Genomic DNA, 142301 nt, shown 5'->3' with positions numbered 1-142301 from the left:
GAACAAAAGCCATTGTTGATTGCAGAATGTTTTAGGCTTCATAAGCAGAATCACGAAGATTCTACTTATGAGTCCATTTCAGTGTATGTGGCTAAATTGAAGCATTTACCTGAGCATTGTCAGTTTGTTAATGGGCGTAATTATACACTGAGAGCTTAGAAAGAGTAATGGCGCCTAACAGCGGCTTCTTCGTTTACATCTTCGGAAGCAGCTCTATTTCCATCTTGATATTTCTATTTTTCCCTTTCAGGGTTCTCTTGAAGACCTTGATCTGGAGTTACATGTTGACTTCGGTTCTTAGAGGGAATGTGACCCACTCTTGGGGTTTCACAACTGGTCGTTATTCGGCATGCCAAGGACTCGGCCTAAGAGCTCCGCTTGCCTTCAGAGGACCGAGATCTCATAGCTCTGGAGACAGGTGGATTGAAGATTAGTATCATGGCAGGAGATCGGTGAGTCATTGAGGGAGTTGGAAGATCTATGGCTTTGTACCCAGATCTTTCGGCACAGAGCTTGGAAAAAGTGAAGCACTGGACTTTTAACATCGTAAACCAGTGAGTTGTCTGTTAGTCTACCTTCTTGCTGTGAAATGGTGACACCCCTTTCTCCCTTATTAGGGAGAGAGAGAGAGCCTGTGGTATGTTGAATACCGGGTGAATGAGTAGTCGTTGGGGTAACTGCAAGTCTCTGTCTTTGCTGCTGCTTTGTTCACGCTTGAGTGCTCGGTGGCGGGTGCAGGTGCTTTTTTTGCCGCTGGGAGGGGGTGATTGTTGCTTGCTGCTGCTTACATGTGGGAGGGAGGGGAGCTGGGGAGGACTTGGGGGTTCTAACATTTAATTGTCATTCACTCTTTGGGGGCACTCCTCTGTATTTGTGGATGGTTGTGAAGAAAAAAGCATTTCAGGATGTAAATTGTTTCCATTTCTCTGACATTAAGTATAGCTCTGAAACCTTTGAGTTTAGTTTCTGGAACCTTGAAAGAAAGTATTCAAAAATGGCTTCTAAATGAAGAACAATCTACATTAAAAGAGTAGTTCAAATTGATGTATCAAAGGAAACTGCAGACAAAGATGCAATTGGGTTGCAGTCAGGAATGAAAATGAGTGTGAGCAAATCTGCCCTAGCCAAAGAAATTTTATCACCGTTGTGGCAGGGGCTCACATACATCAAACAAATGTAGATTTTAAAGGCAAAACTTACAGAAAATGTAACAAAGTAGGACACATACAAAGAGCGTGTCGGGCAGACAAAAATAAATGGACTGCGCAGAAAAGAGGAAAAGATAAAAGTTCAGTTTGCAGTTTCAAAAAGAGCACTAATCTGCAACCTGTTGATAAAAAAAATCAGGTGATGTTGAGAAGAGACACAGGACTTGAGATTTACAATGTGAAAGCTAACAATAGTCCTGCAGTATGGCTTGCACCAGGAGTGAATGGCAAATTAATTAAAATTGAATTGGATACTGGTTCAGCTGTTTCAATCATTCCACAAAATATGCTTGAATGGCATTTCAAAGATACTAAGGTGATGCTTGCAGATATCCAACTAAAAACTTATTCTGGGTAAATGATAACTCCTATGGGAATGACCTCTCTAACAGAGAAATACAACAACCAACAAGCTCATTGAGCTTGTATGTAGTAAAAACAGAAGGACCAGTATTGTGGGGGTTTGATTGGCTGAGGCAATGACAACTTGATTGGAGGTTCATCCACCATTTGGTTGATAAGCATATTGGAACAAGGAAGGACCATGTTGCTCAGAGGAAGTATGAAAGTGACAAAAGTAGAGGTGCAACTACACCAGTTTTTACAGCCAGCATATCTAAGAAAGCTTCTGACATGTTAATCTGGTAGTTACTTGCAAAATGTGGATTGGTTTTAAGCTGGAAAAGAGTTCAAGGAGCTACAGGAAAGTTGTAAGCATCCAGCTTTTGTGAGTATAAAGAACTAGAATCTGTTCTGCGCAGATTAAGGTAATTGCATGAGCTTCAAGTGGGAGACAAAAAGCTGCTTGTAAAAGTAGATGCAAAGACCAAAGCCCAGCTGGATGAATGGAAGGCCAAAAACAAAGGAGTCAATGGAGATCTGAAAACAGAGGATTTGTCAGATGATTTTGTGGATGTGGAAACCAAGGGCTGAAATCAGATTGTGCAGCAAACAATAAAAGGATTAATGGGAGAGTACTCCAGTGAAGTAAAGGACTTTCCCAACATCAAGATGTACAATCTAGAAGAAGAAAAAGGAAGAAATGGAGAGGAAGAATCAGAATGAGAAAGAGAGTAGTGTGAAGGAGAGAAGGAACATGAGAAAGAAACTGAAAAGGATCAAAGTAGGTCCAGAAAGAGAAAAGAAGGAGAAAGTTGCTACCACCGTCTGAATCACTTCCTGCAGTTTCAGAGTCATCTCCTACAACCACCATGGAGGAGGCCCCAGAACCTGAGATAGTTTCACAGCCACAATCTCACCTGCCAATCAGAGTGATTCTGCTCGTCAGGAAAGACTTTATCCCACAAGAGTAGGAAATCCTCCACGGCGATTAATTCATTAAGCCTGAATGGGACAATTTTAAATTTACTATGATGTGGATGTCTATGTAGCAATTGTATTATATAATATATAGTTGAAATGCATTCTCTTTTGAGTTGGTTTATAACTAAGCAGGGAGTACTGTTGTGTAGTTAATATTTCAGTAATATATGAATAATCATGTATATATATTGGTTGATTAAACATTCTGTTCATTTCAATAGTTAATGGACATGGGATTGACTTCAACAGTAGAAAACTACTGTACCATGCCAATGGCTTTTGGGACCACCTGGTGAAGGAAGCCCTTGAAATAAGACTAGAGAATAAGAATTTTAACAAAGAGTAAGATCTTGCTTAAGTAAGAACTGGAATACAAGGTGGAATAGCGAAAACCTGATTGGTTGAAGACTAACCTAACAGGAGGAACAGATGGCGAGAGTTGAGTAAATATACCACTGAACTAGACATGCCTAGGCATCATCCCTGATGGAAATGGCGGAGTTTGTCATTGGAACATTGGTTAAAATTGACACCTGTAATTGCCTGGAAACCTGAGTAACGTGTTTGTGTTATTAATTGAAAATGGAAAATGTTTTATATTTGTTTTGTGTCATATCCAGAAGAGGAACATCCTGTGCAACTATACCTTGGCATCAAACTCAGGAGAAAACATCATTGCTGCCCATATCTCAAAAGCATATTTCATTTTGTGAATATGAACGTGTTGCACCTGAACACCAAATTGCCCTTCGAGGTATTCAATTAAATAAAAAAAAATCCAAATTGACATTACATATGGAATTGAATTATTTTATCATATTTATGATAATAAACAGAACGGCAAAGAAAAATGTATTTTATCAGAGCATGCCAGTTAAACTAATATAAGATTATAATTTTATTTTATTGGATTACTCGATGGTTCAAAATCAACATGATTAATGCAGTTAAAGAGAAAATTCCTATCCCAGGTGGGCTGTTTCCACACGTTGAAATTAATGAATGATAGACAGCAAAAGCTATTTATAAAACGTCATTGGATAAGGAGAATTATGCCAATGGACTGATTGATGTTTTTGCAACTCCAATGCATGACATGGGACACAGAAGATCCAATAAAAACACAATCTAAAATCATAAAATATGGTAGTTATCACAGATTTTAAAAATGAGAGTTGATCAACTTTATTTAAATCATTGGTGACAAAAAAGCAAGATAAAAATAAAGGTAACATAATATTATTTCAATTTCCAAATGCTTTCAATACAGATACTACAAATAGGCTCACAACACAACGTATCAGTATGCAAGCTCAGAAAGTATACCAAAACAAAAACAAAATAGAGAAGAGCAGGTGCAAAACAGTTACTTAGTTTGGAGCAATATGAGAATCATTAAATATTTTTTAAACTTTGGAACAATGCAGCAACTGGAAGCCAAACTTCAAAATTTGCAGATATAAACAAATAGTGGTGGTGGTGGCTCTAGTGGGACTGATGGAGTTGATGGGGTGGAAGGTAGGGGGAAATGGTTGTTAACCTTACTGTTGTAATCTGTTTTCAGGTTCCAGATGTCTTTCGTGTTGATTCACTCAATACCTGTCATTGATCTAATCTAACAACCACGCCTTTCAGAACTCAACTAGTTCTGACTGTAGTGGTGTCTCCAGGCCACTCCTGGTGATGAATATTAATGGTTCTTCACCCACCTTACATTCTTTGTCACTGTTACTTCAGTGCTTATTCCAAATATTATTTAACATGGAGAGTGTCAAAATGGAAAAAGAAAAAAATGCAGCATCCCCACTTTGAGAATCCAAGTTTAGGTCCTCTCAAAGTAAGTCAGGAGTATTGCAAATGGTATTGATGACACGACCCACCCAGCCAGGCATTCATGTACAATCTGTGGAAGAATCTGCTGTTGCCGTATTGGTTTCATTACTGACTTCAGAATACATGGAACTGCAACAGAAGTAAATCAACCTCCATCCCTTGGCTCTGCTTAAGAAGTAAGAAAGTCACTATGGCACTGATTGAAAATCTCCAAAAGTCATAGAATCATAAGGCTAAAAGCTGGAAAAAAATCCTTCAGGCCAACTTGTCCATGCTGACCAGCGTGCCTTCTGAGCTAGTTCCAAATGCCTTCACATAGCTCATATCCTTCCAAACCCTTCCTATCCATGAAACTGTCCAAAGCTCTACATTGCAACTCTACCCAGCTCTACCACTTCCCCAGGCAACTCATTCCTTATTCTACCATCCTCAGGTCCCATTTAAATCCTTCTCTCACTTAAACCTATGCCCTTTAGTTCTAGTCCTGACGAAGGGTCTCAGTCTGAAACATTGACAGTGCTTCTCCCTATAGATGCTGCCTGGCCTGCTGTGTTCCACCAGCATTTTTTGTGTGTTGTTTGAATTTCCAGCATCTGCAGATTTCCTCGTGTTTGCCCTTTAGTTTTAGACTGGTCTGGAAGACGACATACAATATGCCGGGCGATGTCTTATCAACATACTCTATAACTGTTCAAATTATGTCCCAGCTGCTTCTTCACCATCTTGTCTACCTGCATTTCCACTTTCAGGGAATTATGTATTTCGAGCCAAAGGTTTCCTTGTTCTATAGCAGTCTTTAGGACTCCGTCATTTACTGTGTAAATCCTGTCCAGGCTTAACTTCCCAAAATGATTCACTTCACACTTATCCAAGTTAAATATTCCGTTCCTTGGACCACTTCCCACTTCTTCTAGATCCTGTTGAAAACTTGGACAATCTTCTTCACTATTCACTACATCTCCAAACTTGCCAATTATGTCATCTATATTCTCGTACAAATTATTCACATATATGACAAACAACATCATCTCTGGGGAGGATGGTAGGGTTTGTCATCGAAACGTCGGTAGTAATTGATACCTGTACCCGGCTGGAAGCATGAGAAGAGTTTAAAGGAAGATATATTTTCCAAAGTAAATTTCTAAATATATTTGTACATGAGATTCATTATCAAGGTGATTCTTGCACTTACATTAACATCAATCCAACTGTATATAATGGACTGGGTTTCACTGTGAAAATTACAGCAAAGCTAATAGTGATCATGTGAGACTAAAAGTGAAAATTTAAAAGTTACTCACTGAAATTGAAAAATTCTCAATACAGCTACTTAAAATATAATCTCTTTGTCAGGAACTCCAATCAATTGTATGAAATAGCATGAAATTCTTATTCTGACATTGGGTGAGTTGAAATATTCAATAAAACTTTAGCCTTTGTTAAAAAAAAGATTATTCACATATATGACAAACAACTTGAGACCTATAAACACAAGAGAATCTGCAGACGCTGAAAGACCTCACCCAACTTCTGTGCCTCCACACATCGATTACCACATTGATCTATAAGATGTTGTATCCTCTCCCCAGTTACATTTTTGCTCTTAATATACTAATAGAATCTCATAAGAGTTTTTCTTCACCTTTTTGCTAAGGATATCTCTTTTTTTTTGTCCTCTTAACTTCTGTAAGTATACTCCTATATCCCTTATACTTTTCAAGGAGTTCACTTCATTCCCTTGGACCAAGGAACTGATTATTGACTTCAGGAGAAGGAAACAAAAGACCCATAAGCCAGTCCTCATTGGAGGATCAGATTTGGAAAGGGTCAGCAGCTTTAAATGCATTGGTGTTAGTATTTTGGCGCTCCTGGCCTGGACCCAACATGTAAGTGCAATTACATAGAAAGCATGGAGGCACCTCTACTTCCTTAAAAGTTTGCAAAGATTCAGCATGACATCTAAAACTTTGACAAACTTCTATTGATGTATTGTGGAGCATACATTGACTGGCTGCATCACAGCTTGGTATGGAAACAATGCCCTTGAATGGAAAATCCTACAAATCTACTTGGATGTGTAAAAAGACTTCTTTTTGTTAAAATGTGTACTCAATTCTTAATATGTATTAGTAGATAGCTAATTTGGCTTAAGCCCTCATTGGAAATTAAATGGAAACGTATGTCATTATTCTTAAAACTTGTAACTTGCAATGCAGGTGAATGTTGTCCTGTCCCATCAACGAGAACATACCAACCTAGAATTGATAGCAGCCAGGTGAAGTATCAGCCACACCCACAGGTTGCGCTCATCCAGTTTCTCAAGCAACATCTGGCAGTCTAGTGCAGTACCTGACTCACCACATTATATGTGACTTTGATTCTTGTCTGGGCATGCTTGACCCTTGGGCAGAATATTTTTTTAGTTTGGAAATTTTCTGGTTAAAATTGGCTTTGGTTGTTCTGGCATATCCTTGGAAATTGCAAAAATTTAGAGAGTCAGTCATCATTGTCCACAAAATTTTGAATCATGCTGTATGTTCCATTACGGCTCTGGGCACAGTCACAGGGTAGGAATTTGGCTAAATGTGACATAGGATCTGTGTCAGCCATCTGCATTCAAAGAATGTCTCTGACAGTCAGTGGAGCCTGTATTTGGGCTTAGTGGTTGCAAAATTGTCATAGGGACCACTGAATCTTCATGAACATGTTTGACAACCACAAACATACCTTAAACAAAAATAATATTTATTTGTGCAATATTTAAATCTATAAATAAACATCGATAATCATTGAAAAAGTTTCAGGGATTTAAAAAAAGAATTCCATCTGCTGTTGCCTCATTTAAGTGGAGATTTCTGTGTTTTCAACACAATTGACCAGGCATGAACTCTGTACAGAGAATTTTTGCTTAGAACTGGAAAGTCTGCAGAAGTTTGTGCTGCTTTGTTTGGCTCCAAGAGGAGTTGACTGTGCAGGGGAGTAGAAAATGCCACTGCAGTCCTAGGCTCACACTTTTCTTCAAGGGAATATCGTCCTGCCATCCAGGCTGACATGGGAACAGAAGTTCTGGGAAATAATTTTAAGCAACAGTTTATTGATGTATTTGTTTTCTCTCTGTTTCACATTCTCCAAATCATCATTTAGTTAAGTGTGACCAGAGCTCCCATTTCATCCTTATTCAGTTCTCACTTGTTTTATGTCAACATTTAAGTGTGTTTTTATGTGGGTTACTTCATAGTGGGTTACCTAATGCGGCTAAAGCTGAAAAAATAATGTTCCCCTTTTCCAGCCCTTTATGAACTAATTGATTCTGCTAATGTTCTAGACAAAATCTCTAGATATCATTGGGTCGGAGAGCAGGACAATCTTATGATCGAGACTTAGCTACATATACGTATCAATTTTTTTAACTCCCTTTTATTTTGTGAATTTAGCTCCAAGTGTATTTATTAAACACAAGTTTCCACCCATGAACCATCCCTAGCTCAGCATTGCACTTGTCATGAGATGAGTGGGGCCACCAAAAAAGCTTCATTTTTGAAATTTTTTGTCTTAACAAATTGGACAAATAACATCAAAGTGCACTGAATAATAAACCACTGAGAGCATCATAGGAGCTAAAAAAGCTGCACATTGTTTGGTGTTTGCAGAATAACTTGCCACATTGCTTCGAATATATTTAACTAAATGTAGTGACACATTTGCAATGGTGATTTGGTGTAATAACAGCACATTTTTCAAACAAATGCCTGTAATATATCTATTGAGTTACATTTCTAACAATGTTTTGTTTCTTTTAGAGAAGGTTATTAATTTTTTCAAGGCTATTCTTCCATGTCAAGATGCTATTTCTTTTAACATATTGCCAGGGTGGGTATTAATATTTGTGAAACTTTCTTGCAGTAGCCACTCCTCTCTGTAGCTCTCACACATCTGACCTTCAGTAAGCATGAATGCATGAATACTGTGTTTTCTTCCAATCATTAGGGTTGTACTTGAAACCTATAGCTATTTAATCAAATGGTTTTAAAAATTCTATTAAACCTAATGCAATAATTTCAAGTAAAGAAGTTTTACCAGAGTAAATAAGTTTAATTCTCTGCTAAGAGCCAGAAGATATTTTCTAAGTAAATTGGGTGCCACAGTAGTGTAGTGGTTAGTGCAACACTATTATGCCTCATGGCATCCTAGTTCAATTCCGGCATCCTCTGCAAGAAGTTTTTTGTGTCCTTCCCGAGAAGGCAAGGGTTTCAACCCACATTCCAAAGACATGCTGGTCAGCAGGTTAAATGATTATTCTAAGTTGTCCTGTGGTTAAACTAGGGTCGCTGGGCAGTGTGGCTCGTTGGGCTGGAAGGGCCTGTTCTGCACTGTATATCAAATCAAAATTTAAATAAAAGTGGATATGGCCCAGTCCATCATGGGTAAAGCCCTCCCCACCATTGAGCATATCTACACAAAATATCACAGAGAAGCACCATCCATCATCAGAGATCCCTACCACCCTGGACATCAGGAAGAAGGTACAAGAACTGCAGGACTCACACCACAGATTCAGGAACAGTTATTACCCCTCAACCACCAGGCTCCTGAATCAATGGAGGTAACATCTCTCAATGCCACTTGCCCCATCAATAAAATATTCCTACACCTATGGATTCACTTTCAAGGACTCTTCATCTCATGTTCATCCCAAGCAATTTTTATTGCTTATTTATTTATTTGTTATTATTTATTTCTTTTTGTATCTGCACAGTGCATTGTCTTTTGCACACTGGTTGGACACCCAAGTTGGCATTACTTTTCATTAATTCTGTTATGTTTATTATTCAATTACAGATTTACTGTGTATGCCTGTAAGAAAGTGGATCTCAGGGTTGTATATGGTTACCTAGATGTGCTTTGAACTTTGAACCTTGAACTTGATTCTGGCTGACATATGCTACATTCTTCCTGACCAAAACCTCAATATCCCTCATCAGCCAGGATTCTCCAATCATCCTGAGCAATAATAACTGCAGATCCAACCACGCAAAGCAGTTTGTATATGCGCGAGGTACATACAACTGCCCCACCTGCCATCTCTAATCCACCAGAACTGCAGAGCAAGGTGAAAGAACTTTTATTTTGTTTCTCAAAGTCTCTCAAGACAAGAGACAAAGCCTCAGCACTTCCATCTCACATACCACGTCAAGATGACAATTGCCAGTATCAAAGTTTTCTCCAATGCTATAAATATTTAAATATGTATTAATCTATTGGTTATTTATGGAAACTATCTGTTCATGGAATTGTCACGAGCTTTGCCTATATGATCTCTAGGATTCAAAATATTTAATTGGATATGAAGCACTTTGGAGTGATTCTGAAATGCAAAGTTTTAGATAAGCTTTTTTTTATTAGAAGAAAATAATCAGAATGTAATGGTTAAGAGTTATCGACCTAACCTTTGGAGTTAATTTTTCCATCCTACCCTCCTCTGAGCTTGAACCAGTTCATTATCCACTTTGGACACAAATGAAGATCCCCCATCATTTTCCATGGAGTAGAATTTGACTTTCTTCATACATACTTCTTCATCAAGCCTTAGCCTTTTTAAATACAAAAATTACAGTGAGACAAATACATATTTATCAGTTACAATTAAATAATGTATTAGTGTTCCTTAAACTACCATCAAAACCTTGCAGTTAAATTTATTTTTATATGTTTTTGTAAATGTCAGAAAATAACATCTTCAGGCAGAAAATTAAGATCAACAAACTGGTAGCTTAAATCTGAAACCACAACAGCACTTTATGCTAAATTATTTGTGGAAAAGTACTGGACAATTTCATCTGGTTATTATTTGACTTTTGTATAATAACTATTATTTCAATACGTATCATCTTCAAACACAGGAACATCCTTCCAAGAAGAATTATGAATTCTGCACAATATGCTTCAGGTAGCCATTTTACAGCTAGCTTTAAGATAAATTGTCATAGTTTACAGATGAGGCAATTTACAGCAAAGCTCTAATTTCTGATTCTCCTGCATCACCAACAGTTTTGATAAACATTTGACAATTGTATAAAATCAGTGAATGGAATTTAGTATTCTATATTTTGACTTCAACGATTCAAAGATTCAATCCTGGACAAGACAGCACTAGTGAACCATGTGACCAATCACAACTTTCTGCAGACAGTTCACAAAACGACTTCTGTCATTTCTTCTTTCAAATAAGATTCTACAACTAAGCTGCATGTGATTGAAATCTGTGACTTACATTTTGATGGTGTGTTTTGGGGCCGATGGAGCAATTGGTGCTTTGCTGTCTCCGAGGGAGTTCGGTGAGGCTTGGAACAGAGTGTGTGGCCTGGAAGTCAAGAAGCCAGGAGACAGCAGAGCTCATAATCAACTCCATTGCTTCTCTCTGACTGAGGCATCAAGCAAGGTTGAAGTTGGCAAGGACGAGAGTGGAGGTCGGATGGGTGGCTGGCAACATCTGCCTGCATTTGATTGGTCTTCCTTGCCCTCTCGCTAGCTGCTGTCAGAGGAAAGTGCAGGAGCCTTGGATTACACGCTGCAAGGATTGATTAGCAAGTCTGTGGACTTGCTTTTGGGGACTTTGTGGCTCATGGTGCATGTATTTCTGGAGTCTGGTTACTCTTTTTTTGCTGTTTTTGAGCACTTTGATCACGGCAATCGATGTAGACTGGGGCACTTTAGCAAAGAATTGCTCTGCGGCCTGCATTCGGCTAGTGGTGTGGTGCTGAACTGAACTAAACTGAATACTACTAGACTCCTGGTTTGATGTTTGATATTCTATGTGTTGAACAAATTCTTCTTGGGCTTCAAGCCAGGTACAGGTATTGATTATAACCGACATTTCAATGACTAACTCTGCCATCTTCATCAGGGATGATACCTGGGTAAGTCTACTCCAGTGTTATTTATACCTCCAGAGTCCATCCCTCCTGATTAGTTCGACCTCATCCAATCAGGTTTCCACTTTCCCATCTTAGTTACAATCAAATTCCAGTTCTTATCTTTTATTTTTGTTAAAATTCTCCTCTAATTTTATTTCAATGGTTTCCTCTACCAAGTAGTCTCAAAAGCCATTGGTGTGGTACAGTAGCTTTGTGCTGTTAAACACAATAGAATGGCCATTGCGAAAACAGTATTCTGCTACCGCTTATTTTTCCAGGTAACCCAAGGTACACACCTCCCGTGCTCCTTGATGCGGGTTTCTGCCGTGTGTCCCACCTGGCTGATCTACACTGCTCCGGATTCACAGAGAATCCTGTAAATGCCAGTCGACCTGAGTCCCAGGTCATCTTTGACCTGCTTAAGCTGTGACTTGAGCTTCCTTATGGGTTTGTGGATGGTACGACTCCGATATTTCTTCAGAATCCTGACAATCCTTCCAGAAACCGTGGAAATATTGGTAAGTCAGGCAGTAGTGTTCCCCCTTGTTGTTAGGTTTCCTGATTTTTCCTTGGCTACCGCCTGTCTTTCCTATGTTGCCACAGTTTTTGGAAGGACCACCAGGATCCTGAAGAAATATTCAATTAATACCACCCACTAAGCCATAAGGAAGCTCCAATCATAGCTTATGCAGGCTTTTGGGACCAGCTGGTAAAGGAAGCCATTGAAATAAAACAACAGGGAAAGAATTTTAATAAAGATGGAGTGTTCACTCTAGGTAAGAACAGGAATTTGATTGTAACTATGGTGGGCGAGTGGAAACCGGATTGGATGAGGTCTAACCAATCAGGAAGGATGGACTCTGGGGGTATAAATATCACGAGAATAGGCTTACCCAGGTATCATCCCTGATGAAGATTGCAGAGCTTGTCATTGAAACGTTGGTTATAATCAATACCTGTACCCGGCTTGAAGCCTGAGAGGTGTTTATTCATCATATACTCTGGGAAAGCACTAGATCCTTTTCCATTCTATGTGCTGTTCGTTCACCTTTTGCTGTTTGCACAGGTTGTTCTTTGTTTGCACATTGGGTGTTTGCCGTTTTCTTGAACAGATTCGCAGGTGTTCCTTTGTTTCATGACTGCCTGTGGGAGGGAAAATCTCAGTTGCATTGTGCATACATGCTTTGATATAAATGTATTCTCAATCTTTGAATATTCATTGTTATGTGCATTCAATTAAATGCAGAAAACCAATTTATCTTGGTCAATCTTTGTGGAAATAGTAGAGAAAAAAGACATCTAATTCTGATCACAATGAGGTTTCTTTATCAAGGGTAAATTCATCAGTAAAACTTCCTTTAGCCTTTTAGAAGCTATTTCAGACAGAAAATTAAGATTAACAAACTGGTAGACTTCAATCTGAAATACATGACAGCATTTTAGGTTGAATTATTTGTAGAAAAGTATAAGGCATTCCGTCTGCTCTTTATTTTACTTTTGTACAATAATAAATAATTTTTATTTCTATACTTCAAGTACACAATAGTTTCAAAAATTTCAGACAACATTGTTCTGCTATGCATAATGACACAGAAATTGCTTAAGGGTTAAAATAACATTGATGACACGGCATTTGACGGAGTTTGGGTTCAACGAAGCCACAGACAGAGCAAAGGGAAAACTTCAAAGACTTCGCTCCCAATTGTTGCAAACCATATGGTGGGTGATTCATTGCTGCTGTGGCAAGTCACTGCAAAGGATTCCAAATCTGTTCTCTATTCAAATATTTTTGTGTTAATCACCCTCCTGGCATCTATCCTTGCAAGCGGAACAGGTGCTACACCTGCCCCTACACCTCCTTCCTCACTACCGTTCTGGGCCCCAAATAGTCCTTTGAGATGAGGCGCCATTTCAGCTGTGAGTCTTTTGGGGTCATCTACTGTGTCCAGTACTTCTGGTCTCCTGTACATCAGTGAGACCTGAGGTAGAGTGGGAGACTACTTCACCGAGCACCTACATTGTGTCTGCCAGAAAAAGCAGGATATCCCAGTGGCCGCCATTTTAATTCCACTGCCTATTCCTACTCCAATCTGTCAATCCATTGCCTCTTCTACTGTAACGATGAGGCCACACTCATGCCCCCCCCCCCCCGCCCTGTCTTCCACCAGTCCCCATTCCATCTCTCACCGTATCTCCTTGCTTGTCCATTGCCTCCCTCTGATGCTCCTCCCCCCTCTCTTTCTTCCATGGCTTTCTATCCTCACCTAACAGACTCCCCCTGCTCCAGCCCTGTATCTCTTTCACCAGTCAATTTCCCAGTTCTTCACTTCATCCCTCCTCCTCCTGGTTTTGCCTATCACCTTGAGTTTCTCTCTCCCCTTCCCCACTTTTAAATCTACTCCTCATCTTTTTATCTCCAGTCCCGCCAAAGGGACTCGGCCCGAAACGTCAACTGTGCTTTTTCCCATTGATGCTGCCTGGCCTGCTGAGTTCTTCCAGCATTTTGTGTGTGTTGCTTGGATTGCCAGCATCTGCAGATTTTCCCTTGTTTGTGATTGACATGTGGTTTACTTGTGAAGCCTTTAAACTTTTCCACTGTCTAGTACTTTGTCCAAACTGTGATGGAATGTTTGGCAATCACCCAAATAAGCCAGAGAATACAAACGAACAACAAAATATCATATCACTTCCCTTGATTTAAGCTTCAGTCAGCAACCCCACTATCTGGACCTTGCGGCTGTGAAAAATGCATATTTATTTGGAATGCCTAACCACTCCTCAGCACGCAAAGAAATACAAGCAGTGCAATAGATACACTGCTGCTCTGAAGTCATGCAGCATCTTGACTTTTGAATATATTGCTGTTCTTTCATTCTTGCTGCACCAATATCCTATGCAATGTCAATATGAAAACATCATCAACCGAAGGACTGCTGACGTTCCAAAAGACTCATTGTCAACTTTGAAGTCAATTAGGAAAGGGAAAAATGTAGTTTCTTCCATTTCCTTTTTGCTCTATAGATTTTCTCCCTCCACTTTCCTAATACCAATACCTAATAACCTAGCAGGCATCTTTTTCATTGCTTGCCTTATCAGCAGCAGATTCTTCAGAAAGGACCACAGGACCATCAGATATAGGAGCAGAATTAAGCCATTTGTCCCTTTGCACTTGAATCCACCATTTCATCATAGCTGAACCATTTCTTTCTCAGCTCCAATCTCCTGCCTACTCCCTGTAACCTTTCATGTCCTGACTAAATCAACCTCTGCTTTAAATATGCCCAATGACTTGGCCTCACAGCTGCCTGTGGCAATGAATTCCACGGATTCACCACTCTCTGGCTAAAGAAATTCCTCCGCATCTCTGTTCTGAATGGAGGTCCTGCTATTCTGAGGTTGTGTCCTCTGGTCCTATACTCCACCACCAGAGGAAACATCCTCTCCACATCCACTCTACAGAGACCATTCAACATTCGAGAGGCTTCAGTGAGATCCCCCCTCATTCTTCTGAATTCCAGCGAGTACAGGCCCAGAGCCATCAAACACTTCTCATATGATAAGCCTTTCCATCCTGCAATCACTTTCATGAACATCCTTTGAACTGTCTCCAATATCAGTACATCCTTCATTAGGCCCCAGACTGCTCCCAGTTCTCCAAGTTAGGCCTTACAAAGCCTTGGCATTACATTCTTGCTTTTATATTCTAGTCCTCTTGAAATGAATGCCAACATCACATTTGTCTTCCTCACCACAGACTCAACCTGCAAATTAACGTCCAGGAAATCCTGCACAAATCCCTTTGCAGCTCAGATTTTTGAGTTTTCTCTCTTTTTGGAAAAGAGTCCATGCTTTTATTTCTTCTACAGCAGTATATGACCATACACTTCTGAACACTGTGCTCCATCTGGCACTTCTGCCATTTTCCTCATCTGCCTAAGTCCTCTACAACATCTCTGCATCCTCAACACATTCTGCCCCTCCACCTATCTTCATATGTCCACAAATGTGGCCACAAAGACACCAGTTCTATCATTCAAATCTTAGATAAATAACTTCGAAAGAAAAGGTCCCAACACAGACCACTGTGGAACAGTTGTGGGGGGCCAAAGAAAAATATTTTGCCATAAGTTTTCCTGGAAAGTTTCAAGATAAAAGAGCTTACATTTGGTAATTTCCCTTGATATTTTCAGTTTTCTCCTCCTTTCCTCTGTGTGGTCATGCCTGTGTGAGTTTTCTCACTATAATGAATAGCTGAATAATGAACATAGGAGAGCTAGAAGGCAACATGAGAATGACTTGGCAAGTAGAATTAAAGAAAATTCAAAGGCATTCTATACGTGTGAAAAAAAATGGCATGACTAGAGAGAGGGTAGGACCAATTAAGGATAGGAGAAGAAATATCTGCCTATAGTTGGAGGAGGTATGGGAAATCCTTAATGAACATTTTACCTCAGTATTTGCCAGTGAGAAGGACCTTGATACATGAGGATAGTGTAAAACAAGCTGATGTGCTACAGCATATCAACAGAATGAAACAGATGTGGTGGAACTTGTGAAAAACATTGGGATAAATAAGTCCCCAGATTCTTAGAGACAGGATATACAAACATCTGGGAAAGCATAGGGTTAGTAAAATTGCAAATGACATGAAGGTTGGTGGAGTTGTGGATGGAGTAGAAGGTTGTCACAGGTTACAACGGGACATTAACAGGATGTAGAACTGGGCTGAGAAATGGCAAATGGAGTTCAACTCAGAGAGGTGTAAAATCGAATTTAAAAGAAGAATACAGGGTTAATGGCGAGGTGGTTAAGAAGGCATTGACTTGATTAGATGGGGGTTTGAGTTTAAGAGCTGTGTGGTAATGTCACATCTCTGTAAAACCTTGCTTGAACTACACTTGGAATATTGTGCTCATTTCTGGTTGCCTCATTATAGGTAATGTTGTAGAAGTTTTAGAAGGGTGCAAAGGAGATGCACCAGGACACTGCCTGGATTAGAGAGCATGTTTTATGAGAATAGGTTGAGTGAGCTAGGGAGTTTCTCTTTGGAAGAAAGAAAGGTAAGTGATGACTTCATAGTGGTGTAAAAGTTGATAAGAGGCATAGATCAAATGAATATTTGGATTCTTTTTTTGGGAGCAGTTAACACTGGGGAGCATAATATTCAGGTGACAGGAAGAAAGTACAGGGAAGATGTCAGAAGTAGGTTTTTTTTTACACAGAGAGTGGTGGTACATGAATACCCTACCAGGGATGGTGGTACTGGCAGACACATTAGGGTCATTTAAGAAATTCTTAGACACATAGATAATAGAAAAATGGAGGACTATCCCAGAGGAAAGGGTTAGATTGATCTCATAGTAGGTTGAAAGATCGACACAACATTGGGGGACGAAGCGCCTGTTTTGTGCTGTAGTGTTCTATGTTTTATGTTCTGATCTATAAATGTGCATAATAGTTTGAGTGTTTTTCTTACTTGGAAATGTTTGGGCCAGCCATGACCTTGAGCATTGGAATGAGATCCTCTGTACAGGGCACAGGGGACCACTACACAGGAATTTCAATCTCAAACCCGTTACATCTGAAAACTGACCATCATTGGGTACCAAACCTGAAAAACAGAGCGCGAATTCAATCATATTGCAATTGCTCCACCTAGGGATGCCTCCATGATAATTCATGAATTAATCTTAGCTTCTTGTCCAATACTTAGCCTGGTGTAGCCAGCTCCTTGATTGGCTCCTAAAGATGCTGTCCTGAAGAAAATCCCCTCACCATTCTAATAATACTTAATTTAGTCTACTTTTGTCAATCTGAATTTTCCAGTTAATGATTTTAGACTAAAATTCCCTCATGTTCTTTATGACAATCATCCATTACACCTATTCTTTTAATTTGCCCTGCTCTGAAGATTTTGTTAGGAGACCTGAACATCACTCCAATAAGTGTGACCTCCCAGTAATCCCATGCAGTGCAGTATGAGCACTTGTTACGTATAGGTGTAAAATCTGATGTGAATAATTATACACTCAGAGCTCCCATCTGATAAAATGGAATGCATCCTTCTAATCATGTCTTACCTATGTGAAGATTGATAAAAGATATGCAAGGCCATAAATATATCAGACATGGGAGCAGAATTAGGCCAGTAAGCCCAATGAGTCTTCTCCACCATTCCAACATGGTTGATATATTATTGCTCTCAAAACTGTTCTCCTATCTCCTCCCTTCCTAATCAAAAACCTATCAATCTCCTCTTTAAATATACTCATGTTCACATCACTGTAGTATTTTTATGGGCTGCAGGTAGTGATTAATGTTTATAATTTGCTGAAAAGTTATTACACAGTATGTCGAGCATTTCAGCAGTACTCAGGGACCAAATAGGCTGTATTTGTTTTCTGGGGCAGGGAAGGCTGAGGTGGAAACTGTCTGATGTATACAAGATTGTGAGGATCATAGCTAAGGTAATTAATGAGTAATCTTCCCCTTAATAGTGGTGTCTATAACAAAAATGCATAGGTTTAGATTATGGTGTAGGAAATGTTGATGTTAATTGGGGAAGGATTGAGGTAGAGGCACGTGCTCTCACAACATGCAGTAAGTATTTAGATGAACACTTGAAACGCCTTAGGGTTGAATGCTGTGGACTAAGAGTTGCAAAATGAGATTCATTGGTACCAGTGTGATGGATCTAAAAGCCTGTTTCTGTGCTTTGTGGATCTGTGACACATTCACAATTAGAACTTCCAAAAATAATTCTGTGAAAGGCTTAAGCAACTTTTAATATATCATAATTTCCTGGTATTTTGACAACTATTCATCAATGAAACAGTACTACCTCTGTGTCCCCAACAAAACAGCACCTGCAAATTTAGCTGTTACTTGAACCTGCAATGAAGAAAATATTTTCTGGAAAAACAGAAAATAGAGGAAATAATTGTACAGAGTTAAAGATTCATGTCAATAACATTCCATCAGAACAGAACTTCCATCCTCCTTTATAAATTTTATTCATTTTGAGCATCTGGATATTGTCAGCAAGCTGAGCATTTATTGCACATCCCCAGTTGACCACAAGGTGGTGATGGTGAATATTTCTACTGACGTGCTGAAATGAAGCGAATTGCACCATCTTCGATTGCAAGACCCTGCATCGGATAGTGAGGTCAGCTGAGAAAATCATTGGGGTCTCCCTTCCTGCCATTATGGACACTTACACTACATGCTGCATCTGCAAAGCAAACAGCATTATGACGGACCCCATGCGCCTCTCATACAAACTCTTCTCCCTCCTGTCGTCTGGGAAAAGGCACCGAAGCATTCGGACTCTCCCAACCAGAATGTAACAGTTTCTTCCCCCAAGCCATCAGACTCCTCAATACCCAGAGCCTGGACTGATACCTTACTGTCCTATTGTCTTGTTTATTATTTATTGTAATGCCTGCACTGTTTTGTGCACTTTATACGGTCCTGGGTAGGTCTGTAGTCTAGTGGGTTTTTTTCTGTGTTGTTTTTTAAGTAGTTCAGTCTAGTTTTTGTACTGTGTCATGTAATACTATGATAATATGGTCCTGAAAAAAAGTTGTCTCATTTTTACTATGTACTGTACCAGCAGTTATGGTCGAAATCACAATAAAAGTGACTTGACTTGACTTGGAAACTGGGACATATATGTAATGTAGAAAAGTTAGAAAACTTCCATATCTAGGTGCTGTACAAAGCACAAAAATGCTATAGCCAATACAAAAATGTTTTTTTCTTTAAATTAATACTTATCTGAGCTTCCACCCGCAGTACAATCCAGATTATATGGGTTTCTGGTTGTCCCATATAGATTGTTACTAGATTCATACCACATACACAGTTCACTGCAGTTTGTGAAACCTAAAGGGATGGCACCAGCTCTTCGAAGAGCATTCACAACTGCAGCATCTGCAAAGGAAATTACATTCTTTCGGCTTACAACTCCACAAGAACTGGGTGAATCTGGAAAAAAGTGAAATAGATTTATATCAGAAGAGAGTATCATATACAAAAGGTTATCACATAAAAATATCAAGTTCTGTAAATATACAACTATATATTTAGTTTAGAAGTAAATGAACTACTACTTTAACAAGTGCAGAAATTGCAGGGACAATAGCAGAGATACTTACATATCATTAGCTCCCGTTTAGCTGACAGGATAGTTAATGCTGTTCCATTGTTTAAGAAAGGTTCACAGAATAAACCAGGAAATTATAGGCCAATAAGCCTGACATCAGTATTGGGTAAGTTATTGGAAAGTATTCTTATGTTTAAGTATTTGGATAGACAGAGACTGATAAGGGATAGTAAACAAGTTTTGTTTGAGGTAGGTCATGTCTAATTAATTTTATAGAGTATTTTGAGGAAGCTGCCAGGAAGCCAAGATAGTGAATGTTGACTACATGGACTTTAGTCAGGCCTTTGACAAGGTCCTACACGGGAGGCTAGTCAAGAATGTCCAGAAACCTGATCGTCAAAACAAGGTGGTAAATTGAATTAAACATTGGCTTCTCAGGAGAAACCAGAGAATGGTAGTAGACGGTCGCCTCTCTGGCTAGAGGCCTGTGACAAGTGGTCTATCACAGAGATCATTGCTGTGTCCATTGATACCTGTCCACCTATATCAATGATCTGGATGATAATGTGGTAAACTGGATCAGGAAATTTTTTTGCCACCAAGATTGGGTGTAGTGGATAGTGAGGGATAATATCAAAACTTGCAATGAGATCTGGACCAGCCGGAAAAATGGGTTGAAAAATGGCAGAAGGATTTTAACGCACACAAGTGTGAAGTGTTGCACTTTGGGAGGACAAACCAGGGTAGGATTTTCACAGTGAGCAGTAGGGCATGGAGGAGTGCGGTAGAACAGAGGGATCTAGGAATATTGATCTGTAATTCCCCAAAAGTAACGCCACAGGTAGATGAGGTCATAAAGAAAGTTTTTGGCACATTGGTTTTCATAAATCTAAGAACTAACTTGGTGTGGACTAATTTGGAGCATTGTATGATATTTTGGTCACCTACCTATGGGAAAGATGTCAATAAGATTTAAATAGTGCAGAGAAAATTTACAAGGATTTTGCCAGGGCTTGAGGACCTGAGTGATAGGGAAAGGATGAATAGGTTAAGACTTTATGCCTTAGAGCAAAGGAGAATGAAGGGAAATTTGATGCAAGTACTGTATACAAAATGATGAGGGGCATAGGTAGGGTAAACGCAAGAAGGCTTTTTCCACTGAGATTGGATGAGATTGGACTAGAGATCATGGGTCAAGCATGAAAGATGAAAAGTTTGAGGGGAACATGAAGGGGAACCTCTTCACTCAGATGGTGTTGAGAATGTGGAATGTATCGCCAGTGGAAGTGATGGTTGTAGGTTCAATTTCAATATTTAAGATACACTTAGATAGGTACATACATGGGAGGGGTATGGAGGGCTATGTACAGGTTGATGGGATGAGGCAGATTATTCATTTGACATGGACTAAGTGGGCCAAAGGGCCTGTTCCTGTGCTGCAGAGTTCTGTCATATGTGCAGGCAGCAGTATATTTATTTACCAAAAAGTTCAAAAAGTTAACTTCTTTGGAAGACCATTGATTTGAAATCTTTCAAGCAATTCAACTAAGTGTAAGTTGTGATGGTGATAGTCTTTTGTGTCTCGAGACACTCCCACCCATGCCAGCTTCTGAGATTTAAATGCACTAACTCTCCAGACTACAAATAGCTGGACTTTAAGGGCTTAGGATGTTCCCATTAATTGATAATCATGTTTTGGGCAACAAGAATGAAGTACTTAAGGAAAACCTGAACATAGATTCAGTGCTCAATCATAAGCCTACCAGTGATTTCATCTCCTTGTCGTCTGAACCCTTCGTGCCTAGGTAGCACATGGGGCCTCAGTGATTTCATCTAGTGTTTGATTTATGCTCAGTTTCTTGATCCAGTTTGATACTGGGCCTCGGATACTCCAGCATTTGGGTTCAAGCCATCCTCTTCAAAGACTCTCATCACAGTATGATTGAGCATACATGGACCCAGCTGGGTATCAGGGTCTATTGTTCACTGTGACCAGCCACAGCGAAGATATTTCCAGACCAAGCCTGGAGATCCATGACCTCCAGGTAGCCATTCTCAACCTTTGCAAGGAGGAAGCCAGAGTCGCTCGAGAGCACCGATTGGTCCCACCCCCATTACATCTTCAGACCCCAGAGAGATTTGACGGTAACCCGGGCTCTTGCCGTGGCTTCTTCATCCAATGCTTGTCAGTACTTGCATATCAGCCATCCCAGTTCCCTTCGGAGCACGGAAAAGAGATCTTCTTTATCTGGAAGAGCCACCACGCATTGGGAACATGGTCAGAGTTCTGCGTGAATTTGGAGAAGATGGTGCTGCCGTGACGAAGATGTTTTATGACCCTGCTGGAGCCAACAAGCCTCTGACCGTCTGATGAAACTTCGATGGGGGGGCGGTCATGGCCGACTACATGATCAAATTTGAGACCTTGGCCCAGGGGAGTGGTTGGAATGCGGAGGCCTTGGCCATGTTATACTGCCACAGACTGTGAGATGAACTGAAGGATGACCTCACTTTGGGAGAGCCAGCAGAGAGCTTAGAAGTCCTCATTGACTAGTCCATCCATCTCGATAATCAACTGGCAGAGTGGAAGTGGGACCACTTCAGGAGGTCGAGCAAAGTTGGTCCGAGCCTAATCCCTACGCTTTGTAGTTCCACTCCCCAGCCTCAGGCCATGACCAGCCCGATACATGTGCAAGATCCAGTCAAACCCATGCAGTCAATTGCACTAGACTCTCCTCCGATGAGAGGTCCCAATGTCAGAGTCAAAGTTGCCGCTTGCTCTGGGGAAGCAGGTCAGCTCTGGGCTGAATGTCAACAACTGCAGCCACCTGGGGAACTGCTATGTCTACCCAATGTCAGGAAGACTGTGACGGGAGCAGCCACTATGCCCAATCCCACAGATTCTGGTTTTGTGCTGAATGTGGAGTTCAGCTGGGGTAGGAATTGGAGGCAAGTGAAGGCTTTTGTGGACTCGGGGCAGCAGGAAATTTTCTGGATTTAGAAACCACATGTTGGTTCAACATACCATTGTGAGAGTTGAGTCAGCCCTTGCCTGCAAATGTCTTGGGCAGCCAATCGCTAGGTTCCAGGCAGATCCCACAGAAAACTGGAATTGCATATGAGGCTACTGGATCATGTGGAAGACATTAATTTCTACATTATTGACTGTCCACTCATACCCCTGACCCTTGGGTACCCTTGGCTGTCCCAGCATAACCCATCCATGGACTAGAGAGAGGGGAGAATCATTGCTTGGTTCAGTCATCGTAAGATGCTTTGCCTATGACATGGTGTTCCGGCACCCAGACTCTCTAGTGACCAAGGGGTCAGACTGCAATGCAAGGGAACTTGAAACCTGCTGAAGACCTCGTCCAGTCCTCAATAGTGGACAAGTCAGTTCTCGCCAACAGGCCACAGTCTAGTCAGAATCCCACAGGAACTAGAGAGGGGGAATTTCTAGCTCAGGAGAAGACCAAGAAGATACCTGAAGCAGTCTAAGATACTTGCCGTTAAGCTGAAGGAACCAGCCACCAGGTCTCAAAGAAGTGAAAGACTTCTTTAAGCCAACCCTTAAAGCCTATTGCAGGGAATGCAAGAACCCTCTGTAATGCCTCACAGCTATTTCCTGTGGATAAAGACGGGAAGTTGGACTCTGATTTGGCTACTGTTTCCATGGATGAACTTTGTGTGCTCAGAGAGAGGACTCTGAAACCTGTTGAATTACCCCTCACCAAAGAAGTCTCAGCAGTCATCCTCAAAGGAAGTCTGGAGGAGATAGAAATACCCAAACTGGTCAAAATCCCCTCCGTTTACAAGGACTTAGAGGAGGCCTTCAGCAAAGGAAAGGCCTTGATTCTTCCACCACATCAACTGTGCCACAGACATGTCCCCTGTGAGGTCAATTGTATGTGCTCTCAGGCCCAGAGAGATGCACCATGGAGGAGTATATAATGGAAGCTCCTGCCCTCCAACTCACCCACCAGTGCAGGTTTCTTCTTCACACAAAAGACAGATGGGAGCCTGTGGCCATGCATTGATTACAGGAGATTATACTGCATAGTGAGCAAGAACCCTCTTCCTCTTATGAATATGGCTTTCGAGATGCTCCAAGAGGGCAAAGGCATTCACAAAGTTAGCCCCCCAGAATGTCTACAAACTGGTCTGTATCAGGGACAGAGATGAGTGGAGGACAGCATTCAGTACACTGACAGGGCTCTACAAGTACTAGGTTACGCCCTGTGGCCTTGCGAATGCCTCAGCCATTTTCCAAGCTTTTATAAAAGTCGTGCTTCGCGATACTCTCCAGAAGTATGCCTTTCTCTACTTGGATGACATCCTAATCTTCTCAAAGTCCATGGAGGAGCACATCGCTCATGTCAGGGACATTTTAAAGAGGCTGTTAAACTATGGACTTTACGTCAGCTGGAGAAGTCTGAGTTTCATGTGACGACTGTTTCATATTTGGGTTTCGCCATCTCCAATGATAATCTGGAGATGGACCTTACCAAGACTCAGGCAGTCAGAGACTGGCCACCACCATCCAATATCAAACAGGTCCAATGATTCCTGGGGTTTTCTCATTTCCACTGGAAGTTCATGAGGAACATCAGCTCAGTGGCACTTCCACAGACAGCCCTAACTAAGAAATTCACAAGCCGTTTTGTCTGGACTACTGAGACAGAGGCAGCTTTTGCAGAGCTTAAACAGCAGCTTACTACAGCTCCCATCTTGGTTTCTCTTAACCCAGGCCTCAGATATTGGAGCAGGTACCATCCTGTCTCAAAGATCACCTTTGGACAGTAAACTGCACTTGTGTACATTCTTCTTCAGATAGCTTTCCCCAGTGGACAGGAACTATGACATCAGAAATCAGGAACTTCTTGCAGTTAAGTTAACTTTGGAGAAATGACATCATTGGCTAGAGGGCCAAGAACCCTTTCGTCATTTGCACTGACCATAAAAACCCAACCTATATTCAGAAGGCCAAGAGGCTGAATTCCAAGCAGACCAGGTGGTCTTTTTTCTCCAGTCCTGCCGATGGGCTTTGGCCTGGAATGTCGTCTCTGGGGGGGACGTCACGTGATGACGTAGGATCGAGACGCGGGAACCCAGCTCTCCCATAAAAAATCAGTAAATTAATGTTTAAGTGAAGAAAAGTTAGTAAATACTTTCTAAAAGTTACTTATAAACTACTCTGGACTGTTTCAAACTATGTCTCATAAACGGAAGATGAAGAAAACTACTACCGTGAAGACAACACACATTGGAACAGAATCAAGGCCCACTGTTGCCAGAGAACCGCGGGCTCAGGTATATTTTACCTCCGGTGATACAGAACAGGAAACTGTGGCAACAACGACCATTTCTAAAGAAAAAGACCAACAAGAATTGCGCAAACGTGAAGGAAGGAGCATGCGCAAACACGAGCAACCTGAACTACAAATCCCAGTTATGACTGAAACTGGAAGTGAAAGTGAATCTGAGGCAGATTCAGATTCTCTGGAAAAATCAGACGAAGATGGAGGTAAAAGTTCTGGAAATATAGAAAAAATTTTGATGCTTATAGTGCGTAAATTAGACACACTAAAAGAAATCAAAAAAATAACAAATATGGAGATTATGTTTGATAAAATGTTAAAGAGACAGGAAAAAATGGAAAAGAGAATTACAGACTTGGAAGTTACAATGGAAGACATGGTTGAAAGAATGAATAAAACGGAAGATAATATCTCTGCCTGGACATCAGAAAGAAAACAATTGTTGGAAAATATGGATAAGCTTGAAAATTTTAGCAGACGAAACAATATTAAGATTGTTGGACTTAAAGAAAATATAGAAGGAGAAGATCCAATAAAGTTTTTTCAAAAATGGATCCCTGATAAATTGGAAATGGAAGAAGAAACTCTAATTGAAATTGAAAGGGCTCATAGAGCCTTAAGATCAAGACCTCAAGCTGATCAAAATCCGCGATCAATTTTGATAAAATACTTGAGATACCAAGATAAAGTAAAGATCCTGAAGGCGGCTGCCCAACGTGCCAAAAAGAGAAAAGGGCCATTGATGATAGAAGGGAAAGCAGTTCTTTTCTATCCTGATATAAGTTATTATCTTTTGAAGGGAAAGAAGGAATTTAACCCAGTGAAAAAGGCTTTATGGGAAAAGGGTTATAAATTCATAATGCATCATCCAGCAACACTGATAATTTCTTTGGAGGATGGAAAAAGAAGATTTTTTTTACTGATTATTGAGAAGCGGAGGAGTTCGCACAAAAACTCCCAAGTATTCGCTAACTACACATAGAGATTTCCAAGCGTAATGGATTAAAGATGAAGACAGAGACAGTGAATGGAATTGATGGACATTTAAGGATGATACAGGGGGAGAAAGGCAAAATTTAAGAAATATTAATTGCGAGTAGTATTTTTTCTTTTTTTCTTCTCATATATATACTTTTTTATGTCGCTGGGGAGCTGGGGAGCTTTGGATCGAATGCTACGGGATTCTCATGTGTAATCATGGCAATTGCCATGACCTGTACAGCAGAGGGGGGTAATGTTGTGTTCTGTTTTATCCAGAACATTAGTAGGGGGGTATTTTGTTTTTTTATTTATAACCTATTTTTTTCTATCTTTCCTTTTTTGCCTGGATGATCAGTGGGGACACACATAGCAACATGGAGAATTTTTAAAAGATTCCCCAAGGTACCATGAAAGTTGAAAGATTAGGTATTATTATAGATTGGAGTTACCCAATTAAAAATAATTACTAATTTACTAAATTTTTTAAGTTTTAATGTTAATGGGCTTAATGGACTGGTGAAAAGAAAAAGAATCTTAACACACATTAAAAAAATGAAAATAGATATAGCTTTTTTACAAGAAACACACTTAATAGAGAAAGAACATCAGAAATTAAAAAAGAGATTGGGTTGGAAATGTTATTGCAGCTTCATTTAACTCAAAGGTGAGAGGAGTTGCAATTTTGGTTAATGAAAATTTACCAATTAAAATACAAAACGTATTAATTGATTCAGCAGGGAGATATGTAATTATACATTGTCAAATTTTTTCAGAGCTATGGACTCTTATGAATATTTATGCACCAAATGAAAATGATGTAAAATTTATACAAGAGGTCTTTTTGAATTTGGCTAAAGCACATGATAAAATACTAATAGGTGGAGATTTTAACTTTTGTCTAGATCCAGTTTTAGATAGATCAACAAAGGTTGTCACAAAATCAAAAGTTGCAAAATTAACTTTATCATTAATGAAAGATTTAAATTTGATTGATACATGGAGAAGAATTAACCCAAAAGTAAGAGATTATTCATTTTATTCAAATAGAAATAAAACTTATTCAAGGATAGATTTTTTCCTATTAACAACGAATATTCAAGACAGAGTGAAAAATATAAAATATAAAGCAAGAATATTGTCAGATCATTCTCCTTTGATAATGACAATGATAATGATAGATAAAGAGGAATCAATTTATAGATGGAGATTTAATTCAATATTACTAAAACGTCAAGATTTTTGTGATTTTATGAGAAAACAGATTCAGTTTTTTTTAGATACAAATTCACATTCAGTTGATGATAAATTTATATAATGGGAAGCAGTGAAGGCATATTTGAGAGGTCAGATAATAAGTAATATTTCTAAAATTAAGAAGGAATATATGATAGAAATAGATCAATTGGAAAAAGAAATTACAAAATTAGAAAAAGAATCTCAAAGATATATGACAGAAGAAAAACAAAGACAACTTGTTAACAAGAAGTTACAATATAATACACTTCAGACATATCGAACAGAAAAAGCAATTATGAAAACTAAACAGAAATATTATGAACTAGGTGAAAGATCACATAAGGTTCTTGCTTGGCAGTTAAAAACAGACCAGACTTCTAAAACGATAAATGCAATTCGAACAAGAGTAAATAAAATTACTTATAAACCTTTTGAAATTAATGAAACTTTTAAGAACTTTTATTCTGAATTGTATAAATCAGAATCACAAAATGATAAAGTCAAGATAGAAAGGTTTTTATCACAAATAACTCTTCCAAAATTGAATTTGGAAGAACAGAAGGGATTAGATATGCCTTTTACATTAAAAGAGGTTGAAGAAGCTCTAGGACCATTTCAAAGTAATAAATCCCCAGGAGAAGGTGGTTTTCGGCCTGAATTTTATAAAAAGTTTAAAGATTTATTAATTCCTCCTTTTATGGAGTTAATACTCCAAGCAGAAAGAACGCATAAACTTCCAGAATCTTTTTCGACAGCTATTTTAATAGTACTGCCAAAAAAAGATAGAGAACTTTTAAAGCCAACATCATATAGACCTATTTCTTTGTTAAACACTGACTATAAAATAATAGCAAAAATCTTATCTAACAGATTATCTAAATACTTACCAAAATTAATACATATGGATCAAACAGGATTTATTAAAAATAGACAATCAGCAGATAATGTAACTCGGTTATTTAGCATAATTCATTTGGCTCAAAAGAGGGAGGAAATGAGTGTGGCAGTTGCTTTAGATGCAGAAAAAGCATTTGATAGATTGGAATGGGATTTTTTATTTAAGGTATTGAAAAATATGGATTAGGAGTATCCTTTATAAAATGGATTAAAACCTTAAATACTAATCCCAAAGCTAAAGTAGTGACAAATGGTCAAATTTCAGCACCATTTCAGTTAACAAAGTCAACTAGGCAAGGTTGTCCATTATCACCTGCTTTATTTGTGTTGGCGAAAGAACCATTAGCTGAATTAGTTAGAATGGACCCAGATATTAAGGGTTTCAGAGTTAACCAGGAGGAATACAAGATTAACTTATTTGCTGATGATGTTCTGCATTATTTAACAAACCCATTGTACTTGTTGCGTAAATTATCCTCTAGATTAGAAGAATATGGGAAAATATCAGGCTACGAAATAAATTGGGATAAAAGTGAAGTTTTACCTCTTACTCAAGGAGATTATAGTCAGTGTCGATTAATAACTCAATTTAGATGGCCGATAAACGGTATAAAATATTTAGGTATAAGAGTTGATAATGATATAAAGAATTTATATAAATTAAATTATTTTCCATTATTGAAAAAAATTCAAGAAGATCTTGATAAATGGATGATGTTACCAATAACATTAGTAGGCAGAGTAAATGCTGTAAAAATGAATATATTCCCTAGATTACAATATTTATTCCAAACACTACCAATACAACTGCTGCAGAAGTTTTATCAAGAGTTAAATAAATGTGTGAGGAAGTTCCTTTGGAAAGGTAAGATGTCAAGAATATCATTGGAAAAATTGATATGGAAATTTGACCTGGGAGGGTTACAACTTCCAAACTTTAAGAAGTATTATAAAGTAAATCAACTTAGATTTATTGCATCTTTTTTTGATAAAGATAAACCGGCATGGATTAGAATAGAATTAGACAAAATAGGAGAAAATACACCAGAAGATTTTACATATAAATGGGAATCTAAATGGACACGGGAAAAGAAAGAATCTCCTATATTAAAACATTTGATTGATTTATGGAATAAGATACATGTTGATGATGAGATAAAGAAATCTTTATTAGCAAAGAGATCTTTAATTCAAAATACTTATTCCTTTTACAATGTATAATCAACTTTTATATAATTGGATTCAAAAAGGGATTAGATATATAGGAGATTGTTTTGAAGGAGATATATTAATGTCATTTGATCAATTAAAGAATAAATATAAAATATCAAACAACACTCTTTTTTGTTATTTCCAATTAAGGGCTTATTTAAGAAAAATTGGGTCGAACAATGTTATTACCAAAATCTAATGAAATAGAAATTTTAATTCAAAAAGGAAAAACTAAAAAAATTATTTCTTGTATGTATAGTTTGATTCAAAAACAGGCAATTAAACAAGGATTCCATAAGTCAAGACAAAAATGGGAAACTGACTTGAATATTAAAATTGAAGAAACAAATTGGTCAAGACTATGCCTTGATAGTATGACAAATACAATAAATGTCCAGTTAAGATTAGTGCAATATAATTTTTTTACATCAATTATATATTACACCACAAAAAATAAATTAATTAAACCCAAATTTATCTGATCAGTGTTTCCGATGTAACCAAGAAATTGGTACTTTTTTATATTCTACTTGGTCTTGTTCTAAAATTCAACCTTTTTGGACAAATTTAAGAGTTTTATTGGAACAAATTGTTGGAACACAACTTCCGCATAACCCAATATTATTTTTATTAAGTGATATTTAAGGGATAAAACCGAAACCCAAATTGAATAAATATCAGAAAGAATTCATAAAAATTGCACTGGCAGTAGCCAAGAAGGCTATTGCAGTTACTTGGAAATCAGATTCATACTTAAATATAGATCATTGGAAAAATGAAATTTCCAGCTGTATTCCACTTGAAAAAATTACTCATAATTTAAGAGATAAATATGAAACATTTTTGAAAATTTGGCACCCTTATTTACAAAAGACAGGATTAAATATATAGGTGCTCCAAAGATAAAATAATTGGTTATTTGGGGAAAGAAATAAATAGATATACTAAAGTTATTATGAACACCATGGAGCATGTGGGGATCTTCCGATATCGAGGCATTCTTTCTTTCTTTCTTTTTTGTTCTTTTTCTTTTTTACTATAGGGATGTTAGGGGGGAGGGGTTAAAGGGAAGGGGGAAGGGTAGATAATTTTTTTTCTTCTTTCTGTAATCATTTGAAAACTCAATTAAAAAATTATTTAACAAATAAAAAACAAGAAATGTCATCTCTGTTTTTTTCCATAGATGCTGCCTGGCCTGCTGAGTTCCTTTAGCATTTTGTGTGCATTGCCCAGATTTCCAGCATCTTCAGATTTTCTCTTACTATGTGGTCTTTGTTTTTTAACCGTTTTAATTTCATCCTGACCTATCAACTGGGGTCTAAGAACCAGAAGCTGGATGTCCTGCCGCGTCAGTTTGACAAACCGGAACAGGGGCAGCAGCCACCGTCATTTTGCCCCAAGCCAGGGTCGCAGGGCCAATTCATTGGCGAATCTAGATAATCACATTCTGGGCACTGAGAATTGAGCATTTAAGGAACACTTGAACCAAGGTTTTCTGCTCAATCATAAGCCTATCCGTGATTTCGTCCAGCATTTGTTTGGTGCTCAGTCCCTCGATCCTGTTTCAGACCATGTCTTGGTCTCAGCCTCGGATACTCCAGCATTTGGCTCCAAGCCATCCTTGTCAAGGACATATGTCAGATTTTCTTCTTTTTAAGCAAATAAATAATGTATCTTTAATGAAATCATCAGCTGGTAACGTTGCGCAGGAGCATTAGCTTGTTTACATAACGTACTAAAAACTAGTGGAACATCTCATACAAGAGGAAATCTGCAGATGCTGGAAATTCAAACAACACACACAAAATGCTGGTAGAACACAGCAGGCCAGGCAGCATCTATAAGGAGAAGCACTGTCGATGTTTCGGGCTGAGACCCTTCGTCAGGACTAACCGAAAGGAAAGATAGTAAGAGATTTGAAAGTAGTGAGGGGAGGGGGAAATGCGAAATGATAGGAGAAGACCGGAGGGGGTGGGATGAAGCTAAGGGCTGGAAAAGTGATTGGCGAAAGTGATACAGAGCTGAAGAAGGGAAAGGATTATGGGATGGGAGGCCTCAGGATCCCAGGTACTCACAGTTAATTGACTCTGCCTCCCGTTGTTTCTCCCGTCGAGCTCTGAGGGTGCCACTCTCCGCCATGAGGAGGTACCTGGCGTCCATGTCACCATCCCTTCCACGCCTCCGGGACACCTTTTTCTCCATTTGCAATGGACCGGTCTGTTATTTCATCTTCCGTCGGATCCATATGTGCGATCACTGTTTCTTTGACTTTCTCACATCCTGCAAGGATCGCAAGATCTTCCATCTGCAGACTCCAGAGCATGGACTTTGTATCACGTCCCCGGCCCCGGCAGTCGATCTCGGCTGCCCCAGCGACCCAGGGCATATTCCAAACCCGGACTCCAGCACCATCACCGCGTGTTCCAACAACCATGGACAGCTTCAAAGCGATCGCGCAACCACCGACTGCGACTCCAGCCTTGAACGCCAGGCCGGGTCTTCACATGCTGCAATTGTGTCTCGTGTCTCCCCTTCCTCCACCACCACTCTGCAATTCCCTCTCCCTCAGATCCCATCGTCAGCACCTGGGCCCTCAGAGGCTCCATCTTCCTCTCACCCCAACCCTCCTCTCCACTGACACTACCAGCCTCCCTCCCCACTCTGATCCCATCTCTCACCCGTGCTGGGTCTTCACCATTCCCTCCGACCTTCAACTTTCTGAGGCAGAGTGCTCTGTCCTCAGTAAGGGCCTCAGCTTTCTCCTCCTTCGTCCACACTTCAGCGAGTTCCGCGCACGCCATGATGCTGAACTCTTCTTCCACCTGCTCTGTCTCCGAGCTTACTTCTTTGACAAGGACTCTCCCACCCCCACCGATGACCCCTTCTCCCGTCTTCAACCCTCCTCCTCTTCATGGACACCCCGCTCTGGTCTTCTGCCTGCTCTGGATCTCTTTATTTCTAACTGCCGACGGGACATCAACTGTCTTGACTTCACCACACCCTGTTCCAATTCCAACCTCACTCCTTCCAAACGCTCTGCTTTCCACTCCCTCTGCACCAATCCCAACCTCACTATAAAACCTGCTGATAAGCGGGGAGCTGTTGTTGTCTGGCGTACTGACTTCTACCTGGCCGAGGCACAGTGACAAATCTCTGATACCTCCTCTTATTTACTCCTTGATCATGATCCCACTAAGGAGCACCAGGCCATTGTCTCCAATACCATCACTAACCTTATCAGCTCTGGGGATCTCCCATCCACTGCCACCAACCTCATAGTTTCCACACCCTGCACTTCCCGTTTCTACCTCCTACCCAAGATCCACAAACCTGCCTGTCCAGGTAGACCTATTGTCTCAGCTTGCTCCTGCCCCAATGAACTCATTTCTGCATACCTTGACACTGTCTTGTCCCCCTTTGTTCAATCTCTTCCCACCTATGTTCGTGACATTTCTCATGCTTTGAATTTTTTCAATGATTTTAAGTTCCCTGGCCCCCACCGTCTTATTTTCACCATGGACGTCCAGTCCCTGGATACCTCCATCCCCCACCAAGATGGTCTCGAAGCTCTTCGCTTTTTTTGGATTCCAGACCTAACCAATTCCCCTATACCACCACTCTCCTCCGTCTAGCGGAATTAGTTCTTACTCTCAATAAATTCTCCTTTGGCTCCTCCCACTTCCTCCAAACCAAGGGTGTAGCCATGGGCACCCGTATGGGTCCCAGTTATGCCTGCCTTTTTGTTGGCTTTGTGGAACAGTCCATGTTCCAAGTCTATGCCATATCCATCCCCCTCTTTTCCTTCGCTACATCGACGACTGCATTGGTGCTGCCTCCTGCACGCATGCTGAGCTCGTCGACTTCATTAACTTTGCCTCCAACTTTCACCCTGTCCCCAAATTTACCGACACCTCCCTCCCCTTTCTTGATCTTTCTGTCTCCATCTCTGGAGACGGCCTATCTACTGATATCTACTATAAGCCTACAGACTCTCACAGCTATCTGGACTATTCCTCTTCCCACCCCATCTCTTGCAAAAATGCTATTCCCTTTTCATAATTCCTTTGTCTCCGCCGCATCTGCTCTCAGGATGAGGCTTTTCAATCCAGGACGAAGGAGATGTCTTCCCTTTTTAAACAAAGGGGCTTCCCTTTGTCCACCATCAACTCTGCTCTCAAACGCATCTCTCCCATTTCCCGCACATCTGCCCTCACCCCATCCACCCGCCACCCCACTCGGGATAGGGTTCCCCTTGTCCTTACCTACCACCCCACCAGCCTTCAGGTCTAACGTATAATTCTCCGTAGCTATCGCCACCTCCAACGGGATCCCACTAACAAACACATTTTTCCCTCCCCCCCCTTTCTGCTTTTCACAGGGATCACTCCCTACGTGACTCCCTTGTCCATTCATCCCCCCCATCCCTTCCCACCGATTTCCCTCCTGGCACTTATCCTTGTAAGAAGAAACAAGTGCTACACCTGCCCTTACACTTCCTCCCTCACCACCATTCAAGGTCCCAGACAGTCCTTCCAGGTGAGGCGACACTTCACCTGTGAGTCGGCTGGTGTGGTATACTGCATCTGGTGCTCCCGGTGTGGCCTTCTATATATATTGGTGAGACCTGACGCAGACTGGGAGACCATTTCGCTGAACACCTGCGCTCGATCCACCAGAGGAAGCAGGATCTCCCAGTGGCCACACATTTTAATTCCACGTCCCATTCCCATTCTGATATGTCTATCCTACTACTCCTCTATGTCTCCTCTACTGTTAAGATGAAGCCACACTCAGACTGGAGGAACAACACCTTATATACCGGCTGGGTAGCCTCCAACCTGATGGCATGAACATTGACTTTTCTAACTTCCATTAATGCCTCTCCTCCCCTTCTTACCCCATCCCTGACATATTTAGTTGTTTGCCTGATCTCCGTCTCCATCTGGTGCTCCCCCCCTTCCTTTCTTTCTCCTGAGGCCTCCCGTCCCATGATCCTTTCCCTTCTCTAGCTCTTTATCACTTTCGCCAATCACCTTTCCAGCTCTTAGCTTCATCCCACCCTCTCCAGTCTTCTCCTATTATTTCACTTCTCCCCCTCCCCCCCCCCCCCACTACTTTCAAATCTCTTAGTATCTCTCCTTTCAGTTAATCCTGACGAAGGGTCTCGGCCCGAAATGTCGACAGTGCTTCTCCCTATAGCTGCTGCCTGGCCTGCAGTGTTCTACCAGCATTTTGTGTGTGTAGAACATCTCATGGTTCACATCATGCACAGTATTTGCAAATTTGCAAATTACCGGATGGCAACCAAATTTGGATCACTTTTCTTTCTTGTTTGGCCTTTCCTGTAAATAATTAGAATCTCCCTAACAATAGTCAGGACAACGAAAGGGTAAAGGGGGCCAACAATATTCAATTGGCAAGGCAGGGCAAGAGAAAGAACAAGGGGAACTGTTTTGAGATTTAGACAAGGTCGTCACAATATCACAATGAATTACTTACTGACTCTTCTTCACCTCTTCAACTTGACACCATCTTTCCTATAATAGGGTGACCAAACCTGTACATACCACTCCAAGGGTGGCCTCACTGACAACCTATGGGACTGCAAAAAGATGTCCCTAAACTTGATGCCTGACTGATGAAGGCTGGCATGCTAAATGCTTTCTTTATCACCCTGTCTACTTGAGAGGCCACTTTCTGTGAAATGTGCACTTGTGCTCTCTGGGCTCTCAGTTCCATGATGTTGGTTACCTTCTCATTCGTTCTATAGGGTCTCTGGGTTGGGGTCTCCAAAGTGCATCACCTTATACTTACCCAAGTAGAAGTCCATTTACCATTTCTCAGCCCATTTTCCTAAATCTCTTTAAAACTCATTGTAATCTGCTTCAGATCAACAAGACCCCCTAATTTTATATCATCAACAAGCTTGCTAATTGTATCACTTTCATTCAAGTCCAAACCATGTACATAATTAATGAATAACAGAGACCCCAGTGCTGGCCTCTGGGGCACCCCACTAGTCACAGGCCTCCATTTGGAGAATTGACCTTCAACCATCACCCTCTGCTTCCTATCATTGAGACAATGCTGAATCACTAATCCCATGCAATTAGATTTAGCAGATCAGCCTGCCATGTGAGACCTTGTCAAATACCTTACTCAAGTCCATATGGACAGCATACACTGCCAGACCTTCATCTATCCCCCTTGCTCAAAAACCTCCAGAAGATTTGTTAGACATGTCATTGCACATACAAATCCGTGCTGATAATTCCTGATCAGACTTGACTATCCAAATGATGGTATCTCTTGTCCCTCAGAATTCCCTCCAGTAACTTCCCTACAACTAAAGTTATTCTCAACAGCCTGTAATTCTCTGGCCAATCCTTGCTATCCTTCTTGTCCAATGCAACAACATTATTTATTTATTTATTATAACTCAAAAACTTAAAACTAATTGAAAGAAAAACACAAAGCTAAGAATAACTGTGTATTTTTCATTTTCTACTTTAGCGAGGTGCATGCATATAACCATATAACAACCACAGCACAGAAACAGGCCATCTCAGCCCTCCTAGTCTGTGCCGAACTCTTAATCTCACCTAGTCCCACCTACCCGCACTCAGCCCATAACCCTCCACTCCTTTCCTGTCCATATACCTACCAATTTTACCTTAAATGACACAACTGAACTGGCCTCTACTACTTCTACAGGAGGCTCATTCCACACAGCTATCACTCTCTGAGTAAAGAAATACCCCCTCGTGTTTCCCTTAAACTTCTGCCCCCTAACTCTCAAATCATGTCCTCTCGGTTGAATCTCCCCTACTCTCAATGGAAACAGCCAATTCACGTCAACTCTATCTATCCCTCTCAAAATTTTAAATACCTCGATCAAATCCCCCCTCAACCTTCTATGCTCCAATGAATAGAGACCTAACTTGTTCAACCTTTCTCTGTAACTGAAGTGCTGAAACCCAGGTAACATCCTAGTAAATGGTCTCTGCACTCTCTCTAATTTATTGATATCTTTCCTATAATTTGGTGACCAGAACTGCATGAAATATTCCAAATTTGGCCTTACCAATGCCTTGTACAATTTACCATTACATCCCAACTTCTGTACTCAATGCGTTGATTTATAAAGGCCAGCGTTCCAAAAGCCTTCTTCACCACGCTATCTACATGAGATTCCACCTTCAGGGAACTATGCACTGTTATTCCTAGATCTCTCTGTTCCTCTGCATTCCTCAATGCCCTACCATTTACCCTGTATGTTCTATTTGGATTATTCCTGCCAAAATGTAGAACCTCACACTTCTCAGCATTAAACTCCATCTGCCAACGTTCAGCCCATTATTCTAACCGGCATAAATCTCCCTGCAAGCTTTGAAAACCCACCTCATTATCCACAACACCTCCTACCTTAGAATCATCGGCATACTTACTAATCCAATTTACCACCCCATCATCCAGATCATTTATGTATATTACAATCAACATTGGGCCCAAAACAGCTCCCTGAGGCACCCCGCTAGTTACCAGCCTCCATCCCGATAAACAATTATCCACCACTACTCTCTGGCATCTCCCATCTAGCCACTGTTGAATCCATTTTATTACTCCAGCATTAATACCTAACGACTGAGCCTTCTTAACTAACCTTCCATGTGGAACTTTGTCAAAGGCTTTGCTGAAGTCCATATAGACTACATCCACTGCCTTACCCTCGTCAACATTCCTCGTAACTTCTTCAAAAAATTCAATAAGGTTTGTCATACATGACCTTCCACGCACAAATCCATGCTGACTACTTCTAATCGGATCCCGTCTATCCAGATAATTATTAATACTATCTCTAAGAATACTTTCCATTAATTTACCCACCACTGATGTCAAACTGACAGGTCTATAATTGCTAGGCTTACTTCTAGAACCCTTTTTAAACAATGGAACCACATGAGCAATACGCCAATCCTCCGGCACAATCCCCGTTTCTAATGACATCTTAAAGATCTCTGTCAGAGCTCCTGCTATTTCTACACAAACTTCCCTCAAGGTCCTGGGGAATATCCTGTCAGGACCCGGAGATTTATCCACTTTTAAATTTCTTAAAAGCACCAGTACTTCCACCTCTTTAATTGTCATAGGTTCCATAACTTCCTTATTTGTTTCCCACACCTTACACAATTCAATATCCTTCTCCTTAGTGAATACCGAAGAGAAGAAGTCATTCAAAATCTCTCCCATCTCCCTCGGCTCCACACACAGCTGAGCACTCTGATTCTCTAAGGGGCCAATTTTATCCCTCACTATCCTCTTGCTTTTAATATAACTGTAGAAACCTTTCGGATTTACTTTCACCTTATTTGCCAAACCAACCTCGTATCTTCTTTTAGCTTTTCTAATCTCTTTCTTAAGATTCCTTTTACATTCTTTGTATTCCTCAAGCAATTCCTTTACTCCATGCTGCCTTTATCTATTGTAGACATCCCTCTTTTTCCAAACCAAATTTCTAATATCCCTTGAAAACCATGGTGCTTTCAAACCTTTAACCTTTCCTTTCAACCTAACAGGAACATAAAGATTCTGTACCCTCATAATTTCACCCTTAAATGACCTCCATTTCTCTATTACATCCTTCCCATAAAATAACTTGACCCAATCCACTCTCTCTAAATCCTTTCGCATCTCCTCAAAGTTAGCCTTTCTCCAATCAAAAATCTCAACTCTAGGTCCTGTCTTGTCCTTCTCCATAATTATATTGAAGCTAATGCTATTGTGATCACTGGACCCGAAGTGCTCCCCAACACATACATCTGTCAGCTGACCTATCGCATTCCCTAACAGGAGATCCAACACTGCCCCATCTCTAGTCGGTACTTCTATGTATTGTTGCAAAAAACTATCCTGCACACATTTCACAAACTCTAAACCATCCAGCCCTTTTACAGAATGAGCTTCCCAGTCTACGTGGAAAATTAAAATCTCCCACAATCACCACCTTGTGTTTACTACAAATATCTGCTATCTCCTTACACATTTGCTCTTCCAACTCACGCTCCCCATTAGGTGGCCTATAATACACTCCTATCAGTGTTACTACACCCTTCCCATTCCTCAATTCCACCCAAATAGTCTCCCTAGAGGAGCTCTCTAATCTATCCTTCCAAAGCACCGCCATAAGATTTTCTCGGACAAGCAATGCAACACCTCCTCCTCTGGCCCCTCCTACTCTATCACACCTGAAGCAACTAAATATGATGTGGTAGCATAATAACACATGCCATTCACATACTTTTACATATAACCCACAGGAATTATTTAAATGAACAAGAATGCTTAATCAAACAATATATTTACAATCTTACTCAAATATTGCCGAGATATTAAAGATCCAAGAGTGAACACAAGGGACAACCCAGGAACAACATAGATGGTGAGTTGTTGGTTCTGAAGTGTGCTACATTGTGATATACAAGGAGGAAATTGGAGAGCTTCTGATTCAGTGTCAGTGTAGTGCCTTTGCTTGTAGTGTGCTTAGACCCTTGCCAAACCTTTGCACAAATCCATTTGAGTCTGGGTGGTACAGTGCAGATTTAATATGTCTTATTTTATTAATTTTCAGCTGATCCATTAAACATTAAAGTGTGATGCATTGTCACCAGTAAGTGTTCAGGAACACCAGTTCTTGTGATGAGGCTTCTCAACACATCAGCAGTTTGTGAGGCTGTAGTGGCAGCTATTGGGAACACTTCTGGCCACTTCGTAGCTGCATCCACTAACAGATTTGTACCTGTGAATGGTCTGGCAAAATCCACATAAATCCTCTGCCAGGGCAATGTAGACCATTCCCAGAGATGGAGAGATACTGCTCTTGGCATCTTCTGGATGTGTTGGCATCCAAAACAAGCTGCTTGATCAGTTGATCTATTCCAGGCCATCAAACAAAAATTTGGGGCAAAATTTTCATTATGACCAAGCCTAGGTGGCCAGCATGTAGCACCTCCAACACTTTAACTCCCAGCTTTAATGGTGCAACAACCCTTAATCCCCACATAAGATGACCCCCTATCAAGGACAAGTTCCCATTTGTGCTGGTAAAATGGGGGATTTGGAGTTTCTGCTGCACATTCCAGCCATTTTGGGTGGCCATGTACACCTGAAACAGTATAGGATCTTTTCTGATTTCCTTTTGGATCATCTCTGCCATAATAGGGAGACTTTTGATTTGCATTAGGGAAAGTATGTCAAGAGCACTGTCCTCTTTTGTAAATTTTTCAGTTATTTCCTTTTCCAAGGGTAAAGGGGACCATTCATCATCATTTCAAGGATTAGCTGTCCTCTTGAATTCAATCTCGTAATTGTATTGTCCAAGGACCAGAGCCCATCTCTGCATTTGTGCTGCTGCTGTTAGTGGAAGACCCTTCTGTGGACTGAAAATGGAGAGTAATGGTTGATGATCAGTAATGAGGTTAAACTCTCTCCTGTACAGGTGCTGGTGAAGCAATTTAAACCCCAAACCAGACTCAAGGCCTCTCGGTCAATCTGTGGGTAATTTAAACCCCAAACCAGACTGAATGCATCTCAGTCAATCTGTGGGTATTTTTCCTCTGCAGTGTTAAGAGAACGTAATGCAAATGCTCTGGGTTGTTCACTTCCATCAATCAACATTTTACATGACTGCACCTGTACCATAAGGCAAAGTATCACAGACCAGTTTCACTGAACAACGTGGATCATAATGTGTGAGTACAGTGTCCGCCATCACTAGTTCCTTTAACTTTTGAAAGCCTCTGCACACTGATTTGTCCATGGTCACTTCTTTCTGATCTGCAGTACTGAGTTCAAGTGGTAGAGCACAATAGGCAGGTTTAGCAGGAACCTATTATAGTACTTGACAGATCCTAAAGAACCACAGCTATGACATGTCCTTTGGCCTTGGGGCATCCACTACTGCTTAATTTTCTCAACACACTTGTGTAATCCTAGTGCATTAATGTCATGACCACCTTAAGTAATGCTTTTTTGAAAGAATTCACCATTTCTTGCATCATGGTCTGAGCCCACTATCTTCCAATCTTTTTTAACACAATCCGGAGATTTTGGAGATGCTCCTTGTAATCCTTACTGGTAACAATTATTTTACTAAGCTCCATGTACCTATCCAAAAGCCTCTTAAAAGACCGTATGGTATCCACCTCCACCACCATTGCTGGCAGCCCATTCCACGCACTCACCACTCTCTGAGTAAAAAACTTACCCCTGACATCTCCTCTGTACCTACTCCCCAGCACCTTAAACCCTCTTGTGGCAACCATTTCAGCCCTGGGAAAAAGCCTCTGACTATCCACATGATCAATGCCTCTCATCATCTTATACACCTCTATCAGGTCACCTCTCATCCTTCTTCGCTCCAAGGAGAAAAGGCTGAGTTCACTCAACCTATTCTCATAAGGCATGCTCCACAATCCAGGGAACATCCTTGTAAATCTCCTCTGCACCCTTTCTATGGCTTCCACATCCTTCCTGTAGTGAGGTGACCAGAACTGAGTGCAGTACTCCAAGTGGGGAATTACTCTCACTGCAATCATTAGTGTGTAATATCACGTTAAGCAATATACTTTTAAATCAACTTAATGCAATACAGATTTCACAATCTTATGAAGGACTCGATGGATGAAACTCTCAAGCAAGCAAGTATGTCACTGCCGAAAACAAGTCAGTGGTCGGAGGGTGGGGGTTGGTGGATATCTTCAAGCCAAGGCCGAAACACAGAGGATTGAGCCTTCCTGCTGATTCAGAAAAGGCAAAAGATGGAGATGTGTGCTACTTAATAAACTTACCGTGGTGCTCTGGTGTGGTGGTTTTGTTAAACTCGTATTCTCCTGTCCTTGAAAATCTAATGGTTAAATGCATTCCATTCTATTTACATAGGGACTTCTCCACCATAAACCTGATTGCAGCTGACATACCACCAGCAGTAGACTATAATCAAGCGCCTGACATCCCCAAACAGGAAATAATCCATCGTGACACATTTGAGATTCAGATGGTGCCTTCAATCACGCTTATTTGAAGAAAACCCTGCTCAGTTACCATCAGCATATAACCTGCAGTACCAGAGGACCCAGTAAACAAGACCACTGTTATACTAAGATAAGGAGTACCCACTGTTCCATGTCGAGATCACATTTCAATAAATCGGATTACTTGTCTGTGCTTCTCCAAAGTGCATACAGGTAGTTAAGGTGGGAAAGAACTGAATGCGTATTTGCTTCCAACAGTCAGAACATTGAGTATAAACCATCAGAAAATCATTTTGCCCCTGAAAAATCTTTAGTTAGTCTACAATGGAGTATTATGCACAATTGCACACTCCAGGATGGATGTGGGGTATTTTTGGTGGGCACAAGCTGAAGAGAGACCTGATAGAAATGTATAAAATCATGAGAGTCATAGATTCGGTACAGAGGCTAGATAGACACGTTTCTCCATTGTGGAAATGACAAATATGAGATGGCATTAGTTTAAGATTGGGGTGGAAAGTTTAAAAAAGAAATGAAAGACAAGTTATTTTTGTGCAGGTGTCTGGAACAGCTTCAGGGGAACATGTTAGAAGCAGATATGATGGTAATGCTTCAGAAGCTACTGAAATAGGCACAAGTGCAGGCAGAGAATGGAGGGATACAGACAATGTACAAGTATATGGGATTAGGTACACACATGAAATGCTGGAGGAACTCAGTAGGTCAGGTAATCCTTGGAAATGAGTAAATAGTTTGACATGGCAAAATCGATCAACTCCTGGCTGATCCATGGTCAAGTTAGGACAGAAGAGCAAACTTTTTAAATAGTTCGACTGTTTCAAAGAACTTATTAACTTGAGGACACAGCAATTTTAAAACACTAATGGTATAAGTGGATAAAAACAAATTTATTTTTTCTGAATGTGGCTTAAATGAAAAATACATCACCTGCTGATCAACTGATTGCTTAGATTTCATAGAATCCTGTTGTCAAATCTACATTTCAGGATTCTATAAAAATCCTGTCAAAATCCAAATCAATTGCACCACACCCAACTGGAAGAAAAATGTGGAACTATGTGGTATCACCTCCCTGGTATAATTTTGCAACATAATTCTTTACTGACTGAAAATAAGATTCTGACATTGATTTGAATGCAGTAGTTGTCTGTCCCTCTCCAATGTACATATAGGCAGCAGCTAAACAGCAATGTTTCTGACATTTGGACAACAAAGAGAAGGTTGCAGGAGGCAGAGGAGCATCTAGAAGACTACTTGGCATGGTGGACTGGTCTGTGTTTAATGCTTCATCTGTGGATCTGAATGAATGCACCATTGTTGTCATTAAAACAGCTGAAGATGAGCCTGTCCCCACAAAATCATTCAGAGTCCTCCCCAACCAGAAACGCTGGATGAACCATGAGATCTGCAAACTGCAGAGGGCCAGATCAGAGGCATTCAAATCTGGTGACCAAGAAAGTTACAAGAAGTCCAGGTAGGTTCTCCAGAAATCCACCTCAAGGGCAGTGTCAATTCTGGAATAAACTTCAATCAATGGAGGATGCTCCACAGCTGTGGCAGGGCTCGAATGTTATCATCTCCGACAAAGTTAAATCAAGTAACAGAGACGACAACAGGGCTTCACTTCCAAATGAGCTGAATGCCTTCTATGCTTGTTTTGACCATGCAAACATGGAGAGCAATCACAAACTCCCACAACCCCCAGTGATGTTTGATCTGAACAATAACAAAACCTCTTGACCATGTCGGCATACTTTTATGCATTGGGTTGCTTCCATGTGATTGGCTGATCAGCTATTTTCATTAACAAGCAAATATGTAGGCTTACCTAATTAAGTAGCCACGTAGTTGAATGATCTGGATGCAAATGCAGGAAATCCGATTTGTAAGTTTGCAGGTAACATGAAAATTGGTGGAAGTGTTGATAGTGAAAAAGATTGTCAAATAATATATCATCATTATGTGTTGTTTCATGTGACGTAGGCAATCATGGTCCCGTGACTATGATTGTTCTTGGCAATTTTTTCTCCAGAGGTGGTTTGTCATTAGTTTCTTCTGCAGACTCTTTTCAAGATGGGCGACCCCAGCCATTATGAATACTCTGCAAAGATTCTCTGCCTGGGGTGAGTGGTCACCTAACCAGTGATGTACTTGTACTTGTGATGTGCACCAGCTGCTCATACTACCATCCGTCACCCACTCCCTGTGACCCTGACTGGAGTGGGAGGGTTTAAGCAGATACTACAACTTGCCCAAGGGTGGCCTGCAGGCTAGCGGAGAGTAGTGCTTTACATCTCCTTTGATAGAGATGTACAACCTGGGTTATTATTATTGTATTTTTAATTATTCTCACCTCGCTGTTAAAACCTGAGGTATGGGCATACCAAGCATATTAATTTTTCAATTGCTAGTACCTTTCAGACTATTCTACTGGTGTTTAGTATCGTGGCTTTCTGAAGATTTACATACTGTAAATATTACTACTATGTAGGCATAATTGTTTAATGTTATTGTGCAGTAACTTGGGGATGATACCAACAGTAGATGTTTTACCTTCTATCAAAAATTCAGGCACCTTTTCAGGATTTCAAGAACATTTTTGATATGTATTAATAGTTATGGATAAAGACAAGTAAACTTTTGTACCAATAATTATGAATATTAATCATTCCCAGTTGTGGTTATTTTTGTAATTGCTTTTATCATATTCATTGTAACCTCAGGGGTTTCCACATCTTCAGTAGTGTGAGTGCATTCATTTTCCTCCCGAATCCAGCTCGTTTTTTTGATTGTTTGACCAGATATTACACCAAAAGTTCATTATCTGTGTTTGCTGGTAGTTCTGTGCTAGCATTGGTGACATTTTTGTTAGCTTCATCATATCTTGTAGGGACACTGTATTTCCTTAGCTTTTCTCTTAATTTTCTTGCTTGGTTATCCATTTTATACTCTATTAACTAGGCTATTTCGGCTCTTAAGGTTTCAGTGTTTTTTTCTTAATCTCTTCTACCATTTTGGTACTTTCATTTCATTACCCAGTTTGGGGTTTCTATTAATGTGTGCCTCTATTCTGAAGCCATTGCACTGCGCTGCTTTTAATGCTGTGCATTATGTTACTGTGTGTAGTTCTTCAAATGATTCAAGTTATCCTAAATATGGTAATATAATATCATTGAGAACAATTTTTGTAATTTTTGATGACATGCTTTGTTTTGGTATGCATTACGTTTTTGTTGGGTCAGTCCCCATGTATTCTGTTAGACCGGTGTTGAATGGTAGGATAATTTTGGCTGTAAGCTCAGCTCTGTCATCAGCATTCTGTGGAGGCCCTACTAATAATAATATTATTGCTATTTCTATAATGTTGTTGCTATTCCCGTCAGCTTGTTGAGCAGTTGTTGATGTAATTCTATCACTCAACATTGATCTGATATTCATAGGCATTTAACTTCCCTGAATGGATATTGTACTATAGACTGTTGATGAAGTTTGTCCCTGTATGCCATCATGTCAGTCTCAAGTTCCATCACTTGATAATATACATGCATTATGAGTGTGGTTTACTTCTGATGATGATTTTGTGCAAGTCTTGCTTCTCTTAACTGCTTGCATGGACTCGGTTGTAAGTGGACTGCTCCTCTGAGAAGCTCCTGCAACAGTCACACTCTATGATGCTGGTAGGCTACATTGAAAGCTGGCTGTACCTTTTTCCGGTTCCCTGCTGCCTGTCTGCCTACTCAACAGCACATCACTCACTCGCGGTTCACTTACTGTCATGCTCAGTGGCCGTATCACCCTACTCTGTAGACATCTCTCCATTTCAAAAGTGCAAGGGTTTTTAATAAAGCACTTTATATACCTGCAGCCAGGGTTTTTGTTTCAGCAGCCCCTAACATGGTGAAGAAACACTGACTAGAGCACTGCCTAATCTGGGTACAGACATGCCTGGATTTGTTTCTGTTTTGGTTCACAGGTGGCATTTTATTTCTCACCTGCCCTACAAACCTGCAGAGCTTTCCCCAATCCACCACCTGGGGATGTGCCTGATGGGGGACAGAAAACCCTTCGTAGGTTGTTATTATTATTAGAAATATAGCAGGATAAAAATTAACTGGAAATTTGGTCATATAAATGGCAAATAGAGTTTAATCCACATGTGAGATATTGCATCCTTGGGGTGGGGTGGTGGAATGTAAGAGGAAATTATGTGGTAAAAGTTACAATCCTCAGATTATGTTTTGAGGGATCTTGGGGTGAAAGTTCATAGCTCTCTGAAACTGGAAACACACGTAATCAAGGTGGTAAAGAAGGTGTATGGCATGCTTGCCTCCGTCAGTTGGGACATTGAATATAAATGTCAGAAAATCATGTTGCTACTGTATTGGACCTTGGTGAGACCACATTTGGAGTATTGTGGGCATTTCATATTTCTACACTATGAGACGGATGTGGGAGCTTTTGAGTGGGTGCAGAAGAAGTCCACCAGCCTGATCGTATATGATTATGAAAGGCAGTGGAGAGAGTGTAGACAGGCAAAGTCAACTACTAGAGAACATTGGTTTTAGGTGAGGGGGGACATTTAAAAGAGAAATGGAAGGCAAGATTCTCCCCCCCCCCACCAGTGTGGAAGGCATCTAGAATAAGCTGCTGGAGGGTGGGGGGGAGGGGGGTAAGAGAGACAGATATGATGGAAATAAGATTCAAAGCCAAGACCTGTATAATTCTATAAATACAGCAGACAAACACAACAGCAATGGCTGAAAAAACAGCTTAAAAATAACAATTTCAAATAGAACAGCAATTCTAAATACTGGAAACTATGCATACAGTACTTCGGAGTTGATTGATCAATTTGAGGTTTTTAGTTCTTTGTGTACTTTTCAATCAATTTCAAAGCACAGGAAGTTCAAAGCACAAGTGGTAGAATTGAAACAGGTAAATATTTGTTATAGTGGCTTCAACAAATTCATCACCTGACTTTCATATTCAGATTTCTTAACTTATAGTTGGAAACTGTAGGGCAATCATTCAATCAGAGCAATGGAGAGCTATTTAGTTGAAACCGTGTTCCATCAAGGATGAAAAATATAGAGCCAAATATTTGTAACTGATGTAAATAATCATTTAAAATATTAGTGACATGTGATGACACATGGTCTATAGGCCCAGCTTAAATGATCAATCTCAGTCGGTGATACTTCCTTTATGTTCAAATGATATTAATTTCTACAGTCATAGATTATATAGATTATGTACATTACATGGAACAGTGCAGCACAGGACGTGCCCTTTAGCCAAAGATGTTCACTGACCATTTAACCTACACCAAGGTCACGCTGTCTTTTCCCCCCTCACGTAGTCCTCCATTTTCCTTTCATCCATTTGCATAAGGGACTATGAAATGCCCCTAATTTTTTGTAACTTGCATTTTTAACTCCAAAACATAAAATTAATTCAAAGAAAAGCACAGGAGTCTAGGAATGCAAGTTTAATTTCGAGTTTACATACCATGTGGTAACATCATGACGTATGCGATTAACATATTTTACACATAAATTGTAATTAACTATTTAAACAATAATGCTTAATAAACCAATATATACAAGATTACTCAATTATTAAATACACAACACTCCTCCCTGCTTAGCTAAAAAATCGACCTCAGTATAGAATGCATTTCAATGATGCACACAATATATTATACAATACAGCTACTATATACGAACATCCACAGCATAATAAATATTTAAACGGTCCCATTCAGGCCTAAAGATTTAATCGCTGAGGAGGATTTCATTCTCTTGCGGGATAACATCTTTCCTAACAAGGGATTACTCTGCTTGGCCGGTGAGACTTTTGGCTGTGAAAATTATCGTTGGGGAATCCTCCATGGTGGTTGTAGGAGTTGACCGAGACTGCTAAAGTGGTTCTGACAGCTCAGAGGTGGAGGGGGGGGGGGGGGGTGGGCATGTCGGAGGGCAATTACCTCATGTTTGAGAAATCAATGTTATATTCCATCTGGGTAGCCTCCAACCTGATGGCACGGACTTCGAATTTTCAAACTTCCGGTAATTGGCCTTCTTTCTTCACCATTCCCATTCCTCTCACCTTACCTTCTTATCTGCCCATTACCTTCCTCTGGTGCTCCTCCCCCTTCCCTTTCTTTCATGGTCTTCCACCCTTCAGATTCACCCTTCTCCAACTCTGTATCTCTTTCACCTATCAACTTCCCAGCTCTTTACTTCACCCCTTTTCCTCTCCAGTTTCACCCACCACCAGCCACGTTGTACTTCTTCCTCACCTCCCCCTACTTCCTTGCTCTGACTTCTCATATTTTTTCCAGATTTGATTAAGGTTCTCAGTCTGAAATGTTGACTGTTTACGCTTTTCCATAGATGCTGCCAGGCCTGCTGACTTCCTCCAGCATTCTGTGTTTTGCATGCCTTTAACCCTAAGGCACTTAGTAAAACTGGTATTCGCTTCTTCTTGGTTATCTCATTTGCTTCAAAATATTGCTAAGTTAGCTCAGTACACATGAACCAATTACTCATTGTGTAAACAAACTCAACCTTTCTGATGTAATCATCCATTTCTGATTTTTTGAAATGATATCACTTGGTACTCACAGTTTTTGAACCCTGAACTCTTCCATTTACTGACTTTAAAAACTTGATTGTGTTTTCCCTTCCAAAGAACCCGTGTTGGCTGCTTTTGTTTCAAACTTGACCGCCTCTCCATGTGCTACGGTGTGTTTTTTACTCACCGATGCTCCCACTGCATTTTCTTTAATTCAGAACATCTTGCTGCATTCAACAGGTCAGTAGCTGCCTTGGGTTAGTTTTAAAATACCTCGTCCACAATGTTATATCTTGTAACTTCAAAACATTAAAGTAATTCAAAGAAAAACACAGCACTCCAAGAGTGCAAGGTTAACATTGAGCTTACTTTTAGTGAGGCTTGTACATGTCAGCTGATAGCATGACGACGTATGCAATTAACATATTTTACATCTAACCTGCAGTTAATTACTTAAGTGAACAAGAATGCTTAATCAATTGAATAAACAAGATTATTCAAATATTAAATACACAACAGTAATGACATATGCCATCTCACACTTTTGCATATAACCTATAATGATTTCTCTAAACAACAAATGCTTAACCAAAGAATGTTTTTCCAATATTATTCAAATATTACTTTTATCTTAAATACACTGCACTCTGCCTCTACCACCGCTCCTGGCAGTGAATACTCTTTGTACATCTGTGTTTAAAAACTGCAGCATTTGACATCCCCAACAATACTTTCATTTAAGCACCTGCATATTTTGAGGGATCGAGAGATGTGAACTCCAAGATCACTCTGTTAAGAATCCTGCTATTAACCCTCTATTCTGCGTTCAGGTTCAACCTTCCAAAATGAATCACTTCACACTTTTCTGATGAACTCCATCTGCCACCTCTCAGCCCAAATCTGCATCCTATTAATAGATAAGATAGCAATGTTTAAGAGGCCCCTTAGAAAGGCATATGAACAAGTAGGGAATGGAGTGATATGGATCACATACAAGCATAAAGAATTAGTTGGGGGGGGGGGCACTAGTGAGATGAGTGCAGTATAGATGTGTTTTTTCCAGCTCTGCATGGCACACCAAACTTTATGAGTTAAAACTGCCACTTTGAACGCTTGACTCTCCGTTTTTGTTGCAAGATCTCCGTTGTTTACTTCTCTTCTACGCTGCCAAAAAATGTAACATGAACACGTCCAGTAAAACAGCATGAGGTAGGAAGGGAGCCGCTCGTCCGCTAGCCAATGCTGCAGCTAATGTTAGCCAGGACCAAGCTAGCAAGAACTATCCAGAAATGTTGTCAGCCAAAGAGCAAGATGTGCTTCCTCTTATTTGGCAGAAAATGTTAAACAAGCTCTTGCAGTCCTTCAATGAGCGGTTTGACAATTTTGAGCACAGTTTCCAGTCTGTTGTCCGCTCAGCAAGCACTCACTGAGAGAGTGTTGAACACCGAAAATCAGACCGCCGACCACAAGCAGCAAATCCACATCGTGGAAACTTCAGTCGCCGAGCTGCAGCAAGAAAATAAAAGGCTGTGGGCCAAGCATTCAGATCTGGAATGGAGATCCAGACACAATAACATAAAGATTGTTGGCGTCCCAGAAGGTGAGGAGAAAGGGAGGCCGCCTGAATTTGTCGCTAACCTGATCCCCAAGCTGCTGGGGGATGATAACTTCACCAAGCCGGTCGTTATCGATAGAGCACACTGCTTACAACAGCCCAAACCACCGGAAGGCTCAAGGCCCCGTACGATAATCGCACCGGTGCATTTCACACAGGAGAAAGAAAACAATCTGCGAATCAGGAGGCAACACTCGTTGGATTACGGCGGTCATCGAATCTTAATCTACCCTGACTACACCGCAGAGGTTATGGAGCAATAGCGGAGTTTCCGTGAGGTGCTGTGACTGCTGAGAGAGAAGGAGGTCCAGCATTTGATACGTTTCCCGGCCAGGCTCCATGTTCATCATCAAGGGCAAGTAAAAGTATTCAGCAACCCAGTTGAAGCCAAGACTTTTGTAGACCAAAAACTTTGAAAGGCTATTTTTCACAACATAAATGAAGAGAGTCTAAACGTGCTCTGAGCAGACTTTAATTATGGCAGTTCTTTCTATCCTCAATTTGTTCTTTACTACGTGTGCTGTTGAGGGGCTGTTAGTTGGAGGTGCTTTTCTCAGCTTTTGTCCGGCGGTTCCAGATTAGGATGAGGGTAACTCTGCTTCATTTGGGGAAGCAATGGGTGGGGGGGTTTGTTCATATATTTGTTAACTGTTCATGTTATTTTTTGTTGGTTTTTGCTGGCTGCCAGACTGAATATCAAGTTTGTGTTTCATCATAATGCAAAAGGTACCACAAATGAATAATACTCTTGACTCCATATCCCTGGTCTCTTGGAATGTGCGCGGTTTAGGTCACCCAATAAAGCGAGGCAAAGTTTTCACACATTTGAAGTCACTGAAATCTAACATTATATTCTTACAAGAAACTCATGTTAAAGCCACTCAGCTTAAGAAACTCAGGGCTAATTGGATTCCACAGGTCCATCAGGCACCTTTCACTTCCAAAGCCAGAGGCATTTCCATTCTCTTCCGTAAGACTGTGCCTTTTCATTTCTACTCATCCACAATTGATCTAAATGGCAGGTTTATAATTTTAACTGGGCATATCAATTCACATCACATTACACTGGTAAACGTTTACGGGCCGAACTCGGATGATCCAGGTTTTTTACCATAAGGTGTTTGACTTGATCCCAGATGACGATTCAAGCCACATATTGATTGGGGGTGACTTTAATTTCTACCTGGACCCGTATTTAGATAGCCTCTCCTCTGTCCCCCACCCAATATTCTTGCTGTGTAAACTCTTAACAATTTGATGAAGTCGAAGAAAGTGGTGGGTATTTGGAGACTACAACACCCATCTGACCGTGATTATTCTTTTCATTCTCATGTACACAGATCATATACGCAGATCGATTATTTTTTTAGTTGACTCTAGGTTAATCTCTAATATTGACCACACCAAATATGACAGCATATCTGACCATAGTCCTGTCAATATCAATCTTCAATTGTTCCTCCCTAAGCAAGACTATAACAGGCGCTTTAATCCGTTTTTGCTCAAGGATCAGGCAATTAGAGAATATATTACGATGCACGTTTTGCAGTTCCTTCAGACCAACGACAACGGCGTGGTGAATGGCTCAACATTCTGGGAAACACTTAAAGTGTATATCAGAGGACAAATTATTTCTTATGAAGCAACACTGAAAAGGGCTAAGCGAGGTAGATTGGAAATGATTGAGAAAGAATTACTAGTGGCTGAACAGGCTTACAAAATCTCTCTGCTCCAATCAGATTATAACAACATTCTCAAATTAAAATACGAATACAACTCCATTCTAGGGGAACAAATTGGCAACATACTATTTAAACTTAAACAGCAACATTTTGAGTTTGGTGACAAACCATAGAAGTTATTGGTAAGGTAGTTAAAAGGAGAACAAGCAAAACAAGCTATTTACAAAATAAAATCCAAATCTGGCCTGATGCTAATGGACTTAAAGGTTATTAACAAACGATTTAGTGAGTTCTATTCAGAAATATACACCTCCAAATCAACAGCTACACAGGAAGATTTTGATAAGTTTTTTGATCCGTTTTACTTCCCACAATTAGATGCAGCTTTCAGGGAGAGTTTGGATTTGTATTTTTCGCTATCTGAGTTACAGTAGGCTATCAAAGCATTTCCAACCGGTAAGGCAGCTGGACCGGACTGGTTCAGGCCGAAGTTTTACAAAGCCTTCTGAGATGTCCTTATACCGACTTTGCTGAGAATGGTTCAGGATACCTTTAAAAACAAGAGGCTCCTACCCTCTCTCAGTGAAACAAATACCTGTGTTTTATTAAAAAAAAGATAAAGATGAAACGGACCCTGGAAGCTATAGGCTCATTGCACTACTAAATTATGATCTGAAAATAATTACAAAAGTGTTAGCAAATCAGCTCGGTAAGCATATGGCAAATATCATTCACCCGGACCAAATGGGATTTATCCCGGGCAGGTACTCCTTTTGTAATGTCCTCAAAATTCTCAATATTTTGTATGCCGATTATGGGAAAGATGATAGAGCTGCTATACTGTCTCTTGATGCACACAAGGCATTTGATATGATAGAGTGGCCCTCTCTAATTGTAACACTGAAGAAGTTTGGATTTGGCGACACTTTTATAGAAAGGGTTAAAATATTATATACCAATCCAAAATCCTCCATTTTCACAGATGGGGATAAATCCAATCCTATCTCCCTGCAATGTGGTGTTCGTCAAGGGAACCCATTGTCCCCCCTGTTGTTCAAAATAGCGCTGGAGCCCCTGGCAACTGGCATTAGGGGCCACCCACACATTAAAGGTATTAAGTTGGACAATATTGAGACCCGTGTGACCCGGTATGCGGATGACCGCCTTGTTTGTCTAGCTGGCCCAGCCGTCTCTATTCCCACCCTCTAGAATATATAAGTTCCTTAGGGAGCATTTCTGGTTATACCATAAATTGGGGAAAGAGTGAATTCATGCCCTTAGTGTATCAAATTACTGAAGACTTCCTGAAAAAATTGCCTTTTAGAGTAGAAAAGGACTGCTTCACCTATTTGGGGATTAAACTGACTAAGAATTCAAAGCATCTTTTCAAATTTAACTTTACAGAATCCTTAGAAAAACTCAGAACAAATATTGAGTGCTGGAGGATACTGCCCTTATCCATGATTGGATGGGTAAATGCGATCAAAATGGTGACCCTACCCAGGTTTCTATATCTTTTTCAAAAGCTGCCTATATACTGAAATGCATCCTTTTTTTAAGAAACTTGACTCTATCATATTGCCCTTTGTGTGGGGCTATAAATCACACAGGATATCTAAGGCTCACCTACACAAACCTCTTAAGAAGGATGGTCTTGGTCTGCCAATTTTCAAACATTACTATTGGGCAGCGAACTCCAGGGCTCTTACACACTGGAAATGTGGAGGTGCTGAGACCGAAGAAGAACCTTCATGGCTACAGCTGGAAGCCTCTGTTGTTAAATATTCTTCATTTCCTGCTCTTCTGCTTTCCACTTATGCCTCAACAGACAAGCCAATCCAAAAAAACTTTACCTTAAAGAATTCTTTACGAATATTAAACCAGATAAAAGTGGCTCACCAAATTCCCAGAGTTTCCATACACGCTCCCATTTGTCAAAATCACTCATTTAAGCCTGGACAATTAGATGGGGTGTTTGCAGTCTGGAGAGAGAGGGGTATCAGAACCTTCTTAGATCTGTACATCGATGGCCAATTTGTATCATTCGCACAATTAAGCACTAAGTTTAACCTTCCAAATTCAGATTTTTTCACTATCTCCGAGTTAGTCACTACGTTAAGGGAAAGGGAAAGCCCACACTTCAAGCCTATTTCCACCACCCATCCCTTTCTTGTAAACCCCTTGCTCCCTCCAGACTCCAAACAGTTAATATCAAAATTTGTGAATTGCTTTACTCCTTTGGTTTCTACAGACTTTATTAGGGAAGCCTGGGCTAAGGACTTGAACTCAGAGATATCAGCGGAACTTTGGGAGGAGGCAATGTCCCGGGTTCACTGTTGTTCTACTAATTCATGCTACAGGTTAATCCAGTACAAGGTGATGCATAGATTGCATTATTCAAAAACAAATCTGAATCGCATCTTTCCATCTGTGTCTCCTGATTGCGACAAGTGCCGCTCTGCTGAGGGCTGACTAGCACATCTTTTCTGGTTTTGCCCTACATTATGCAACTTCTGGACTGCAATTTTTGAGTGGCTCTCAAAAGCCTATTCCAGAGACATTCAACCCAATCATGACCTCGCCATCTTTGGATGTTCTGCAGTGACTCTTGAGTTGCCACACGATGTGCAGATTGCTCTGCATCTAGGAATGGTGGTGGCTAAGAAACTTATTCTTCTGATCTGGAAGTCTACTACTCCACCTACCTTTGCACACTGGCTCAAGGAGATGTTGTCCATTATACAAATGGAAAGACTGCGTCTGCACAAACCCAATACACCGAATATATTTGAGAGAGTATGGGGACCTTCCTTGGCTCAGTATCATATTACCTCACATACATAGTGATCTTGACCTGTCTAGTAACATGAATGCATGTGGTGCCTAACTGGATTCCTTTATTCATTTTATTTTACATTGCTTCCGTGATACCACTATTGTGTCAACTTTTTTTTTTGAAAGTCTATTTGTATACTATTGTAAGTTGTATGGCAGCCTTTTTGGATCTGGATCTGGAGCCTTTTTGGCAGCCATCTGGAGCTGCACTTACTTTGCATTGTTCTGTATGTCTTCAATATGTTTTTTCTTTGTAAAACTGAAAATTGTAAATAAAGTATTTTTAAAAAATAAAGAATTAGTTACATTGATGGGTGCAGATATAGTGGCTGAACCATATTGTTCTATGTTCTACACTGTCCTCCTACTCACTGCTGATACATGGTAGAGTGAATCATCCTGACCGTCGGCCTCTACTTTCTAAACCTACTCACTACAAATTCACTCTGAAAGATCTCTTCCCTCTCTACCCACGTCATTTTCACCAACAGGTGCTGTGGCTTCTGCTGCTCTGCTTCCTCCTTTGGAATTTTCTGTCCTCATTCTGATACATTTCTAACCCTGGCACAAGAGACAGCAAACCATTCTGGAGGATTGCTCTTGGACACAGAAGTGACATCTAAGTCCACTTGCTAACAAGCACCCTGCTAGTCAATCTGACCTGCTCATTTCCTATCCGGCTGTGCATCAAAGCCAGCCATGAAACTTCTGCTGCTACTTTTTTACTCTGATTTGCCACCGCCCCATCCCACAAAATATCCAAAACAATTTAGCCATGTGAGAGAGGAATACCTACACAGGACACCCACTCAACCTACCTGACCTTACTGCCCAACCTGGTGGTCACCCACTTTCTCATTTTTGTAGCTTCAGCTGCTCCGTGGGTTTTGACAAAGCAACAGCTGGATATACGTTCTGCAGCTATAGTCACCACTGATATTGGAATTGTCCCTCATCTCCCATATAGTCATAAAGTCATATTGCACCACAGCACAGAAATAGTTCCTTCAACCCATCCAGTCCATGCCAAAATGTTATTTCGCATAGTTCCATTGACCCGCTCATGAAACATAGCTCTCCATACCTGACTTATCCAAGTACTTACCCAAATTTCTCTTAAATGTTGAAATTACTTCTGCTGGTGGTTGATTCCACACTCTGACCAAACTCTGGGTGAAATTCCTCCTGATATTCCCCTTAAATATTTCATCATTCACCCTCAACCAATGACATTTTGCTCTAGTCTCACCCAGCCTATGATTTTCTTGGCAGAGTAGCATCAAGGGACATAATATCCATCTTTTGCTTCTAATTCTTATATTCCAAACCACATGCTAACCTCTAGATGTAAGTATTTTACATTTTTTTTACTAACCTTTCTCCCCATTCCATTAAACTTATGATCCTGTTTTTTTATCCCTCTGCTAATGTAAGATGTCATTCCTTTCTATTCTGACTAAGTATTTATAAACCTCAGTTAAGTCTTCCCTTCAGCTCTCCAGTTTCAAAGGTAACTCACTTAGCTATATTTTCTCATGTATCAAATTGCCTACTGACGCAGTATTCTTTTCCAGGGCAATTATATTTGTTTACAAGATGATGACCAAAGTGTTCATCGGTGACCTTACTCACAGTCTATTTCATTCCAGACCGTTGTATCTGGTGCATTACTTTGTTTGATCCTTGGAAAGGGCAGCATCTAAATTATTTGGCTCAAAACACAAGGCAGAAGATAATATTGCCCAACTAATAAACAAAATAATCAGGTAATAATCATGAATCTCTCATAAAAAGCTCAATCAAGTTGGTAAAACATGACCTGCCCAGCACAAAGCCATGACATGCGGGCGCTCCCCAATTAGGCCATGGTTTTCCAAATGCTCATTATATCCTATATCTAAGAATTTTCTCCAGCACTTTAGTAAAACTGATGTGAGACTGACTGGTCTATAGTTCCCACTGTTTTCCCTTATTCCTATCTTAAATAAGGGGTAAAAAAATTAGCCACTTGCCAGTCTTCTGGGTCCTCACTTGTACCGAGATAGGACATGAAGATACTGGTCAAGTATCCAGCAATCTCGCCTCCTGCCTCCTTCAGTAACCTGGGCTACACCCCATCAGACCCTGTGGGCTTATCCACCTTAATACACATTAAGAGGCCGAACACTTCCTCCTCCTTGACCTCTAAATACCTGAATGTATTTATACACTCAGCACTGATGTTCTGATCCTCCATGTCCTTTTCCTTGGTAAATACTGAAGCAAAGTACTCATTAAGTACCTCACTCACATTCCCTACATACAAGCAAATGTTCCTCTCTTTATCCTTGCGTGATCATACATTCTCCCTCGTTATCCTCTTGCTCTTGATGTATGTATAGAATGCCTTGGGATTCACCTTAAAGTAACATGCCAATGACTTTCCATGGCCCCTCCTGGCTTTCTTACTTCCCTTCTTTAGTCTTTTCTGGCTACTTTATAATCCTCATGTGCTCTGGTTGAATCTAACTTCTGAAGCTTTACATACATTTCCTTTCTTTCTTGAGTAATTTTATCACCTTGTAGCGGTGTGCTACACGCAGCGCTAAAATTACGACACGGAGTCGGTAACTGCAGTCGAAGGAAAAAACTTTATTCGAAATCTTCAGCCTCACTTTTAAGCCTCCCTCGTGGCGCAGAGGCTCCAAAGCTCTGTGCTCGCAAACCCCCGTAGGCTATCTGATTGTGAGTCGGTTCGGATGTGCCAGGAAATGTGTCGCCACAACCTCTCTGGACATCCAAGGTTCTCTAATCTTTCTATCTTTGTCCTATCTTCTAAAAGGAACATATATTTCCTGTACTCTGCACAATTGATCTTTAAACACCCTCCACATGCCTGATGTGAACTTGACAGAAAAAAGGTGTTCCCAATTAACTCTTGGCAGCTCCTGCCTCATGCCCTCATAATTTACCCTACTCCAATTGAAAACTGTCTCGCAATTTATATTGTGAAGTTGAAATTAAGTATTGAAAGTATTGTGTACAGTTTTGGTCTCCAGGGTTAAGGAAGGACATCCTGGCTGTAGAGGAAGTGCAGCATAGATTCACAAGGTTAATTTCCTGGGATGTCTGGACTGTCTTACACAGAGAGGTTAGAGAGACTGGGCTTGTACGTGCTGGAATTAAGGAGATTGAGAGGGGATCTGATTGAAACATATAAGATTATTAAGGGATTGGACAAGATAGAGGCAGGAAATATGTTCCAGATGCTGGGAGAGTCCAGTACCAGAGGGCATGGTTTGAGAATAAGGGGTAGGTCATTTAGGACAGAGTTAAGGAAAAACTTCTTCTCACAGAAAGTTGTGGGGGTCTGGAATGCACTGACTCGGAAGGTAGTGGAGACCAATTCTCTGGATGCTTTCAAGAAGGAGCTAGATAGGTATCTTATGGATAGGGGAATCAAGGGATATGGGGACAAGGCAGGAACCGGTTATTGATAGTAGATGATCAGCCATGATCTCAAAATGGCAGCGCAGGCTCGAAGGGCCGAATGATCAACTTCTGCACCTATTGTCTATTGTGCTTCATACCAAAAGGTGATCCAGTGAAATATTTCATTCTGGTGTAAATTCACTTTTGAGTTTTAAAATGTGTTAGCGTGTCGGGGTTCCTCACAGCAGTTTTCTCCAAACCTTGGTTGTTTGAAAATGTGTGAAAGCTTTTCTCGGTGAGAATTAACTGAATAGTTGAGTGTTATAGTTACTTGAGAGGGTTCTGAATGAAGAAATGTACAAGCATGGATTTTTGTTCTGTCTTATCTGTGTTATTTTCTGAGTTGAGTTTATTTGTTTTCCGTGTAATTGATTTTGAGAAACCTAGATTCCACACTGGCCATGTAGAATCTAGTTTTCATAGAAGGAAATCTATGCCTCTGTATTCTGGATCTGAGATTTCGGAGGGACATGGGGATTTGGGGAAATTGCTCATTGGTAGAAAGCTAAATTGTAAATTTGAAATCAAAAATTTTGGTGAGTTTGGAATATTTTGGGTGCAATTCTATAAATTGTTTCACCAACAAGATTGCTTTCTTTTATTGAATATAATTGATGTTGCCTGAGACTTTTGACATAATGATTTTGAATTTCAGATTCTTTGGAAAGTAGTTTTGGTGCAATCAGATCATTTTGACTGAGGACCACAGGGTAAGACACAGGCCAATTGTTTATTTTAGTGGTCCGTTAGACCAATAGCCAGAGTTCTACCAGGTTTCTTTTAAATAGTGGCAGCCTCTTGCCTTGCTGTTCAGCACATGCAATCTCTGACTCTTAATCATCTTGCTCATGTCCATGTTCTACATTCAGTGGAAATGTTACTGACTCACTGTGCCACACAACACCCTACCCCAGCTAGGCAAACTAAGCACGAAATAGAGTTATTTATCAACCCGAATGTTAGTTACTCGCTGTACAACTCTGAATCCAACCACTGCTTTCCCTGTGGAATAAGATGGCAATGCACACTGCTGGGAAACGATTACAAGAAACAATAAAACACCTTGTGTACTTTACTGATAATCCCATTGTTAATCCTGATTTAATTTTCTTTGTTGACTGCTCAGCTTTACATGACAATATGGGAAAACCTTGCACAGGATATGCAATTGTTTCCCTTACTCATGTTGTGGAGGCAGCGGCACTTCCCGTGTCTGCTCAGCACAACAAGTGAGCTCTTTGTGCTCACTGGGGCTTGTATCCTTGCTAGAGGCTAGTCTGCCACCATTTATACTGAATCACGTTATGCACACGATTATGGACAGATCTGGAAATGACGGGGAACTTTGACCATGGTGGAAGGAAGTGGGGAGGTTCCCCTATTAAAAACTCAGTGCACATACACAACATATTGGCAGCCTAAACAGGTTGTGATTATTAAGTGTGCAGCACAAACTGGACAAATATATGAGGTCTATAAGGCAATAAAGCAGCAGATTGTACTGCAAAAGAGGCAGCAATTAGTCCTACCCTTGTTGTGTCAGAAACAAGAGCTCCCATGTTGTGGGCCCTGATGACACCTCCCATTTTGGAGGTCTCACAAGCATATCAGTCCACTGCTCCATTATGTGAAAGGGTAAAGTGGAAAAAGCAGGGTTGTATGCAGCATGGTGCTAATTGGCTTAACCCCAATGGGCACATTGTGTCCCCAGGTAAATTGGTAAATGGACTGTCCAATGTGTTTCCAAGTTCACACATGTGGGCAAGAGGGGAATAACTGATTAGATAAAACAAGCTTGACCCTGGTGTATCTCAAGTTTCAGAACAAATCTGTAGATGGTGTATGATAAAAGCCTTACAGAATCCAGGAAAACTGGTACAAGTAACAGGCTGAAACCCCACCAACAGATGGCCCATTTGTATATTTACAGGTGGACTTCATTGAATTGCCTCAATGTGAAGAGTATGAGAATGGATGAGTCATTATTGAGGTGTTCTCACGATTGGTTGAAGCATTTCCTTGCATAAAGAATGATGCAGTTACAGTAGTGAAGTGTTCGTTAAAGGAAATAATCGCGTGATTTGGGATCCCCTTAAACAATATACTGGCAACGGTACCCATTTCAGTGGTAAACTAATTAAAGTAGTACTCTATGCAAAGCCCTATAGGTGGATCAAGATGTCCATCATCACTATCGGCCTCAGTCAGCAAGCCTAGTGGAAAGGATTAATTGAACAATTAAGAATAAATTTAGCAAAATGTCTGAGGAAACTGGACTAAGCTGGAAGCAGGTGATGCCTTCAGTTCTGATGACAATTTGATCCGTCGCTCATAGAACCATTGGCTTGTCCCTACGAGAAATCATAATGGGACGGCCTTTGCGCATGCCATCGGATGCACCACTAGGAGTTAAGCAGATGGATGTTCGTAATCTGGATGAGAGTATTCTGAACTATTGTATTGCCCCAAAAAAAGCATTTCCAAATATCTTTAACAGGAAAAGGAAGCCCAGCAACTGGCAGCAAACACTAAGTGCCACAACATTGAACTCGGAGACTTTGTGGTTGTGAGGACATTTAAAAGAAAGAACTCTTTGGAACCTGTATTTGAAAGAATGTTTCAGGTATTGCTGGTCACCAATGTAGCCTTCCAGGTAGAAGGGAGGCCATTGTGGTTTCATGTCACTCACTGTATGAAGACATACAAAAAAATATAACTACTGAGTGTTTCAATGACAACATTTGGATTAGTCCTCCTTCTTTCTCTGAGAGATATAACGGCCACAAACACTTTCTTACAAATACCTTACGGTATGAATGTACAAACAGGACTAAAATCTCAAGCAAGCTGCTGGATTTGTATGGCTGTCCTGGCAGATGTAGAAATGGGTGTGCCCCTTTTACCTGTACTCTTCAATGAAACAGAGATGAATTGTTACTTTAATTGGTCCAAGCCCTCTGCCCTACATATGTTTGGTTCCTGGTACAAAAATGATGAGATTCAGATACATAGACCCCCTTCTTCCCCTTATCAGTATAGCCAGAATGTCACTGGGGGAAGAACAGGATATCAATTTGGAAAAAATGAGAGGATGGTACACCCCCGTATGATAATACTAACCCCAGCATAAAGGTACTTAAGTGTTATTCCTGGAGAAGGTAACACTTACTTGTGGAATCGATAAAGCAGCATAGGAACTGATTAATATGGCATCAGCATTGGAAAAGTTAGCAACTGAAATGGAATATGGTCTCTGTCAAACCCAATAAGCAATATCTAAATAGTTGGCAGCATTGGTGGTGGTCAGTACAGAGGCATTGCAAAACCACATAGCTTTAGACTTGGAATTATGGTGTGTGCATATGCGTTTGTTTACATAAGAGACAAAACTTTACGTGTTAATTTGGTGAGACGCAGCCGCCAATTGCAATGGGTGTTTGCCAGATTGAGAGCGATTATACTTGTTTGGGAGATTTATTTTGGCATACGATTTTTGCAGTGTGACGCAAAAGAATGCAGCACGTAGCATGAGTTCAGATGCTCAAAAGTGGCAAATTGCAGTGTACATACTCTGCAGTTTTAAACATGTGCTGTTTAACTGGTACCCATTATTTATATTTTGCGTATTGTGGGGATTATTGTGGAGATATTTCAGGGAGAGGTTTTACCCAGATATATCTATCAGGATGGCACCTATCGAGGTCAGGCACCGTCAGGCCAAGAGCCCTGATGATCCGAGCCGACCCTTGAATCTGGTTATGACCATTCATAGGCCCTTCTCATCCTGGGAGAAACAGACCCTTTCAACAGTGATCCTCATTTGAAGTCGCATGTGGGAATTTGGAATTCTGGTGCAACCTCGAGGAAAAGGTTTGAATTTCACTTGGTGCACCCTAAAGATATTCATGTGTTGCTAAGAGCAAAATACACGAGGAATACGCCAGACGGTATGTCTCAGGGAGTGCGGGAGGGTACATGGGCAGCTACCAAGAATGCCAGCAATGAAAGGGAAGTGAGGCAGCGACTGGGGGGAGGTGAGAGCAACTGGGGAACGATAATGGCAGTGATTCAAAGAGCTGATGAGACAGCCATGGATTATGCAGAACGTAAATATCGAGCATATGAAGAGTATTAGCAGTTGGATAATCCTTTGAGGAATGACCCAGTCTTCCTGAAAAAGATGAAGGAAGGCCTGAGCTCAGCCCACCAGGAAGTTGCACATTTAGGGATAGTGGTGGGGTTGACCTACTCCGCAATAGTTTCGTGGGTCGGTGTGATAGACGAAAGAAAGTACAAGAGAAATCCTTAAGTGGCTATAGTGGATGCAATGTTTGCAGTAGCCAGGGCTCGAAGCAGGGAATTTCTGAAATAGATGTGGGAGGTGATACGTCACAGCTGTGCCTATTGGGACATGGTTGGAGGCAGTGCCCAAAAAAGAGGAAAGAAAAACAGGTGAAAGTCACGGCAGACACACAATCTCTCACCCCATCAGCACCCAGTCTGACCAATCAGTCTGTCGATCAGATCACAGAGCTGATGAAGACAGCTTCTGGGTCAGAAAAAGCTGTGGTGGCGGCCTCCACTACCAGCGCTGGTGAACCGCAGATGTACACGAAAGGATCGTTTGAGGCCGGCAATGTGATACACTGGTGGACACAGGGGCATCGGTATTGATAACTAACCTACCCTTGCCAGCGACCGGACAGACTATTTATATTCGGAGTATAAGAGGGAAAACAGTGAAAGCAGAAAGGAGTGAGCCGCAAATGATCAAAATCGGTGGAGTGCAGCTTCCTGTGTGTTTCTGGGTCTGTCCAAATAATGAAGGTATTTTCCTTGGAATAGACATCCTAAGTGGCAGATGGAATAGTGTCAGCAAGGGTATGGTCATCCACTTTGGTAGAAGAAATGACTACCAAAAAACTGACTATTTTCTAAATGGAGAGAAAATACAAAAATCTGAGGTGCAAAGGGACACAGGTTAGTTTGAAGTGAGGAAGGTAAATGCAATGCTCGTATTCATTTCAAGAGGACTAGAACATAAAAGGAAGGATGTAATATTGAGTATAAAGCACTGTTGAGGCCTCACTTGAAGCATTGTGAGCAATTTGGGGCCTCTTAGAGGAGATGGGCTGACACTGGAGAGAGTTCAATGGAGGTTCACAAAAATGATTCCAGAATTGAATGGCTTGTCATATGAAGAGCATTTGATGGCTCTGGGCCTGTATTCACTGGAATTCGGAAGGGTGAGGAGTGACCTAATTGAAACCTAACTTGATAAAGTGGACGTGGAGAGGATGTTTCATATTGCAGGAGAGGCCTAAGACCAGAGAACACAGCATTAGAGTAGAGGGGCATCCTTTTAGAACAGAGATGAGGAGGAATTTCTTTAGCCAGAGAGTGGTGAATCTGTGGAATTTGTTACCAAGGTCAGCCAAGTCTTTAAGTACATTTAAGGCAGAGGATGATAGGTTCTTTATTAGTCAGGGCATGAAGGGATTCGGGGAAAAGGCAGAGATTGGGGTTGAGAGGAAAATTGGATCAGCAATGATGAAATGGCGGAGCAAACTTGATGGGCTAAATGGCCTAATTCTGCTCCTATATCTTATAGTGTTACTGCCTTATGATATGGACATGGTGTAGGCCGAAGATATTGGTTTAGTTTAAATAGTTTGGCACAGCATCATGGGCCAAAGAGTCTGTTTCTCTGCTGCATTGTTCGGTGTTCTATCTTCTATGATTTCCCCATTCACATATTCCAGTCACGCAGTGCTTTGGAATACTGAAAGTGACATCGCGCGCTAAGCCACAGATTCACAAGCGCTAGCTGGAGTGGCTGGAGCGAAGTGGCAATTGGAGCAGAGTGGTAGAAAACACATGCAAAGCTGTCTCACAGGACAATTGAACTGGGGTGAGACCAAAAGAGTGTCAAGAATTTGCAAATGAATGTAGAGAAGCTGAAAATGACAGAAAGTGCTGGAAAGACTCAACAGGCTTTCTGAATAAATTCACATGTTGGAAATCTGAAGTAGCTTTTTAATGCATCAGCATTCAAACTTACATCAGTTTTGCCGTTGATGTTCACTCTTCTTTCAGTCAAGTGGCGTGTATCTGACTCACCTTATCCTTTGCACTAGTTCCAAGTAAAAAAAAGTTTGGCAAACAAAAATGTTAGTTTAGCCGCTATTGCTAGGGGGTTGGAGTTTAGAAATTATGTATTGCTGTAACCTTCTGATAATTGGCTATCTGAATTTTCTGAAATCCTGTTAGATCATCGTTTGGCTCACTGGGTGTCTTTAACAGGGTCCCTACTGTAATGCTCCTTTTAAAACACCGGGACCTTTCGCACTTCGATTGATACACCACGTCTTCCCAATAACACACAGGGCCCAAAGTTCCAGCACTCTGCTTATCGCCATAAAATTCTGTTTCCCGCAATCCCTTTAATTTACAGCAGTCACAGCTCCTTGTGCCCCCTTTAATATACTTCCCTCTCAGCATCCTTGTCCAAAGAAATAAATTACTTTTTCTCAGATTTATCCAACTATTCAGAAATTCCATTGGCTCACGATTGTGTCTGAGTTCCCTTCCAACTCACTAGGACCCAAATACTCATGCTGCTCGTCTGGTCCAGATCAGTGTTCTTGCATTCCTTCTCCACTCATGAGCTCCCCAGTTAGTGTGCTTCCCTTTCACTTACCCGACCCCAGCTGCAGTCCTTCCTTTCTGTTCGTGGGGCTCTAGTTCCAATGCACCATTTCAGCTCACCACCGGACCTCAGATTCCACAATCCCTTCCCTCTCAAAGGTGCCTTACATCCCACACTCTCTTTAAATTTACCCAATTCACTCATACATGTTTTAAAGTAATAGGAGCTATTACGTAGAAATATCTCACAGTAGTCCAGAAAATCACAAATTCCAGTGCGATCGTGCTGGGTTGTCAAAGTTTTATTTTATCTCACCTCTAAACTCTGTGATATAGTGGCATCTATGATAAATACAACAGCTGTGATCTAACTAATGTCTTATATAGTTCCAATATAACCATATTCTATGCCTTGCCTAATAAGGCATATATAATATAAAGGCCCTATAATGGGGCGACTGTTTGTAAGTTTGTGAACATGTAATCCAAGGACTTCCTGTTCCTCTGTGCTTCTCAATATCCTCCCACATTGTCTTACATTTTGAATTTCACATTTCTTGGAATTAATTCCATTTGCCCCTTTGCTGTCCAACCAAATTGACCATCCATATTATTCTGGTTGAAAACTTTTCCCCTCCCTGTCAATCACGTAGATTTCTTTTGTCATCAACTGTAAATGCACATAAAACAAACAAGGGGTTGAGCACAACCACGTGGAACCCCACTAACCACAATATTCCAGTCAGCAAGACAGGAATCATTCACAATTCTTGACATGCACCCCCTGTCATTTTGCAAGTAGAAACATAGAAAACCCACAGCACAATACAGGCCCTTTGGCCCACAAAGTTGTTCCGAACATGTCCCAACCTTAGAAATTACTAGGCTTACCCATAGCCCTTTATTTTTCTAAGCTCCATGTACCTATCCAAAAGTCTCTTAAAATACCACCACCGTTGCCAGGTCCATTTTATGCACTCACCACTCACCGCATAAAAAACTTATTCTTGACATCTCCTCTGTACCTACTCCCCAGCACCTTAAACCTGAATCCCCTTGTGGCAACCATTTCAGCCCTGGGAAAAAGCCTCTTGACTATCCACATGATCAATGCCTCTCATCATCTTGTACACCTGTATCATGTCACCCCTCATGCTCCGTCGCTTCAAGGAGAAAAGGCTGAGTTCACTCAACCTGTTTTAATTAGGCGTCCTCCCCAATACAGGCAACATCCTTGTAAATCTCCGCTGCACCCTTTCTATGGCTTCCACATCCTTCCTGTAGTGAAGTGACGAGTACTCCAAGTGGGGTCTGACCATGGTCCTAAGTAGCTGTAACATTACATCTCAGCTCCTAAATGCAATTCCATGATTAATGAAGGTCAATACATGGCCACTGTTGCTTACCCCAGGTAGGCTGCTCCCCCACCCCCCGTAACAGGAGTACTTATTGTCAAAGGGTACAGCCACAGGGGTACTCTCTAGTACCTGACTCATCCCCTTCCCTTTCCTGACTGTTACTCACTTGTCTGTCTCCCATGGCCCCGTTGTGACCACCTGCCTATAACTCCTCTCTATCACCTCCTCGCTCTCCCTGACCCGGTGAAGGTCATTGAGCTACATCTCCAGTTCCCTAACTCGGTCTCTTAGGAGCTGCAGCTCGACATACCGGGCGCAGATATGGCCGTCCAGGAGGCTGGGAGACTCCAGGACCCCCGGCATCTGACACCGAGCACAGAAAACTGGCCTCACTCACATACTTCCTCCTTTCCACAAATAACATGGTTAAGCCTACCTCACCTTGTTACGGCCTAAGCCTGTTGAGCCAAAGCCCTCTCACTCCGAACGCTGCCCGCTGGATATGGCGGTCTTTTTAAACTTTTCCCACTCTACTGGCTGACGTCACGCGCCTGCGCAGTCTTGCTTCTCTTTTACCCCGAGTAGGAAAACTGCCTTTGCTTTGGAAATCCTTAGCGTTCACCCTTCAGCCTTCTTGCTCCAAGTGAAGTTGAGAAAGATTGGAGTCAATGCAAAAAGCACTGCTCTTGTTGGAGGTTGAAGTGGGCAGTGTATAAATGCAGACTATGATACTGGAGGCTGTGAGGAGTTTCCAAAGGAATACAGTTACTGTGTGGGAGATAGTGGTACGATGTCCAGTCGTGTTCTAGCGGGAGGCATAAGGAGCTGTCACACAGCTGACAATCAGCCAGCCTCTGCTCCCTGTAAGTAATGTCAAACAGCAAGAATATTTTCCTCCTCAGTAAATTGGATGAGAATGTCTCATTGATCCACGACACGCAGGTCAATGCAAGTTCACAGGAACGCGGGTGCAGTGGAAATGTTCAGTCAGTATGACATCTCATGAACCCCCGTCCATTGACAGGTCATGGAGCACAGCTTCAGCGCTCTGCCAGCCCTCCGAGGCTTATCGCTCTCCTTCTATGCCCGCTGGCACTAGTATCAACCTCCAGTGCCAGCACAAGCTCGGTCACTCTGCTCTGGTTCCTCCTTCCAGCTCGCTTACCGCCCATCTGCTCCATCTTCCGCTCCGCTCCGGCCATACCAGAGTGCGCTTGTGGGTTTGCGGCTGACCGCAATGTTGCTTTCAGTGCTCCAGAGCGCTGTGTGGCTGCTGCTGCGCGCTCTGTCCAGTCTGCTCCTCGCCCTGCTCGCACTCTTCCAAAACATCGGCGGGGCCAAGGAGCCCCGGACTGTCCCGCCTGCGGTCCGCCCGCTCCTTTTGCTCTCGGGACTGGAGTCAGCGCGCAGGATTCGGCGAAGGGAGGTAAGAAGCAGGACCGCAAAGGTATTACCGCCTGTGCCACGCGACACTGAGAATAGGAACGGAATGAGGTGGAGGATAAATGCGTGGCTGAGAGATTGGAGTAGGAGGCAGGGATTCAGATTTCTGGATCATTGGGACCCCTTTGGGGGCAGGTGTGACCTCTACAAAAAGGACGGGTTGAATTTGAATCCCGGGGACCAATATCCTGGCGGGGGAGGTTTGCTGAGACTACTGGGGAGAGTTTAAACTGGAATTGTTGGGGGGGTGGGAACCGAACTCAAGAGACTGGGGAAGAGGAGGTTGGCTCACAAATAGTAAAAGACAGTGCGAGAGGGAGGATCGGCAGGTGATAGAGAAGGGACGCGCTCAGACTGACGGTTTGAGAAGTGTCTGTGTTAACGCAAGGAGTGTTGTGAACAAAGCAGATGAGTTTGGAGCGTGGATCAGTACTCGGAGATATGATGTGGTGGCCATTGCAGAGACATGGATGGATCAGGGGTAGGAATGTTTACTTCAAGTGCCGCGTTTTAGATGCGTCAGAAAGGACAGGGAGGGAGGCAAAAGAGGCAAAAGGCGTGGTATTGTTGATCAGATCAGAGAGAGTGTCACAGCTGCAGAAAGGGTGGACGTCATGGAGGGATTGTCTATGGCAGGGGTCAGCAACCTTTACCACTGAAAGAGCCATTTGGACCCGTTTCCCACAGAAAAGAAAACACTGAGAGCCGCAAAACCCGTTTGACATTTAAAATGAAATAACACTGCATACAACGTTTTGTTTTGCCTTTATGCTATGTATAAACAAACTATAATGTGTTGCATTTATGAAATTGATGAACTCCTGCAGAGAAAACGAAATTACATTTCTGCATGCAACAAAAACATTTTGAACTCCGAAAAAAAGACGTTGGGTTGAAGGTTACTTTTAAGTAAAATACTCAACGGCTATTTGAGTCCTTCTTTTATTTATGAAAAACGCCAAACTTAAATTTGCCGCCAGCAGCAAACCAAAAATAATGTCAGCCAGCTGTCAACCTGAAAAATAAAAGGACTATTTCACTGAACAATGAAAACATATGAATATACGTAAAATAATAGGCAATTAAAATATTTATCATACTTGTTCAGGTTGACTCACACCTGACAATGCAGTCGTATTCAGTAGGGATGGATCGATGCTTAGGGGAGTGACCGGGAAGGATAATGTGTTTTTTTCCTCTCTGAACTCACAGAAGCGTTTCCCAAACGATGTTTGCATTGCGATGATTGCAGAATGTAAATACCCCGAATTTATCATGTCGTGACCTTGTTTGAACTCTCTCAAATTGGGGAAGTGAGACAATGTGCCTTTCTGTAAATCTCTGGCAAGCAAAGTCAACTTGCGCTCGAATGCCAAAACATCCTCCAACATGTGCAGGGCTATACGTCCTTACCCCGTTGAAGAGCTGTGTTCAGGTGCGCTGTCATGTCTACCATGAAGTGTAGCTTTTCCAGCCACTCTGGCTGTTCCAGCTCAGGAAAGGTAAGCCCTTTGCTGCCCAGGAAAGTTTTCACTTCTTCCAGACACGCGACAAAGCGTTTCAGCACCTCCCCTCTGGACAGCCAGCGATAAAAACACGTTGTAGCGGTGTGCTACACGCAGTCAGTAAACTGCAGTCAAAGATAGCTTTATTCGAACTAAACAGCCTTGCTTTTAAGCCTCCCTCAACCCGCCCCCCATGGGCGCGGATGCTGCAAAAGACACGTACTCACAAACTCCCGTAGGCTATCTCCCTTAGCCTGAACGCTGGCTAATTGTGAGCCGGTTCGGATGTGTCAGGAAATGGGTCGCCACGACGTCTTATTTAGATTGTACAAGATCACCATAATCTTCAAATTTAGATTTACATTTCAAAAACTAACAAACTAACATAAAATACATTTTAATTAAATACTGACCATGTAGCGGTGTGCTACACGCAGCGCTAAAATTACGACACGGAGTCGGTAACTGCAGTCGAAGGAAAAAACTTTATTCGAAATCTTCAGCCTCACTTTTAAGCCTCCCTCAACCTGCCCCCCCCCCCCCCATGGCGCAGAGGCTCCAAAGCTCTGTGCTTGCAAAACCCCGTAGGCTATCTAATTGTGAGTCGGTTCGGATGTGCCAGGAAAAGGGTCGCCACAACCAATTATTTCCCAAAGCAACAGGGAGCCGCAGCACAGACGTAAAAGAGCCACATGTGGCTCCGGAGCCACGGGTTGCTGACCCCCGGTCTATGGAGTCTTTGTGGGTGGAGGTTAGGAATAGGAAGGGATCAGTAACTTTACTGGGCGTTTTTTTAAATACGTCGCCCAAAAGTAACAGGGATATCGAGTAGCAGATACGGAAACAGATCCTGGAAAGGTGCAATAATAACGCAGTTGTCGTGATGGGAGATTTTAATTTCCCAAATATCGATTGGCACCTCCCTAGACCAAGGGGTTTAGATGGGGTGGAGTTTGTTAGGTGTGTTCAGGAAAGATTCTGGACACAATATGTAAATAAGCCTACAAGAGGAGAAGCGGTACTTGATTTGGTACTGGGAAATGAACTTGGTCAGGTGTCAGATCTCTCAGTGGGAGACCATTTTGGAGACAGTGATTGTAATTCTATCTTCTTTAGAAGATAGGAACAGACAAGTTAGAAAAGCGTTTGATTGGAGTGAGGGGAATTATGAGGCTATCAGGCAGGAAATTGGAAGCTTAAATTGGGAACAGATGTTCTCAGGGAAAAGTATGGAAGAAATGTGGCAAATGTTCAGGGGATATTTGTGTGTTGTTCTGCATAGGTATATTCCAATGAGACAGGGAAATTAGGTAGGGTACAGGAAACATGGTGTACAAAGGCTGTAATAAATCTAACGAAAAAGAAAAGCTTACAAAAGGTTCAGAGAGTTAGGTATTTTTAGGGATCTAGAAGATAATAAGGCTAACAAGAAGCAGCTTAAAAGGAAATTAGGAGAATCAGAAGGCACCATGAGAAGGCCATGGCAGGTAGGATTAAGAAACACCCCAAGGCATTCTACAAATATGTAAAGAGCAAGGGGATAAGACATGAGAGAATAGGACCTATCAAGTGTGACAGTGGGAAAGTGCATATGGAACCGGAGGAAATAGCAGGGGTACTTTCCTTCAGTATTCACTATGGAAAATGATCTTGGTGATTGTAATACAAACTTGCAGCAGACTGAAAAGCTTGAGCATGTAGATATTAAGAAAGAGGATGTGCTTGTTACAAGGACATGGTGCCAGAAATGAACCCAAGTGCAGAACTCAGGCATGGGGGCAGAATTGGGAGGCGTTATTAATGTAGTGAGCATGGAGTCAGTATCCAGGAGTGATGCTAGACCTAGAACTGGTGGTCCTAAGAACCAGGAAATGTGGTTACTCACAACAGAGTTGACCAACAAACTGGCAGCTCCTTGTTCACAGGGTTTTTATACTGCATTTGCTGATGGAAAACAGGTGTTTGTAGTTAGTGGAACCTGAGAATGATTAAAACTAAAGGTGATTGAGGCCCAATTCCTGAGGTAAATAGCCAGGTGGGCGATTGCCAGGAGGGACCATGACAGTACCCCTCCCTCAACGGGAGCCTCCCGGCGATCCTCCAAGCCTGTCTGGATCATCCCGATGAAAATCCTGGATGAGGGAAAGGTCTAGGATGAAGGAGCAGGGCACCCAGGAACGCTCTTCTGGACCGTACCCTTCCCAGTCTAGCAGGTATTGGAGACCACTGCCCTGATGGTGCACATCCAGTAGTCTTTGGATGGTGTATGCCGGATGGTTATCGATGATGCAGGCTGGTGGGGGAGACTCCAACGGGGGATACAAGGGGCTGACGGAATCTGGCTTTAACTGAGACACATGAAAAGTTGGGTAAATGCGCATGGACCTTGGCAGCATTAGGCGGACCACTGTGGGATTGATAACCCTTTCGACCTTGAATGGTCCCAGGAAGCGAGGGGTGAGTTTCCTAGTTTTTGAGCAGGATGTCCTTGGAGGAAAGCCACACCATCTGCCCAGGTTGGTACTCCGGCGCCGGAGTCCGGTGTTGGTTGGCTGTCTTCTTATTTCGACTTGTTGATCGGAGTAGGGCCGTGCGTGTTTCCTCCCAAATCTTAAGGCACTGATTAATATGGCCCCGAACCAACAGTACCGCAATCTCCTCTTCTTGTGTGGGAAACAGCGGGGTTGGTACCTCAGGGAACACTCGAACGGAGACCTCCCAGCTCACCAGAGAGTTGTGGGTGTATTCAACCCATGGGATGTGGTCGCTCCAGTTCGACGGATTTTCTGCCGTTACACAGACTGAATATACCCCAGGTTCTTATGATCAGCCCACACCACAAATGGGTGTTCTACCCCCATAACCAGTGCCTCCATTCTTCCAGCGCCAGTTTGACTGCCAACAGTTACCGATTCCCCACGTTGTAATTCCGCTCGGCGGGGGACAGTCGGCGAGAGAGAAGGCGTGAGGTGAAGCTTTTCATCCGAACTTGCCCATTGCGATAGGACCGCGCCTACCCTGGAGTCAGAGGCATCCACCTCAACGATGAATTGACGGGATGGGTCTGGATGGACCAGGATGGGAACGGTGGTGAAACGCCTCTTCAGGTTGGTGAATGCTGTGGTAGGCGAGGTAAGCCGGGTAAAGGGGGGCCGCCACTCGACCGTAGTCTCTGATGAATCAGCGGTAGAACTTTGCAAACCCCAGGTAACGTTGAAGTTGTTTGTGTGTCGTGGGTCTAGGCCATTCCCGCACTGCCTGGATCTTCTCAGGGTCTGCTTTTACTTGCCCACTTTCAATGATATCGCCTAGGAAGCTGACCGAAGGGACGTGGAACTCGCAGTTTTCTGCCTTTGCGAATAACTGGCTTTCCTGCAGTCTCTGGAAGACTTGACAGACATGGTGTACGTGTTCTTGGGGGCTGCGAGTAAATATCAGGATATCATCAAGGTAAACAAATACAAACCAATTGATAAAGTCCCTCAGTACGTCATTGATCAGGGTTTGGAAAACGGCAGGAGCATTGGTGAGGCCAAACAGCATGACCAACTATTCAAAGTGGTCCAGAGGTGTATTGAAGGCCGTCTTCCATTCGTCCCCTCCCTCATCCTGACTAAATGGTAGACGTTGCGAAGGTCCAGCTTTGAGAAGATGGTGGCTCCATGCAGTGGTTCAAATACCAAACTAATGAGGGGTAGAGGGTACTTCTTCTTGACTGTTATATTATTTAGGCCTCGGTTGTCAATACAAAGACGAAGTGTCCTGTCCTTTTCTACAAAACAAAACCGGCGCCTACCGGGGAGGATAAAGGCCTGATAATGCCCGCCACGAGGGACTTGCTAATATATTTCTCCATGGCCTCTCTCTCCGGTCGGGATAGGTTAAAAAGGCAACTGGTGGGTAGCGGGGCCCCAGGGAGAAGGTCGATGGCACAATCATATGGGCGGTGCGGAGACAGGGAAAGGGCCCGTTGTTTACTGAACACCGGTTCCAAGTCATGATACTCCGTGGGGACACGGGACAAGTCGAGGGGTTCCATAACCGTAGGGGTCGTGGTAGCTTCTCTGGCACATGGGGCCGACAGAAGACAGTTGGCGTGGCAAGACGGGCTCCATTCAGCTATCCTCGCGGTAGACCAGTCGATATGGGGATTTTGTTGGGCCAGCCATGGGCACCCTAGAACTACCGGGGCTTGAAGTGAATGAATGAGACTGAATCATACCTCCTCCTGATGTTTGCCGGATAGGATCAAGGTCGGGGGTGGCGCACAGTGGGTTACCCGAGCCAGTAGTTTTCTGTCCAGGACCCAGGCCTCCAGGGGGGTGGTTAGTGGCTCGCGAGGTACTCCGGCCTGGGTGGCTATCTCTTCGTCCTGCAGATTGCCCTCAGCACTAGAATCCACCAAAGCAGATAGGGACAGGAACTGTTGTTGGTAGTTCACTGTTGCCGGGATCTGCATCCGAGGCTGGGGTGCTGAAGGGAGTAACAACAACACACACAAAATGCCGGTGGAACACAGCAGGCCAGGCAGCATCTATAAGGAGAAGCACTGTCGACGTTTCAGGCCGAGACCCTTCATCAGGACTAACTGAAAGGAAAGGTAGTAAGAGATTTGAAAGTAGTAGGGGGAGGGGGAAATGCAAAATGATAGGAGAAGACCGGAGGGGGTGGGATGAAGCTAAGAGCTGGAAAGGTGATTGGTGAAAGTGATACAGAGCTGGAGAAGGGAAAGGATCATGGGACGGGAGGCCTCAGGAGAAAGAAAGGTGGGGGGGGAGCACCAGAGGGAGATGGAGAACAGGCAAACAACTAAATATGTCAGGGATGGGGTAAGAAGGGGAGGAGGGACATTAACAGAAGTTAGATAAGTCAATGTTCATGCCATCAGGTTGGAGGCTACCCAGCTGGTATATAAGGTGTTGTTCCTCCAACCTGAGTTTGGATTCATTTTGACAATAGAGGAGGCCATGGATAGACATAACAGAATGAGAATGGGATGTGGAATTAAAATGTGTGGCCACTGGGAGATCCTGCTTTTTCTGGCAGACCGAGCATAGGTGTTCAGCGAAATGGTCTCCCAGTCTGCGTCAGGTCTCACCAATATATATAGAAGGCCACACCGGGAGCACCGGACGCAGTATACCACACCAGCCGACTCACAGGTGAAGTGTTGTCTCACCTGGAAGGACTGTCTGGGACCCTGAATGGTGGTGACGGAGGAAGTGTAAGGGCAGGTGTAGCACTTGTTCTGCTTACAAGGATAAGTGCCAGGAGGGAAATCGGTGGGAAGGGATGGGGGGATGAATGGACAAGGGAGTCACGTAGGGAGCGATCCCTGCGTAAAGCAGAGGGGGGGGGGGGGAATATGTTTGTTAGTGGAATTCCGTTGGAGGTGGCGGTAGTTACAGAGAATTATACGTTAGACCTGGAGGCTGGTGGATGGTAGGTGAGGACAAGGGGAACCCTATCCCGAGTGGGGTGGCGGGTGGATCGGGTGAGGGCAGATATGCGGGAAATGGGAGAGATGTGCTTGAGAGCAGAGTTGATGGTGGACAAAGGGAAGCCCCTTTGTTTAAAAAAGGAAGACGCCTCCTTCATCCTGGAATGAAAAGCCTCATCCTGAGAGCAGATGCGGCGGAGACAGAGGAATTATGAAAAGGGGATAGCATTTTTGCAAGAGTTAATAAGAACTAATTCCACTAGACGGAGGGGAATGGTGGTAGAGGGGAATTGGTTAGGTCTGGAATCCAAAAAAAAGCGAAAAGCTTTGAGACCATCTCGGTGGGGGATGGAGGTATATAGGGACTGGACGTCCATGGTGAAAATAAGACGGTGGGGGCCAGGGAACTTAAAATCATTGAAAAGCACGAGAAGTGTCACAAACATAGGTGGGAAGAGATTGAACAAGGGGGGGATAAGACAGTGTCAACTGTCAAGGTATGCAGGTGCTTGTAGTTAGTGGAAGCTGAGAATGATTGGAACTAAATGAGGTGATTGAGACCCAGTTCCTTAGGTAAATAGCCAGGTGGGCGATTGCCAGAAGGGACCATGACAGTGCTGGAGCTTTTGGAAAACATCAAGTTGGATAAGTCACCAGGACCAGATGAGATGTACCCCAGGCTACCGTGGGAGGCAAGGGAGGAGATTGCTGAGCCTCTGGCGATGATCTTTGAATCATCAATGGGGACGGGAGAACTTCCAAAGGATTGGAGGGTTGTGGATGCTGTTCCTTTATTCAAGAAAGGGAGTAGAGATATCCCAGGAAATTATAAACCAGCGAGTCTGACTTCAGTGGTTGGTAAATTAATGGAGAAGATCCTGAGAGGCAGGATTTATGAACATTTGGAGAGGTATGATATGATTAAGAATAGTCAGCATAGCTTTGTCAAGGGCACATTGTGATTGGATTGAATTTTTTGAGGATGTGACTAAACACATTGATGAAGGAAGAGCAGTAGACGTTGTTGCATGGATGAAGCTGAGGTTGAACCAAGTGCGGGACACAGGTGTGGAGGCAGAGTCATGAGGCGTTAGCACCGTCGCGAAAGGAGCCCAGTATCCAGGAGAGTCTTTAAACAGAGACAAGGTTTATGTAAAGTATCCAGGAAATTATGTGCGGCTTAGAACTGACAGTTCTAAGGAATCAGGAAACGAGGTTTACTCACACTAGAGTCGACCAACATGGTTGGCTGTGACACCCGAGTTTTATCCTATGTTCACTAATGGGAACCAGCTGTGCTGTAATTAGTGGAACTAGGAATGATTGGAAATCAGACGAAGGGGTTAAGGCCCAATTAAGGAGGTAATGGCAAGATGAGGAATTGCCGGACGGGACCAGGAAGTGAGGGGCGAGTTTCTTAGGCTCATTTTTGAGAGGGATGTCTTTGGATGAAAGCGACACCTTCTGCCCAGGTCGATACTCGGGTGTAGTAGTCCGGTGTCGATCAGCAATTCTCCTATTGCGATCAGCTGATCTGTGCATGAGTCTTCCCAAACCTTGTGGCACCGATCGATATGGGCCTGAACAGATGGCACCGTGATCTCCCCTTCTTGGGTGGGGAACAGCGGAGGGGAGCATGCGAAGGGAGACCTTCCGCTGGCAGTACTAACCAGAGAGTTGCGGGTGTACTCAACCCACGCGAGGTGGTCACTCCAGGTAGACGGGTTGTTACACAATGCAGCGTCGCCTCCAAGTCCTGGTTGACCCATTCCGTTTGCCCTTTCGTCTGTGGGAGGAAGCAGGATGACAGACTGACCAAGGCACCTAAGACTTGACAGAAGGACTTCCATACCTGCGAGATGAATTGGGGACCTCGATCGGAGACGATATCCGCGGGGATTCTGTGGCAGACGAGAAGGTCTGTGGTTTCCTGAGCAGAAAGGAAGGGAGTTTAGGGAGGACTACAAAGTGCACCGTCTTGGAGAACAGGTCTACCACGATGAGTACGGTGGTGTTTCCGTGTGAAGGGAGTAGGCCGGTGATGAAATCTAGGGCGATGTGTGACCAAGGAGGACCAGGGACAGGTAGAGGATAAAGTAACCCCGCAGGTAGCCGATGGGTGGCTTTTCCATGGGCACAGACGCAACATGCAGAGACATAGAACGGGTATCTACCTCCATGGAAGGCCACCAAAAGTGTCTTTTCAGGAGAGCCAGTGTCCTATCACTCCTGGGGTGGCAGGCGAACCGAGACGCGTGCCCCCACTGGAGAACCTGAGATCTGACGGAATCAGGCACAAGAAGGCAATCAGCGAGTCCATTGCCGGGGTCAGGGGTCAGGGTCATCCCGTTGGGCTTCCTTTACTATGGACTCAATCTCCCAAGTGAGGGTTGCCACCACACAGGATGGTGGGAGGATAGTCTCTCGGCTGGAAGTATCTCCTTGGAGTTGTATTGGCAGGAGAGTGCTGCCAGCTATCCGTTCTTGGACCCTGGACGGTATGTGAGGGAAAACTTGAACCGTCCAAAAAATAATGCCCAATGGGCCTGGCGGGAGTTCAGATGTTTGACGGTCTGAGTATATCCCAGGTTCTTATGATCAGCCCAAACAATAAATGGGTGTTCCGCCCCCTCCAGCCAGTGTTTCCACTCTTCCAATGCTAGCTTGATGTTCAGTAGTTCCCAATTCCCCACATTGTAATTCCACTTGGTGGGGGACAGTCAGCGAGGAAAGAAGGCACAGGGATGAAGCTTTTCATCTGGACTTGTTCGTTGGGACATGACTACTCCTACCCCAGAGTCGGAGGTGTCAACCTCAACAATGAATTGACGGGAGGGGTCCAGTTGGAACAGGATGGGAGCGGTTGTGAACCGCCTCTTCAGGTCAGTGAATGCCATCTCAGCCTCGGAGTCTCAACAAAAGTGTTGTAAGTTGGGTAAGGGGTGCTGCCACCCAACTGTAATCCCTGATAAATCAGCAATAAAAGTTTGCAAACCCCAAAAACTGCTGAAGTTGCTTGTGAATCACGGGTCTGGGCCATTCTTCCACCGCCAGGATCTTCTCGGGATCTGCCCTCACCTGCCTGCTGTCGATGATGTAGCCCAGGAAGCTGACCAAAGGGGCGTGGCACTCACATTAATCTGCCTTTACAAATAACTTGTTCTCCCACAGTCTCTGGAGGACTAGGTGGACATGGTGAATACTTTTCTGGGGGCTGCTAGAAAATATTAAGATATCATCTAGGTAGACGAACATGAAGTGATTAATAAAATCCCTCAGCACATCATTGATTAGGGCTTGAAAAACGGTAGGGGCATTGGTGACACCAAACAGCATGACCGAGTATTCGAAGTGGCCCAAAGGTGTATTAAAGGCCGTATTCCACGTCGCCCTCCCTCATCCTGACTAGATGGTAGGCACTATGAAGGTCCAACTTCGAGAAGCTGGTGGCTTCGTGAAGTGGTTCAAATGCTGAGTTAATGAGGGGTAGTGGGTAACTGTTATATTGTTTAGGCCTCGGTAATCAATACAGAGACGAAGCGACCCATCCTTCTATAAAAGGAAGAAACCGATGCCCACTGGGGATGAAGGTCGAATAATGCCTGCCGCGAGGGACTCACTAATGTATTTGTCCGCGGCCTCTCTCTCCGGTCAGGATAAGTTATAAAAACGACTGGTAGGTAACGAGGCCCTGGGTAGAAGGTTGATAGCACAGTCATATGGGCGGTGTGGAGGCAGGGAAAGAGCCCATGGTTTGCTGAATACCTGTCCCAGGTCATGGTGTTCTGTGGGGACGCCGGACTGTTATGTGGAACCAGCAATAACGGATGTGGAACGGAGTCAGGGAATTACATCGCGTCTCTTAAACTCTATTATTGCAAAACAACTAAGTTTATTTACACCCAAGCAGAAACATGGAAAATTAAACAAGTGACTAACTTAGCAGCAACTTTGTGGCAACTTAGTAGTTTGCTTAGTAGCAACATAACAATGTTAGCAGCGCTATGCATCTATAGCTCCAAACAGTTAAATTTAGAAACAATTCTTAACAGAGTCTTACTGGAGCACAGTCTCAGAACATCAGTTCAGAAAGTTTCAAGGGATTCACAAGGGAATTGAGAGACTTTTAGTTTTTAAGTGTAGCGAAGTGACGATCTTGAAGACGAAGATTCGAAATACAGTGAAGAAGCGAGTCTCGCAGAGATACGCCGGTATCGGCTTTCTGAAGGTGATTCGGCAGACACACAATACCTCTCGAGCGCTGATCTCACAAAGCGGCCACCGTACCTTTACAGTGGAAGCGAGTTCACAATGCGGTCTGTTTCGAAGAGTCCACAAATGGTGAGAAATTCACCAGGTAACTGACAGGAGAAGTCCCTTTTCCAGGACTGGTCACCACATACATGAGACTTTACAGGGGTCACCAGAGTGGGTGCCAAAAATCCACGTTTGGATTACGAAATGTCAGTCACCTCCGAAATGTACAGCGTCGTCGACTACCCACTCCCTTTTGGGTTCGATCGAAGCTTGCATTCTTCAGTCTCACTCACGACTTTGCTGTCCAAACACAATGACCCTCCAACAAAGTGGGTCTCTCCCCAAGGTGTGTTGCTGGAGCAACCTGCGTGGCTGCTTTTATACTGTTGGGGTAGGTCATCGCATGACACTGCAAGAAACAAAGTCGCAGATTTCCAGTCATCATGTACTGTTCCAAGAATTGATACTGGGGTACATAACACACAGATTCCCAGTACATCACGTACCATGCCAGGTGTTGAAACTGGGGTTCATAACAGGACAAGTTGAAGGGTTCCAAGACAGGCGAGATTGTAGTAGCCTCCTTAGGGGATGGAGCCGACCGCAGACGTGGCATGGCAAAACATGGCTATCCTCCCGGTAGACCAGTCAGTGTCGGGGTTGTGATGGTTCAGTCAGGGATATCCTAAAACTACAGGGGCCTGAGGAGAATGGATGAGATTAAACCGTACCTCCTCTCGATGGTTTCCGGACAGAATCAAGGTCAGGGGTGGCGTACAGTGGGTAACCCGAGCCAGCAGTTTTCTGTCCAGCACCCAGGCCTCCAGAGTGGTATTTAACGGCTCCCGAGGTATTCTGGCCCAGGAGGCTATGTCCTCATCCAGCAGATTTCCCTCGGCACCAGAATCCACCAAGGCGGATAGAACAGGGACTGTTATTGATAGTTCACGGTAGCTGGGTCTGGGGGACTGAAGGGAGTGTTGTCAGACTGACCAGGATCCCTCTTTCTACTGGTGAGCTGTCCTTTTTGGTCACAGAGCACAGGTATCTCAGAAATGTCCCGGCTGGCCGCAATAGTAACAATCCCCATCACTCCGCCTCTGAAGTTGTTCGGCAGGGGAGAGACGGTTCCATCTCAGCTGCATCGGTTCCTACCCTAGGGCAGTGGGGATGGTCGGAGCAGGGGCTATACTTGAAGCGGCTGGGGAAGGGAGGCTGGCTGAAGGTGGTAAGGTGGGACGTGGGCTGACCTGAGGAGCGAGGCGACTGATCTTTTCTCTCAGATGCTTTTGAAGTTGATTGTCTAGCCTGATGGCTAGAGAGATCAGAGTCCAGCCTGTCCACATTATCCCTCACTGCCAGTTCATCTTTTATCCATCTGAAAGGCCCTGTCGGAACACTTCCCGTAGTGCCTCATCATTCCACCCAGAGTCAGCCACTAATGCTCGGAACTCGATGGAGTATTTTGCTACACTTTATGAACCCTGACAGAGAGTTAGCAAACGCTTACCGCGAATGGTCTGTTTGAAGACTTTCCTCATTTCAGAGACAAAGGAGGAATAAACCTCTGGTCGGTTGTCCCAGATTGCAGTGGCCTATGCCAAGGCATCCCCTCGTAACAGCCCCATGATGTATGCAATCTTTGATCTGTCCGAGGTGTACGTACATGGCTGTAGCTCAAAGACCGAAGAGTGTAGGATTCTGGCTCAGGTACGTATGGCTGTCGAGGGGATGTGCATAGCCATCCCAGGCTGTGTGGTTTGGTCAATTGGGGTTCTTGGAAGGGACGGAATAAGGGAAGCAGGTACCCGGTCAACCTGCTCACTGACCTTCCTCACAGAAAGGTTTTCTGTGACCTCTCTGAGCAGTTGGTCATGGGCGCACAGTAGGTAGCCTTGGCTGGCTTTTCCCTGTTGCACGGCATCCGTATTCACTGGTTTCATTCTTGGCCAGTTTGTTCTGTTGCAAGGACGAGGCTGAGGATGAACCCAAGTGTGGGACACAGGCGCAGAGGCAGAATCGTGAGGCATTAGCACCATTGCGAATGGGGAACCGGTATCCAGGAGAGTCTTTACACAGGGACAAGGTTTACGTAGAGTATTCAGGAAATGATGCGGAGCTTAGAACTGACAGTACTAAGGAATCAGGAAATGAGGTTTACTCACACTAGAGTCAACCAACGAACTGGAAAAGCATGGCTGTGATGCCTGAGTTTTAGCCTATGTTCAATAATGGGAACCAGGTGTGCTGTAATTAGTGGAACTGAATGTGATTGGAAATAAGATGAGGGAATTAAGGTCCAATTAAGCAGGTAATGGCAAGATGGGGAATTGCCAGACGGGACCATGACAGATGTAGTGTATATGGATTTCAGCAAGGCATTTGATAAGGTACCCCATGCAAGGCTTATTGAGAAAGTAAGGAGGCATGGGATCCAAGGGGACATTGCTTTGTGGATCCAGAACTGGCTTACCCACAGAAGGCAAAGAGTGGTTGTAGACAGGTCATATTCTGCATGGAGGTTGGTGACTAGTGGTGTGCCTCAAGGATTTGTTCTGGGTCCCTTACTCTTCAAGATTTTTATAAATGACCTGGATGAGGAAGTGGAGGGATGGGTTAGCAAGTTTGCTGATGACACAAAGGTTGGAGGTGTTGTGGATAGTGTGGAGGGCTGTCAGAGGTTACAGCGGGACATTGATAGGATGCAAAACTGGACTGAGAAGTGGCAGATGGAGTTCAACCCAGATAAGTGGTTCATTTTGGTAGGTCAAATATGATGGCAGAATATAGTATTAATGGTAAGACTCTTGGCAGTGTGGAGGACCAGAGGGATCTTGGGGTAAAAGTCCATAGGATGCTCAAAGCAGCTGCTCAGGTTGACACTGTGGTTAAGAAGAAATACAGTGTATTGGCCCTCATTTATCGTGGAATGAAATTTAGGAGCCAGGAGGTAATGTTGCAGCTATATAGGACCCTGGTCAGACCCCACTTGGAGTACTGTGCTCAGTTCTGGTCGCCTCACTACAGGAAGGATGTGGAAGCCATAGAAAAGGTGCAGAGGAGATTTACAAGGATGTTGCCTGGATTGGGGAGCATGCCTTATGAAAATAGGTTGAGTGAACTCGGCCTTTTGTCCTTGGAGCGACGGAGGATGAGAGGTGATCTGATAGAGGTGTAGAAGACGATGAGAGGCATTGATCGTGTGGATAGTCAGAGGCTTTTTCCCAGGGCTGAAATGGTTGCCACAAGAGGACACAGGTTTAAGGTGTTGGGAGTAGGTACAGAGGAGATGTCAGGGCTAAGTTTTTTACTCAGAGATTGGTGAGTGTGTGGAATACGCTGCTGGCAACGGTGGTGGAGGTGGATACGATAGGATCTTTTAAGAAACTTTTGGACAGGTACATGGAGCTTAGAAAAATAGAGGGCTATGGGTAAGCCTAGTAATTTTTAAGGTAGGGACATGTGGGCCGAGGGGCCTGTATTGTGCTGTAAGTTTTCTATGTTTCTGTTTCTAAGACGAAGGGTGGTGATTGTCCATGATGTTGGGCAAGAGATGTATGAAAGAGGAAATCATAGAACACCAAACAATATAGCACAGGAACAGATGCTTCGTCCCATGATGCTGTGCCCAACCAATTAGTAATCAAGTGGCAACTAAACTAACATCTTGTGCCTAAACCACATCCATGTGATAAGACCGTAAGTCATAGGAGCAGAATTAGGCCATCTAGCCAATCAAGTCTGCTCTGCCATTTCATCATGGCTGATCCAATATTCCTCTGAATCCCATTCTCTGCCTTTTCCATGTGTCCCTTCATGTCCTGGCCAATCAAGAACCTATCAACCTCTGCCTTTAATATACATAAAGACTTGGCACTCATAGCTGCCATTGTAACAAATTGCACAGATTCACCACTCTCTAGCGAAAGAAATTCCTCCCCATTTCTGTTTTAAAAGGATGTCACTCCATTCTGATGCTGTGTTCTTTGGTCTTAGCATCTCCCACAATAGGAAACATCCTCTCCACATCCACTGTATCAAGGTCTTTCACGCTTTGTTAAGTTTCAATTAGGTCACTCTTCATTCGTCTGAATTCCAGTGAATACAGGCCCAGAGCCATCAAATGCTCTTTGTATGGCAAGTCATTCACTTAGGAATCATTTTTGTGAACCTCCATTGAACTCTCTCCAGTGTCAGCTCATCTCCTCTAAGAGGCCCCAAATTGCTCACAATGCTGCAAGTGAGGCCTCAACAGTGCTTTATAAAGTCTCAACATTATGTCCTTCATTTTATGTTCCAGTTCTATCGAAATGAATGCTAGCATTGTATTTGCCTTCCTCACTGAAAAGAGATGCAGAAGCCTTAGGTCCCACACAACCAGGTTCAGAAACAGTTATTACCCTTCAGTCATGAGGGCCCTGAACCAGAGTGGATAACTTCACTGAATTGTTTCCACATCTTAAGGATTCAGTTTCAGTGACTATACATCTCATGTTCTCAATATTTGTTTTATAAGCAATTTGATTTTTCTTTTTGTATTTGCACAATTTGAAGTCTCTTGCACATTGGTTGTTTGTTTGTGTGTAGCTTTTCATTGATTCCATTTTGTTTATTTGTACTTACTGAGTATGCTTGTAAGAAAAGAAAAGAACATCAGGGTAGTATATTAGTACTTTGATAATAAATTTACTTTACTTTATAGTCACCAAACAATTGATACTAGAGCATACAATCATCACAGTGGTATTTGATTCTACGCTTCGCGTGCCCTGAAGTACAAATCGAAGTAAATGTAATAAAAATTAAAATTATAGATCATAATTAGAAAATAGGAAAGGGAAAGTAAGGTAGTGCAAGTCAGGTCTGGATATTTGGAAGGTACGGCCCAGATCCAGGTCAGGATCCGTTCAGTAATCCGTTACTTTAGAAAGTTTTCAAAATTTAAAAATAAATAAATCAAATAAACAATATATTCAAATATTTTAATGCAGTCAAATACCCAAACTTCAAAGCAAGCTTCATGAATTGATGAAAAATCACATTATCTTATTCTTACCCTTGCTTTTTACAGTCACTACTCTTTATTTAAAGGAATGAGCTTGCTGTTCTTACAAAATTTATATGTAGAAGAAAATTTAGTTTTCTAGCATAATTGTTAAGTAATTTGTCAAACTTATTCAATGCTGCTGGATTTCATTAGGAGAAAAATGCCATCACAGATCCAGGGAATGAATCAGGGAGCACTGCAAATAACTTCAGGATTTTTGTATTGCACAGGAGTTCGAGACTTCATGATGGAGTCACATAAACATTAGCATTTTGTCAGTATGTTTCAGATTCAGATTCAGATTATTGTCATTTATAAACCACAAATACAACGCAGTTAAAAAATGAGACAACGTTCTCCAGAATGATATCAGGAGAAGGCACAAAACAGACCACACAAGAAAAACCACATAACGTTTGGTAATCCCCAATCCAGAGTCCAGAGAGGCTGCTGTGTGTCGATATCGCACTACTGTCTTAGCACATTCCCCGGAAAGGAACTACAAACCCATCAGACAAAACTAAAGCTACAAGATCTACACAAAACCACATAGTTACATATAGTTGTAGTTAACATATAGTTTCAACAGTGCAGACAATACCATAATTGATAAAAGACTAACTGACGAAGACCACATAATTATAACACATAGTTTCAACAGAGCAAAGCAATACTGTAATCTGATAAAGAGCAGTCCATGGCACGATTTAAAAGGAAGTCTTTGTGGTGAACTACGTGTGCCTGTCTGGACACGCCCCTGCTGACTGCTCCTGTGGCTCCTCCCACAGGCCCCTGTATAAAGGCGATCGAGACCTGATGCTCGGCCTCAGTCTCCAGGATGTAGTATAATGGTCACTCACTGCTGGTTCCTTCTTCCAGTCAATAAAAGCCAATATCTCGCCTTACGTCTCAGTGTGAGTTATTGATGGTGCATCAATTTTATTGACTGGAAGTTTTAAAACATGGAAACCGTTTTACATCCGGAAAGGTTGGATTTGGACCCTCAAGACCCTGACGCAGCTCTTGCCTTTGAACTCTGGCTTGCATGCTTCCAATCATACTTGGAGGAGGTTCGTGCGACTGACCCTGCTGTTATGCACAGAATTCTCCTCTCAAGGGTCACCCCAAAAGTTTATTCCATTATCCAGGACCTGGCGACCTACGATGGGGCACTGGACGCCCTCAAAAGACAGTACCTGCGGCCGGTGAACAGCGTCTACGCAAGACATCGTTTAGCTACCCGGCGACAGCGGCCTGGCGAATCGAGCGCCGAGTTTCTCCGAGCACTACAGACACTCGTCTGAACTTGCGACTGCAAGACGCTCACGGCAGAACAGCATGTGGAGCTGCTAGTACGAGACGCCTTGTGACGGGACTGAGGTCAGTGTACGTGCACCAGCGGTTGCTAGAAAAAGCCGATCTTACCTTACGCTTGGCGATCGAGATGGGCAACGCTCTGGAAGCTGCTCTGCACAACACTGACGCTGTCCAGCCGTGCGATTCCCTGCCGGTTCTGTGGACACCTCAGACCCTGCCACCGCCGGCTCCCGGGAGCGAATTCGCCAACGCCATTGCCAGTCACGATTCCATGAACTCCCTGAACCCGACCACAGCTGCGGCCCGTCAGAAGCCCGTGCTTTGTTATTTCTGCGGACTCAAAAACCACCCCCAAAAACGCTGCCCAGCGCGAGAAGCGACCTGCTCCAGCTGCGGAAAGCGGGGCCATTTCGCCAAGGTCTGTGTCTAAGCTACGAGCGGAGTGCAGCGCTACGGGTGAGACGTGGGGGCCACCATCTTGCATGCTCGGATGTGGGCGGCCATTTTTGTCCCCGCCCCCGACCCTCCGATGCTTACCGGGTACCCCGATGGCTCAACTCTGGCCACTGTGACCCTCGACCAAAGCGCCCCACACCAGCTTGCAAGGTCCATGATGGACATCCTGGTGGAGGGGCACAGGACTGGATGCCTGTTTGACACAGGCAGCACTGAGAGTTTTATTGATCCAGACACAGTGCAACGCTGTGGACTCGTGACACGGCTGGTAAGTCGGAGGATCAATTTGGCTTCTGGGTCGCATTCCGCAGACATCCGGGCGGGTTGTGTAGCGACGTTGGTGGTTCAAGGCACAGAATATCAGAACTTTGAGCTCCTGGTCATGCCTAAACTGTGCGCACCTGTGCTATTGGGGCTGGACTTCCAGAGCCATCTCGAAAGTGTGACTATGGTATATGACGGGCCCCTCCCACCACTCACTGTCCCGAATCCTCAGTTCTGTGGGACTTCATCACTACTGACCACACACACACACAGCGACACACACGTCCCATCCAGCACCATGCCGACAGCTGCGCTACCGACACCACTTGCAGTCTCTCCACCCTCAAGGTCCCTCCCCCATCGCGGTTCGCTAACCTGACCCCCGACTGTAAACCTGTGGCAACTAAAAGCAGAAGGTACAGCGCGGGGGACAGGGCCTTCATTCAGTCAGAGGTGCAGCGGCTGCTCAGGGAGGGGATCATTGAGCCAAGCACAAGCCCTTGGAGGGCCCAGGTGGTTGTTGTTTGGACTGGGCAGAAAAATAGGATGGTCGTGGACTATAGTCAGACCATCAATAGGTTCATGCAGCTTGACGCGTACCCCCTACCCCGCATCGCGGATATGGTCAACCAGATAGCTCGGTACAACGTGTACTCGACAATAGATCTGAAATCCGCTTATCACCAGCTCCCCATCCGCCCAGAGGATTGCCCCTACACTGCCTTCGAGGCGGGCGGCAGGCTCTATCACTTCCTGCGCGTCCCTTTCGGTGTCACGAATGGTGTCTCTGTCTTCCAGAGGGAAATGGACCGGATGGTGGACCAGTACCATCTGAAGGCCACATTTCCCTATCTGGATAACATCACCATCTGTGGTCACGACAGGCCAGATCATGACGCCAACCTCCAATGATTTCTCCAAGTGGCCGCAGCTCTGAACCTTACTTATAACAGGGACAAGTGTGTGTTTGGAACCACCCGCCTTGCTATCCTTGGGTATGTCGTGGAAAACGGGATCATTGGCCCTGATCCCGACCGTATGCGCCCCCTGTAAGAACTCCCTCTTCCCACCACTCACAAAGCCCTCAGACGGTGCCTGGGTTTTTTTTCCTATTACGCCCAATGGGTCCCTCATTACGCAGACAAGGCCCGCCCCCTGGTCAAGGCTACCACTTTTCCCCACTCTGCTGAGGCCTGCGCGGCCTTCTGCTGCATTAAAGGGGACATTGCCAAAGCAACGATGCATGCGGTGGACAAGACCATTCCCTTCCAAGTGGAGTGTGACGCCTCTGATTTTTCTCTGGCTGCTACCCTCAATCAGGAAGGCAGGCCAGTAGCATTCTTTTCTCGTACCCTCCAAGGCTCTGAAATTCGGCACTCCGTGGTGGAGAAAGAAGCCCAGGCCATAGTGGAGGCTGTTAGGCACTGGAGGCACTATCTCGCTGGCAAAAGGTTCACCTTGCTGACCGACCAGCGCTTGGTTGCATTCATGTTCAGCAACCAACAGCGGGGCAAAATCAAAAATGATAAGATTTTGAGGTAGAGAATAGAACTCTCCACCTACAACTATGATATCTTGTACTGGCCTGGCAGACTCAATGAGCCCCCTGATGCCCTATCCCGGGGAACGTGTGCTAACACACAGCTCGACCAGCTATACGCCCCTCATGCACATCTTTGCTATCCAGGGGTCACCCGATTTTACCATTTTGTGGAAGCCCGGAACCTGCCGTACTCCCTGGAGGACATCAGGACGATGACCAGGGACTGCCAAGTCTACGCTGAGTGCAAACCGCACTTCTACCGTCCTGAAACAGCGCAATTTGTCAAGGCCACCTGCCCTTTTGAGCGACTGCGTGTTGACTTTAAAGGCCCCCTTCCCTCCACTGACCGCAATGTCTATTTTCTCAGTGCTATCGACGAGTACTCACGGTTCCCCTTTGCCATCCCCTGCCCCGACACCACTGCCACGTCCGTCATAAAAGCCCTGCGCCAGCTCTTCACTCTGTTCGGGTACCCCTGCTATATCCACAGTGATAGAGGGTCCTCCTTTATGAGTGACGAGCTGCGCCAGTACCTGCTGGCTAAGGGCATTGCTACTAGTCGGACCACGAGCTATAATCCCCAGGGAAATGGACAGGTGGAGAGGGAGAATGCCACGGTGTGGAAGGCCACACTTTTAGCCCTTAAGTCAAAGGGGTTGCCGGTCTCTCAATGGCAGGAGGTCCTCCCTGAGGCACTCCACTCTATCCGCTCTCTGTTATGTACGTCCACCAATGCCACCCCTCACGAACGCCTATTCTCTTTTCCCAGGAAGTCTGTCACTGGGACCACCCTACCAGTTTGGCTGACGTCCCTGGGGCCAGTGCTGCTCCAGAAACATGTGAGGAGTAATAAATACTCCCCGCTGGTCGAGAGGGTTCACCTTCTACATGTGAACCCTCCAGTATGCCTACATGGTCTTAACTGATGGGTGGGAGGACAAGGTCTCCATCCGCGACCTGGCACCCGCAGGTGCAGCAGACCACTACCCTGAACACTCTCCAGTAACTATGAACCCTGTACCTGAGGTGACACCGTGCTCACCAGGCCCTACACAGACTCCTCATGACACTTATATACTGGGCGTTTCGTACGCATATATACCAGGCACCTCGCACATGCGTAAGGGATCACTGGTGCCTAGTGGGCTGGAACCAGCACAACCTCCGTCCCCTGTGCAATCACCAATGTCGCCGGCATCTGTGCAATCACAGCCGGTGCTACGTAGATCGCAGCGACAGATTCGACCACCTGATAGACTTGACCTGTAAGAAACTTCGCCCCATGGGGACTCTTAAACAAAGGGGGGGTGAATGTGGTGAACTATGTGCCTGTCTGGACACGCCCCCTGCTGACTGCTCCTGTGGCTCCTCCCACTGGCCCCTGGCGATCAAGGCCTGATGCTCGGCCTCAGTCTCCAGGATGTAGCATGGTGGTCACTCACTGCTGGTTCCTTCTTCCAGTCAATAAAAGCCGATATCTCGCCTTTACGTTTCAGAGTGAGTTATTGATGGTGCATCAGTCTTAAAGTCCCGACAGCCCATCATCTCACGCAGACGGTAGAAGGAAGAAAAACTCTTCCTGCCATGAACCTCCAGAGCCGCAACTTGCAGATACAGCACTCTGGGAGCTCCAACCACAGCCAACTCCGAGTCTGTCCGAAAACTTCGAGCCTCCGACCAGCCCTCTGACACCGAGCACCATCTCTGCCGAGCGCTCCGACCCCGGCCCCAGCCTTCAAGCAACAGGCAAAGCCGAGGATTTGGGGCCTTCCTCCCGGAGATTTATCCGATCGCACAGTAGCAGCGGCAGCAAAACAGGCATTTCAAAACTTTCACCAGATGTTCCTCCGTGCTTCACACGTCCGTCTCCATCAAGTCAGGATTGTACACGGCATCCTACTTGACAGATTACAGATATTCATTCTAAAATGGCCGCTGCACGCTGTGTCGTGCCACCATCTTGCTTTACTTTCAGACCATATCTATAATTTGGCATAAATTGAAATGATGACTGTCTTCATAAGTTACTTTATGTTTATCTGTGATGCCAATATAACTCTTCTCCAAAATGATCATGAAAGATAAAGCTTTATTCTCTTTACAGGTACAATATTTGATGACATTTGGCTGAGTTCATATTCGTACTACACTTTATATGGTTGTAAGCATCTTGTGCACCTGTCAAATATAGAGAAATGGGAAATAATACGGTTACAGAAATAAGTATTTCCTGCGTATTACTAATGAAGAAGAACCCATATTGTAAGTGTTTTGGTAGTGTAAATAATGTGTATGTAGAACTCATGTTTGGTAAGTAAAAGCATTGATTTAATGGCTGAATAGGCAGCTTTTTGCTGTAATGCTGTTTGGCTCTTGATCATGAACAAAAAAAGCAACCAGTCATGATAATTTTCTGTGTGAGCATGTGAGTAAATCTCAACGATGTGAATTATGATGTAAAACAATCTTCTTTTTATTTTAGGTACAGTGTGTGGATATAATACAAGCATATATCAACAGAATTAAGGAAGTCAATCCCATAGTCAATGCTCTTGTCACAGATAGGTAAGGAGTTTATTCTTATAATTTTTTAAGATGACAATTTTGTTATACTTGATTGACAATGGTAGCACAGTAATTATTTAAAAATTATCTGCTGCATTTTCCTGTTGGTTCAGTGCTTGTTATTGGTTCATCCCTTGGTTCATCACATTCCTACTTAGATCTGCGACATTTCACATACTTTCAATTGATCACTTTGATCACTTTAAATTCCCTGGCCCTGTACTCCACATTTTCACTATGGATATCCAGTTTTATCTCCCATCAGGAAGGCTTTAACACTTTCTTCTTCTTTTGAGATAATACATCTTCCCTTCATCACCCACCTCTGTCTGGCAGAACTAGTTCTCATTCTCAACAATTTCTCTTTCTGCTCTTCTCAATTTCTCCAAGCCCAAGGTGAAGCCATGGGTACACAAATGGGCTCAGCTATGCTTGGCTTTTTGCCGATTATGTGGAAGAGTCTCTGTTTCAAGCCTACACTTGTAACACTTTACAATTATTTCAGTTCTACATTGATTACTGCATTGGTGCTGCTTCTGGCACCCATGCTGAACTTTTCAATTTCATCAGCTTTGTCTCCAACTTTACCCTGCCTTAAATTTATCTGGTCCATCTCTAACATCTCTCTCCCCTCGCTTGATCTCTTTGTCTCCATCTCTGGAGACAGATTGACCACTGAAAACAACCGACACTCACAACTATCTTGACTATAGCTTATCCCAACTCATCACTTGTCAAAATGCTATTCACTTTTCTCAGTTCTTCTATCTTCACTGCATCTGTTCTCAGGATGATGTTTTCCATTCCAGAACATCTGAGATGGTTTCCTTCTTCAAAGAATGGGGCTTCCCTTCCACATTATCGATGTTGACTGCAACTGCATCTCCAATTTCTACACATCCTCCCTCACTCCATCTTCCCACTGCCATAACGGGGATAGGGTTCCTCTTGTTCTTACCTACCACATGTTAGGTTCTGATCCAAAGTTCTTTCAGAAGTCAGGAAAGGGGCACAAAACTTGTTGCGTCTCTCAAGTATCTTGTATGTTCATCTATGGAACAGAGTTCAACTTTGTTCCATAATTACAGTTGTCAGGTTCACTATACATTCTCAAACCTTCTTTAATTATTTTACTTTATTTACTGCTTCCTATGCTGCTGTTTTTGCAATTACATCCATGAATGCATTTCCGTGCCTTTCCATTATAACCATTTTAGAGTAGCTTTCATGCTTTAATACAGCAGCTTCTGACAGCAGTTGACCATTCTTGATTGGGGTTCCTACGATCTTAAGAAATCCTCTTTGTCTCCATAAGTTTCCAAAGACATGAACAATTCCCAAACCATATTGAGAATTGGTGTAACTATTAGCTGATCTTCCTTCTGCCAACTTACAGCGTTCAATCAAAGCCTTTAAAGCCATGCTTCCTTGTGTCAGCACTTCAGTTCCAGAAACCATTGTCAATCCAGCCATTTGACTTTCTCTGTCAGTCATTGAGGAACTATCAGTGTATAGAATCAGGTCTTTGGTGGAGTAGTAGCCAATGGAATGCTGTTCAGTGTCCAGGTTCTTCAGATAATACTGCTATCATGTATTTCTCATTGATATTCAGGGTAATTGGCTTTCCTATATCAGGGATCCCTAATGCAGGTGCAGACACAATGGCACCTTTAAAGTTTGAAATTCTTTCAGGTATTCGTAATTAAGAGTCACAGGGTAGTTTGAGCACCTAGTGACTTTCAGCAATAGTTGATGAATTTGCCACTAGCTTGTTAATACATTCATTAGCAATGATTTTATCTTAGGTCCTGCATGTTTTCAGTTCCTTTGCCTTTTTTGGAACAAGCTATGACATAGCTGTCAATCTTTTTGCCTCATCACTGTTTTCCTCAATTGACTCGTGAGGGGCAACTGTCACATCTACCCTGTAATTCTTTGGAATTCGATGGTGTTGCTATCTCCAGGAACTGATCAACATAGAGGGTATTTCCCAGGATGGAGTTTTTGATGTTTACCAGTTTGCAGATTTAATCTAGCAGCATTGCCAGCAGGAACAACACCTCCTATTCCATCTGGTATCCCCCAACATGATGGGGTGAACATTCATTTCTTTAACTATCTCCAATTTCTCCCCCTCCACCTTCCCTCTCTCTCTTCATTCCCATTCTGGTTTCCTTCCCATCCCTTCACTAGTTGCCAACCTATCACCCCATTCTTGCACCCCTCCTTCTTCCCTTTCTTCGTTGGTCCACTGTCATCTCCTATCAGATTTCTTCTTCTTCTTCAGCATTTTCCCTCTTCCACCTATCCCCTCCCAGCTTCCTTGTTCATCACTCCTCCCCCACCCCCACCTAGCTTCTTTGTTATGTGGTTTCACATATCACCTATCACTTTGTACTCACCATCTTCATATTCTGGCATCTGCCCCCTTCCTTTCAAGCCTCAGCCCAAAATATCATCCATTTATTCCTTTCCATAAATGCTGCCTAGGTTGCTGAGTACTTCCAGCATCTTGTGTCTGCTGTGTTGTGTACCATTCAGCAAGATCTTCTAATATACAGTAACAACCTAGATCAAGTTATAAGCGTGTTTATTACTTGCAAGGTAAGGTCTACTTCCATACATTGTTGGTAGATAGCTTCTATCTTACCCCTCATAACAAACCATTTTCATACTTCTACAGAAACCAGCAATTCATCAACTTCATGCCTTTGAAGATGTTCCATTGCATAAAAGCATTTCTTCCTTACCTATATCCATGGCATCTGTTCTTTAATCAGTTCATTTATCTTTTGAGGATTCTTCATCTCATGACAGCTGCATCCTGTTATTCTCTGTTGTCAAAACACTACTTGGCTTAAGCACACTCTCTGCTATAAAACACACACAGACTTCTTGTAAGCCTCCCATCCAAACAAACCAATGAACCAGCAAAGCACTCTATAATCACACAGTTTCCATCTTGTCACATTACGTTTAACAAAACTTATAAATTCATAAAGACCTTCGGAGTTTCAGATATATTTGGCACTGTTGATCAGAGATAGTGTCACGGCTGCAGAAAAGGTGGATGTCATGGATGAATTGTCTACAGAGTCTCTGGGTGGAGGTTCGGAACAGCAAGGGGGTCAATTAATTTACTGGCTGTTTTTTTATAGGCCACCCAATAGTAACAGGGATATCGAGGAGCAGATAGAGAAACAGATCCTGGAAAGGTGTAATGATAACAGAGTTGTCATGATGGGAGATTTTAATTTCCAAAATATCGATTGGCATCTCCCTAGAGCAAGGGTTTTAGATGGGGTGGAGTTTGTTAGGTGTGTTCAGGAAGGTTTCTTGAAACAATATGTAGTTAAGCCTACAAGAAGAGAGACTGTACTTGATTTGGTATTGGGAAATGAACCTGGTCAGGTGTCAGATCTCTCAGTGGGAGAGCATTTTGGAGATAATAATCATAATCCTATCTCCTTTACAATAGCATTGGAGAGAGATAGGAACAGACAATTTAGAAAAGCGTTTAATTGGAGTAAGGGGAATTATGAGGCTATCAGGCAGGAAATTGGAAGCTTAAATTGGGAACAGATGTTCTCAGGGAAAAGTATGGAAGAAATGTGGCAAATGTTCAGGGGATATTTGAGTGGAGTTCTGTATAGGTACATTCCAATGAGACAGGGAAGTTATGGTAGGGTACAGGAAACATGGTGTACAAAGGCTGTAATAAATCTAGTCAAGAAGAAAAGGAAACCTTACAAAAGGTTCAGAAAGCTAGGTAATGTTAGAGATCTAGAAGATTATGAGAAGGCCTTGGCGGGCAGGATTAAGGAAAACCCCAAGGAATTCCACAAGTATGTGAAGAATAAGAGGATAAGATGTGAAAGATAGGACCTATCAAGTGTGACAATGGAAAAGTGTGTATGGATCCAGAGGAAATAGCAGAGGTGCTTAATGAATACTTTACTTCAGTATTCACTATGGAAAAGAATCTTGGTGATTGTAGTGATGACTTGCAGGAGACTGAAAAGCTTGAGCATGTAGATATTAAGAAAGAGGATGTGCTGGAGCTTTTGGAAAGCATCAAATTGATAAGTCGCCAGGACCGGATGAGATGTACCCCAGGCTACAATGGGAGGCATGGGAGGAGATTGCTGAGCCTCTGGCGATGATCTTTGAATCATCAATGGGGATGAGAGAGCTTCCGGAGGATTGGAAGGTTGCGGATGTTGTTCCTTTATTCAAGAAAGGGAGTAGAGATAGTCCAGGAAATGATAGACCAGTGAGTCTTACCTCAGTGGTTGGTAAGTTGATGGAGAAGATCCTGAGAGGCAGGATTTATGAACATTTGGAGAGGTATAATATGATTAGGAATAGTCAGCATGGCTTTGTCAAGGGCACATCGTGCTTTACAAGCCTGATTGAATTTTTTGAGGATATGACTAAACACATTGATGAAGGAAGAGCAGTAGATGTAGTGCATATGGATTTCAGCAAGGCATTTGATAATGTACCCCATGCAAGGATTATTGAGAATGTAAGGAGGCATGGGATCCAAGGGGACATTGCTTTGTGGGTCCAGAACTGGCTTACCCACAGAAGGCAAAGAATGGTTGTAGACGAGTCATATTCTGCATGGATGACGGTGACCAGTGGTGTGTCTTAGGGATTTGTTCTGGGTCCCTTACACTTCAAGATTTTTATAAATGACCTGGATGAGGAAGTGGAGGGATGGGTTAGCAAGTTTGCTGATGACACAAAGGTTGGAGGTGTTGTGGATAGTGTGGAGGGCTGTCAGGAGTTACAGCGGGACATTGATAGGATGCAAAACTGGACTGAGAAGTGGCAGATGGAGTTCAACCCAGGTAAGTGGTTAATTTTGCTAGGTCAAATATGATGGCAGAATATAGTATTAATGGTAAGACTCTTGGCAGTGTGGAGGATCAGAGGGATCTTGGGGTCTGAGTCCATAGGACACTCAAAGCAGCTGTGCAGGTAGACTCTCTGGTTAAGAAGGCATATGATGTATTGGCCTTCATTAATTGTGGAATTGAATTCAGGAGCTGAGAGGTAATGTTGCAGCTATATAGGACCCTGGTCAGACTCTACTTGGACTACTGTGCTCAGTTCTGGTCGCCTCACCATAGGAAGTATGTAGAAGCTATAGAAAGTGTGCAGAGAAGATTTACAGGGATGTTGCCTGGATTGGGGAGCATGCCTTATATGAAAACAGGTTGAGTGAACTTGACCTTTCCTCTTTGGAGTGACGGAGGATGAAAGGTGACCTGATAGAGGTGTATAAGATGAGGAGAGGCATTGATCATGTGGATAGTCAGAGGCTTTTTCCCAGGGCTGAAATGGTTTCCACAAGAGGGCACAGGTTTAAGGTGTTGGGAAGTAGCGACAAAGGAGATTTCAGGGGTTTTTACGCAGAGAATGGTGAGTGTGGGAATGGGCTGCCGGCAACGGAGGTGGAGGCGGATACCATAGGGTCTTTTAAGAGACTTTTGGATAGGTACATGGAGCTTAGAAGAATAAAGGGCTATGGGTAAGCCTAATAGTTTCTAAGGTAGGGACATGTTCAGCACAAATTTGTGGGCCAAAGGGCCTGTATTGTGCGGTAGGTTTTCTATGTTTCTATTTCCATATACCCTCCTTTTTGTCATTTCATGACAACACCGTGAAGCACAATTGTTAAGGTAGGAGTCCAGTAATCGAAGAGATTTTGGATATTCATAAAATGACGCAATCTCAGAACTTTAGTTAAGTAAAATACCCTTTTCCTAGTCTACACGAGCAGGTACTCATTAGTCCTACTATACTACAAAAAACTGCAAATGAATAACACTTATTATTATGATACCAATGATATGCCACCGTGCAAGATAGCCACTCACCATTCACCAACCCCTCCCCCACAACATCCCAAACAGCCACCATCTACTTCCTGGAATGTTGTAATTGTGAAGTTGATCTCCCTTTTCCGTGGCATCATGGATATGATCCGCCAAGTGAGTTATGTCTTCTGATACATCTGGTATGTAAATACAATATTCTTGTCCAGTCAGGGCACACATACCTCCTGTCTCGGCTTGGTAAAACAAAGTCTAAAGCTATGTGGTTTTGCAATGCCTCTGTACTGACCACCGCAAATGCTGCCGACTATTTAGGTATTGCTTATTGGGTTTGACAGAGACCATATTCCATTTCAGTTGCTAACTTTTCCAATGCTGATGCCATATTAATCAGTTCCTGTGCTGCTTTATCGGTTCCACAAGTAAGTGTTACCTTCTCCAGGAATAACACTTAAGTACCTTTATGCTGGGGTTAGCATTATCATATGGGGGGTATACCATCCTCTCATTTTTTTCCAAATTGATATCCTGTTCCTCCCCCAGTGATATTCTAGCTATACTGAAGGGGAAGAAGGGGGTCTATGTATCTGAGTCTCATCATCTTTGTACCAGAAACCAAACATATGCAGGGCAGAGGGCTTGGACCAATTAAAGTAACAGTTCACCTCTGTTTCATTGAAAAGTACAGGTAAAAGGGGCACACCCATTTCTACATCTGCCAGGACAGCCATACATATCCAGCAGCTTGCTTGAGATTTTAGTCCTGTTTGTATATTCGCACAATAAGTCATTCGTAAGAAAGTGTTTGTGGTGATTATATCTGTCAGAAAAAGGAGGAGGAGGAATTCAAATGTTATCATTAGAACTCTCAGTAGTTCTATTTTTTGATACATCATTAGGCACCTTCTTACAATGAGAGACATGAATCCACAATGGCTTTTCTCTTACCTTGATGGCTATATCGGTGACCAGCAATACCTCAGAATCAGAATCAGGTTTATTATCATCAGCATGTAACGTGAAATTTGTTAACTTAGCAGCAGCAGTTCAATGCAGTACATAATATAGAAGAGAAAAAAAATAAAATTAAACTAGTAGTAATAATGAATAAATCTATCAGTTACAGTATACATATATTAAATAGTTCTTTAAAAATGTGCAAAAAACAGAAATACTGTATATTAAAAAAAGTGAGATAGTGTCCAAAGGTTCAATGTCCATTTAGGAATTTTATGGCAGGAGGTAAGAAGCTGTTCCTGAATCTCTGACTGTGTGCCTTCAGGCTTCTGTACCTCCTACCTGATGGTAACAGTGAGAAAAGGGCATGTCCTGGGTGCTGGGGGTCCATAATAATGGATGCTGCCTTTCTGATACGCTTCTCCCTGAAGATGTTCTGGGTACTTTGTAGGCTAGTGCCCAAGATGGAGCTGATTAGATTTACAACCTTCTGCAGCTTCTTTTGGTCCTGTGCAGTAGAGCCCCCCGCCACCCCTCCTAACAGACAGTGATGCAGCCTGTCAGAATGCTCTCCATTGTACATCTATAGAAGCTTTTGAGTGTATTTGTTGACATGCCAAATCTCTTCAAACTCCTAATGAAGTATAGCCATTGTCATGTCTTCTTTATAACTACATTGATATTTTGGACCAGGTTAGATCCACAGAGATCTTGAAACCTAGGAACTTGAAACTGCTCACTCTCTCCACTTCTGATCCTTTCATGAGGATTGGTATGTGTTCCTTCATCTTACCCTTCCTAAAGTCCACAATCAGTTCTTTCACCATACTGACAGGTTGTTGCAGCAGCACCACTCTAATAGTTGGCATATCTCAGACTCTTGTATGCCCTCTTGTCACCACCTGAGATTCTACCAACAATGGTTGTATCATCAGTAAATTTATAGATGCTTTTTGAACTATGCCTACCCACGCAGTCATGTGTATATAGAGAGTAGAGCAGTGGGCTAAGCACACACCCCTGAGGTGCACCAGTGTTGATTGTCAGTGAGGAGGATATATAATCACCAAATCGCACAGATTGTGAACTTTGGTTTAGGAAATCAAGGATCCAATTGTAGAGGGAGGTACAGAAGCCCAGGTTCTGCAACTTCACAGTCAAGATTGTGGGAATGATGGTATTAAATGCTGAGTTACAGTCAATGAATAGCATCCTGACATAGGTGTTTGTGTTGTCTAGGTGGTCTAAAGCCGTGTGGAGAGCCAATGAGATTGTGTCAGCCACTGACCTATTGTGGTGATAGGCAAATTGCAATGGGTCCAGGTCTTTGTTGAGGCAGGAGTTCAGTCTAGTCATGACCAACCTCTCAAAGCATTTCATCACTGTTGATGTGAGTGCTATTGGACAATAGTCATTAAGGCAGCTCACATTATTTTTCTTAGGCACTGGTATAATTGTTGCCTTTTTCAAGCAACTGGGAACTTCTGCCCATAGTAGTGAGAGGTTGAAAATGTCCTTGAATACTCCCGCTAGTTGGTTGGCACAGGTTTTCAGAGTCTTACTAGGTACTCCATCGGGACCTTCTGCCTTGTGAGAGTTCACTCTCTTTAAAGACAGTTTAACATCGGCCTCTGAGACAGAGATCACAGGGTCATCAGGTGCAGCAGGGATCTTCACAGCTGTAGTTGTGTTCTCCTTTCAAGGCAGGCATAGAAGGTGTTGAGTTCATGTGGTAGTGAAGCATCGCTGTTACTCACACTATTGAGTTACGCTTTGTAGGAAGTAATGTCTTGCAAACCCTGCCGGAGTTGCCGTGCATCCGATGTCACCTCCAACCTTGTTTGAAGTTGTCTCTTCACCCTTGAAATAGTCCTCCGCAAATCATACCTTATTTTCTGGTGCAGGCCTGGGTCACCAGACTGAGTGTCACAGATATAGCCTTCAGCAGATGATGATTCTCCTGGTTCATCCATGGCTTTTGGTTTGGGAATGTACAGTAAGTCTTTGTAGACACATTCATCCACAGAGGTTTTAATAAAGTCGGTAACATTTGCAGTGAACATCCAGGTTCAAAGATGAATCCATGAATACAGTCCAGTATTCCTGAAACGGTCTTTCAAATCAAGGTTCCGAACATTCTTCCTTTTAAATGTCCTCACAACCACAAAGTCTCTGAGTTCAATGTCATGTCACTTAGTGGTTGCTGCTAGTTGCTGGCCTTTCTTTTCCTGTAAATGATATTTGGACAATACAATAGTTCAGAATACTCTCATCCAGATTACGAACATCCATCTGCTTAACTCCTAGTGGTGCATCCAATAGCATGCGCAAAGGCCATCCCATTATGATTTCTCGTAGGGACAAGCCAATGGTTCTATGATCGACGGCTCAAATTGTCATCAGAACCTAAGGCATCACCTGCTTCCAGTTTAGTCCATATTCCTCACACATTTTGCTAAATTTATTCTTACTTGTTCAATTCATCCTTTCCACTAGGCTCGCAGACTGAGGACAATAGCGACAATAGAAATCTTGATCCACCTGTAGGGCTTTGCATACAATACTACTTTAATTAGTTTACCATTGAAATGGGTACCGTTGCCAGTATTTAAGGGGATCCCATATCACGGGATTATTTCCTTTAACGAACACTGTGCTACTGTAACTGCACCATTCTTTCTGCAAGGAAATGCTTCAACCAATCGTGAGAACACCTCAATAATGACTCATCCATACTCATACTCTTTACATTGAGGCAATTCAATGAAGTCCACCTGTAAATATACAAATGGGCCATCTGTCGTTGGGGTTTCAGCCCATTACTTGTACCAGTTTTCCTGGATTCTGTAAGGCACGTATCATATACTGTCTACAGATTTGTTCTGCAACTTGAAATACACTAATGGTTTATCTAATCAGTTATTCCCCTCTTTCCCACATGTGTGAACTTGGAAACACATTGGGCAGTCCATCCTACCAATTTATCTGGGGCCACAATATGCCCATCGGGGTTAAGCCAATTAGCACCATGCTGCATACAACCCTGCTTTTTCCTCTTTACCCTTTCACTTAATGGAGCAGTGGACTGATATGCCTGTGAAACCTCCAAAATGGGAGGTGTCATCAGGGCCCACAACATGGGAGCTCTTGTTTCTGACTCAACAAGTGTGGGTCCACCTGCTGCCTCTTTCGCAGTACAATCTGCTGCTTTTTTGCCTTAGAGATCTCATCAATTTGTCCAGTCCGTGCCGCGCACTTAATAATTGCAACCTGTTTAAGCTCCTGTAATGCTGCCACTATGTTGTGTATGTGCACTGAGCTTTTAATATGGAACCTCCCCACCTCCTTCCACCATGGTCAAAGTTCCCCGTCATTTCCAGATCTGTCCATAATCATGTGCATAACGTGATTCAGTATAAATGGTGGCAGACTAGCCTCTAGCAAGGATACAAGCCCCAGTGAGCACAAAGAGCTCACTTGTTGTGCTGAGCAGACACGGGAAGTGCCGCTGCCTCCACAACATGAGTAAGGGAAACAATTGCATATCCTGTGCAAGGTTTTCCCATATTGTCATGTAAAGCTGAGCAGTCAACAAAGAAAATTAAATCAGGATTAACAATGGGATTATCAGTAAAGTACACAAGGTGTTTTATTGTTTCTTGTAATCGTTTCCCAGCAGTGTGCATTGACATCTTATTCCACAGGGAAAGCAGTGGTTGGATTCAGAGTTGAACAGCGAGTAACTCTAACATTCGGGTTGATAAATAACTCAATTTCGTGCTTAGTTTGCCTAGCTGGGGTAGGGTGTTGTGTGGCACAGTGAGTCAGTAACATTTCCACTGAATGTAGAACATGGACATGAGCAAGATGATTAAGAGTCAGAGATTGCATGTGCTGAACAGCAAGGCAAGAGGCTGCCACTGTTGAAAGGAAACCTGGTAGAACTCTGGCTATTGGTCTAACGGACCACTAAAATAAACAATTGGCCTGTGTCTTACCCTGTGGTCCTCAGTCAAAATGATCTGATTGCACCAAAACTACTTTCCAAAGAATCTGAAATTCAAAATCAATATGTCAAAAGTCTCAGGCAACATCAATTATATTCAATAAAAGAAAGCAATCTTGTTAGTGAAACAACTTATAGAATTGCACCCAAAATATTCCAAACTTTCCAAAATTTTTGATTTCAAATTCACAATTTAGCTTTCTACCAATGAGCAATTTCTCCAAATTCTCATTTCCCTCCGAAATGTGGGCATCTCAGATCCAGAATACAGAGGCATAGATTTCCTTCTATGTAAACTAGATTCTACATGGCCAGTGTGGAATCTAGGTTTCTCAAAGTCAATTACATGGAAAACAAATAAAGAAACTCAACCCAGAAAATAACACAGATAAGACAGAACAAAACTCCATGCTTGTACCTTTCTTCATTCAGAACCCTCTCAAGTAACTATAACACTCAACTATTCAGTTCATTCGCACCGTGAAAAGCTTTCACACATTTTCAAACAACCAAGGTTTGGAGAAAACTGCTGTGAGGAACCCCAACACGCTAACACATTTTAAAACTCAAAAGTGACTTTACACCAGAATAAAATATTTCACTGGATCACCTTTTGGTATGAAGCACAAGATTAATTTCAACTTCACAATATAAATTATGGGAAAGTTTTCAATTGGAGTAGGGCAAACTATGAGGGCATGAGGCACCAACTATGAAGAGTTAATTGGGAACACCTTTTTTCTGGCAAGTTCACATCAGTCATGGGGAGGGTGCTTAAAGATCAACTGTACAGAGTACAGGAAAGTTATGTTTCTATTAGAAGATAGGACAAAGATAGAAAGATTAGAGAACCTTGGATGTCCAGAGAGGTGATGATTTATTCAAGAAAAAAGGAAAAGTATGTTAATCTTCTGAAGTTAGATCCAAACAGAGCACATGAGGATTATAAAGAAGCTAGAAAGGGTTAAAGAAGGGAAGTAGGAAAGCCAGGAGGGGCAATGGAAAGTCTTGGACGAGTAAGATTAAAGTGAACCTCAAAGCATCCTACATACATCAAGAACAAGAGGATAACGAGGGAGAGTGTATGAACACTCAAGGATAAAGAAGGGATCATTTACGGGTAGATAGGGTAGTTAAAAAAGCTTGTGGGCTGTTAGCTTTCATAAGTCGAGGGATAGAGTTTAAGAGACACGATGTAATGATGCAGCTCTATAAAACTCTAGTTAGGCCACACTTGGAGTACTATGTTCAGTTCTGGTCGCCTCACTATAGGAAGGATGTGGAAGCATTGAAAAGGGTACAGAGGAGATTTACCAGGATGCTGCCTGGTTTAGAGAGTATGGATTATGATCAGAGATTAAGAGAGCTAGGGCTTTACTCTTTGGAGAGAAGGAGGATGAGAGGAGACATGATAGAGGTGTACAAGATATTAAGAGGAATAGACAGAGTGGACAGCCAGCGCCTCTTCCCCATGACACCACTGCTCAGTACAAAAAGACATGGCTTTAAGATAAGGGGAGGGAAGTTCAAGGGGGATATTAGAGGAAGGTTTTTCACTCAGAGAGTGGTTGGTCTGTGGTGGAGGCAGATACACTAGTGAAGTTTAAGAGACTACTAGACAGGTATATGAAGGAACTTAAGTTGGGGGGTTATATGTGAGGCAGGGTTTGAGGGTCTGCACAATATTGTGGGCCAAAGGGCCTGTAATGTGCTGTACTATTCTATGGATTTACTTGTATGTAGAGAATGTGAGGTACTAAAGAAGTATTTGCCATGGAAAAGGACATGGAGGACCAGGAGATCAGTTCTGAGTGTATAAATAGATAAGGGCATTTATAGCTCAAGGAGGAGGAAGTGTTGGGACTCTTAATGAGAATTAAGGTGAATAAGCCCTCAGGGAGGCAGGAGACAATATTGCTGGGGATTTGACTAGTATCTCCATGTCCTATCTTGATACTAGCGAGACCCCAGAAGACTGGCAAGTGGCTAATGTTTTTCTTCTATTTAAGATAGGAATAAGGGAAAACACTGGGAACTATAGACCAGTGACTCTCACATCAGTTGTAAAGTGCTGGAGAAAATTCCTCGAGATAGGATATACGAGCATTTGGGAACCTGGGGCCTAACTGGGCAGAGCCAGCATGGCATGGCTTTGTGCGGGGCAGGTCATATCTTACTGACTTGATTGAGTTTTTTAACAAGGTGACGAGAGAGATTCATGAAGATAGGGCAGTGGGTGTCGTCTACATGGATTTTCGTAAGGCTTTGACAAAGTCCCTCATGGGAGGCTAATCCAGAAGATTAAGACGCATGGGGTCTACAGCTAATTGGTGGCTTGGATTCAGAACTGGCTTGTGCAAAGTAGACAGAGGGTAGTGGTTGAAAGGAGATCTATAATTGCTGCTGTTCCACAGGGATCTTTGCTGGGACCTCTGCTGTTTGAAACTTATCAAGTAGCCTGGATAAAATGTAGATGGGTGAGTTAGTAAGTTTGCAGATGATACCAAGATTGGTGGAGTTGTGGAGAGAGTAGAAAACTTGCAAAGGATACAGTGTGGTATAGATCAATTGCAGATATGGGCAGAGAAATGGCAGATGAAGTTTAATCCAGATAAAAGTGAGGTGTTACATCTTGGTAGGGCAAATGGAAGGAAATAGTGCACTGTTAAGGGCAAGATCCTGAACAGTGTTGCTGAGCAGAGAGAACTTAAGGTCCAAGTTCATAGCTCCATGAAAGTGGCTACACAGGTTAATAGGGTGATTAAAAAGCTTTATGAAATGCTTGCTTTTATTAGTCAAGATATGGAGTTCAAAAGTCAGGAGGTTATGTAGGCTGAAGGGAGATCTGACAGAGGTTTATAAGATTACGAGAGGCATAGATAGAGTAGACAGGGTAGGGATGTCTAATACCAGAGGGCATGCATTTAAGGTCAGAGAGAGGTAGGTTCAAAGGGGATGTGAGTGGTAAATGTTTTACTCAGAGCATGGATGGTAGAGGCTAATAGATTAGAGGCTTTTATGAGAAGATTAGGCAGATATATGAATGTGAGAAAGGTGGAGGGATATGGACATTTAGTAGGGATTACTTTTTGTGGGTTTTTGATTTACTTTTTAGCTCGCTCAGCACAATATTGTGGGCTGAATGGTTTCTTCCTGTGCTGTATTCTTATATGTAAAATGTGTAAACTATCATACAATTTTCATTTGGCTATTATACAATGGATGTTATTGTATTTGCCTCAATAACGACAATATTACTTACTAACATTTATATTAAACTCTGTTTCATAAAGCTAAAGTTTTGACTGTACATCACAGAGCTATAGCATTGAATGTTTTTATATCCATTACATTTTTTTGTCTGCCATATTATTGGTCTAGATTTTCAGCTGCCTTGAAAGAGGCCCAGCAGGTGGATAAAAGACTTGCCGAAGGAAATGAAGATGAAAAATCACTTGAAGAGAGTGTTCCTTACCTTGGTGTCCCTTTCACTGTCAAAGAAGCATTTGCATTGGAGGGTATGTCAATACACTTAAATTATTGCTTGATTATTTTGTTTATTAGGTGGGTAATATTATCTTCTGCCTTGTGTTTTGAGCCAAATAATTTAGTTGCTGCTCTTTTCCAAGAATCGAACAAAGTAATAATGCACCAAATCCAACCGTCTGGCATTAAACAGACTGTGAGTTAGGTCACTGATGAGCACTTTGTACACTTCGGTCGCCATTTTATAAAAAGAATATAATTGCCCTGGAAAGGAATACTGCATCAGTAGGCAACTTGATATGTGAGAAAATATAGCTAAGTGAGTATCTTTGAAACAGGGGAGCTGGAGGGAAGACTTGAGGTTTATAAAGACTTAGTCAGTATAGAAAGGAATGACCTATTACAAAAAAAAAAGCAGGATCTTAAATTTAATGGAATGGGTAGGAAGATTAGTAAAAAATGATGTAAAATACTTACATCTGGAGGTTAGCATGTGGTTTGGAATATAAGAATTAGAGTGAATTTGGTCTTTTCTCCTTGAAGCGATGGAGGATGAGAGGTGACCTGATAAAGGTATAGAAGATGATGAGAGGCATTGATCGTGTGGATAGTCAGAGGCTTTTTCCCGGGGCTGAAATGGTTGCCACAAGAGGACACAGGTTTAAGGTGCTGGGGAGTAGATACAGAGGAGACGTCAGGGGTAAGTTTTTTCTCAGAGAGTGGTGAGTGCACAGAATGGGCTGCTGGCAATGGTGGGGGAGGTGGATACGATACGATAGGGTCTTTTAAGAGACTTTTGGATAGGTACATGGAGCTTAGAAAGGTAACGGGCTATAGGTAAGCCTAGTAATTTCTGAGGTAGGGACGTTAGGCACAACTTTGTGGGCTGAAGGGCCTGTATTGTTCTGTAGGTTTTCTGTGTTTCTATGTTAGAAGCAAGAGATGGCCATTCTCCCCATGAAGCTACACTACCAAGAAAATCATGGGTGATTTTATTTTAGGCCAGTGCCACTTCCCTGCATGAACCCATATCCAATTCCCACAATACCAGAATATATCCCTTAATCTTCCTGGATATATCCTATGATCTGATGCTACTCTTCGCTTTTGAAGGAGGTTCCTGAGATCCACTCCTCCCTGGATGGGCAAGTTTGTTCTTTTGTTGATATTGAATTTGTTACACTTTATTTTGAGATCTCGTGGTTTTAGACAACTCAGCCTAGAGGGAAAGCAATCTTGCAACTAACTATACAAGCTCAATTAGAATGTGGTATGTTTCAATTAGATCAACTCTCATAATCTAAATCTGCTCAATCTCTCCTCGTTGGCATTCCCTTGCCCCCTTTACCCCATCTCAGTAATTAATTCAGTGATCCATTGAAAAATGGTGTCAAAGCAGACTACAGATGTTGGTCGTAAAACAAGGTTTCAAACCAAACCATTGACAATTGCTCTTCCACAACAGATGCTGCTCAACCTGCTGACTTTCTCCAGTAGATTATTTATTGCTATGTTAAAATATACTCTGCTTTTTTTAACTATTGCAGATGATCTCATTTCATACTATATTCTGTTTCCATGTCTCAGACATATTCTTTTTACATTCCCCTGAAGTTTAACTGTACTCATCTTATAACTTTCTACTTAGCCATCCTGCTTTATGTTGTTAGTAAACATGGATAAAATACACCACGGCCCCTTAATGGAATTATTGACATATATTATGAACAGCTGGGGCCCAGCTTTGAACCTGCCACAAACTGCTTGTCACAACCTACCCACTTACAAGTTACGTACTTATTCTCACACTATTTTCTATCTGTTACTGTGTTCTCAATCTATGCCTTAAGATTAATCCTGATCCCATTTACTCTCATTTTACTTCATGATTGGCACCTTATCAAAGGCCTTTCAAAACTACAAATAAATTACATCAATTCACTGTTTTGCTATTTATGAGTTCAAACAGTTCTAATCTATTTGACAAATGTGAATTTCTTTTTAACCCTGCCTGGTCCCATTAGTATTTCCTTAGTATCAAAATTCCACTTCCTTAAGAATATTCTAGCACTTTGCCAATTATCAATGGTGGGCTCACTGGTCTGAGGTTCCTCCAAGTGGGATTATATTTTCTACCTTTCATCCGATAGATGACATTTTAGAATCTATGGTACTTTGAAAAGTGATACCCAGTGTATCTACAATCTCCAAGCCATTCTTTTCAAAAACTTGGGAGACAAGTCATTGGGTTCCAGTGATTTATAATCTTTCAGTCACATTAATTTCTTAAGTACACTTTTTTACAGATCCCATTTATCTTGACTTATTTGATGCATATTAAGTAGGGAAATTCCCAGGACTTGAACAAGTGCACCCCTTGCACATTATGGGAGGTCAGTGAAAAACTACAGATAGCCTCGTAGAGATACTTGCTTAGTAGTTAGTCACTGGTGAAGTTCAAGAAGACTGGAGGGTGGGCAATGGTAGTGTTGCTGTTAGTGCGATGCTATCACAGCTCGGGGGTTCCATAATTCAGAATTCAATTTGGGTGCCATTCTGTTAGCGGTCTCTGTATGTCCCCGCTGAGGAATGCATGGGTTTTGCCCAAGTACTCTGGTTGCCTCTCATAGTTCAAAAATGTTCCGGGTAGGTTAATTGGTCATAGTAAATTGTCCTGTGATTAGCTTCAGGTTACTCAGGGTTGTGGGGTTGTTTGGGGAGGTTTGGCTCAGAGGGCTGGAAGGGCCTACTCCACACTGTATCACTAAATAAAACTGGTGTGTATTTAATATTTCAGTAATATTGTACATTTATAGTTAGATTAAGCATTCTTGTTTGTTTAAATAAATCATCATGGGTGATATGTAAAAGTAGGTCAATGGTATACATCATCATGGCACCACAGCATATGCAAGTGCCACACTAAATTTAAAAAAATGAAATGTACACAGTTACTCCTGGCTCTATATTTTCCTTTCAATTAGTTTTATGTTTTAGAGATACAAAATATAACTGTGGCAATGGATAAGTTTTAAACAAACGCAAGATTATTACTTACTTGTTGAAGCATAGCAAAATGTTCAAGTTTTTAAAAAATGCAGTGAGAAATGATTGATTTAAAAAACCAGTAGATAATAATAGTCAATAATTCAAGATAAAATTATTAGTTACTTGGGGGAAAAAAATAAAGATATATACTAAAGTTATTATGAACACCATGGAGCATGTGGGGATCCTCCGATATCCGGGCAATCTTTCTTTCTTTCTTTCTTTCTTCTTACTTTCTTTTTTTTTCTTTTTTCTTTTTTTTTAGACAGAGATGTTAAGGGGGGAAGGGTTAAGGGGAGGGGGAGGGCTAATATTAATTTTCATTACTCTATTATTCTATACATTCCATGTAATTCTCTTAAAAATTTAATTAAAAAAATATATTGAAAAAAACCAGCACAGTATGTGCTTCTACAAGAACGAACAAAGATGGTCGGATTCAAAAACAGACAGAAATCAGACAATTTCAGAGATTTATAAACAATGGGTACTGGGTGATAATAAACAAATTTAAAAAAGCAGAAATGGCTCGCTACATTGGAAAGATAGATGTGTTCAATTGCACAATAGATGAGGGGATATTGTACACTGAGTGAACTGAGCAGTATTTTAAAGCAAATGGATAGACAATAAAAGCAAGTGCCAGTTTTGCTGAGTACATTGGGTGGAACAGCATACACTTTGCTTAGAAATTTGGCTGCTGTAATCAAACCCTGCTGGTGTGCTCTGCAGATATTGGGAAAGTACTACAGGAACATTTAGAATTGAAATCACTAATGATTACAGAATGGTTTTAGTTTAATAAGCAGAATCAAAAGAAAGGGAGTACATTTCTGGTTATGGGGCTAACTTGAAGAAGTTGTCTGAATATTATCGGTTCAGTGATGTGCTTAATGATGCACTGAAAGATTGTTTAATTTGTGGGATCGTAAAAGAAAGCATTCAAAAACAGCACCTAACTAAAATGAAGCCTGCAGATATCCAACTGAGATCTCACACTGGAGAACTTTCACTGGATAATGCCACAGCACTGTTCAAGGTATTGGAAAACGCAAACATATAGTTATAAATGAAAATGTCACACTCAAGTTTTACAAAGCCCACACTTTTCCTTATACTATCTGAAATAAAGTAGCCAGTGATGTAGATCACATGGAAACCGAAGGAATTCTTTCCAAAGATGAATGGAGTTCATGGGCAATGACAGTGGTCCAAGTAGCCAAGAAGAATTGGTCTGTCAGGAACTATTTTGATTTTAAGGTCGACATCAACCCAGTATTCTGCACCCAGTTCTGTGCGGAATAGAAGATATCTTTGCAAATGTCCATAGTGGAAAACATTCAGCAAAGTGGGCTTAGCTGATGCCTACCTACAGATGGAGATGGAAGATGATTCTCACCATAAACACTCACAAAGGGCTTTATCACTATAATAGCTTTATTTCTGAAGTAGCATTTACACCTGTACCCTGGCAGAAAGCTATGGACGAGATGTTGCAATGCTGTCCAAGCAATCAGTGTAACCTGGATGACATCATTGTTACCAATAAGGATGACAAGGAGCATTTCCTAAATCTCAAGGTTGTGTTAAAAAGGATGGAAGATTATGGGCTCAGAGCATGATGCAACAAATGTAAATTTTTTCAAAAAAATCACTTAAGGTGTTCACGCCGCTATTACGCAAGTGTGCTGAGAAAATTAAGCAGTGGTGGATGCCCCAAGGCCAAAGGACATGTCATAGCTGTGGTTCTTTTAGAATCTGTCAAATGCTATAATAGGTTTCTGCTAAACTATGTGAAATGTTGATTGATGGAGGTGAACAACCCAGAGCATTTGCATTACATTTTCTTAACACTGCAGAGGAAAAATACCCACAGATTGACCGAGAGGCCTTGAGTCTGGTTTGGGGTTTAAATTACTCACAGATTGACCGAGAGGCCTTGAGTCTGGTTTGGGGTTTAAATTACCCACAGATCGACCGAGAGGCCTTGAGTCTGGTTTGGGGTTTAAATTACCCTCAGATTGACCGAGAGGCCTTGAGTCTGGTTTGGGGTTTAAATTACCCACAGATTGACCGAGAGGCCTTGAGTCTGGTTTGGGATTTAAATTACTCACAGATTGACTGAGAGGCCTTGAGTCTGGTTTGGGGTTTAAATTACCCACAGATCGACCAAGAGGCCTTGAGTCTGGTTTGGGGTTTAAATTACCCACACATTGACTGAGAGGCCTTGAGTCTGGTTTGGGGTTTAAATTACTCACAGATTGACCGAGAGGCCTTGAGTCTGGTTTGGGGTTTAAATTACTCACAGATTGACTGAGAGGCCTTGAGTCTGGTTTGCAGTGTAAATTGCTTCACCAGCACTTGTATGGGAGTTGGATATGCCAGGAAGGCATGGCATCCTTACTGTGGTACGCTGTCACTCTTTGTTTCCTTACCTGACTGTCATCCTCTTCCTCTATCCATCTAGGAATATCTGCAGAATGTCCATCATTAGCCGGATCATAAGGTTGCAGATCTCCCTTGCAAAAATCTTGTGCTGACAAAGTTCATTAGCCTTTCATTTTCCACCCATCAACCATTACTCTCCATTTTCAGTCCACAGAAGGGTCTTCCACTAACAGCAGCAGCACAAATGCAGAGATGGGCTCTGGTCCTTGGACAATACAATTACGAGATTGAATTCAAGAGGACAGCTAATCCTTGAAATGATGATGAATGGTCCCCTTTACCCTTGGAAAAGGAAATAACTGAAAAATTTACAAAAGAGGACAGTGCTCTTGACATACTTTCCCTAATGCAAATCAAAAGTCTCCCTATTATGGCAGAGATGATCCAAAAGGAAATCAGTAAAGATCCTATACTATCCCAGGTGTACAAGACCACCCAAAATGGCTGGAATGTGCAGCAGAAACTCCAGATGCCCTATTTTACCAGCACAAATGGGAACTTGTCCTTGGTAGAGGTCATCTTATGTGGGGATTAAGGGTTGTTGCACCATTAAAGCTGGGAGTTAAAGTGTTGGAGGTGCTACATGCTGGCCACCTAGGCTTGGTCATAATGAAAATTTTGTCTCAAAACTTTGTCTGATGGCCTGGAATAGATCAACTGATCAAGCGGCTTGGCATGCATTGATTGGGATGCCAACATATCCAGAAGATGCCAAGAGCAGTATCTCTCCATCCCTGGGAATGGTCTGCATTGCCCTGGCAAAGGATTAATGTGGATTTTGCCAGACCATTCACAGGCACAAACATTTTGCTAGAAGTGGATGCAGCTATAAAGTGGCCAGATAGTGTTCCCAATAGCTTCCATTACAGCCTCACACACTGTTGATGTGTTGAGAAGTCTCATTACAAAAACTGGTGTTCCTGAACACTTATTGGTGACAATGGATCACAGTTTGTTGCAGAATTGCTTCATTCATTCCTGAAATTTAATAAAATAAGGCATATTATATCTGCACCATACCATCCAGACTCAAATGGGTTTGTGGAAAGTTTTGGCCAGGGTCTAAAGAACACACTGCAAGCAAAGGCACTACACTGACACTGAATCAGAACTTCACCAAGTTTCTCTTTGTATATCACAATGTAGAACACTTCAGAACCAAAAACTTACCATCTCTGTTGTTCCTGGGTTGTCCCTTGTGTTCACGCTTGGATCTCCTCGAACTTAATCTCTGAAGGAATATGCAGGGCAAGCAGCTGAGACAAATTAAGGGCTCCTCAAGCAAGGAGGTTTGATGTTTCACTCCCAAAGTTGGTGAGGGACTATAGAGGTGATCAAAAGTGGGTACTTGGACAGATTAAGGACAGAACTGACCTCTCTCCTACACAGTGGAGATTGTGTCTGATATCATCTGATACATCGATCAGTTGAGGAAACTGTGTCAATAGTTGGAGGAAAAAGTTGTTCAAAGCTGTCAGAACTACTTCCTGCAGTCCAAGAATCGACTCATGATTTGGATGTGAATGAATATGATACAATTAGCAAGTTTGCTGATGATATTAAATTAGGGGGTCTTGTTGATCTGAAGCAGATTACAATGAATTACAAAGAGATTTTGATCACTTAGGAAAATGTGCTGAGAAACGGTAAATGGATTTCTACTCAGGTAAGTGTAAGGTGATGTGTAAGGTGATGCATTTTAGAGAGACCAACCAGGAGACCCCATAGAATGAATGAGAAAGTAATGACCAGCATTATAGAACAGAGAACACACACAAAATGCTGGTGGAACGCAGCAGGCCAGGCAGCATCTATAGGAAGAAGTACAGTCGACGTTTTGGGTCCAGACCCTTCATCAGAACTAATGGGAAAAAGAGATAGTAAGAGATTTGAAAGTGGGAGAGGGGGAGTCCAGAAATGATAGGAGAAGACAGGAGGGGAAGGAATGAAGCCAAGAGCTGGGAATTTGATTGGAAAAAGGGATAGTAGGCTAGAGAAGGGGGAGTATCATAGGACAGAAGGCCTTGTCAGAAAGAAAGAGGGAGGGGAGCAGCAGAGGAAGATGGAGAACAGGCAAAGAGTTATTGTGAGAGGGAAAGAGAGAAAGAAAAAAAAGGAAGAAGAAAAAATATATAATAAATAAATAGACAGACAGATTGGGATGGGGTAAGAAGGGGAGAAAGGGCATTAACAGAAGTTAGAGAAAACAATCATCATCATTGCTACTATGATGCAAGTGATTGCCAAGCAAATATGTGTAAGCCATTCTAGGAAATGTGCACTTTGTTCAAGCAGCGATATTTGAACTTTTGAGCCATTGTGTTGTGATGACCTTGTCTGTATCTCCAAACAGTTCCACTTGTACTTCCTCCTTCCCTGCCTTACCAATTGAATATTGCTGGCCTCCTTTACCCTTTCATTGTCCTGACTGTTGATAGGGAGACCCTAAAAAGGCCAGACAGGAAAGTAAAGTGATCCAAATTAGATTGCCATCCAGTAATTTGCAAATTTGCAAATACTGTGCAAGACATGAACCATGAAATGTTCTACTAGTTTTTAGTATATTATGTAAACAAACTAATGCTCCTGCACAACATGTTTTATTTGCTTAAAAAGATCAAAATCTGACATGTGTCCTTGACAAGGATGGCTTGGAGCCAAATGCTGGAATATCCGAGGCCGAGAGCAAGACATGGTCTGAAACAGGATCGAGGGACTGAGCACCAAACAAATGCTGGACGAAATCACAGATAGGCTTATGATTGAGCAGAAAACCTTGGTTCAAGTGTTCTTTAAATGCTCAATTCTCGGTGCCCAAAATGTGATTATCAATTAATCGGAACATCTTAAGCCTTTAAAGAGGCCACACCAGCTATCCATACTCCAGAGAGTTAAAGTGTTTAAATATCAGAAGCAGGTGTGGTTGGGAGCATCACCTAACAGGACCCCTTCCCTATGGCTGACTCCTCACAGCCTTGATTGCTTGGAGAGGCAGTGATGGAAATCTTCGAAGAGATGGAAAAAAGTACAGTTGACATTTTGGGCCAAGACCTTTCTGCAGGACTGGAAAAAAAAGACCACCTGGTCTGCCTGGAATTCAGCCTCTTGGCCTTCTGAATATAGGCCAGGTTTTTATGGTCAGTCCAAATGATAAAAGGGTTCTTGGCCTAGCCAATGATGTCATTTCTCCAAAGTTAACTTAACTGCAAGAAGTTCCTGATTTCTGATGTCATAGTTCCTGTCCACTGGGGAAAGCTGTCTGGAGAAGAATGTACACAAGTGCGCTTTACTGTCCAAAGGTGATCTTTGAGACAGGATGGTACCTGCTCCAATATCTCAGGCCTCCACCTCTACAAGGATGGGAAGTTCTGGGTTAAGAGGAACCAAGATGGGAGCTGTAATAAACTGCTGTTTAAGCTCTGCAAAAGCTGCCTCTGCCTTAGTAGTCCAGACAAAAGGGCTTGTGGATTTCTTATTTAGGGCTGTCAGTGAAACTACCACCAAGCTGATGTTCCTCATGAACTTCCAGTGGAAATGAGAAAACCCCAGGAATCATTGGACCTGTTTGATATTGGATGGTGGTGGCCAGTCTCTGACTGCCTGAGTCTTGTTAAAGCCAACCTGGAGATTACCGTTGGAGATGATGAAACCCAGAAATGAAGCAGTCGTCAAATGAAGTTCATACTTCTCCAGCTGACGTAAAGTCCGTGGTCTACCAGCCTCCTTAAAATGTCCTTGACATGAGCAACATGCTGCTCCATGGACTTTGAGAAAATTAGGATATCATCCAAGTAGACAAAGGCATACTTCTTGAGAGTATCTCGAAGCACGTCTTTTATAAAGGCTTGGAAAATGGTTTCGGCATTCGCAAGGCCAGAGGGCATAACTTGGTACTCGTAGTGCCCTGTCGGTGTACTGAATGCTGTCCTCCACTCATCTCTGTCCATGATATGGACCAGATTGTAGGCATTCTGGAAGGCTAATTTTGTGAATGCCTTTGTCCCCTTGGAGCATCTCGAAAGACATATTCATATGAGGAAGAAGTGGCAATTCTTTCTCATTATGTAGTATAAACTGTAATCAATGCATGGCCACAGGCTCCCATCTGTCTTTTATGTGAAGAAGAAACCTGCACTGGTGGGTGAGTTGGAGGGCAGGAGCTTCCATTATATCCTCCTCCATGATGATTCTCTCTGGGCCTGAGAGCACATACAATTGACCCTGCACTCTGGTTCCTGTGGGATTCTGACTAGACTGTGTCCTGTTGGTGAGAACTGGCTTGTCCGTTATTGAGGACTGGACGAGTTCTCCAGCAGGTCTCAAGTTCCCTTGCATTGCAGTCTGACCCCTTGGTCACTAGAGAGTCTGGGTGTCGGAACACCATGTCATAGGCAAAGCATCTTACGACGACTGAACCAAGCAATGGTTCTCCCCTCTCTCTAGTCCATGGATGGGTTATGCTGGGACAGCCAAGGGTGCCTGAGGGTCAGGGGTATGAGTGGACAGTCAATAATGTAGAAATTAATGTCTTCCACATGATCCACTAGCCTCATATACAATTCTAGTCTCTTGTGGGATCTGCCCGGAACCTAGCAGTTGGCTGCCCAATACATTTGCAGGCAAAGACGGACTCAACTCTCACATTTGTATGTCGAACCGATGGCAGCTTTCTTAATTCAGAAAATTACCTGTTGCCCAGAGTCCACACAAGCCCTCACTTGCCTCCAATTCCTACCCTAGGTGAACTCCACCTTCAGCACAAAACCAGAATCTGTGGGATTGGGCATAGTGGCTGCTGCCGTCAGTCTTCCTGACATTGGGTGGTCTTAGCGGTTCCCCAGGTGGCTGCAGTTGTTGACATTCGGCCCAGAGCTGACCTGCTTCCCCAGAGTAAGGGCAGTAACCTTGACTCTGAAGCCAGGACCTCTCATCGGTGGAGAGTCTAGTGCTATCGACTGCATGGGTTTGACTGGATCTTGCACATGCATCGGGCTGGTCATCACCCGAGGCTGGGGAGTGGAACTGCAATGCGTAGGGATCCGGCTCGGTCTAGCTCTCCTTGACCTCCTGAAGTGGTGCCACTTTCACTCTGCCAGATGATTTTCGATATGGGTGGACTAGTCAATGAGGACCTCCAAGCTTTTTGCTGGCTCTCCCAAGCTGAGGATACTACAGCACTGAAATAGGCTCTTCGGCCCATTTAGTCCATGTCAAACTTTTAATCGCCTCGTCCCATCAATCTGCACATAGCCCTCCCATCTATTTCAGCTGAACATCCAAGGATATACAGTGTATCAGAAAGCTAGGTTAGTAGGCAGAGGGGGGCGGTGTGGCCCTGTGTATAAGAAATAATATTAAATCATTAGAAAGGGATGACATAGGATTGGAAGGTGTAGAGTCTCTATGGGGAAAAAGGCCAAATTTGAAGAAATGAGGAAGGATCTAAAAAGCATGGATTGGGACAGGTTGTTCTCTGGCAAGGATGTGATTGGTAAGTGGGAAGCCTTCAAAGGAGAAATTTTGAGAGTGCAGAGTTTGTATGTTCCTGTCAGGGTTAAAGGCAAAGTGAATAAGAATAAGGAATCTTGGTTCTGTAGGGATACAGTATTGGAACACTGATAAAGAAGAAGAGAGAGATGTATGACATGGATAGGAAACAGGGAGCAAATAAGGTACTTGAGGAGTATAAGAAGTGCAAAAAAAAACTTAAGAAAGAAATCAGGAGGGCTAAAAGAAGACATGAGGTAGCTTTAGCAGTCAAGGTGAAGGATAATCCAAAGAGCTTCTACAGGTATATTAAGAGCAAAAGGATAGTAAGGGATAAAATTGGTCCTCTTGAAGATCAGAGTGGTTGACTCTGTATGGAACCAAAAGAAATGGGGGAGATCTTAAATGGTTTTTTTGATTCTGTATTTACTAAGGAAACTGGCATGAAATCAGAGGAAATAAGGCAAACAAGTAGTGAGGTCATGGAACCTATACAGATTGAAGAGGAGGAGGTGCTTGCTATCTTGAGGCAAATCAGAGTAGATAAATCCCCAGGACCTGACAGGGTATTCCCTTGGACCATGAAGGAGACTAGTGTTGAAATTGCAGGGGCCCTGGCAGATATATTTAAAATGTCGGCATCTACGGGTCAGGTGCCGGAGGATTGGAGGATTGCTCATGTTGTTCCGTTATTTAAAAAAGGCTCTAAAAGTAATCTAGGAAATTATAGGTCAGTAAGTTTGATGTCAATAGTAGGTAAATTATTGGAAGGAGTACTAAGAGATATGATCTACCAGTATTTAGATAGAGAGGAACTTATTAGGGAGAGTCAACAGGGCTTTGTGCATGGAAGGTCATGTTTAACAAATCTATTAGAGTTTTTCAAGGAGGTTACAAGGGAAGTGGATGAAGGGAATGCAGTGGATGCTGTCTACATGGACTTCAGTAAGGCCTTTTACAAGGTCCCGCATGGGAGGTTAGTTAGGAAGATTCAATCGCTAGGTATACATGGTGAGGTAATAAAATGGATTAAACATTGGCTCAGTGGGAGAAGTCAGAGAGTGGTAGTGGAAGATTGCTACTCTGAGTGGAGGCCTGTGACTAGTGGTGTGCCACAGGGATCAGTGCTGGGTCCGTTGTTACTTGTCATCTATATCAATCATCTGGATGATAATGTGGTAAATTGGATCAGCAAATTTGCTGATGATACAAAGATTGGAGGTGTCATGGACAGTGAGGAAGGTTTTCAAAGCTTGCAGAGGGATTTGGACCAGCTGGAAAAATGGGCTGAAAATGGCAGATGGAGCTTAATACAGTTCAGTGTGAGATATTGCACTTTGGAAGGAAAAACCAAGGTAGAACATACAAGGTAAATGGTAGGGCACTGAGGAGTGCAGTAGAACAGAGAGATCTAGGAATACAGATACAAAATTCCCTAAAAGTGGCATCACAGGTAGATAGGTTAGTAAAGAGAGTTTTTGGTGCATTGGCCTCTATAAATCCAAGTATTGAGTATAAGAGTTAGAATGTAATGGTGAAGTTGTATAAGGCATTGGTGAGGCTGAATTTGGAGTATTGTGTGCAGTTTTGGTCACCAAATTACAGGAAGGATATTAATAAAGTTGAAAGAGTGCAGAGAAGGTTTACAAGGATATTGCTGGGACTTGAGAAACTGAATTACAGAGAAAGGTTGAATAGGTTAGGACTTTATTCCCTGGAGCGTAGAAGAATGAGGGGAGATTTGATAGAAGTATATAAAATTATGATGGGTATAGATAGAGTGAATGCAAGCAGGCTTTTTCCACTGAGACTAGGGGAGAAAAAAACCAGAGGACATGGGTTAAAGGTGCTGAGGGGAAAAGTTTAAAGGGAACATTAGGGAGGGCTCCTTCACACAGAGCATGGTGGGAGTGTGGAATGAGCTGCCAGATGAAGTGGTAAATGCGGGCTCACTTTTAACGTTTAAGAAAAACTTGGACAGGTACATGGATGAGAGGTGTATGGAGGGACATGGTACAGGTGCAGGTCAGTGGGACTAGGCAGAAGGATGGTTCGGCACAGCCAAGAAGGGCCAAAAGGCCTGTTTCTGTGCTGCAATGTCCTATGGTTCTGTGGGTTGAGTTAAGAAATGGCAAGGGTAAAAGGACCCCAATGGTAGGTGTAAACAAGCCTCCAAACAGCAGCCGGGATGTGGATTACAAATTACAGCAGGAGATAGAAAAGGCATATCAGAAACATAGAAACATAGAAAATAGGTGCAGGAGTAGGCCATTCGGCCCTTCAAGCCTGCACTGCCATTCAGTATGACCATGGCTGATCATCCAACTCAGAACCCTGTACCTGCTTTCTGTCCTTCCCTCTGATTCCTTTAACCACAAAGGCCATATCCAACTTCCTCTTAAATATAGCCAATGAACAGGCCTCAAATGTTTCCCATGGCAGAGAATTCCACAGATTCACCACTCTCTGTGTGAAGAAGTTTTTCCTCATCTCGGTCCTAAAAGGCTTCCCCTTTATCCTTAAACTGTGACCCCTTGTTCTAGACTTCCCCAACATTGGAAGCAATCTTCCTGCATCTAGCCTGTCCAATCCCTTTAGAATTTTATATGTTTCAATAAGATCCCCCCTCAATCTTCTAAATTCCAGTGAGTATAAGCCTAGTCGATCCAGTCTTTCTTCATATGAAAGTCCTGCCATCCCAGGAATCAATCTGGTGAACCTTCTTTGTACTCCCTCTATGGCAAGAATGTCTTTCCTCAAATTAAGGGACCAAAACTGCACACAATATTCTAGGTGCAGTCTCACCAAGGCCTTGTACAACTGCAGTAGAACCTCCCTGCTCCTGTACTCAAATCCTTTTGCTACAAAGGCGAACATACCATTTGCCTTTTTCACCACCTGCTGTACCTGCATGCCCACCTTCAATAACTGGTGTACAATGACACCCAGGTCTCGTTGCACCTCCCCTTTTCCTAATAGGCCACCATTCAGGTAATAATCTGTTTTCCTGTTCTTGCAACCAAAGTGGATAACCTCACATTTATCCACATTAAATTGCATCTGCCATGAATTTGCCCACTCACCTAACCTATCCAAATCACCCTGCATCCTCTTAGCATCCTCCTCACAGCTAACACCGTCGCCCAGCTTCATGTCATCTGCAAACTTGGAGATGCTGCATTTAATTCCCTCGTCTAAATCATTAATATATATTGTAAACAACTGGGGTCCCAGCACTGAGCCTTGCAGTACCCCACTAGTCACTGCCTGCCATTCTGGAAAGATCCCGTTTACTCCCACTCTTTGCTTCCTGTCTGCCAACCAATTCTCTATCCACATCAATACCATACCCCCAATACCGTGTGCTTTAAGTTTGCACACTAATCTCCTGTGTGGGACCTTGTCAAAAGCCTTTTGAAAATCTAAATATACACCATCCACTCGCTCTCCCCTATGCACTCTACTAGTTACATCTTCAAAAAATTCTATAAGATTCATCAGTCATGATTTTCCTTTCACAAATCCATGCTGACTTTGTCCGATGATTTCACCTCTTTCCAAATGTGCTGTTATCACATCTTTGATAACCGACTCTAGCATTTTCCCCACCACCAATGTCAGACTCACCTGTCTATAATTCCTCGGTTTTTCTCTCCCTCCTTTTTTAAAAAGTGGGGTTACATTAGCCACCCTCCAATCCTCAGGAACTAATCCAGAATCTAAGGAGTTTTGAAAAATTATCACTAATGCATCCACTATTTCTTGGGCTACTTCCTTAAGCACTCTGGGATGCAGACCATCTGGCCCTAGGGATTTATCTGCCTTAAGGGCAATGTCATGATAATCGTTGGGGAATTTAACATAAAACTGGATCTGGAAAACCAGGCCAGTACCAGACCTCAGTAGAGAGAATTTGTAGAATATCTAAGGGATGGCTTTTTAGAACAGCTTGTTGTTGAGCCCACTAGAGGATCGGCTGTGCTGGATTGGATGTTGTGCATTGATCTGGAGGGATAAGAGAGCTTAAGGCTAAGCAACCTTTGGGAACAATGATCACAATATGATCACGTTCACTTTGAAATTTATGAAGGAGAAACTAAATTCCAATGCATCAGTATTTCAGTGGAATAAAGGAAATTACAATGGCATGAGAGGAGAAATGGCCAAGGCTGACTGGAAAGAGACACTAGCAGGAAAGACAGCAGAGCAGCAACGGCTAGAGTTTCTGTGAAAAATGAGGGAAGTGCAAGACAGATATATTCCAAATAAGAAATTTTTGAATGGAAGAAGGACACTACCGTGGCTGACAAGTGAATTTAGAGCCAAAGCAAAGGCAAAAGAGAGGGCACACAAGGAAACAAAAGCTAGTGGGAAGATAGAAGATTGGGAAGCTTTTAAAAATTTGCAGAAGGTAACTTAGAATGTCATTAGGAAAGAAAAGATGAATTATGAAAGGAAACTGGATACTATTATCAAAGAAGATACTAAAAGCTTTTTTAAGTATATAAAGGGTAAAATATTGAGGGAAGATATAGGACCAATAGAGAATGATGCTGGAGATATTGTAATGAGAGATGCAGAGATGGTAGAGGATCTGAATGTGTATTTTGCATCAGTCTGCAGCATACCAGACATTGACGAGTGTCAGGGAGGTGAGGTATGTGCAGTGAAACTTACAACTGAGAAGGCGCTCAGCAATCTTGGTGGTCTGGGGGTGGAGAAATCTCTTGGCCTGATGGAATGAACTCTCACATTTTGAAGGAAGTAGCTGGAGAGATTGTGGAGGTATCAACAATAATCGTTAAAGAATTGATAGATTCTGGCATTACATTGGATGAATGGAAAATTGTAAATGTAACTCCGCTATTTAAGAAGTGTGGGAGGCAGCAGAAACAAGACTATCGACCTGTTAGCCTGACATAAGTGGTTGGGCAGTTGTTGGAATCAATTGTTAGGGATGAGATTATGGAGTACCTGCAGGCATGTGACAAGTTAGGCCAAAGCCAGCATGGTTATCTGAAAGGAAAATCCTGCTTGACTAACCTACTGCAATTTTTTGAGGGAATTACAAGCAGATGGCTTGTAATGTCAAAGGAGATGCAGTAGATGTGGTGTGCTTGGATTTTCAGAAGGCCTTTGACAAGGTTAGCAAGATAAGAGCCCATGGAACTATAAGGGAGTTACTAGCATGGGTGGAGCATTGGCTGACCAGCAGTAAACAGGGAGTGGGAATAAAGGGATCCTATTCTGGCTGGCTGCCAGTTACCAGTGGAGTTCCACAGAGGTCAGTGTTGGGACCATTGCTTTTTACGATGTATGTCAATGATTTGGACTATGGGATTAATGGATTTGTAGCTAAGTTTACCGATGATACAAGATAAGTGGAGGAGCAGATAGTATTGAAGAAACAGAGAGCCTGCAGAGTTTAGGGAAAAGTGCAAAGAAGTGGCAAATGAAATAAAATGTTGGAAAGTGTATGGTCATGCACTTTGATGGAAAAAATAAACGGGCAGAATATTATTTAGATGGGGAGAGAATTCAAAATGCAGAGATGCAAAGTAACTTGGGAGTCCTTGTGCAGGATACCCTAAAGGTTAATCTCCAGGTTGAGTCAGTGGTGCAGAAGACAAATGCAATGTTGGCATTCATTTCTAGATGTATAGAATATAAAAGCAGGGAAGTGATGTTGAGGCTCCATAAGGCAATCGTGAGACCACACTTGGAGTATTGTGTGCAGTTTTGGGCTCCTTATTTTAGAAAGATATACTGACTTTAGGGAAAGTTCAGAGAAAATTCACAAAAATGATTCCAGGAATGAAAGGGTTATCATATGTGGAGCATCTGGCAGCGTTTGGGCTGTATTCCCTGGAGTTCAGGAAAATGAGGGGGGATCTCATAGAAACATTTCAACTGCTAAAAGGCCTGAACAGTTTAGATATGGCGAATTTATTTCCCATGGTAGGGGAGTCTAGGACAAGAGGGCATGACTTCAGGATTGAAGGGAGTCCATTTGGAACAGAGATGCAGAGAAATTACTTTAGTCAGAGGCTGGTAAACCTGTGGAATTTTTGCCACGAGCGGCTGTGGAGTCCAAGTCATTGGGTGCATTTAAGGCTGAGATAGATAAGTTCTTGATTAACCAGGGCATCAAAGGGTCTGGGGAAAAGGCAGGGGAGTGGGGATGACTGGAAGAATTGAATCAGCCCTTGATTGAATGACGGAGCAGATGCAATGGGCCAAATGGCCTACATATGCTCCTATATCTTATGGTCTTATGTACCTATCCAAATGTCTCCTATATATTGAAATTGAACCTACAACCACCACTTCCACTGGTGACTCATTCCTCATTCTCAACACCATCTGAGTGAAGAAGCTCCCCTTCATGTTCCTCTCAAACTTTTCATCTTTCATGCTTAACCCATGATCTCTAGTCCAATCTCATCCAATCTCAGTGGAAAAAAGCCTTCTTGCGTTTACCCTACCTATGCCCCTCATCATTTTGTATACAGTACTTCCATCAAATTTCCCTTCATTCTCCAATACTCCAGGGCATAAAGTCTTAACCTATTTTATCCTTTCCCTGTCACTCAGGTCCTCAAGTTCTGTCAACATCCTTGTAAATTTTCTCTGCACTATTTCAATTTTATTGACATCTTTCCTGTAGGTAGATGATCAAAGCATCACATAATGCTCCAAATTAGTCCACACCAATTCAGTACTTTGATTTATGAAAACCAATGTGCCAAAAACTTTTATGACCCATCTACCTGTGGCGTTACTTTTAGGGAATTACAGATCAGTATTCCCAGTTCTCTTTGTTCTATTACACTCCTCAGTGCCCCACTGCTCTGTAAAAATCCTGCCTTGGTTTGTCCTCCCAAAGTGCAACACCACACATTTGTCTGCATTAAAATCCTTCTGCCATTTGTTCAGTTGGTCCAGAGCTCACTGCAAGTTTTGATATTTTTCCTCACTATCCACTACACTCAATTTTGGTGGCAAGCAAATTTCCTGATCCAGTTTACCACATTATCATCCAGATCATTGATATAGGTGGACAGGTATCAATGGACACAGCAATGATCTCTGTGATAGACCACTTGTCACAGGCCTCTAGCCAGAGAGGCGACCGTCTACTACCACTCTCTGGTTTCTCCTGAGAAGCCAATGTTTAATTCAATTTACCACCTTGTTTTGACGATCAGGTTTCTGGACATTCTTGACTAACCTCCCATGTAGGACCTTGTCAAAGGCCTGACTAAAGTCCATGTAGTCAACATTCACTATCTTGGCTTCCTGGCAACTTCCTCAAAATACTCTATAGATTAGACATGACCTACCTCAAACAAAGCTTGTTTACTATCCCTTATCAGTCTCTGTCTATCCAATTACTTAAACAAAAGAATACTTTCCAAAAACTTACCCACTACTGATGTCAGGCTTATTGGCCTATAATTTCTTGGTTTATTCTGAGAGCCTTTCTTAAATAATGGAACAGCATTAACTATCCTGTCAGCTAACCTGGGGCTAATGATATGTAAGTATCTCTGCTATGGTCCCTGCAATTTCTGCACTTGTTAAAGTAGTAGTTCATTTACTTCTAAACTAAATATATAGTTTTATATTTCACAGAACTTGATATTTTTATGTGATAACCTTTTGTATATGATACTCTCTTTTCTGATATAAATCTATTTCACATTTTCCCAGGTTCATCCAATGCTTGTGGAGTTGTAAGCCGAAAGGACGTAATTTCCTTTGCAGATGCTGCAGTTGTGAATGCTCTTCGAAGAGCTGGTGCCATCCCTTTAGGTGTCACAAACTGCAGTGAACTGTGTATGTGGTATGAATCTAGTAACAATCTATATGGGATGACCAGAAACCCATATAATCTGGATTGTACTGCGGGTGGAAGTTCAGATAAGTATTAATTTACAAAAAAAAATCTTTGTATTTGGCTACAGTAATTTTGTTCTTTGCATAGCAACTAAATATGGAAGTTTTGAAACTTTTCTCCATTGCAAATATGTCCCAGTTTCCAAGACAATGCTGATTAATAAAGCATGGTATCATTGTTGACAATTTTCCCAAATGTATGTTTTCCTATCTTGAATTCACATTCATAAAAAAAATGTGCTGCACAAATTGTCTTAAGTATTATCTAGCATTAGCTGGAATTGAAAAGTGGGTGTGTTTTCTTCTGAATGAGATATTCCTGCTTCCTAACCACAATCCTTCCCCAAGTGACAGTATTTTATTTCTTTTTGTTTTCTTTATTTTCTATCCTGTCTTAAATTGCATAATTCCACTTAGTTGTCTGTAATAATAATTTCACCATTTTGGATGTTTTTTATAGAAAGTTGGGAAAAAATGTATTGCTATTTTTTCTGCAGGTGGTGAGGGGTGCATTATTGCTGCAGCGGGGTCGGTAATGGGCGTGGGTTCTGATATTGGTGGCAGTATTCGAATGCCTGCCTTCTTTAATGGAATTTATGGACACAAACCTACCACAGGTCAGGCAAGATTTTACCTTTTACATATGTTACTGTGGTTTGTTGCAATTTAATTATTTAAGAGAAGTTTAGATTTGGAATGCTGCTGATTTAGTGGCAAATGAGAGTGTTTCTTTATTTTTAAATCAAACAATTGAAGCTTTGTTCCATTAAATTTCTTATTAACTTCAGGTCTGGGTAAATAATTTTCCACATTTATGCAGTAACAATATTATTTTACTATATTACTTATACTGCTTTACTCTGCAATTTTTCCATTTGAGACACAAGGTGTTCAAATCTAGTTTCTCCACATTGATATTTGAGCTTATGTTATCTTATTTTCAGTAGGTGATGCTCCATTTTAAAGCTGTGAATTGTTATGTAGACTTGTATATCAAAAGATGAGGGTAATGTTGTTAAATCAAAACCAGAATTAGAATTCTGGTCTAGTGATCTGAAGGTCACTGGTTCGAGCCTCAGCTAAGGCAGCATGTTGAGCAAGGCACTTAGCCACACATTGCTCTGCTCACCGGTGCCAAGCTGTAACAGCCCTTGCCCTTCCCTTGGACAACATCAGTGGCATGGAGAGGGGAGACTTGCAGCAGGAGCAACTGCCAGTCTCCCATACAACCCTGCCCAGGCCTGCACCTTGGAGACTTTTCAAGGTGCAAATCCATGGTCTCTCGAGACTAACGGATGCCTAAAAAACACAGAATTAGAATCAGGTTTACTATCACTTACATGTTGTGAAATTTGTTGTTTTACAGCAGCAGTACCATACAGTATATAAAAACCTGTAAATTATAAGAGGATATATATATTATAATATTTATGCAAAATAAAGAGTGCAAAAATAGTTCATTGTCCATTCAGAAATCTGATGGCAGAGGGGAAGAAACTACTCCTAAAATTTTGAGTGTTCCTGCTCCTTTACCTCACCTCTGACAGTAGCAATGAGAAAAGAGCATGTCTTGGGTGATGGAGGGTTTTAATGATGGATGCTGCCTTTCTGAGGCACCACCTTTTGAAGAATCCCTCGATGCTGGGGAGACTATTGTCCCTGATGGAGCTGATTGCAATGTTCTGCAGCTTTTTCCCAACCTGTGCAGTGGCCCTTCCATAGCAGACTGTGATGCTCTCCATCGTGCATGCAGAAATTTGCTGGAGTCTCAAACTCCTAATATAGCTTCTTTTTAATCTTCTTTGCAAACTTTACTGATTTACTCTGGAAATCCTCAAGTGCATTTAATTACTCAATAGATTTCCACACAGGGCATTTTGCATTGAATAAATAGATAATGCATTTCACAGTTGCACACAGCACTTAACATTTAAAAAGGCCCAAGCTTTTATCTTTCTGTAATTTCAGGGTCAGACCACCAGGTGATGCTGCATAACTTTATTTTGCATTTGTGCATGGTTTGCTTCATTTAGCCACGTCAGTAGAAATGTTCACTATCACCACCTTGTGGTCAACTGGGATGTGCAATAACTGCACAGCTTGCCGACAACGCCCAGATGCTGGAAATGAGTAAATTTTATAAAGGAGGATAAAAGTTATGTTCTGATGGAAAGTTATTAACACAAAAATTTAACTCTGTGCAATTATTTACGACATTTTCTGTTTTTTTTAACAAAGAAAACCTACAGCACCACACAGGCCCTTCGGCCCATGAAGTTGTGCCGAACATGTCCCTACCTTAGAAATTACTAGGCTTACCCATAGCCCTCTATTTTTCTAAGCTCCGTGTACCTATCCAAAAGTCTCTATGATTTTCCTGAAGATATTTCCTGCATTGCAGGTTCAAGAAACAACTAAATTTGCAGGTGCTGTTTTGTTGGGGATGCAGAGGTAGTACTGTTTCATTGATGAGTAGTTGTCAAAATACCAGGAAATTATGATATATTATAAGTTGCTTAAGCCTTTCACAGAATTATTTTTGGAAGTTCTAATTGTGAATGTGTCACAGATCCACAAAGCACAGAAACAGGCTTTTAGATCCATCACATTGGTACCAAGGAATCTCATTTTGCAACTCTTAGTCCACAGCATTCAACCCTAAGGCGTTTCAAGTGTTCATTTAAATACTTACTGCATGTTGTGAGCGCACGTGCCTCTACCTCAATCCTTCCCCAATTAACATCAACATTTCCTACACCATAATCTAAACCTATGCACTTTTGTTATAGACACCACTATTAAGGGGAAGATTACTCATTAATTACCTTAGCTATGATCCTCACAATCTTGTATACATCAGACAGTTTCCACCTCAGCCTTCCCTGCCCCAGAAAACAAATACAGCCTATTTGGTCCCTGAGTATTGCTGAAATGCTCAATCTCTTGACATACTGTGTAATAACTTTTCAGCAAATTATAAACATTAATCACTACCTGCAGCCCATGAAAATACTACAGTGATGTGAACATGAGTATATTTAAAGAGGAGATTGATAGGTTTTTGATTAGGAAGGGAGGAGACAGGAGAACAGTTTTGAGAGCAATAATATATCAACCATGTTGGAATGGTGGAGAAGACTCAATGGGCTTACTGGCCTAATTCTGTTCCCATGTCTGATATATTTATGGTCTTACATATCTTTTATCAATATTCATGTAGGACATGATTAGAAGGATGCATTCCATTTTATCAGATGGGAGCACTGAGAGTATAATTATTCATACCAGGTTTCGCACCTTGTATACATAACAAGTGCTCATATTACACTGCATGGGATTACTTGGAGGTCACACTTATTGGAGTGATGTTCAGGCCTCCTAGCAAAATCTTCAGTGCAGGACAAATGAAAAGAATAGATATAATGGATGATTGTCATAAGGAACGTGAGGGAATTTTAGTCTAAAATCATTGACTGGAAGATTCAGATTGACAAAAGTAGACTAAATTAAGTATTATTAGAATGGTGAGGGGATTTTCTTCAGGACAGCATCTTTAGGAGCCAATCAGACAAGAAGATAAGATTAATTCATGATCTTATCATGGAGGCATCCCTAGGTGGAGCAATTACAATATGATTGAATTCGCGCTCTGTTTTTCAGGTTTGGTACCCAATGATGGTCATTTTCCAGAAGTAACGGGTATGAGATTGAAATTCCTGTGTAGTGGTCCCCTGTGTCGTTATGCAGAGGATCTCATTCCAATGCTCAAGGTCATGGCTGGCCCAAACATTTCCAAGTAAGAAAAACACTCAAACTATTATGCACATTTATAGATCAGAACATAAAACATAGAACACTACAGCACAATATAGGCCCTTCGTCCCCCAATGTTGTGCTGATCTTTCAACCTACTCCAAGATCAATCTAACCCTTTCCTCTGAGATGGGCCTTCATTTTCCTATTATCCATGTGTCTATGTAAGAGTTTCTTAAATGTCCCTAATGTGTCTGCCAATACCACCACCCCTGGCAGGGTGTTCCATGCACCCACCACTCTCTGTGTGTTTATAAAAAAAAAACTACCTCTGACATCCCACCTATACTTTCTTCCTGTCACCTGAAAATTAAGCCCTGGTATTAACCGTGCCCAAAAGAAGTCTCCAAATATCCATTTAATCTGTGCCTCATCAACTATAAACTATGCCACTATGAAGTCACCGTCGTTCCAAAGCGAAAGCACTAGCTCACTCAACCTATTCTCATAAAACATGCTCTCTAATCCAGGTAGTGTCCTGGTGCATCTCCTTTGCACCCTTCTAAAGCTTCTGCAATATTGCCCATAATGCAGCAACCAGAATTGAACACAATAATCCAAGTGTGGTCTAAGCAAGGTTTTATAGAGCTGTGACGTTATCTCATGGCTCTTGAACTCAATTCCCCATCTAATCTATTCAATGCCTTCTTAACCACCTATCAATTTGTTCAGGAATTTTAATGGATCTATGGGCCTGGACCCCAAGATCCCTCTGTATCTCCACACTGCCAAGAATCCTGCCGTTACCCCTGTATTCTTCTTTAAAGTTTGACCTTCCACTTTTCTGGGTTGAACTCCATTTCTCAGCCCAGTTCTGCATCCTGTTAATGTCCCGTTCTAACCTGTGACAGCCTTCTGCACTATCCACAACTCCACCAGCCTTCACATCATTTGCAATCTTACTAACCCAATGCTTTCCCAAATGCTTGTAAATCCTGTCTCTAAGAACCTTCTCCAATAATTTACCCACCACTCAAGTAAGACCCACCGGTCTATAGTTCCCTGCTTTATCCCTGTTCCCTTTCTTGAACAAATGAATAACATTTGCCACCCTCCATTCACGTGTTATACCTCCCATGGTCAGTGATTGCAAAGAGCATTGCCAAGGAGACAACAGTCTCTTCCCTCACTTCCTGTAGTGACCTGGGATATATGCCATCCAGCTCCGGGGACTTATCTATCCTAATTTTTATCACAAGTTCCACACATGTTTCATGATGTTGATATGCGCTAGCACATCAGCCTGTTATACACTACGCTCATAAGTATCAAGGTCCCTCTCACTGGCAAATACTGAGGTAAAGTATTCATTAAGGAATTCCCATACCTCCTCCAACTATAGGCAGATAATTTTTCTCCTATCCTTAATTGGTCCTACCCTCACTGTACTCATACCTTTGCAACAATTGGGAGTAAAGTCATTGAAGTTTTCCCTTTGCTCTGTCTGTGGCTTCGTTGAACTCAAGCTCTGCCAAATGCCGTGTCATCAATGTTATTTTAACCCTTAAGCTATTTCCGTGTCATTATGCATAACAGAACAGCATTGTCTGAAATTTTAAAAGCTATTGTGTACTTAAAGTATAGAAATAAAAATTATTTATTTTGTACAAAAGTAAAATAAAGAGCAGACGGAATGCCTTAATACTTTTCTACAAATAATTTAACCTAAAATCCTTCATGTATTTCAGATTGAAACCTACCAGTTTGTTAATCTTAATTTTCTGTCTGAAATAGCTTCTAAAAGGCTAAAGGAAGTTTTACTGATGGATTTACCCTTAATAATGAAACTTCATTGTGAATAGAATTAGCTATCTTTTTTTTCTTTGTACTATTTCCACAAAGGTTGACCAAGATAAATTGGTTTTCTTCATTTAATTGAATGCACATAACAATGAATATTCAAAGATTGAGAGTACATTTATATCAAAGCATGTATGCACAATACAACTGTGAGATTTGTCCTCCCACAGGCAGTCATGAAACAAAGGAACACCTGGGAATCCGTTCAAGAAAACGGCAAACACCCAATGCGCAAAAAAAGAACAAACTGCGCAAACAGCAAAAAGTGAACGAACAGAACATAGAATGGAAAAGGATCTAGTGCTTTCCCAGAGTATATGATGAATAAACACCTCTCAGGCTTCAAGCCGGGTACAGGTATTGATTATAACCAACGTTTCAATGACAAACTCTACCATCTTCATCAGGGATGTCTAACAACGAGGAGGAACATGTTGCTACTGCATTTCTTCCCGATATTTCCATGGGTTCTGTAAGGATTACCAGGATCCTGAAGAAATACCAGATTAATTCCATCCACAAACCCATAAGGAAGCCCAAGTCACAGTTTAAGCAGGTCAAAGATGACCTGGGACTCAGGTGGACTGGCATTTACAGGATTCCCTGTGAATCCGGAGCAGTGTAGATCAGCCAGGTGGTAGACATGGTGGAAACCCACATCAACGAGGATGGGAGGTGTGTACCTTGGGTTACCTGGAAAAATCAGTGGTAGCAGAATACTGTATTCACAACGGTCTTTGACGGCACAAAACTATTGTACCAATGGCTTTTGATACCACTTGGTAGAGGAAACCATTGAAGTAAAACTAGAGGAGAATTTTAATAAAGATGAAGAAAGAACTGGAATTTGATTGTAACTATGGTGGGAGAGTGGAAATCTGATTGGATGAGGTCTAGCCAATCAGGAGGGATGGACTACAGGAGTATAAATACCACTGGAGTATTCTTACCCAGGTATCATCCCTGATGAAGATGGCAGAGTTAGTCATTGAAATGTCGGTTATAATCAATACCTGTACCTGGCTTGAAGCCCAAGAAGAATTTGTTCAACACATAGAATATCAAACATCAAACCAGGAGTCTAGTAGTATTCAGTTTAGTTCAGTTCAGCACCACACCACTAGCCGAATGCAGGCCACAGAGCAATTATTTGCCAAAGTGCCCCAGTCCACATCTATTGCCGTGATCAAACTGCAAAAAATCAGCAAAAAAAGAGTAACCAGACTCCAGAAATACATGCACCATGAGCCACAAAGTCCCCAAAAGCAAGTCCACAGACTTGCTAATCAATCCTTGCAGCGTGTAATCCAAGGCTCCTGCACTTTCCTCTGACAGCAGCTAGCGAGAGGGCAAGGAAGACCAATCAAATGCAGGCAGATGTTGCCAGCCACCCATCCGACCTCCACTCTCGTCCTTGCCAACTTCAACCTTGCTTGATGCCTCAGTCAGAGAGAAGCAATGGAGTTGATTATGAGCTCTGCTGTCTCCCGGCTTCTTGGCTTCCAGGCCACACACTCTGTTCCAAGCCTCACCGAACTCCCTCGGAGACAGCAAAGCACCAATTGCTCCATCGGCCCCAAAACACACCATCAAAATGTAAGTCACAGGTTTCAATCACATGCAGCTAAGTTGTAGAATCTTATTTGAAAGAAGAAGTGACAGAAGTCGTTTTGTGAACTGTCTGCAGAAAGTTGTGATTGGTCACATGGTTCACTAGTGCTGTCTTGTCCAGGATTGAATCTTTGAATCGTTGAAGTCAAAATATAGAATACTAAATTCCATTCACTGATTTTATACAATTGTCAAATGTTTATCAAAACTGTTGCTGATGCAGGAAAATGAGAAATTAGAGCTTTGCTGTAAATTGCCTCATCTGTAAACTATGACAATTTATCTTAAAGCTAGCTGTAAAATGGCTACCTGAAGCATATTGTGCAGAATTCATAATTCTTCTTGGGAGGATGTTCCTGTGTTTGAAGATGATACGCATAGAAATAATAGTAATTTGTTATTTGTTATTGTACAAAAGTCAAATAATGACCAGAAGAAATGCCTAATACTTTTCCACAAAATAATTTGGCCTAAAGTGCTGTTGTGTATTTCAGATTGAAGGTTACTTGTTTGTTGATGTTAATTTTCTGCCTGAAAATGTTATTATCTGATATTTACAAAAATACATAAAAAAAACCTAACTGCAATGTCTTGATGGTAGTTTAAGGATCACTAATACATTATTTAAATTTTATCTGATATATATTGCCTCACTGTAATTTTTGTATTTAAAAAGGCTAAGGCTTGATGAAGAAGTATGTATGAAGAAAGTCAAATTCTACTCCATGGAAAATGATGGGGGATCTTCATTTGTGTCCAAAGTGGATAATGAACTTGTTCAAGCTCAGAGGAGGGTAGGATGGAAAAATTAACTCCAAAAGTTAGGTCGATAACTCTTAACCATTACATTCTGATTATTTTCTTCTAATAAAAAAAAGCTTATCTAAAACTTTGCATTTCAGAATCACTCCAAAGTGCTTCATATCCAATTAAATATTTTGAATCCTAGAGATCATATAGGCAAAGCTCGTGACAATTTCATGAACAGATAGATCCCATAAATAACCATTAGATTAATACATACTTAAATATTTATAGCATTGGAGAAAACTTTGATACTGGCAATTGTCATCTTGACGTGGTATGTGAGATGGAAGTGCTGAGGCTTTGTCTCTTGTCTTGAGAGACTCTGGCAATAAAAACAAAATTAGATCCTTCACTTTGCTCTGCAGTTCTGGTGGATTAGAGATGGCAGGTAGGGCAGTTGTATGTACCTCGCACATATACAAACTGCTTTGCGTGGTTGGATCTGCTGTTATTATTGCTCAGGATGATTGGGGAATCCTGGCTGATGAAGGATATTGAGGTTTTGGTCAGGAAGAATGTTGCATATGTCAGCCAGAATCAAGTTCAAGGTTCAAAGTTCAAAGCACATCTAGGTAACCATATATAATCCTGAGATCCACTTTCTTACAGGCATACACAGTAAATCTGTAATTGAATAATAAACATAACAGAATCAATAAAAAAGCACGCCAGCTTGGGTGTCCAACCAGTGTGCAAAAGGATGCAGTGCGCAGATACAAAAAGAAATAAATAATAACAAATAAATAAATAAGCAATTAAATTTGCTTGGGATGGACATGAGACGAAGAGTCCTTGAAAGTGAATCCATAGGTATAGGAATATTTTAATGATTGGGCAAGTGAAGTTGAGTGAAGTTATCTCCTTTGATTCAAGAGCCTGGTGGTTGAGGGGTAATAACTGTTCCTGAACCTGTGGTGTGAGTCCTGCAGTTCTTGTACCTTCTTCCTGATGTCCAGGGTGGTGGGGATCTCTGATGGATGCTGCTTTTCTGCAACATTTTGTGTAAATGTGCATAATGGCAGTCCATGATGGACTGGGCCATATCCACTAATTTTTCTAGGATTTTCCATTCAAGGGCATTGGTGTTTGCATACCAAGCTGTGATGCAGCCAGTCAATGTATGCTCCACTACACATCAATAAAAGTTTGTCAAAGTTTTAGGTGTCATGCCGAATCTTTGCAAACTTTTAAGGAAGTAGAGGTGCCTCCATGCTTTCTTTGTAATTGCACTTACATGTTAGGTCCAGGACAGGAGCGCCAAAATTCTAACACCAAGGCATTTAAATTTGCTGACCCTCTCCAACTCTGATCCTCCGATGAGGACTGGCTCCTGGATCTCTTGTTTCCTTCTCCTGAAGTCAATAATCAGTTCTTTGGTCCAAGGGAATGAAGTGAATTCCTTGAAAAGTATAAGGGATATAGGAGTATACTTTAGGAAATTAAGAGGACAAACAAGAAATAAGAGATATCCTTTGCAAAAAGGTAAAGAAGAATTCTTACGAGATTCTATTTGTATATTAAGAACAAAAAGTTAAACGGGGAGAGGATAGAACATCTTATGGATCAATGTGATAATCGATGTGTAGAGACACAGGAGATGGGTGAGATATTGTATGATTATTTTTCATTTGCTTTTGCTGTGGTATGAGTCATGGAAACTAGGGAATTTGTAGAAGAGAACAGTAAAATCCATAAGTATAATGAAAGAGGTACTAGTGGTCTTGAGGTAGATAATGGTGACTGAGTTAGACATTGTGGAAAACAAGAGGTCCTACCAGTGATATTTGCATCATCTTTAGCCATGAGTGAGGCACGGGAAGACTGGAAAATGACTAATGTTATGCCTTGATCTAAGGAGGGCTTCAAGGACAAGTCAGAGACCTACTGGCTGCTCAGGCTGACATCAGTAGTGGGAAAATTAATGGAGGGAATTCTGAGAGACAGGATCGACGTGAATTTGGAAAGTCAGCATGGCCCTGTGTGTGGGGAACCATGTCTCACAAATTTGTTTTTTTCTGAAGAGGTGATCAGGGCAGGGTGGTGGACATTGTGTATACTGTATGAACATTAGCAAGGCTTTTGAGAAGATCCTACATACAGGCTGGTCCATGTGAGGTCATATGGGATTCAGAGTGAGCCAGCTAATTGGATTCAAAACTGGCTTGGTGGAAATAGTCAAAGTGTGGTACAGTACATTTGATTTTCAAATTAGAGGCCCTTGACAGGTAGTGATTTGTAGCGATTTGTACCAGGTCTCTAGTACAAATCAGTAGTGATTAAGAGTCTCAGCCCAAAACATTGACAGTTCCCTCTTTTCCATAGATGCTGCCTGTCCTGCTGAGTTCCTCCAGCATTTTGTGTGAGTTGCCCTGCTTTTTCAGCGCCTGCAGATTCTCTCATGTTTGTAGGTCTTGAGTTGTTTGTCATATATGTGAATAATTTGTATGAGAATGTAGATAACATCATTAGCAAGTTTGGAGATGTAGTGAACAGTGAAGAAGATTGTCCAAGTTTTCAACAGGATCTAGAAGAAGTGGGAAGTGGTCCAAGGAACGGAATATTTAACTTGGATAAGTGTGAAGTGAATCATTTTGGGAAGTTAAGCCTGGACAGGATTTACACAGTAAATGACGGAGTCCTAAAGACTGCTGTAGAACAAGGAAACCTTTGGCTCGAAATACATAATTCCCTGAAAGTGGAAATGCAGGTAGACAAGATGGTGAAGAAGCAGCTGGGACATAATTTGAACAGTTATAGAGTATGTTGGTAAGACATCGCCCGGCATATTGTATGTCGTCTTCCAAACCAGTCTAAAACTAAAGGGCAAACACGAGGAAATCTGCAGATGCTGGAAATTCAAACAACACACACAAAATGCTGGTGGAACACAGCAGGCCTGGCAGCATCTATAAGCAGAAGCACTGTCAATGTTTCAGACTGAGACCCTTTGTCAGGACTAGAACTAAAGGGCATAGGTTTAAGTGAGAGAAGGATTTAAATGGGACCTGAGGATGGTAGAATAAGGAATGAGTTGCCTGGGGAAGTGGTAGAGCTGGGTAGAGTTGCAATGTAGAGCTTTGGACAGTTTCATGGATAGGAAGGGTTTGGAAGGATATGAGCTATGTGAAGGCATTTGGAACTAGCTCAGAAGGCACGCTGGTCAGCATGGACAAGTTGGCCTGAAGGATTTTTTTCCAGCTTTTAGCCTTATGATTCTATGACTTTTGGAGATTTTCAATCAGTGCCATAGTGACTTTCTTACTTCTTAAGCAGAGCCAAGGGATGGAGGTTGATTTGCTTCTGTTGCAGCTCCACGTATTCTGAAGTCAGTAATGAAACCAATACGGCAACAGCAGATTCTTCCACAGATTGTACATGAATGCCTGACTGGGTGGGTCGTGTCATCAATACCATTTGCAATACTCCTGACTTACTTTGAGAGGACTTAAACGTGGATTCTCAAAGTGGGGATGCTGCATTTTTTTCTTTTTCCATTTTGACACTCTCCATGTTAAATAATATTTGGAATAAGCACTGAAGTAACAGTGACAAAGAATGTAAGGTGGGTGAAGAACCATTAATATTCATCACCAAGAGTGGCCTGGAGACACCACTACAGTCAGAACTAGTTGAGTTCTGAAAGGCGTGGTTGTTAGATTAGATCAATGACAGGTATTGAGTGAACCAACACGAAAGACATCTGGAACCTTAAAACAGATTACAACAGTAAGGTTAACAACTATTTCCCCTTACCTTCCACCCCATCAACTCCATTGTTCCCACTAGAGCCACCACATTTGTTTAAATTGTTTAAATCTGCAAATTTTGAAATTTGGTTTCTGCTTGCTGAAATGTTCCAAATTTTTAAAAAAATTGAATGATTCTCATATTGTTACAAACTAAGTAACTATTTTACACCTGCTCTTTTTTGTTTTGTATTTGTGTTGGTATACTTTCTGAGCTTGCATACTGATACCTTGTGTTATGAGCTACTTGTAGAATCTGTATTGAAAGCATTTGGAAACCAAAATAACATTATGTTACCTTTACTTTTTATCTTGTTTTTTTCTTCACCAAAGACTTAAATAAAGTTGATCAACTCTCATTTTTCAAATCTGTACTACTGTATTTTAAGATTTTAGATCATAAATATGATAAAATAAATCAATTCCATATGTAATGTCAATTTTGGATTTTTTTCAGTTAATTGAATACCTCGAAGGGCAATTTGGTGTTCAGGTGCAACACGTTCGTATTCACAAAATGAAGTATGCTTTTGAGATATGGGCAGCAATGATGTTCTCTCCTCAGTTTGATGCCAAGGTATAGATGCACAGCATGTTCCTCTTCTGGATATCACACAAAACAAGTTTAAAACATTTTCCGTTTTCAGTTAATAATATGAACACATTACTAGGGTTTCCAGGCGAGTACAGCGGTCAACTTTAACCAATGTTTCAATGGCAAACTCCACCATTTCCATCAGGGATGATGCCAAGGCATGCTGGTGATATATGTACTCAACTCTCACCATCCATTCCTCCTGATTGGTTAGTCCTCAACCAATCAGATTTCTGCTGTTCCACCTTGTATTCCAGTTCTTACTTAAGCAAGACCTTACTCTTTGTTAAAACTGTTATTCTCGAGTCTTTTTTCAATGGCTTCCTTCACCAGGTGGTCCCAAAAGCCATTGGCACAGCACAGAAGTTTTGTGCCGTCGAAGTCAATCCCATGGCCTTTGTGTATGCAGTGTTTTGCTACCTCGATTTCTCTGGGTAACCCAAATGGATACACCTTCTATGTTCCACTGTGCGCCCCATCTGGCTAATATATGCTGCTCCGAATTCACAGGGAACCCTGTAAATGCCTTCCTAAGTCCCAGCTCATCTTTGACCTGGATAAACTGGGATCTGTGCCTCCTTATGGGTTTGTGGATGGTATTAAACCAGTATTTCTTCAGGATCCTGGTGATTCTTCCAGAAACCATGGAAATATGTATTTTTTTAATAACCATGAATTTAACTATGGTCATGCAACATCATAGAAAGAGAAAAATAGGTAATATCTCCCATTGATGAACTTTCATTGACCTTGAATATTGATCTTGTTTTTCTTTCTTCACCAATGCTGTCTGCTAGCATTTTGTGTTTCAGATTTCCATTATTTGCCATATTTGGCTTTTGGAGCTGAATTTATCCTATTTAAGAATGATACAGCTAATGTACAGATAAAATTATGCAAAGGATTGACACTAAGATGATGGTTAAAAAAACTTCCCAGTCTATATTCCATAGTGTCAGGCTTAGATCAGTAAGAAAAGGAAGACTCTGCACTGAGACATAGTCATTTTTGATTATAGTATAACTCTATTTTCACAGGAATATCAGCCTTTCAAAAATTTGTTGGAAGATTGTGGGAAGAAATTTAAACCAGTGACGGAACTTGTGAAGAAAATTCTGGGACAGTCCTCACACACAATTCCTGCTATAGGTACAGTTCATCTCAGCAGAATGCAAATCATTTGTGATGCGACTGTTAAATTAAAATCCATTTGTACTGAACTTCAACTGAATGCTGAAAATAAATGTAATTGTTTAGACAGGTATTTTATCAGACCTAAGGGTAATCAATGTGGTGTCTAGCATTTTAAAAGCACACAGGCAGGACAATGAAACTCATGAAAATATTAATTTAATAATATTTTCATAAAGAAAAGAGATATTTATGCACACATACCTTAAGAAACCAACTTAGAAGAGAAACGTAATATGCAAAACTGATGATGTTCAGTAAGTAAGAGACACATCTGATCTCCTGAACTGTGGATTCTAATCTGGAATGGATACTTGTGATGAATTAGGTCCTTAGTCTAAATGAAAGTAACTGAAATTAAAATAAAATGAAACGATGAATTAAGATCCAGCATATCATGTACTGTGGTACAGAAGGGAAAGAGGGAGAAGAAGGGAGCAGTAGAGATAAAGGACTCAATAATTAGAGGAACAGATGGGAGATTCTGTGAACGCGATGAGGACACCCAGGTGGTATGCTGCCTCCCAGGTGCCAGGGTCAACGTTGTCTCAGATCACAGCATTTTCGAAAGGGAGGGAGAACAGCCAGATGTCTTGGTACATATTAGGACCAATGACATAGGAAGGTAAAGCAAGGAGGTCGTGAAGGGAGAATTTAGGGAATCTTATAAGGACACTGGCCAGAAGAAGGCAATGACAAACCAGTTCTGTAGAAAAGCTAGCTAAGGACAGTCATGGTTATGACAGATGGAAGACCACGGTTGCCCACTTCATATGGCACAGCACAAGATGATGATGATGATATGATAAATCATGGAGGAATCCACACTAATCCATGTGGCACAACACTCATCATAGGCCCCCAGTCTGAAAAATAACCCTCTGGCTTAATTCCACAAGACATTTTACCATTCATTTGGCTAGTTCACCAAGGGTCTCATCTTCCAGACCAGTTTACCATGTAGTATTTAGCAAAAACACCATGCTGAAGTTCACAATGACAACATCTACTGCACTTTTGTCATTAATCCTCTTGCTCACCTTTTCAAAGATCTCAGTCAAATCTGTGACACGCTATTCCCTACGCACAAAGACATATTGACTGTCTTTAATCAGTCCCTGCACTTCAATATTCAGGTAGATCATATCTCATAGAATCCCCTCTGGTAACTTACCCATCACTGATGTTAGCCTCACCAGTAGTTGTTCCCTGTTTTTTTTTCTTGCAAACTTTCTTAAATAAAAATATAACTTTAGCCACCTTTGAATCTTCTGATATCCCATCCATGATTAAGAAAAATACAAATTCCTCTGCCAGGTTTCCAACATGTTTCTTCCCATAATGTTGTAAGATACATTTAGTTAGGGAGTTATTTATCTTCATGTGCTTCAATACTATCAGCACTACCTCTTCATAAAATCTGTTTCAGAATATTGCTGTCCTCTAGGCTGAATTCCTCAGTGTCCATGAGCTCTTTATGATAAACACAGACAAAGAAGTGTTCATATGTGGCTTTGCTCATCTCCTATGACTCCAGATGTAGACAACAGGATTGAGGTCAGTGGGTTGGCTTCTACAATCCTCTATGGCTCGCTTCACCAGCCTTTGAGTCAAAATATTTCACTTCATCTCAGACCTAATTGTATTGCCCCACATCCTGAGAGATTAATCACTCATTTCTTCCCTACAGTCAGCTTCTTAAGTAATGTTACAATTTTGAATATTTCATTGAGATCCTCTCTCATTCCTTATATGTACAAGCCCCCATCAAGCTAACCTCTGCACATCTGACAGCCCCGCTATCTCAGGCACCTTCCCTACATTTCCTTTATGTCCAGATGTGAGATGTGGTTTTGTAAAAGCCTTTTGCAATTGTGACAAGACATCTTTGTCTTTTACTCAAAACCTCTTGAATAGAAGGCCAGCATACCATTTGTAATCTTGTTGCATTAACAATGTTACTATTATTGATTGGTACACAATGCTTTAAGGTTTCTCAATAAACATTATGAAGCTTTTGATGAAAGGTTGCAGCCCAAAGTATCAAATGATTATTCTGCTCAATAGATATTGCTTGACTTGCTGTTCCTCCAGCATTTTGTGCATGTTGATCAATAAATCTGCTTTTACATTCTTGATGGTTGTTGAATCTATTCTTTCAAGGCTTACGATTGTAAAATTCATTTTCAGTTTTAGTATCCTGGTTTAAGGAGTTTGGAGAAAATTCCTAAAGTCTATGGATTGTGATTTCTGTTTTTACTCCTTCAATTTAATGGTTCTATGGAGAAGAATGTGCCAGTTAATACAAAAATAACAGAAATCAGTAATAGAAAATGCTGAGCAATATCTGTGATGAGAGAAATACTGTGGATGATAAAATGAAATATATTCATGTCAATTATTGATAATCTCACCTTAGTTTCTTTTTGCATAAACAGAAATAACTAAGCTCCAAGTGATGTCATGCGTAACATCGTGCAGTAGTAGTTAGTTGCTTATTTCAGAGATTGTCCATTTTTTTTTTATTAAATACTGCAGTTAACGTGAATATTTTCGTTAACAGTGTTGGAAAGCCTGGATCAATGGTCTTAAGGTCTTTCAAGACCATCAACACAATTGGGTATAACAGCAAACACGAGGAAATCTGCAGATGCTGGAAATTCAAGCAACACACACAAAATGCTGGTGGAATGCAGCAGGCCAGGCAGCATCTATAGGAAGAAGCACTGTCGATGTTTCGGGCTGAGACCCTTCATCAGGACTAACTGAAAGGAAAGATAGTAAGAGATTACTATCTCTTACTAAGATCTCTTACTCTCTCTTACTATCTTTCCTTTCAGTTAGTCCTGACGAAGGGTCTCGTCCTGAAACGTTAACAGTACTTCTTCCTATAGATGCTGACACAAAGTACGCTGCAGATGCTGTGGTCAAATAACACGTACAATTAAGCTGGATGAACTCAGCAGGTCGGGCAGCATCCGTTGAAAGGAGCAGTCAATGTTTCGGGCCGAGACCCTTCATCAGGACTAAAGAAGGGTCTTGGCCCGAAATATTGATTGCTACTTTCAATGGATGCTGCCTGACCTGCTGAGATCATCCAGCTTATTTGTACGTGTTATTCCTATAGATGCTGCCTGGCCTGCTGCATTCCACCAGCATTTTGTGTGTGTTGCTTGGGCATTACAGTCCTATTACATATTTTATATCATTGATGTCCTTTCTAAACATTAATTCTGCTATAAGTTGTATGAATTTTAGAACATGATTGCATCCTAATTGATTCTGTTTGGTTTCTTCTTGTAGGTCTTTGTATTCTGGAGGATTATGTCAAGATAAGTGAGCGTAGTTCTGCTGATCTAACGAGCATGTGCCAAAATCTTGAAACTGAGCTTAGCAATCTTCTAGGAGATGATGGTGTATTTTTGTATCCATCTCATCCAAAAATTGCGCCCAGACACCATCACCCTAAACTGATGCCTTTTAACTTCACATACACAGGTAAATTGCAGAGAGTTGAATTTCTTTAAACATAAGATCTCAAATAAGATGGTACAAATGTACTTTCTTATAATGAAGAATGTATATTTTGCAGTTTTTCTTACCAAGGTGTACAAGTTATAGGATTATGGTGAATAATGTTAGGTCAGGTTGAGACATTTGATGTTACAGTGCTTGCCAAGCTTGGCATTTAGCTTGTGGACATTTCATCACCAGTCGAGGTGACATTCTGAGTGCACATTTGTTGGTGTTTTTCTCTTGGAGTGCGCCCACTTATATTGGCCCCCATTTGCTTGCCTCAGTCCTGATTGGCTAACCCTTCCATTGACCTGCCTCAGTGTGGAGACATTTTCGCTGATCTTGGTACATAGAGACCAAGAAGGACACCACTTAAACTGGGACACCGCAGAGGTTCTGGGCAAATGAACACGAAGCTGGCATGAGAATTTTTAGAAGCATGGTTAACTCTGTAAACAAACATATTGAAATGGAGCCATCTGTGAACCCTCAAAGTCAAAGAAATGTGAGCCAATAGAATTCAAAGGCAAACTGAAGCGGTAGCCTATCAAGACTAAAGAAATCGAATGGAGGCCTATATAAGAAAGCACTCCCAAAGATAAACACCAACAACTCTGCACTGAGGATATCACCTCATTGATGATGTAATGTCTGCAAGCTCATTGCCAAGCTTGGCAAATACTGCTACATCAGAAAGTATAATTTCAGAACCTGTCTTGTTATTTGTTGTAACTCAAAGTGTAAGGAGCCTCATTTGAAATTTTGAAGGAAGTCAAAGAGTTGTAAAGCACAGAAGTGGGTTCTTCACCCCATCAAGCCCATGCCAACAGTTCTGTCCCTTTATACTGTTCCCTTTACTGTCACTAGATATGTATTATTCCATGCCTTGATTTTGACATACACCAAGGAAATTGATTGGGCTAATTAGCAGTTTTGGATTTGTGTAGATCATCTACATCTTCCTCAGAATAGTGGGGCATTCTTTTAGAATGGAGATGAGGAGGAATTTCTTTAGCCAAAGAGAGGCAGCTATGGAGGCCAAGTCTTTATGTATATTTAGGGCAGAGGTTGATAGGTTCTTGATTGGTCAGAACGTGAAGGGATATGGGAAGAAGGCATGAGATTGGGGTACAGGAAAATTGGATAAACCAAATCGCCTAATTCTGCTCCTATATCTTATGGTGTTAAGATCAGCCAAGTATCTTCCTTATGCAGTAGGCAGCATTCTTTCTTCAGTATTATTTTTAGGTTTACATAAAAAGCAAAGTAGGCTTTATTGTTATTTATTCTTTGAGTTTTCTGTGTTCAAGTTAAAATACTGAAGAACTTTCTCATGTATTCTTTTTAGTCACTTTGTAGGGATGATATCTGAAAGATGCTTCAGAAAGAGTGCCACCAAATTAGTGATTATTTTAGCCTGGTTAGATTGATTCAACCTTTTTTTTTTTAAATTTAGATTTAAATTTGAATTTTACATGTTTTTAAGAGCACAACTGAATGCAGAGTTTTGATAAGGCCTTTTATTAACAGGAACTAGTTAATGGTATCTGATTCTGCAGGTCTTTCTTCAAGGTACAATAGTGACTTCAAAAATTCTCAAGAAAATTTTCTCACTGCTTCATGAATACTTGCTGAAGTTCTGTTTTTGATAATTAATTTGAGAATATTCTTGGTGTTAGTCACTCAATTTGGTGCTTTCTAATTTGTGTTTACCGTTTTGCATTTTTTCTCTTGACTTTCAATTTTTAATGAAGTAGTTTCATTTAATTAATTTTTTCTAACAATCTGGGAAGAGAAGGGAGAGTTACTTGAATTATGGAAAAGTAGATGTTGTAGAATTGTATTTTTAACTTTAAAAACTTAAATGTCAAGAATAACAAAGGGCCAACAGGTAACATTAACATGCTTTTATTACGAACATGAGAAAATCTACAGAGGCTGGAAATTCGAAGCAAAACACCGAGAATGCTAGAGGAACTCAGCAGGTCAGGTAGCATCTATGCCAATGTATAGATAGTCGATGTTTCAGGCCAAGACCCTTCATGAGGAGTCTTAGCCCAAATCATCAACTGTTTATTCTGTCCTGTAGATGCTGCCTGGCCTGCTGAGTTGCTCCAGGTGTTTTGTGTGTGTTGCTTTGGCATCCAGTTATATTTTACTTCTTTGCATTTTATTTACTTACGTTTTTGCATTGATAATTTAGAAGATTATTAGATATTTTCACCCTAAATAAAGATCCTATCCTTTCAATTATTTTACAGTGTAAGCTTCATTTAAAAGCCTTGTAATTAATTATGTTTGTAACTTCCTGTTTTAGCCATTTTTAATGTGCTTGGGCTGCCAGTGACTCAGTGTCCACTTGGACTGAGCAAAGATGGACTGCCAATTGGAATTCAGCTTGTGGCCAATCACCATTATGACCACCTTTGTCTGGGAGTGGCTCGACATTTGGAGAGTGCCTTTGGTGGATGGCAAAATCCAGGAGCTCCCTGAATATATTTCAAATTAATTTGTTCCTGCTTAAACATTTATTAAATATTGCTACTCAATAAGAGATACAAAACCAAATTTCAATATTTTCTTCTTTAAGAAATAATCACATTCTATCAGCTCATAGCAATGCAATTGAGAAATATAATTTTGGAAGAGCACTGTTGCATATAGTTTCACATTGCTCCCATATTAGTACCTTTCAACTCTAATCTTTCTTCTAATCTACCTTTCAAATCTGTACACTATATCAAACAAGTTGTATTAATAATGCAAAATTGTGTATGATCATTCATTTTATCAGTTGTAGTTAAAGCTAATCTAGTACACTCAAGGTTTTCATTAAAGTTTTCTTCTAAAAGTGTACATCTAGAATTCTTTTAAGAATTGCAGGATTTAATTACTCTTTTCCATACCCTGAAATTTAGCAAATTGCTTTCTTTGATGTATTAAA

The 142301-nt window shown here is 41.9% G+C and overlaps 1 protein-coding gene across 1 annotated transcript; it reads left to right on the top strand.

Annotated features, from left to right (window-relative positions):
* Positions 1-66501: 66501 nt before the first annotated feature.
* Positions 66502-141850, top strand: LOC132397761 (fatty-acid amide hydrolase 2-like). Its single transcript, XM_059976526.1, has 11 exons — positions 66502-66690; positions 89019-89101; positions 103292-103428; positions 122093-122299; positions 122773-122895; positions 125939-126074; positions 130179-130296; positions 134513-134632; positions 135688-135799; positions 139145-139339; positions 141675-141850. The coding sequence occupies exons 1-11, from the start codon at positions 66502-66504 to the stop codon at positions 141848-141850; spliced, it is 1596 nt and encodes a 531-aa protein (XP_059832509.1).
* Positions 141851-142301: the final 451 nt, after the last annotated feature.

Source organism: Hypanus sabinus, chromosome 8 (genome assembly GCF_030144855.1).
Source record: "Hypanus sabinus isolate sHypSab1 chromosome 8, sHypSab1.hap1, whole genome shotgun sequence".
Taxonomy (NCBI): domain Eukaryota; kingdom Metazoa; phylum Chordata; class Chondrichthyes; order Myliobatiformes; family Dasyatidae; genus Hypanus; species Hypanus sabinus.
Note: the sequence above shows the minus strand (reverse complement) of the source record. Positions and strands in the feature narration are given on the sequence as shown.

Coding starts and splice junctions, on each gene's coding strand:
- LOC132397761 (XM_059976526.1), top strand. CDS start 66,502: ATGTTGCTTTCAGTGCTCCAGAGCGCTGTGTGGCTGCTGCTGCGCGCT. Junction 126,075..130,178: donor GCTGGCCCAAACATTTCCAA/GTAAGAAAAACA, acceptor GTATTTAAAAAG/GCTAAGGCTTGATGAAGAAG. Junction 135,800..139,144: donor ACACACAATTCCTGCTATAG/GTACAGTTCATC, acceptor TTCTTCTTGTAG/GTCTTTGTATTCTGGAGGAT.